Genomic DNA, 144,179 nt, shown 5'->3' on the forward strand with positions numbered 1-144,179 from the left:
GTAGTAGTCAAAAGTGGGGTACGCCGTTTTGCCAGGTGAAACTAGTCGATATTTCCGTGACGTCAAAAATTCGAAAAGTGGGGTAGGGTTTGGAAATACGCATCCGATCCGAACAAGTATGGCTGGAGTACGAGAAGCTTTACTGGCTTTACCAAGTGACAAAACAAATGACGTCGAAAGCTCTATGTTACGTCTAAATTCTTCTAACCAATAGCAGCGAAGCAGCTCTCATAGCAGGAGGTACAGCGAGTACGTTTTAGGAACATGCGTCCGGAATATAAAGGCTTTATACCCTTTTCCTGTTACCATGACAACAGCGGATATGCGTTATTTACTCCGCGCATGATTAAGTTCACGCCTATCTTTCAAACGGGTGTTTGACAGTACCCTTACATACAGAATAAATGCATATTTATGTGCTTAGATCAAGTTAAAAAATATTTTTAAAATGAATATGATGAATCGCCATTTTAATTAATTTATAATTTTTTTTAAAGAAATATACAGTATTAGATCTGAGTATGATTTTTTTTAATCTTAAGAGAAAATTATTTCACTTATTGAATGCTTCATACTTTCACTCAAGGTTTGTCCTTATTTTTTCTGATACACATGAATGTGTGTTTCTTAGCATTTATACCTGAGCTTATTTCATTGTCCGTTATGCTGACAGTTTTGTCATATGTTTCAGCTGCTCGGAATAAATGGAGGGATAGCAAATAAAGATAATACTAATTTTGGATGTGAATGATTAATGTGAATGTGAAACAACTTAAAATTAAATTTCCTCTATGAGAGAGGACATTTTCTTAACATGCAGCTTAAAATAAATATATAATACAGGATAATAACCAAATATTAAAACATCTGTTATACAACTGTATACTTGAAAATATTTCGGAATACATGTTTAGATATCAAAATGTGTAAGTTTTGGCACTGGATATTAATTTCAGGATGTAGGCTATAGAAAATTTACAGTAAATTTATATTTAATAGAGCCAAGTTTTTGTCTCTATACAGTCATGCAAACATTTTAGGTCATAATGCATTATGATTTATTCACTCTGTTAAAGCAGTTTTCTTACTTTCAGTTATTTTACAGCAGTTTAATATTGTTTTGGGGGTAAATGCTTACTTATTTTTCTCAAACAAATTTATTAATTAATTCTGAATTTGTAAATGTCCTGACAATTTAATGTTCAGTCAATTTTTCCTTGTGTTATCAATTTTTAAATATTTCATAATTTCCAATTTGACTTCATTAAATAGATTTTGTTTACTAGTTTAATTTGTTAACTTTTAATTTAGATCTTAGCTGTAAGATCAAATTGTATTTAAATAATAATAAAAAATTAAAAAAAATCAGTTACCAGTTAGAAACATTCTGCATTATAAGAATATAAATAATTATGATTCTCCAGCAATAGCAAAAAGAGTAACATTTGATATCTGAAAAAATATATATTATTTTTTTTTAATTAATTTTAACTCCAAAAATATGTCTGTCTGATTTTGTAACTGCAGACTTTTCATATTAGTAGGTGAGAACTTATGCTATCCATTTCATTTAGAATAAATTAAGATAGAATTATCTTTGTGATTTTTAAATATACACTGCTGGCCATTAAAATTGCAACATCAGGAAGGAAGGAATGATCTGAGGAATGTCAAAATCACATGAAAGGAAGAAGAGGTTGAGATATGCAAATGATTAGTATTTCAGCACATTTAGATGATGCAGAAGGGGAGAAGCAACATCTGAAGCATTGCATAAAAGAAAAGTTGTGTAGTGGGTTTCTCATTTGGAAAGCATTTTATAAGGTCAGAGTTTGCTCAGAATATCATGTTATGCCTCGAATTATAAGAAGAAAGGCAACTGTCAGACTTTGATAGATGCAGGATCGTTACCTATCGAAATTGTGGATTATCGTTCTGTGATATCGCCTGTTGCACTGATCAACATCTAACCACCATTATGCAAATATGGAATCAGTGGGTTGCTGTGGGTCATACTGAATAGCATGCAGGATCTCAACACCCTCTCATGAATAATGCCCGAGAGGACAGACATATTGTGAGGTCATCCCTGCAAAACCATACAACACATCATGGACCATTAGTCAGAAATAGGCATGTTTGCAGCACACCCAGTATCTGCTTGTATGGTGCTTAGATGTTTGTAGCAGCGTGGACTATGGGCCAAAAGAAAAAAAAAATACATGTTTGGAGTCTCCGAGAAGACCACATGTTGCCTGCTTGCATTCCATATCGGCATAAGGGCTCTGCACTTGGTGAGATGGTTTGGGCAGCCATTGGGTACATGACACACACATCTCTAGTTAGGATCGAAGGTAATTTGAATGCAAATCGGTACATTTCTTACATCTTAGGTACAGTGGTTGTGCCCTATTTTCGAGGTCTGCCAAACACAATCTTCCAACAAGATAATGCAAGACCACATGTTGCACCTCTTGTCCTAACTTTCCTCGATACACAGGATATTTGATTGCTGTCCTGGCATGCACGGTCTCCAAATCTGTGACGCATAGAAAACATTTGGTCATAGGTTGCTGAGAGACTGGCCTGCCACCCTTCTGCAGCTAATATGGTTGATGAAGTGTGGCATAGACTTGAAGCAGCATGAAATGAGTTGCCTGGTTCTGTCATCCAAGCCCAGTTCAACTCCATGCTTAACTGGATAAGGGCTGTTTTAGCTGCCAGGGTTGGCATCTGTTTCTACTAATTTCGCACCCTTATAAACCCCAAACTGCTTATAAATTTAAACATTTTGTCGTCATGTCATACTGTGTACTTACATTAAATATACTTTTTTTACAGTACAAAGTCCGAAATCTGGAATGATCTAAAATCTGGACCTCAAAACCACCAACAACGTTTTTCTAGTAAGCTTTATGCATGTGCATTTGATTCCCCCCTTCCGTGCATAATAAAACATCTGGAGAGTCCCAATTCTTAATTTCACTTCGACACTAAATAAAATACCTTGTTATTGAAGAAACAATCATTTTAGCGTAAATTGTACAATTAGTAATTTGGCTCCGTTGCTGCATGTCTGCTTTTGGCACCCATCTCAAACCAAAACATTCCACATAGATACATCGTTGATCTGATGCCAATCCGGCGAATCATTATTTATTATACTTTCCTTTCAACACCGCATGTTTATCAAAGCATGACAACTTGAGTAATGACCTATAGAGCAATCCTAAACAAATTTTTATGTTAGTAATCTGAAAGAGTCTGTGTGTCTTTCGTTCGTGCTGCACGTAAGCTAATAGACCCATGGCTACGAAATTTGGTATATAGGTTCATCTAGACAAGAGCCAGTACACCTTGAAGCAATTTTTTAAAAATTCGAATCAGATTTTTTAAAAAATTTTATCTTTTTGATTTGATTGCATCATTTTGAATAGTTTCATTCTTTTAGAAATGTGGTTCTGGCAACAGTTTTTCATTCAATGGTATACTGGATTGCCGACTGTTGAAGATCAGCACTGTTGCTGATTAGAAAAATGAGGGCGATAATGCTGTGCAGGTTTTAAATTTAATGTTTCTCTTGGATACTGGACGTTTGTTGAGAGTAGGCAACTGGAAGTTGGTTAATTATTTTTTTGGATAACTGATATTTGTACTAAGGGATATTGCTCATTTCATTGTAAATTTGTGGGTTTTTTTTATGAAGTTGTTCTGCAGAGTAAAATTCTGCGCAGTTTTTAAATTTAACGTTTGGTGTGTCCTTCAGGCATTTTTTTGGTACATTTAAAAGCCAGACAAAGGCTGGCTGCATAGCTGCTAGTTGAATAATAAAAGACTATGGTAACCTTTTATGTTACTATGCTTGATGATGATTACAGATTTAGGTTAAATGCACTAAAAATGTTGACGAGGAAAAATTTACCAAAAATTTCATACCATATGCTAAAAATAGATTTTGTTGATGATACTCATAGATCCAAAGATTACATTTAGGGATATTTGAATTAAGAATAGCTGATTTATTATTTGCATAAACTCAGAACCAGCATCAAAGCTCGTATGGCCGCACCGAGTCACAGAATTTAGGACTCACAGAGACTGCATCAGGTGGTAAGATATCTAGCGCTGGCCCTCAATAAGTATATGTATATGTGGGAATTTGTTTATTCAGAACTCTGATAAGTCTTAAGCATGTGCAAGAAATATACACAACTATAATAAATAACTAATACAATTCAGGCTTAATTGTCTCAGTGCGCGATTGAAGCAAGATAAAATTTAACAGAACAACTTGTCATTAGTCAGCAACTCATGATGCATAGCCAAATATGTATAGTGAAGGATAACTAAATTTGATGATGATAGCCGCTAATTTTTAAGGTTTTCGGATATCGCAAAACAAAAGTGAAATTTTCCAATTAACGGATTTTTTAAAGAAATATGGAGAAGCGGTAATAAATGAAGATTATATAAAAGAAGTTTTTCATTGTGATGACAATACTTCTCAATCATTAATCAATTAATGAAGGGCGAAATCTGTTGTATGGGTTTTCTAGATCCAGAAAATACCGCTACAGATAGTGAAGAAAGTGACAGAGAAGTTACTGAAAATTTCGATTGACAAGTTAGTCGGAATTCTTGAAACAACAGTTACAGGACTTCAACAATGTAACTAAACAAGAGATTATGTGTGTCTACAGAATTAAAGAGAAAGTGTTAGCACAGATGACGAAGCAATTTAAACAACTTATATTGAAAGAAATGTTTAATAAGGTAAGCAAATAAATATTAGGCTTTTTTTTTTTTTTTTTTGTAAATTTTAATATTTTTATGAAATACTTCATTATTTCATAAATCACGATTTCATATTTTAATTTTATAATTTCTACATGCCATCATAGATTTAAACTGATGATCTAATATCCGGGAAAATCCCAAATCCGGAATCGCCGAAGTCCCGATGAGTCTGGATTTCGGACTTTGTACTGTATTTGCTTTCCTTCATGGTATTGCAATTTTAATGGCCAACAGTGTATTTGTTGCATTGTAAAGTCACTATATTTTCTGATATCTTAAAATGTTTGACATTTCCTTATTAAAGTGACCACCATGATTTGTTGTTAAAATATATAAAAACTTAATTATCAGATTTATAGTCTGTAAGTTTTAAATGGCTCTTAAAGGCATAAGCTGTGACTACTTTAAGTACCAAATATCTTACATATCTATTGGATGACTTGAAAAGCAAGTGAAATATTCATTTTTAATTCTTCCTTTGAAATTTATCAAATATTTAATTAACCTGTTAAGCTTTTAGCACAATGTACCATCAACTATTAACATGCTAGCTTAATGTAAAAAAAAAAAAAAAAAAAAAAAAAAAAAAAAAAAAAAAAAGGTTATTTAATCTAAAAGTTATTACTCATCAGAATAAAATAAGACATAAAAATACTGTAAAATAGCAATATCAATAAGATATCATTCAATTTAGATTTAAATTCCACTTTAGGTGGTACTGAAATAAAAATAGATCTGCCTGTCTCTGTTAGTTTTTATGCTTTTTAATTTATATGCATTCATAGTTTGTGTCTGAGGCACCATCAGTAATAAGTGGTTACTTTTTCCCCCTCCTATAACCTTCTAATTTTCTTGTATCTTTATTTTATTATTGTTTGGAAATAATCCAGAATTATATCCTATTATGATAATTAAAAAAGTTATTTTATGTTAAATTATGCTTGTTTAATATTTTGTACAGAAATGAAAGAAAGTCTATTAATGTGCTGAAAATTTTTTAAGCACATGCTAATTTTATAAATCTGAAATATCTGTGTACTTCATTTAAGTTTTTAGCAGGAAATATCCATAATTTATAGAGCAGTAAAATTCTAGCTGGAAGTTAAAACAGGAAATTTAATAATCATTTTGTGTTATTTTTTTATGATTTCATTACTTTAGAGTTTCTTGTGTATCTTCACTGTGAATCAATAGATAAAAGCCAGACATTCCATTTTTAGGGTTAAGTTTCTTATGTTATTGATTTTGAATTTGATAAAGTCAGTTTTGCATCTACTATAATATTTTGAAATTGTCAGTTCTGTATACACTTGCCAGAAATAAAATAATTTCATGTTAACTGTTTATTTAGTCCCAAGTTCTATCCTTGATGGTAATTTTCAGTTTACGTATAAGTATATTTTAGTGTTTATTTAATTAAAAATTTCTCTGCATACTGTATTATAATTTAAGCTGTTAACATGGGAGGACGCGCGCTGTATTATTTAACACGAGAATGAGCATAGGATGTCAACACACCCCAAGCAATTAAATGACATACAAATTAAACATATTATTACAATTCAGTAGAAAAATGCATTTTATATTAATTGAAATATTTATTATTTAAAATAATGCTAATTTTAAAATTAATAACAAATATATAATTTTTTTTTTCAGATGTCTAGAAATAATTGATTTCTATGAGAAATGTTTTTTTTTTTTATTTGTGAATGCAATTATAATCCAAATTATGCAGAATTATTACATGAGCAACAAGTTATATAATTAATATTGAAATTAATTAGGCCCAAGAAGCATTAGATATTTTGCAATATATACATGAAGCATCCATTTCACAAGGCTCTTGACATATGTTTTTTTACACTTCCCGCATATAGTTTTTGATTTTCTGTCTTTTTCTCTTGAGTACATGTATTATCTCCTGTATTATATATTTTTCTTTTTTTTGGGGGGGGGTTCATCAAACCATTTTCTGTAAGAAATTGGCCAAATCATAACTGGTATACCAAGTGTCTGTAGTAAAGTTTCTTCCAGATTTGTATAATGGAGCTAGGATGCGCTTTGCTATTTCACTAGAACTGATGACTTTCTTGTACAGCCCATCTGGCTGCTGACATGCGTAACTTTCCATGTTGAAAGCATAGAAGGTTCTAGAATCAACCACAGCAAATATCTTTATACCATATCTTGCAGGTTTCTTAGGTGTATACTGCCGAAAGGAGCATCGTCCTCGAAAAGGTTCTAGCTTTTCGTTCAAAGTTACGTATTTCCTTATATGATATCATTTTTGTCCATTCTTGACAAAAGTTTGAAATAAATCTCCTATTGGAGCTAATTTTTATCCTTTCCTATAAAATAGTTTGATCACAAGAAATGTCTTCTGGAGAGTCGCACTCTTCTTCTGATTCAGACTCAGGATCACTAAATATGTCTTCATTATCTGAATCTTCTAATTCTTCTTCTATGCAGTCAAAAGTCGTTAATTCGGACACCCATAATCCGGACCTCAAAGCTACAAACTTTCTGCACATGCGTCGCTTTGACGGAGGGGGGGAGGGGACGCCGCGGCGAGTAATGAATTGGAAATTGATCTGTCAGCACTATCCTTATCTTCAGGGCAGATGTTTTTATTTTATTTGGCTTATAATTCCTTACTAAATGTAGTATTTCATCTCGATGTACTCCGTCTTTGATATGATTTAAATCAAGTTCCTCGTCATTATAATTCGCTTCCGATAGTGAAGAAAGTGACCCAGAGGTTATTGAAAACGAAAACATTTCGATTGACAAATTAGTCTGTATTCTCAACACAGCAATTATAGGACTTGAACAGCGGAACTTTGTAACTAAACAAGAAATTATGTCTGTTTAATAGAATTAAAGAGAAAGTATTATCACATGAAACGAAGCAACTTACATTGAAAGAAATGTTTAATAAAGTAAACAAATAAATATTAAGCTTTTTCTTTTTGTAAATTTTGATACCATTTAGATCATAATTGTTCTTTATTTCATAAATTATGGTTTCATATTTTTAATTTTATAATTTCTGCATGCCATCTTACCAGATTTAAACTGATGATCTATAATCCGGAAAAATCGATAAGCCGGAATCAACGAAGTCCCGACAAGTCCGGATTAATGACTTTTGACTGTATAATCTTCATCTGACGAAACCCCCTCTAATAACTTTTGAAGTCTTTTCCTTTCTTGATCATACATCAAATGAGGAAAAGACCGAACAGAGCAACTTGCACACGCCATGGCTCACACTAAAAAATAGTAACACGAAAGCGCGCGTGGGGTGTCGGCACACCCCAAACTATTATTTAAACAACAATAAATGCTCGTAATTTGCCATTTCCTCTCGAAAGGTATAGAACATGACCTTGAAGGCAGCTACTGATGGACCTAATCATTTCAGATTAGAGGAGAAGATTGCCAGCGAATTTTTTTGAGCGTAACAATTTTTTTGAGCGTGCCAAAACACCCCACGCGCATCTTCCCGGGTTAATATGCATACTACAAAATATACATAAAAATATACTTTTGATAATATCACTTTAAATCACAGCCAGATAAAAATACAGCACAATTTTGAACATAAATATTTCTACCAGAAGAATTTATTAAAGATAAATAATGATTTACATAAAATGAAGTTACATCTCTTACATTCTTAGTTTAACAGACAATTTACCAATAGCTTTATTTTAAGTAATATGGTGTTCTATAATAACCAGTCTCAGATCTAGGGGAGCCAAGCCGGGGTCTGTGCCCCGGGCAGCAACTTCTGAGGGCGGCAAATTCAAGAGTGGTGCTGAATTTTATTTGTAATGTTGTCAAATTGTGATGCAACATTAGTAGTTTTAAAGACAGGTTTCAAACCTCTTTTAAGAATATTTATAATTAATTACTCGAAATCTTTTAATGAGCAAACAGTTTTAAAAGTAAGCTAAGTACAGCCAAACACAACTCTAAAGATAAAATCAGGGAGAGGACAATAGAGTGACTCCAGGCGTCACTGAAAGAGCCAAAGGAAGGTACTCCCTAAACGTCTTTGTCTTTGGTCCCTGTAAGTGACGCATAGAGCAAAGAATCTATATATCTTTCCCTTCAACTTCGTTGCCTAGAGTCCCTCTGTTGTCCTCTCTACTGGTGGGAATATTCAAATGAAAAACAGAATGATAGCATAGAGGAGCCTTGCTTTTATACCAACGCCTCTTTCGAAATAAATGGAGAAGCATTGTAAGCTATAACTCTTTCCTAACACCGAATACAAATAAACCTTGGACCAATGAAATAGTTCAAATTAATGTACGTGGAGAATATACAACAGAAATGAAGTAAGGCATTTTGATTTTTTTGCAGCCAGTCAGCAACCTAGGTTTTAAAAATGGATTTATTATTTTTACAGTTTTTACAGTTTTTTTAATGTGGAGGGTTTTTTTTTTTTGTCTCATTTTCTTTTAATATGCCTGCTTCTAGTATTCCTCACCATATTTAGCGAGACGCAACCATTTAGTTAGCCCGCGCATCTGCGACACGGCTCTAATATTGTTGAATGTAATAACATCAATTTTTAGCTTTTCTTATTAAGGCAAGTTATACTGTATATTATTTAGGGTGCAAGAAATCATGAAAGGGTCTAGGAAAAAACTCTCAGGGGCAGAATATAGAACCAGAGCAAAAGATAGGACAGAACAGAAAAAACTAATTGCAGCTAAAATGAAAAATGGCTTCATGGAAAAAGACGAACTGCAACTTCTGATGGTTCCAACAGTCTAAGCGATATTGATATTTCTTGCAATTTGCATGACAAGATGAAGAATCTTCATCTATCATCCTCAGACTTCATTTCAGCAACTGAGAGAACAACTTTCTTCACAGACCTCAAACGAACATCTAGAGACATGAAATTAGGATATAAAGTATTTTCTCATTTAGGTGAGTGTGGGCAGCAAAAAGAAGACTTAAAATCTTTAAAGGTAGTTGGCCAATCACAGAAAAAATGAACGATCAGCAGTCATCTTTCTTAGCAGTTAAGCTGTATTATTAGCCGAAAAATATCCAGAAAACGTAGGCCTTAGGTATAGTGAACGTGATGGAAGACATTTAACATCTTCATTGTGGCACAGCATTAGCAAATGATGAAGGGCTCAAAAGATCTTGGCTGATGTATTCTAAAACTAAAAATGCAATTTTTGTACACCCTGTGAGATTTACCAGAAACATGCGACTGCCGTTACATCAGCGTGTAAGGATTCACTAATTGGAAAAAAGCTTCAGAAAGGTTAACTGAGCACGAAATATCTGAAATCCACAGAGAGTGCATGATTAAGTGGAAAATTCCACTACAACAAATGAAATCGTGTTGAGGCATCGATCATGACATTAAGAGATTAATTCACACAGAGAAAGAAAAATGGAGAAAGATCCTACAGATGAGTATGGATGCTGTATTGTATCTTTCTTTCCTTTGGTCTGATGTAACCCCTGGCAGTCTGCTCACAAAGTGTCCTCAGCCTAGTCAATGCAATTTTTTTAAATTTAATGACTCTGCTAGCCAAACATTCAGCAACTGAGCTCTTAAGTACCAGTTAGAATACCTAAAGAAGGGACAAGTATCATATTTAACAAAGATAATTCAAAATGAAATTACTGATGTAATGGCGGAAACAGTTCGCAATAGCATTTTAAATGATATTAAAGAAGCCAAATATTATAAAGACCTCAGCGAAGACATCTCCCATCTTAGGCAGGTAGCTCTCTTATGCTTTGCCATAAGTAAAAAAAAGTAAACCATTCGTTATGTATATTTCTTTTAGAACAAAACTGGCACATAAAGAATTTCTTAATATAAAATGGATTTTACATTTTATCTCGAAAAGTACCTATTTCTATGTTTATTAAAAAAAAATAAAAGTTGTTACAGAAACTTAAAGGAAGATGAGTAAGGGTGGCAATTTTAAGTTTTTGCCCCGCCTAGGAAAAATGCTTAATCCGGCGCTGATAATAGCAAAATGAAACACTTTATGTTAGCAAAACAAAAGTATTTTTACCAAAACAAACCAAATCAAATTCCTTATTTCTTAAAAAACAGCTTTTAATTCTTGACTGTTTAGTGCATGTTGTCATTGAATTCTCCTCCCCATTGCTTGTTTTTCTTTATTATTATTAGTGAGTGATTTTAGCTTGATTTGAAAATGTACTTTATTTATTTATTAGTATTTATTTCAGAGGTATTAGTGATGTACAAAGAAAGATTAAGAATAGTTATTATTTTATGAGAGGAGATTTACTTCTATCAAGTTCTTCTATTGGACAACTAGTAGATGTAGCAGCTGATGAGAGTGGTGATCATGTGGCATTTATTTCTTCTCACCAAAAAATTTCAAAGTCATTTTCACAATTCAGGCATGAGGTAATTTATAGAATATTGTATGTATTTTATACTAAGATTTTCATATTTAAAATTTTTTGTTGTAAAATATTTGCGTCCCTACAAATTGTTATTATTTCATTAAAAAAATAAGAATATCATGAATTTTCTGAATACTATAAGCAATAATAATATTAGTTTAATTTTTCAAAATAGTATACTTATTCTTTGCAGTAAAATAAATATTAATGATTTAATTGCAGTTGTTGATAGAGAAGTAATAACTTAAATAAACAAGATCAATAACATAAATTTCAACAGTAGTAACATAAGTTGGACACGAACATAAATTTCTTGTCTCGTAAAATTTTTCTATTTGAAAGTGCAAAATTAAGTTTTAATTAGTATTTGTATTTTTCTTCATTTTACACATGCATGAATTTTTAATTAGAAGCTTATACAATAATTGATATTTATAACTTTCTGAGTTTTGGTTCCATGAATTTGCTGGAAACTCTCATTACATAAATGTTTATCAAAATGTTGCTGAAAAATATAAATATTGATATTTACATAGTACTTTTATATCTTAAATTCCTTTAGAGCATAATTATGTTGTCTAATTTACACTAGGAAACTATTTATGAAGAGAAGTATTTTAATAAGTATTTGACTTGATTTTGCAATCCGTGAAATAAAAATTTTTTTGTGCCTCATTTGATGTAAAGTTTAATAGTATATGCAATATTGCAGCATGCATAATTGAAAGCTATATGTATTATGCATACTTACTTTTTCATGGCATTTTTATAAATACGAGGGCTATCCAGAAAGTAGATTACGTTTTGGAATAAAAAAATAAACAAAGTATAGGAAACAAATTTTATTATATACAGATGAAAGCCACACTCAAATACTACTTTTCTACATAGTCACCATACAAATTAAGGCATTTATCGTAGCGATGTACGAGCTTGGAAATTCCTTCGTCGAAAAATTCGGCCGCCTGCGCCTTCAACCACTTCGTTACCTCTTCTTGCCTTCCATCTTGCACAAAACTTGTGGTAACCAAGCTTTTCGCTGATGATTTCGTGCAACAAACTTCGCGAAATTTGTGGAAAACTCAAAGAAAGTTCCGTTATTGTGAAATTTCGATTTTCACGGACTTTAGCATCGACTTTTTCGAGAAGTTCGGCGGTCACTATGCTGGGTCTCCCACTTCGATCTTCGTCGTGAACATTGGTTCGGCCATTTTGAAATCTTATGACCCACTGACGCACTCCACCTTCAGTGATAATGTTGTCCCCATACACTTCACGAAGCTGCCGATAGATTTCTATCGGTTTACAGTTTTTTGCAGTCAGAAACCTTATTACTGAGCGCACCTCGCAGGATTTTCAATTAACGCAGACATTTCAAACCGTCACAGTATCTGAACGGAGCACAGCACGAACCTCTCACTAGCACGGCTAGATGCAGACTGAGCTGCGCAACGCTCTGACCCCAAGATGGCCGCGCTAGCCCCGTCCCTAGCGGACACAGACGGAAACGTAATCTACTTCCTGGATGGCCCTCGTATCTTGCATTTATTTGAAATACAATTTCCAATGCACATTTTGGAAGAATATCATTTGGTGGATTTTAAATTAGTCTGATAATTAACAGATACAGTGTAAGAATATTGTTAAGAAATAGCACATTATAAAATTTTTATTGTATTTTATTTTGTTTACTTTGCTAATTTGTATATATGGTATCTGAATTCAGATTATATTGCTGTGCTATAGTTGTAGTGTAATAGTATAAAATGAGCAAATAAATTTTTATTAATGAAGTTCCATTTTTTAGAATTCTTTATCCACCACTGTGCAAGATATGTTATGATTTAGAAAGACAGAAAATGACCATAATTCATATTAGTAGGACATGGTATCATGTTATATTGAGCAAATTTATATCCAAGACTATCAAGCAGTATTTGTAGATTAACATTTCATTTCATAAGAACATTTCATTGCTGTTATTACAATAAATCATGTTTCAAAATGAATACCATTTCAAAAGATGCTAGAAACAAAATAAGTTTAAAAACATTTTAGCCACATGAAAGGTAGTATATGCATATTCATGCTTATGTCTGCACTTTCCTACCACATGATATATTTTTGCAAAAGGCTACGTATAATTGTTTTTTATTGAGTAATGTTTTAGTTTGGAAATGCAGTGGGAATTCTTTGGCACATAAGATGTTACTCTAACAATATTTTACACTGCTTCAACATATTTATGTAATAACAGAAAAGTTAGAACAAAAATATATGTTGATGAAGTGTGCTTTAAAATCTGAATTTTCTTTTGTTGCATGGCTTGTATCACTTAAATATTCATAATAGGATCTAAAATTTTATTAATTAGGTGCCTAGAAGGAAATGTGTAATAGATTCACTATTACTTCTTGATTGAGCTATGGCTTAACCCCTCGTGATGAGAAGCACATTCATTCAATTATGCTATGCGGTCTCTTTGGTACATTTGAATATTTTATACCAATGTTTTCTTGAAGCAAAAAATGGAAAATGGTATTCATTGAGCCCTATATGAATACTCAGAAATATTAGGATTTGGAAAGACTTGGTATTGTTAGACTGAACAAGTCCAAACTACGTAATTCAAATCCTAGCCAAGGAAAATATATATATATATATATATATATATATATTCTTGAATGTTAATCATTATGGGATTTTGATTAGTGCCAAGGTAACTCTGGTTGCTATCTTGTACTGAAAACTGGTTGACATCATAAATGTGGATACTTTTGGTTTTCGTTCTACTTCAATAATGGAAGCTTCTTGAAGATAAATTTTCTGTTCTGTGTATGTTTCATCTGTCATATGGTAGTTCATGCAATATTTAGCTGATAATTTCTTACACTGATGCATACTATATAGCATATAGTTGTTGCAAATGTGATTCAGCTTCATTCGCATCAGTTTTATATTCTCATTCTTACTGCCTGTCTAACTTTTTTAATATTTCCCTTCTACAGCATCTTTATTTAATGATATAATATAGTTCACTATATAAGAATTATAATATTTTTCACTGTCTGACTTCCAAAGTCCCATTTAAAAAATAACAAATGTGGAACTCTTCAAAGCCAATGGAACAAGATTAAGCATATGGTTGAAAGAATGCAATGCATTTGTTGAGAGAATAGCGGCAAAGCGAGGCAGATATATGAGCTATTCACTGCACAGATTGATTTAACTCCATTAAAAAAAGTGGAGAAATGCAATGAAATAATGTAATTTGTTTTTGAAAATTCTCTTTATAATATAAGTATCAAATAACTATTATAGAATGCTTAAATACAGATGTAGCTTTCATCTAATGGTATAAAAATTAGTAAGAAAGACTAGCCAATAATCGTCAGAATGGTTACAGTTTTTATGTGACTGGGGGGAGGGAGTAAATTGACTGGGCAAGTGAAAAAAGTAATAAAGTTAAATTGTGTTTTTTTTTTATGGTTGAGTGCACCACTACAAGGGCCAGATGTGGTGGCCATTTCATTATGAAAGCATCTAACAGATGGCCACCATTGCCTTCTGTGGAGAGACAAACAGTTACAATCATGCCTTCTCCAGGATTTGAACCCGGCCCATCGCTATGGCAGTCAAGGTCACTAACGACTATATCTGCTTGGCAGAGTTAAATTCAGTATTCAAATTGTTACCTTTCTTATCGCAGAAAAAGTTAATTATTATATACAGTCAAAAGTCTTTAATCCGGACTCGTCGGGACTTCAGCGATTCCGGATTATCGGTTTTCCGGATTATATATCATCAGTTTAAATCTGGTAAGATGGCATGCATAAATTATAAAATTAAAAATATGAAACCATAATTTATGAAATAGAGAGCAATTATGATCTAAAAGGTATCAAAATTTACAAAAAAAAAAAAAAAAAAAAAAAAGCTTAATATTTATTTGTTTACTTTATTAAACATTTCTTTCAATGTGCACATGTGTAAAGCATACATTACACATAGTTGAAATTAGAAAATTGCAACCAGAAAACTATTTGATGTGTATTCGTGATATTTATAATGATGAGGAATTTGATTTAAATCATATCAAAGATGGAGCACATCGAGATGAAATACTACATTTAATAAGGAATTATAAGCCAAATAAAATAAAAACATCTGCCATGAAAATAAGGATAGTGCTGAGAGATCAACTTCCAGTTCATTGCACGTCGTGACGTCCCCCCCCTGCAGAGCAGCACGAAATTGATAAACAGATTTCGGAATGGCTAGAGAAACAAAGGATATGCATTTATCCATTTTTTGCAGCAATTCCACTTTTTGTTTGATGGACATTGAAACATGCTTTCGCAATGTAGATCCTTTGGCAGCTCCAGGAATCGGAAATTCTATTTGACATAATCAAAAGTTCAAGCTTACTTTTATGAAATTGCTGTAACAGTCTGCAAAAAATAATAAGCCATATCCAATTTGAAGATTAAGGAACAACACAATCTGCAACATTAACTGTAATAGATAATTAGATAACTTTAGCTTAGCTTATACCGTCCATTATACATTAAACGTGCATACATTAAACGCATAATGCATTTACGCATGCGCATAATTGTAGCTTTGAGGTCTGGATTATAGATCATTCCGGATTATGGACATCTGGATTAAAGTCTTTTGACTGTATTTTTATTACAATTTTTTTTTGTAAAAATGAATAGTATCAGGTCTGTCACAATATGTTGTGATTAATTCATCAATATATATGATGTTTACTTTATCAGCTGTGTACGAGGTTTCATCATTTCAATTTTTTTCTGTAGTTTTTATAGTAATCACATTTAATAGGAGGAAAGAATTTTAGCAATTCCATTATATCTCGCCTTTTTTCCCCTTTTCACAATTCTGCCTTTTATAATAAAGGCTGATCTACATTTTCAAACTTTGTGGTTTACCTGCAACAGATTTACTTATATTATGGCATTAAATTCATAATCTTCATTATAGTCACATTTGAATTGTATGAGGTGGGGTTGGACCTTTCTAACTTTATACAAGGCATTTTAAGCCGATTTACTGGAAACCTTGTACTAATGGTTACCTTTCTGTTAATGAATGAATTTTCGAAAGGTTTTGTTGAGAAAAATATCTTGGTGAGTCATTTGGTTATGTGAAATGACACTTACTTTTTACAATTTTTGGTAACCATTCATCTGGCGAAAAAGTGTTTTGAATGTTTTTTGCATGTGACTTGATAATTTCAAAATCTGAATCATTAGGCAAATAGCCAACATACCAAAAATTTCATTTCAGTTAACTCAGCTGTTACTTCTATACTTTGAACAAGTTTCAATACAGTTTTGATATTTCTTTTTTGTGTGGTACATGAATCTGAATATGTTGTTATTTAAAAAAAATTAGCATAAATCTTTATGTTTAGGTATAATGAAATTTTTTGAGACCCACGAGATCCTTCAGTTTCTGGCCAAACGAGCATGTGGTTTATTAGCCGAAAAGGTGTTAGCACAGAAGGGCTATTAATTTTGTTTTAGCATTTTGCATTGAAAACTTTAAATGTCTGTTTCACTTTTGTTGCCACAAAATATTATTGCCCTGTGTTATATTTAATGAAATTAATTAATGACGAATCTGCAGAAATATATGTATGTTCCTCGCATTGCGATAAAACAATGGTACCTAGAACCGTCAAATTTTGAATAATGTAATCCTCCACCGAATGTGTGCATTTCCAAGAACTAATTTGGAATTTGTTTTATTATCAATTTCATATTTTGTAACACTTTAGTGAATTTTTTATTAACAAACTTAACGATTTCAAAGCAACTAATGAAAACACTGTATGGGGGGGAAAAAATTATCTTTATCGCGCGATACTATGTATCGGAAATTCTAAAGATATGCTCATTTTAGAATTTTTTTGCGATATTGCTGTTGAATTGAATTTTATGGTTTAAATGCGAACTTAATATTTAATAAATAAAGGTAACACACAAATTGTTAAAAAAAGCCCCTTTGGGCTTAATGTAAAGATTTAATGTCATTTTTTTTATTATTATTTTTATTGAAATCATGGCAGCAACTGAAATTATTAATATATAAATTTTACTTATCATAAGATAATATAAATCTTTTTGTTTCATTAATACAACCTCTTAAGAAAATATTTTGCTCAAGTTGACTATGTAAACTTTAAAATGCCTTCATGGGTAGCCTCTATCTCATCTGAAATAATTTTTTGATTGCAGTTCTAATGAGATTTGCATAATAAATCAACAGATGTTTTTTCAGGGCTGCCCAGATGGGAAAGTGGTTGGTCAGTTTGACTACTGTACCAAAGGGCTTGAGTTCAAATCCTGGAGATGGCAGGGATATAATTTCTCCTTCATAGGAGGCAGTGGTAGCTTACCTGTTCGGTGTCTCCATAATAAAGAGACCATTGCTTCTGGCCTTAGTAGTGGCCTATGCCTATGAACAGTTAGAACCTGCTATTAGAAAAAAATTGTTTTTGCAGGTATTAAATTTCCTCTTCTATTCCTCTATACCAGGGTTTCTTAAAATAAGGGTCGTGACCCCCTTAGAAGTGGTGGGACCTGCAGCAGGGTTCGCCAAAAATTTTGGCAGTTTTGATATTTTGTATTAAAATAATTTTACAATTATCGAATATTTTTATGCAATGTAGCTAAAAATAAAGATAAGACAATACAGACAAAGAAAAGAACGAAAGCATTTCGATGCATTCTTTTTATAGTATAAACGTTCACTTTCCTTGCTTTGCACGTGACGTAATTTCGTCTGTTACTTATTTAAAATTTTCCCATTGTTCTATGTCTTAACATTAGAATTTAAAGTTAATGACCTAAAACTGGAATAGTATATTACAGTATAAGGGAAAAAATTGACAGTTTCAGTCATGCATATGTCAAATTATCGCAATACGTAATAGGGTCCCACAAAATTTTTGTAAATATTATGGGGCCCTGGGGGTCACAAAAAAATCTCAGTGATAAAAAGGGGTCACGACTGAAAAAACTTAAGAAACTCTGCTCTATACCAAACCTTTTGTTATCGTATGCTGCTGTAAATTTTCAGCCCGATTTTCATTATTACAGCCTCGTTTCTTCCCATTCAATGTGCTTGTTGCAATATTTTTACTGTTGCAATCAGAGGAATCCAAAGAAAAACGTAAAATATTTTGCTCAAGTTGACTATGTAAACTTTAAAATGCCTTCATGGGTAGCTTCTATCTCATCTGAAATAATGTTTTGATTGCAGTTCTAATGAGATTTGCATAATAAATCAACAAATGTTTTTTCAGGGCTGCCCAGATGGGAAAGTGGTTGGTCAGTTTGACTACTGTACCGAAGGGCCTGAGTTCAAATCCTGGAGATAGCAGGGATATAATTTCTCCTTCATAGGAGGCAGTGGTAGCTTACCTGTTCGGTGTCTCCATAATAAAGAGACCATCGCTTCTGGCCTTAGTAGTGGCCTATGCCTATGAACAGTTAGAACCTGCTATTAGAAAAAAATTGTTTTTGCAGGTATTAAATTTCCTCTTCTATTCCTCTATACCAGGGTTTCTTAAAATAAGGGTTCTTGAGACAGACTTTTTGGTCATCGTATTGAGGAACCATCAGACAATTCAGTATTTTCCACATCCAAATTGTTATTAGTCTCATTCTTCATGAAATATAATGGTTGGTTATAACGGTATAATATTTATTGTCTTAAAAATAACTATTAAACTGAAATAATTCTAACACAATACTTGATTCTGTGGCAACTAGATTGTGATTGACAAATTTAATTTAATTTAATTCTCATAGGCACTAAAGATTTGTCGTTATCATTCAGCACATGCTACGGAATTTGAGTTAAATTTTTGCAATGATTTACATTAGCATACAGAGTTAATTAAAATGGCTTTTGAAATAAATTATTTATCATACAACAGCCAAAATTTTTTTATTTAATGGTGTTAATATTTATTGTTTGGAAAATTTATTGTATATATAAAAAGCTATGGCTGAAGCTAATACCTTAAATTAAAGTAGCCATAGCTACTTTATTTTGAAATGCTTTAAAATAAAGTAGCTATGGCTACTTTAATTTAAGGTATTTCAAAAAGTGCAGTTAGTCGATTTTTCAGAGAACAGCTCATATATCGGTAAATTATTCTTATATCTTGATTGTAATTTCTTAATAGCAATTAATATGCACATATGTATTAGAATTTCTAATTACATTTTACAGTAGTTCACAAATGTTAATTTCACTAATTGATTTTCTAGCAAAGTTTTGCTGTTTGTATTAGTAAGCATTTTTATTTAAATTAATAGTTTGGTATAAGAAATTAAATTTTAAATTAAAATAATGGTTTAATAAAACTGTGCTTCAAGGATAAATATATTAGGTTTGTTATCCTAAAAAGTAGTCTCCATTATTATGGAATAAAATTATACATCCTTACATAGCGTTTAAAAAAAAAAAATATTATGTATGTTTAAAATGTGAAATTCTTTTATCCCACTTCTAAAACAAATTTGTTAACTAATAAATAGTAAAATTAGTATTTAGTTTTTAATACTAATTTTACTTAATTTATTTAAATTAATTTTGTTTTTAATTTTTAATTTTGTTTAAAATTCAATATTAAAAAAGAGCATTTAATCATGTAAGAAATATATATAGTATTCAGAAATATACTTTAATGCAAAAGTTTGCTTGAATTGAGAGTGCATAGTTAGTAATGTAGATTGAATTGTTGACAAAATATAATTTTCAAGTTTGCATTTTAATACTTACAAGCACATAATTTGTTGCTTAATAAAATTGTATTGAAGCTGAAGAATGAAGACTTGTCTTTTATTGTCTTTTGTTTGTGTGTTTTTAATTTTTTTATTTAGTTTATATTTTCCTTGTTTTCATTAGAAATAGCTTGAAAAAGTTTAATTATTAATTTAAATTTATGAGTCATTTCCATAGAAATCTACAGAAATTTTTATGAGCTTTCATTTCATTTGCCTTTTTCTGAATTAACTAGTTTCTCTCTGTCATATCTTTTCTTCTTGGTCAGGTTCTGGCTATATGTTTGCATAATATGGAATGTGAACTAAATAATATGGGCTTCGCCAGATATTTAACGGCACGAATACTTTATTAACACACAAACAAAACAAGAACGAACAACACAAAAACAGAAACCATGTTTATCATTATTGCACTGGCATACAGCGGGTTACCTTCAATACTTCAATACTAACAGTCTCTTCTCTTCTCTAATGTAAGGGAGAGAGAACGTTGCAGGCTGTTTGGTTAAAACTGCACTTGCATGGCCATCATGTCATGACACTCTCCTTTATCTAAATTGTCTCTAATTTCTTTCCTCTGTTTTTAACGTAGTTAACTGTCAAATGTGTTGAATGGATTAAGAAAAGGAGGACAGTAACAATCTTTTCTCTGGCTCTATGTCAAATTACTTGAGGAATCCAAATCTGCTATATATACCAATACTATTGGCGAAAAAGGCTCATCCTGTATGTATTTGGATACAAATAAAAAAAATTTTTTAAATATTGATCCATGCATGGTGATGCCAAACCGGCTAGCTTTGTAAGTAATAATGGAAGCTGATCACAAAGTTGCAGACTGACAAAGATCTTCAGTTGCTTAGGAAAATCATAAGGAATGAATAGCAGTATTTTTTATTTGACCACCACACAGTAGCTGGTTATAAGCTTTGTGGAAATTGGGAATGCTCCATGCTAGCAGAAATTTCAGAACTGGAAAAGACAAGTAAATTTTTCATGTCTCTCACACTGAAAAGTGTAGTAGTGTTTACAAGCATACCAGCATTTACAAGCATAAAGCATACCATAAGTAGTGTTTACAAGTCATCTAACTTTTATTTATTTATTTCTTTTAAATCTGCTATGCTGATTTAAGGTTTGTTTGGTTTCCAGACTATAAGAGCTGAAAAGTTTGATGGTAGTTAGAGGATATCTCAAAGAATGACTTTTGTGTAGGTCTACTCAAAAAACTGTATGGATGTTGGCAGAAGTATATTGTTAAAAAGGGCCATAGTTTGAAGGTAGATGTGTTTTAGCATTATAATGATTTATGGCATCAGTTTTCAAACATTTTTTTATCTTACTATGTCTACCATATTATTATTATGCATCTGACAGTTTTATAATAAAATAGAATGTCTCTGATATACGTTTTCTAGCTTTTTAATTTGATGGGTTGCAGCCTATGATAGATTTAGCTGTCTTTAAAATGTATGCGCCAAAGAAAGATTCAAATTATTTTGTAAGGGAGAAAACAGAATTGTGAAAAATTATAGGATGATATAGGGATGGTATAAGATCAGGGGCTTGTTATCCTAAGCAGTAATCAGAAACTTTCCAGGTGATAAAATTGCATCACCATTATCATGAAATAAAATTATCACTAATTAAATGTCTTTTAAAAGGATTTGCTTACAGTGAGAAAATGTTCTTTTAAACTGTAAGCCTCACTAAGTTCTTTTAAACTGTTAAATCTTTTCTATCTATAGTACTTCTTAAGCTAATTTACAGTTTAATGGTTTGATTTATGCATATTTCCCTAAGAAACATTATCAGACTAAAACAAATCTTTATATTTGGAAGAGGTTTTTTTTTTTTTTTTTTCATTAAAAAAGAAAAGGGCAATAATTTTCAACTAAGTTAACTTAATAATTGTTTTTCTTGGTTGGTTTTAATGATTTGCTGTTGTACAACTCTGAATATTTGCATGTTAAGAAACTGTAATGACAATTCATCTTAAAACCACGAATTTCATCCTGTAGCTCTGTTTAAAAAATGTTCCAGAAAAAATGAACAAAAATCTTTGTAATACCAGAAATGCAAAATATTTCAAAATTTGAAATAATGTATAAATATTGGAAGTATAGGATATGACTGCTTACATAATCTTTAGCTATTTAAGCAAAGAGTTACATTAAAAATTTAATTCAGTAGTTTTTATTTAAAGTGCATTTTATCAAAATATTTTGGATTCAAAATATACCTTCTTAACTTCTGTATGATTAAAAAAAATGGTGAGAGGTAGAGAGAGAAATCGTTTACATTTGTTATTATATTTCATATAATATTACTTTTTATAAGAGATACATTATTTTATATTCTCATAGCTTCTAGAAATTAGACTTTTTTTTTTTCTTTTGATAGGTCAATAAGTTTGCATCTGGACTTATTTCTCTTGGTTTACAAAAAGGTGATAAAATTGCAATATGCAGTCCAAATTGCTATGAATGGCCTGTTGCTCAGTTTGCCACTGCTAAAGCTGGACTAATTTTGGTATTCTCTATTGTTTCTTTTCCATTTTATTGCTTAATGTTATGAGATTTGGTTTGAATTTTTGTTTTTTTGTTTTTTTGTTTTTTGTTTTTTTGTTAGAGTAATGTCATTTTTATTCTTTTTGTACATAATATTTATCATTTTTTACATTAAATGGTGTATTCAAACCCTTTAATAATACATTACTTATACAGTGGTCAGTTCACTCACTGATTTACAATATAATTATAAAACATTTGAATGAATATTTAAACAAGTTTTAAATATGACTTTAAATTAATGTTTTTAATATAAATTCATTATCCTGAAACTCTATCCCTCCTACAGAAATTGTTTTAATTATCTTTTTTATTACTTTACTTCTGTGTAAAAAATTTTTTTCTTATTTATATGTAATTAAAAAAATATTTTAATTAAATTTTGTTATTGTATTTAGGTTAATATAAATCCAGCATATCAGGCAAAAGAAATGGAGTATTGCTTAAAAAAGGCAAGTTTTTAAAATTACTTTAAAATGCAATAATTGAATGTGTATTTTATATTGATCTTTCTTCATTAATATTATTGGAAAGGGGAAAAAAATCATTGGCTATATTCTATAGTAAAGTTTCATGCAGAAATATAATTGTAATATTGTTAAAGAGTATTTGTAGAAGTACAAACAATTAGAGGATAAGTTTATATATAAGTTGTTTGACAAAGACGCATAATATATTATATTCTCGAATAAAAATATTTAAGTATTTGTTAAAATGAATAAGTACTGATAATGAAGAAAACATTCCTCCCAGATCAGCATGCAGTTTCCATGTTTTTTATACAAATTCATAGGCAAAATTGTATTTGTATCTTCTGTAGTTCATTATAGGAAATTGGTAAAGGGAAAAAGAACTATTTTTATTTATTAATTTACAGTTTGTTACAAACACAAATATGATGTTTAAAAAAGTGCAAAATACAAATGCTATTAAAAGTGTTTGAGAATACAGTCAAAAGTCATTAATTCGGACACCCATAATTCGGAATGATCTATAATCCGGACCTCAAAACTAAAAACTTTCTGCGCATGTGCTGCGTTCACACATGCGCATAGGCGTTTACACGTGCACGTAAGACCTTTTACGACTGCGCATATGAGTGTGCGCAAGTGCAGAATACGTTTTCGCGTGCACGTTTTATGTATAATGGACGTATAAGCTAAAATTATCTAATTATCTATTTCAGTTAATGTTGATGATTGAGTTGTTCCTAAATTTTCGAATTGGATCCGGCTTATTATTTTTTGCAGACTGTAAGAGCAATTTTATAAAAGTAAGCTTAAACTTTCGATTATATCAAATAGAATTTCTGATATATATTTGTTAATATGAAAAGGATCTAAAGCGAAAGTATGTTTTGAAATCCGAAATCTGTTTATCAATTTCACGCTGCTCGGCGGGGGGATCACCGCGACGGGCACGTAATGAATTGGAAGTTGATCTGTCAGCACTATCCTTATCTTCAGCGCAGATGTTTTTATTTTATTTGGCTTATAATTCCTTACCAAATGTAGTATTTCATCTCGATATGCTCCGTCTTTGATATGGTTTAAAACAAGTTCCTCGTCATTATAATTCGCTTTCGATAGTGAAGAAAGTGACAGAGGTTATTGAAAACGAAAAAATTTCGATTGACAAATTAGTGGGTGTTCTCGACATAGCAATTATAGGACTTGAACAGTGGAACTTTGTAACTGAACAAGAAATTATGTCTGTTTAATAGAATTAAAGAGAAAGTATTATCACATGAAACGAAGCAAAACTTAAACAACTTACATTGAAAGAAATGTTTAATAAAGTAAACTAAATATTAAGCTTTTTCTTTTTGCAAATTTTGATACCCTTTAGATCATAATTGTTCTTTATTTCATAAATTACGGTTTCATATCTTTAATTTTAGAATTTCTGCATGCCATCTTACGAGATTTAAACTGATGATCTATAATCCGGAAAAATCGATAATCCGGAATCGCCGAAGTCCCGACGAGTCCGGATTAACGACTTTTGACTGTATAATACGTAAGTTGAAACAGGATTCCATACTTGAATCAATATTGCAATCTTCCCATTAAGTCATGTGACACTGTGAAGTTTTGGTATCGAAAGTTGAAAAACATTCTTGTTTTTCAACTTTCGGTACCAAAACTTCACAAACAACTTTCGGTACCAAAATTACATTCCAGAAGCTCTGGCCACCTACTGATGTTGATGAGGCCTACTTGCAAGAACTTTTTGTAAGAAGATCAGTATGCAACCACTCAAGAGCATACTGAGGAGTTAGACATTAGTGCCATGTCCATTAGTCACACTATGCATTGCATAAACTTGATATACAAGTTCAATCACTTGGTGCCACATGAGCTGACTCAAGCATATAAGGACAGACATATTCGACCTACACTAATCTCCTCGAATATCAATGTAATTCTGGATCAGATCATCATTTGTGATGAAAAGTGGATTTACTTCAACAACATAGGGTGAAACGGGGGTTGGCCTATGTCCGGTGAGCCCGTCAGCAGCGTCGCAAAGTGCAATTTGACTAACAAAAAGATCATGCTTTGTATTTGGTGGATTTGTAGTAGATCCATGAAGAGTATCTGGAAAATGGTAAAACCCTGGACAGTAAGGTGTACAGGGAGAAGCTAGTCCGTGTTGACTCTGCTATCAAGGAAAAACATCAAAATAAGTTCTGGTACAAAAAGGTGATGTTCTATCAAGAAAATGCAAGACCACATGTGTCTGCATTCACCGGCTGTATTCCGCATGGACTCGAAGGGGATTCTTTGCCACACTATATGGTCTTGACATCACTCTCTTGGACTTCTACCTTTTTTCACACCTGCAGCTACATCTTGCTGGTGCTATCTTCTGTTCTACACAGAACATCCGAAATGAGGTTGCTCTTTTTCTGGACTTGTGGCCACAAGTTGCTCTGCCAAAGGTTTTGAAAAACTACCAAAATGTTGGCAGCAAATCATAGATTTGGGTGGTGATTACTACCTGCACTAAAGTTACTGCTTTCATTTTGTTTTTTTCTAACTTTATTGAGAATGCTTTTTGGCCAAAAACATTCGTTACAACTTTTCAAAAATAGTTGAAATATGACTACAGTTTTATTTTATATTTATTTGTAATTAAATTGGGAATGATTTAGATAGTATTGTATTTAGGATAAATAAATTTTGATAAATAATATAACTTCATTTTCAAAATGATCTAAAAGATTTCATTCATTGTCCAAAATACTTGTGTGATAATAAATACAGTCAAAAGTCGTTAATTCGGACACCCATAATCCGGAATGATCTATAATCCGGACCTCAAAGCTACAAACTTTCTGCGCATGCGTCGCGTTCACGCATGCGCACAGGCGTTTACGAGAGCGCATAAGACCCTTACAGCTGCGAATATGTTTGTGCGCATGCGCGTTTAATGTGTAACGGAGTTATACACTAAGCTAAAGTTATCTAATTCAGTTAATGTTGCAGATTGCATTGCTCCTTAATCCTCGAATTGGATCCAGCTTATTATTTTTTGCAGACTGTTAGAGCAATTTTATAAAAGTAAGCTTGAACTTTTGATTATGTCAAATAGAATTTCCGATATATATTTACTACAAAGCGAAAGTATGTTTTGAAATCCGAAATCTGTTTATCAATTTCACGCTACTCTGCGGCAGAGGGGGGGGGGCATAAACGTCATTATTAGATTATGATAGATTAGAAAGATTATGTCAAATAGAATTTCCGATATATATTTACTAATATGTAATTTGTATCTACAAAGCGAAAGTATGTTTTGAAATCCGAAATCTGTTTATCAATTTCACGCTGCGGATTGGAAGTTGATCTGTCAGCACTATCCTTATCTTCAGAGCAGATGTTTTTATTTTATTTGGTTTATAATTCCGTACTAAGTGTAGTATTTCATCTCGATATACTCCGTCTTTGATATGATTTAAATCAAGTTCCTCGTCATTATAATTCGCTTCCGATAGTGAAGAAAGTGACCCAGAGGTTATTGAAAACGAAAACATTTTGATTGACAAATTAGTCGGTATTCTCAACACAGCAATTATAGGACTTGAACAGCGGAACTTTGTAACTAAACAAGAAATTATGTCTGTTTAATAGAATTAAGGAGAAAGTATTATCGAAGCAACTTACATTGAAGGAAATGTTTAATAAAGTAAACAAATAAATATTAAGCTTTTTCTTTTTGTAAATTTTGATACCCTTTAGATCATAATTGTTCTTTATTTCATAAATTACGGTTTCATATTTTTAATTTTGTAATTTCTGCATGCCATCTTACCAGATTTAAACTGATGATCTATAATCCGGAAAAATTGATAATCCGGAATCGCCGAAGTCCCGACGAGTCCGGATTAACGACTTTTGACTGTATATTAAAATTCTGCGGAAAAATTTATATGAATTTTTTTCAGAACTTTAGGTGAGTATATAATTTTTATTTGTGGTTTTTAAAGAAGTTTTATAAATTAATGTGGGTCAAACCTAAATTTTGAACCTAAACATACGAACCTGAAAGTGGGTCTTGTATGGTTTAACTGTGATTTTTGAATTTGTTTTGCATGTAGTTAAAGATTATTTTTCTAATGTAAAATACTGATTAGTTACAAAAGTTTCATTGAAATTCTGAGTGTCCAGTGAAATGCAGAAAAGCTAAAAAACATATCCTACTAGACTAATCTATTAATTTATTTAAAATATATTAACTAATATTCAGTTTCATGATCATTTGAGCCATTCTTAAAATTTTACAGTGTATTACATCCTTGATACAGAAACACACAATGTTATGTAGTTTATGACAATTTTATTACCTTTTCAGAAAAGCACTTCTTTAATGTGTGTACATCAATTTGAGTAGAAAAGCAAATGTTATTTATTGGAATTTTATGCTAATCTATTATTTTAAACTATTTGCAAAATATAAATTAATATTCAATTTCATGATCATTTCAGCCATTTTTTCGTTAAATTTCACAATATATTACAACCTTGATATAGAAACTTACAGAATATTATGTACTTTAGCACAATTTTATTATACAGTCAAAAGTCGTTAATTCGGACACCCATAATCCAGAATGATCTATAATCCGGACCTCAAAGCTAAAATCTTTCTGCGCATGCGCCGCGTTGACGCATGCTCATAGGCATTTTACGCGTCCGACATTTACGACTGCGCACATGCGTCTGCGCAAGTGCAGAATACGTTTTCGCGTCGGACGGCATAAGCTAAAATTATCTAATTATCTATTTCAGTTAATGTTGATGATTGCGTTGTTCCTTAATCTTCGAATTGGATCCGGCTTATTATTTTTTGCAGACTGTAAGAGCAATTTTATAAAAGTAAGCTTGAACTTTCGATTATGTCAAATAGAATTTCCGATGCTGGAGCTCCCAAAGGATCTAGAAAACGAAAGTATGATTCGATGTCCATCAAACAAAAAACGAATTGCTACAAAAAATGGATAAAGGTATATCCTTTGTTTATCTAACCGTTCCGAAATCTGTTTATCATTTTCACGCTGCTCTGCGTGGGGGGGGGACGTCGCGACGCGCAATGAACTGGAAGTTGATCTGTCTCTACTATCGTTATCTTCAGAGCAGATGTTTTTATTTTATTCGGCTTATAATTCCTTATTAAATGTAGTATTTAATCTCGATGTACTCCGTCTTTGATATGATTTAAATCAAATTCCTCGTCATTATAAATATCACGAATACAAATCAAATAGTTTTCTGGTTGCAATTTTCTAATTTCGGCTATGCGTAAGGTAAGCATGCGCGCGTTTAAAGAAATGTTTAATAAAGTAAACAAATAAATATTAAGCTTTTTTTTTTTTGTAAATTTTGATACCCTTTAGATCATAATTGCTCATTATTTTATAAATTACGGTTTCATATTTTTAATTTTATAATTACTGCATGCCATCTTGCCAGATTTAAACTGATGATCTATAATCCGGAAAAATCGATAATCCGGAATCGCCGAAGTCCCGACGAGTCCGGATTAAAGACTTTTGACTGTATATTACAATTTTATTATATTTTACAATATATTACAACCTTGACATTGAATTATGTAGTTTAGGACAATTTTATTTCTTATGAGAGAAATAGTGAGTCTTGAATTATTTTTAATGGGCATACGCTTTCATATATCAGTTTGAGTAGAAAATATTATTTATTTTTCTTTATTGTTACTTATTTGTATGTAGAGGTGAGAGAAGCTGTATGGGTTTTTTCTCTTGTCTCATAAAACAATTTTTTAATAATTCTAAACTTAAAATTTGTGTTGGAAATGATTTTGAATGCAAATAAATGTAAATTACAGTGATCTGATTCTAATAAATAATAAAAAAAAATTATAAAAATATTATTATAATATCATAAAAGTTGCTTGGCTTTAGAAAATGTCGACGAGTTTGAAATCAAAGGATTCTAAGAGAAGTGAGATATTGGTAACGACTGTATAAATATTTAATAAAAGTTGTTTTATTTATTTGTTTATTACGAATGATGAAGTAATATACTGTAAGACTTTATTACTTTGATAAAGCATTTGTAAGGTAATATGTAATTATAAATTAAAATATTTACTTTAACTAACTTAATTAGTATAACTTATTTCGATGTTCTTAATTTTTTAAGATTTTCTTTGATTCTGTTCTGTGACTTTTTAGATGGAATGCAAAGCCCTCATAACATGGGACATATTAAAAACTCAGAATTTTTATAAACTGTTATGTGAAATTGCACCTGAACTGCCTAAAAGTGCAGCTGGTAGACTTAAAAGTCATAAGTAAGATTTTTATAATTATCTGAAAACTTTATTTTAATTAAAATGTAGTTTCTTTATTTAACTATATTTTATTTTACAGTATTCCAAGTTTAGAAACAGTTATCATGATTTCTGAGGATTCAAAAGAGTAAGTAAAAATGGCTAAGATATTCCATTTTGGCAGCTTAATAATTTTAACTTGCCTTTAAGTACAATATTATATATCTTAAAAATAAAAACTGGCTTAATTTTTATTTAAATTAATATTTCTTCTTTTAATTTAAAAATCCTTCTATCCTTTTTTTTTTTTTTTTTAAATTTCATTTTGCTTATTTTCTTCTTTTAATTTGAAAATTCATTCTATCTTTTTTCCAGTTTGCTTACTCTTTTCTTTTAATTTGAAATCCCATTCTATCCTTTTCTTCAATCTGTTTGTTTTTATTTTAACTATAATTTTTTTAATATGAAATTCTACTTCATTGTTTTTCCAATGTAAAGAAAAATTAAAAAGATCTTTGTATTGTGTACTTTAATATGATAATATTTTTAATTATATATTGCCAATTTGAAAAGAATTAATATATGCTAATTTAAAACAATATATTTTCTTTCTTGTTACAAGAAATTCATTTTGATGCATATGCATGAAAGATCATGAATTATTTTGTTTTAGAGTTCCCTTTTTTATATTTGAGAAAGGCCATAACTATATAATTATGTTTCATCTATGTGTTTAACTATGTAACTATAAATGTAACTATATTCATCTTTATTGTTACAAAGTTTATTTTTATTTTGCAGTTTGCTAAATGTTTACTTTTTGTTAAATAAAATAGTTCTCAAAGTATCTATTCTTTATCTTAATTTTATTTTCATATAGACATAGCTTAAGCCACAGCAGTTTGTTTGAAATAAATACAGAACCATGCTGCTAAAGCAAAATATATTTGTTTCAGAAGCATGGTTCTGAAATATTCAGTTACTATGCTAAGGCAATTTAGTTAAAGTAGAATTGTAATGATATGTATTGGTAATTTTATAAGATGCATTATCTATTATGGTGTAAATTATTTTATCTCGCTTATCTTTAAAAGTACTTTGCTAGATTTTAAATGATGATATGTTGTCGTTGAAATTTGTCATTAATAATTACATAAACTACACATACATACAAATTTGAAATGATAAAATAATTAATAAATATTTAATATGCTTAATAATTCCTTGTTTTTCTCAAAGTGGAATCCTCTTGTTCAGTGATGTTATGAATGCTGGAAATTCTGATAGTGATAAAGCATTAGCAAACCTGGAAAAACTGATACAATTTGATGATCCTATTAATATTCAGTTTACATCTGTAAGTAACAATTTAAAGCATTAATATTAAAATTTTATTATTTTTATGTACTAATGTTCAATTTATTTCATCTGTGTGGGTTATCTTATGGATCAAAATCTTCATTTTTAAATATTATAGTGTATCTTAATAGATGAAAAGTTATTTATCATATGATAAGCTATTCTTTAATTATTTAAAATGCTTATATCCTCTTTTTGAGTAATGAAAAATATATTTTGTTACTTTCTTATTATTAGAGCTTTCATTTTGTAAATGCTAAATTAGCATTAGGATTATTGCTGTGTTCATGTTTATTTCTCACATAAACTTCGTGGCAATCATATTTTTTACAATTTCTTTCAATATGGCATCAGAAGCATTTTCTCATCCCCAAAATATTTGCTGTAAATTAATCAAGCATTTTGAAAAATGTCTTTTGTAGTTCACTTCTTCTAGTAACCCTAGCAATAGTCATCAAATCAAACAAGTCATGCACCAGCCATGGCTGAAAATTATATCCCTTGATCTTTTTTTTTTCCCTTGTTCTTTTTTATTATTAATCTCTCTTGTGTGCTTGTATATATCTTTAATGTATCCATCAATTATTATTATTTTGTCAAAATTGAATAAATGTGACTTGTGTATAAATATATCCATTCTTATTATTAATGGATACATGATGAAACATCCCTTGGTACTTACGTGTTAACGCCACCACAGCAGATTGAATCTATATTAAACTCTATATCGGCCCATTTTCCACCGAAATCTGATTGATTTTAAATAAAGTGTTTTCATTTATGATTTGTCGCACAAATTTTAGATGTAGATTGGCTGCACTTAAAAACTGCCAAATCTGCAGCTGTATTGGCGTTAATATTAAGTACGCATCCCTCATTATAAGATTTTATTTTGGAGATTTAACTTATGCTGCCAGACCCATGAACAAAAGGTAAGCAAAGATTGCTATCTTTTCTTCATTGATTATGAAAATGATGATTCAAGTTCATAAATCCAGGAACTAAAATTAAAAATTGTGCATATAATGTATAAATTTTCTGAAACTGCTAAACAAGAACTAATAATATTTGTCATAATAATATTGTAGCCAAGTCTTATAGATTCAATGCAAATAACAAAACTAAATTCTAAAAATTATGCTGCTTGCAAATTCAAGATTCAAGTGCCTTTAATGCATGATGAGTAGGATGATCTTTCTTCTCCCCCAACTCCTAAACTTGATAGTGGATTCTAAAGAGGGATAAACAAGTACGGGGCAAAATAAATCTATGCATTGATGACTCTCAGATTATCCACATTAGATTACCGCTGGTACGTGGCAGAAATCAAAGTCAGTTCAGGAGCGCTCCAGTTTGAGCAGTAAATTATATCTTCTGAGAAAATGGTATTCCATAAAAATGCCTGAACACTGTGATAAGATCATGCACACCACTCATGTGATGGACTTAGTAGAAAGACTGAAAGCTATTGATAACAATGTTCTGGTTCAGCATGTAGCCGCACTTTTGTTAGTTTCAATACCTGAATCATACAATACTCTGATAACTGTCCTAAAAGCAAGAGAGGAAACGCTTATAACTGCAGATCTCATAAAAAGGAAACTCTCTGACAAAACAATAGAAGACTAGAATAACAAGCAGATTGAAGTTTTAATTCTTCAACGGCATTTAAATTTGCAATAAATGCAAAAATTCAAGTAGTAATAGGCCAGGTAAATTTTGTATCTTTTGTAAACGCAGTGGTCGTACTTGTGAGTGTTGTTTTAAATTAAAAAAAAAAAAAAAAAAAAAATTCTTATCCTGACAGCTCAAAATCAGAAAGTCTCATCACCGAACATGTTAGAAAATCGAACCAACATTGTGTGACCTCTGACGCTTCTAATGAAAGAAGCTGTGAATTGAGTGGTAGGTCTCAATCAGCACCACTCGAAAGTACTGTCTACGTAAAGGGCTTAATAATTACTCCACGGTTTTGCTCAGAACAAATCATAAATACAAAAATTGTGTATGCCAATTCTGGCACAAGTAGTCACCTAATAGGAGATAAAAATTTGTTTACAGAGTTTATGTATGATGATTTATAAGCAAAAATAAATTTAGTAGATGGGAAACTTTTATATTCGTAGGGTAGAAAATTTGTTGACTTTGATTTAGAGGATGCATGCAAATTGCAGAAAATTAGATTGACTAATATTCATTATGTTCTTGATTTAAACAGGAATTTAACTTCCATTAAGAAAATTGCTAATAAGGGATATTCTGATAGTTTTTAAAAAGAAATTTCTTTCATCAAAAAGAATAGCCAAATAATTATGTAGGTGTATTCTGGTGAAAATAGTTTATGTAATATTATTCTAAATAAAAATCCAGAAAACATTAATATTGCAGTAAAATGTAAAAATAAAAACTGTATACAAATGTGGCATTCAAGCTTAAACCATCGAAGTTAAGATGGAATCAGACAATTAATAAGAGAAAATCTTTCTAAAGGAAAAATTTAGATAATTGCAGTCATAATGATAGCTGTTCAGAATGTATAAAGAATAAAATGCTGCAAATTTCTTATCCAAAAGTTGCTAGTGTTCATGCAAGCAAACTATTTGAACTTATATATAATGACATTTACAGGCCCATGCCCACTCTAAATATTTGGGGAAAACTTTATTTTATAACCTTTATTGATGACTTTACTAGATACACCATAATCTATTTTCTCACTAAAAAGAGTGAATGTCTTAGTAAATTAAAAGACTTTGTTGGTATAACAAGAAACAAATTTGGAAGAACCATACAGACTCTGTGAATCGATAACAGCAGTGAATAAACTAGCAAAGAAATAGAGGAATTTCAATAGTAAAGGCATCAAACATCAATTTAATGTTTCCTTTCCACCTCCTCAATATTGTGTGAGTGCAAGAAAAAATAGAAGCTTCACTGAGATGGCCAGGTGTCTGCTGTCCCAAGGTTGACTTTCAAACAAATTCTGGGATGGAGCTCTTAACACAGCAAATTACATCCAGAGCCATCTTCCAAGTAGAGCTTGTAATAAGAGCCCCTATGAATTATGGAGAGGAAGAAAACCTAATCTAGCTCATGTAAAAAATTTGGTTGCTCAGCGTATACATATGTACGTAAAGAAAACCAAAGAAAATAATACTACAAAGCAAATAAAGGAACTTTTGTCAGTTACGATCAACAATCAATGATCAAAGAGCTATAGAATTCATACAGCCAAAAACCATATAATTGTCAGTAGTATAATATTTTTCGAAAAGTCATCCACGAATGAAAATATTGAAATTTCACTCCATCCAAAGGTTAAGATAATTAGAATGATGAAAAAACTGAGAAAAAAATCTAAAATAAAATCTGAAAAAGAGCCAGAACAATCAGAAAGGAAAATGAAGGGGAAATTACCAGAAGGTCTAGAATTTTTAACAAACATAACTAAAAACATACCTGAGAAGTTTAAGGACTTGGATAAGCTAAATTCTGAAGAAAAAGTAAAAGGGTTACTCACTATTGATAAAGGAATCAATTCCTTATGCCAAAATAAAAGTTATTATCAAGCTGATCTTCCTGTAGGAAAAAAACCTTTTGGGTATCGATGGATTTTCAAGCTGAAAGAAAACGAAGATGTAACAGTCATTCATTACAATGTGGGACAGTCACAAAAGGTTAAAGTAAAAAAAGTTGGAACTAATTCTGACCATACCTTTGCCCCAGTAGTTCAACATACAACCATTAGAGCCTTTCTTGCTGTTGCAGCATATGGTAAAATGCACATAACGCATATAGACATCACTACCGCATTCCTATATGGAAATTTAGAAGAAATACACATGCAACAGCAGGAAGGAACAATTCAATCAGGACAAGAAAAAGTTTGCAAATTGAGAAAATCTCTTTATGGCATAAAGCAGGCTGTTAGATCATAAAGGAGTTACAGAAGTGTTAAAGAAGAGCAGCTTTTCACAGAGTGCTGCATATCCATGCTTGTTTTTAAAGAAAGATGGAAATGACACAAGCTGTTGTGTTGTTGATGTCCTTAAGCATGTAAAAGCGAAGATAAGATAAAAAATTAATCAAATATCTCAAAGAATCCTTTGAAGTAAAAGACTTAGGAGAAATCAAAAACTACTTAATAATCAATATCAAAAGAGATAACAACAAGTTCCTATTGAGTCAAACATCAAAAGTAGAAAAATTGATGAAGACTTTTTGTCCAGATATCCACAAGCCATCTTATACACCAATGGATAATACTTCTTATCCAAGGGAAGATAACGCCTCTCCACCAATGGACAATATCAAATATAGGCAAGCCATCGGAGCCTTACGCATAGCCACTGTAACTAGACCAGGACATTCGACCTATTAAGCAGGAAATATTAATCTCTAAATGAGAAGGAGTAGAAAACAATTCTAAGAGTCATCCAATACCTGAACTCTACAAAGGACATTTACCTGCAAAATGATAGCCCACCAAGACTTTTCTGTTATACGAATGCTGAATATGCATCTTATTTAACCACCAGATGATCAGCCGGGTAAAATTTACTTTTCTTGAGAAAGAGCTCAATATTTTGGTCCGCAAGAGACAAAATTGTGTTTTCTTATCATCTATTGAGTCTGAGCTTACTTCTGCAGCCTCTGCTGCTCAAGAATTCAAATGGCCTTTGTAAAGATTTTGGAGTACCCCAAAAATTACCAATTAAGATAGTTGAAGACAATAAGTCCACAATATCTCTTATCCGCTATGGAAAAATGAATATGAAGGTAAGATATGTTAATGTTAAACTTTTTTTTGAGAGAAATGGAAAAGAATAAAATAACATAAGGTAACATACCGCAATACATTTCCATAATTGCAGATATTTTCATAAAACCAATGCCCAAAACAAAATTCCTAATATTAAGAAGTGAACTATAATTCCCACCCTTATTGAAGATAGTTGAAGACAATAAGTCCACAATATCTCTTATTTGCTATGGAAAAATGAATATGAAGGTAAGATATGTTAATGTTAAACTTTTTTTTGAGAGAAATGGAAAAGAATAAAATAACATAAGGTAACATACCACAATACATTTCCATAATTGCAGATATTTTCATAAAACCAATGCCCAAAACAAAATTCCTAATATTAAGAAGTGAACTAAGTATAATTCCCACCCTTTTTCCAAATGCATGGTTAAAGGAGGGATTGCTGCGAATTAATCAAGCATTCTGAAAACTATCTTCTATATATAACTCGCTTCTTCTAGTAAGCCTAACAATGGCAGCGTATGTGCCGACCATGGCAAAAAACAATATTCCATATTCTTTTTTTCCCTTAATTTTTATTATTACTCTCTCTTGTGTGCTTGTGTATATCTTTAATTTATCCATCGTTCCTTATTATTTTTAGTCAAAATTGAATAAATATGATAAATATGCATTTCTATTATTAATGAATATTGACAAAGTTTTCGATGTAACAACAACAAACAATGATTTAAATGAAGCTGTGAATTCTACTTCCGGTATTATGTTTCTCTATGGAGTTTTGCAGTTTTTCAAACTATATTTTGTAATTTTAAGTTTTCATTTCTGCCCCATATTTTTTGCTTAACATTCTATTTATAATATACACTCTTGTTTTCAGTAGCGATGATTATTGCTATATTTAATAATAAAGAATAATTTTAATGCAAAAATTTTCAGATTTGTTTACGAAACCTTTTGTGGTTATGAAACCTTTTGTGGCAGTTACCTCCCTAAGATGGTCAGCTATAAAAAGTACCAGCAGATTTTAGAACTAACATCTTTGTAAGACAACTACTCCCAAAATCATTAGAAAATCATAAGCCAGCCATCTAAGACAATTATTCTAAGCCTTATGCATGGTAGTGCTTACTGACAAGTATTAAATGGGATAGGATAGAAGTCTTGAGTCTTGCAAGATTTGATTATCTCTGCATGCCATAACAATATATGTAGGACAAAATATGTGTTAAGCAGTGTTTTCTGTCACACTGGTGGCAAGGACATCAACAAACTGTGGACAGTGAAGATGTGAAACACAGAGATAAACTTAGAGTGTCACACCAGGAGAATAAAAATATTTGCCTTGTTTATTCCTGGGAATATACAGTCAAAAGTCGTTAATCCGGACTCATCGGGACTTCGGCGATTCCGGATTATAGATCATCAGTTTAAATCTGGTAAAATGGCATGAAGAAATTTTAAAATTAAAAATATGAAACCGTAATTTACGAAATAAAGAACAATTATGATCTAAAGTGTATCAATATTTACAAAAAAAAAAAAAAAAAAAAAAAAAAAAAAAAAGCTTAATATTTATTTGTTTACTTTATTAAACATTTCTTTTAATGTAATTTGTTTAAGTTGCTTCATTTTTTATGTGATAATACATTCTCTTTAATTCTATAAACATACATAATTTCTTGTTCAGTTACAAAGTTCCGCTGTTCAAGTCCTATAATTGCTGTGTCGAGAATACCGACTAATTTGTCAATCGAAATTTTTTCGTTTTCAACAACCTCTGTTACTTTCTTCGCTATCGGAAGCGAATTATAATGACGAGGCATTTGATTTAAATCATATCAAAGACGGAGTATATCGAAATGAAATACTACATTTAGTAAGCAATTATAAGCCAAATAAAATAAAAACATCTGCCCTGAAGATAAGGATAGTGCTGACAGATGAACTTCCAATTAAAGATAAACAAAGTTTAGATAAACAAAGGATATGCCTTTATCCATTTTTTGCAGCAATTCCACTTTTTGTTTAATGGACTCTGAAACATACTTTCGCTTTGTAGATCCGTTACATATTAGTAAATATAAATCGGAAATTCTATTTGACATAATCGAAAGTTCAAGCTTAGTTTTATAAAATTGCTCTAACAGTCTGCAAATAATAAGCCGGATCCAATTCGAAGATTAAGGAACAACGCAATCTGCAACATTAACTGAAATAGATAATTAGAGCTTAGCTTATACAGTCCGTTATACATTAAATGCGCATTCGTAAAGGTATTTTGCGCACGCGCACATGCAAATTCGCAGCCGTAAAGGTCTTACGCGCATGCGTCAATGCAACTCATGCACAAAAAGTTTGTAGCTTTGAGGTCCGGATTATGGGTGTCCGAATTAACGACTTTTGACTGTAATTGCTCAACACTTACTATATTGAGCTGACTATATGCAATCAGCTTAACTGTGTCCATGCAATCAATCTTCAGTGGATTCATGTTAATATGAATATGGGTTTATGAAGTACGTATTTTTTATGAACTATCTTATTGGCAGATAAATGTTTCTACATTTACGTTTTTTTTTGGGGGGGGAGGGACTGTACAGAATAGGGCTTTTAGAATTGAGAGTACGTTCTATTTAAGATAGCTATCCCATCACCCTTTTAATTTTGAAATTTTAATTTCTTTGGGTGAATATTTCTAAAGTTAATGCATAAATAAAAATGCATAAATATTGTTTGTTTTGTGGTTTGATTAATGTGTGTAAAATTTAAAGTATTTAATTTTGGAAATCAACTTATAATGACAGGATTGTTGAAAGAAGGACTTCTAGGACAAATGAATTACAAAGTAATGTATTACTACTGCTCTTCCAGTTCTGCAAAACAAGATAAACATCATCTTTGTTGTGTAATGTAGTAAATAAATAATTATGTCCCTATCAATATATTAAATGTGTAAATATTCATCTGGGTAAAATACATGTACAGGATGCTCAATAAAGGCAAAGCAGCTATTATGAGCATCATTTTAATAAAAGTTAGTAGATGAAACCAAGGAAAATTTTTTATTTTCAGTGATCCTACTAATATTCCTTTATATATTTCCTTCTTGGGCGATATGCGTATAAAAGGGAATTCTAATACTTTTGAAATAAATGCTCTGTCTTCCATTCTCCTACTCCAGTATTACTGAAAAGTGGCCACCTCTGCATTCTTATCAATCTGTTCACTATTTAATCACATCATGCCCGCTGCCCTGGATATTTCATCACGAAAATTTAATCTTTACTTCACTATGATTAGTGCCATATGCCAATGAGCCTATTAATCTGTAAAATCTTTTCTTTCCGCTTTTTGCTTTAGTGCCGTATTTATGTGTTATAAAATTTAAAAAATAATAATACCAAAAAATATATAAAATTAAAAAATACAAAAAAAAAAAAAAAGTTTAAAATCATAAAACTTCTAAAAAAAAAAAATCAAAACTTGATTTTTCCTATCCCTAAACTTTCTCAAGCTAATGTGCATCATGATAACCAATTATGCAGTTTTCCTATTTCTGTTCACTACTTAAATATTTTTCTGATGTGGATGTACATGGTTTTGAACCATAGGCACTCCGTAACTTATAATCATTGGCATGTATTATTACAGAAGCCTTTTTATTTCTCTACAGTAAAATAGTTTATAATATTTTAATTATTCAGCCAATGTGTTCAATAATATTTATCTTTCCTCATAAATTCTTTAGTGGCTGTGGAAAATCTAGGTATCAAAGGAATGAATTTGTAGTGTTCACGTGATATCAAATCTTATAAAAGGTAACAAACCTGATTAAACAGCTAGAAATAATAATTATTTCTTCTCCTATATTCTGCTTTAAACAATGGGATGCATCCTGAAGGCTTGTTGAGGTAATTTAAATACACTAAGTCACTGGCTTTTAATTTACTTTCTGATCTCAAATTTCTCAAAATGCAGTATTGTTTGAAATATTATTCCATTCTATTGCACATTTTCTGCTTTAGCAAAAATAGCATTCTCGGTTTGATCATGGCAAACAATAGTAATTGTAATAAATAATGCTGAATTTCATATTTCGTGTATTACTTGAAGGATACATTGTGCTCTTTTTACATTTAATAGTAAGTTAAAAATTTTGGCCTTTATAATTAATTAACTATAGGTTTTTCTACATTTTTAGGGTACAACTGGCTTTCCAAAGGGAGCAACTCTCACGCATCATAACCTTATCAATAATGCTATAGTTTCTGGTAGAAGACTTGGTTACAATCTCCTTGTAATTTCCTATTTATCCTTTATAACTTTGTGTTAAAAATGAACCATTTAAAAGTTTTCTTTATGCATGTATGAATTTTCATATTCTAATTTATAATGTAATCTAAATATTTATCTGACCTTTCTGCTATTGTTCTATTTGTCCTTTTTGTCCTATTTGTATTGAAAGAGGGTTATTTAACTGATACCATATATATTAGCCTAATATAATACTCTGACATTAATAAAACATGTCAGTTTATTAAGATTTTCAAATGATAATTTTTGATTTCTGTAGAAATTTAATTTTGTGCAATGTTAATTGTATTCATCATTTGCTGCATTACTTCAGTACGACTTTTCTCTAATTTAAGTATTTGATGATAATCCATTACAGTTTTCTTAAATATTTTTAATACTTAATAATTACCTCTATGTACTGATTTTAAAAGTAATATTTTGGGAAAATATATTGAATAATTTGAAACGTATTAACTCTAAAAAAGGGGGAGGAAACATTGTCTTAGGTGTGCTGACTTTCTGCAACTCTGCATAATTACAGAGGTAAATGCCTAGCATGTACCTCTAAAAAATAGATGAAAACATCAAAGCTAAACTTTCAACATTCATATTATTTCATTATGCAGCTTGCTACATACCCAGATATGATGAGCAGTGTGCTGGGCTTAAAGAAAAGAAGTCTGCAGTTTAAAACCAGTTTTTGCTGGGAAAACTGTTTATTATCCTTAGTGTTAATTCTTTAATGTTATTTTATCTTGAAGGGAAATTAATTCATAAAAGCTCTTTTTAACTCTTTTTTTTAACTCTTTTTAAGCTCTTTTTTTTTCTTTAATGAATAACATAAAAAATTGTGTAATTCACAAATTTTTTTAAATTAATATATTTTTTATTTTTTTCTTACTGAAAACATTAAAAATACATAATAGAATAAACTATGTTGGATAAATGGTTGCTTATCATGATTTAACTTTAAAAGGGAAGCTTTTAAATGTTAGATGAAACACATTTTTCTTCATTGTATTGTTATGTATCAAAGCGATATGTTATGTATAAAAATGGGAACTTATGTCAACCATGAAATATCTTGTCAACCATGAAATTGTTCCCAAGCAGACAATTTAGCATTGGTTATAGATAAGTGTGAAGTAGCAACAAACTCACAACATCTGTGCTTTCATAAGATCTAAACCTGATTGATTCTCAATAAACAACATTCTGTTTTTATGAAAAGGATATAAATAAAGTGTTACTGTTGCATTTATTTCTTGCATTTTGAAAAAAAAAAAAAAAAGATTAAATTTTGGGACCTACATTTTACAGAATGGCAAGCAGTGGTTTATTTTCAAAGTTATGAAATCCTACTGTTTAAAAAAAATATGCATTAATGGGCATGATATGGTCAGCTAAATATGGCTGATAAAACTAGATTGACAAACACTTGTGTGAAGATCAAATCGTGAAAACAACCTTGTATTTAGCGTAAGTATAATGAAACACTCAATCGATTTCGAGGGCAGCTAAAGGTTCCTCCTCATCAGGAGAAAGTAATACCTAGAAAGAAGAAAATAAAGGAGGAGGACTCTCAGAAACACGTGGTCCTTATCAGCACTGCACGTGGTTATAACTGGATTTTTAATCAGAGTTGCACTGGCCGCCTACTTTTACTGAGCCAGGCTATCTGATCAAGCCTAAAGGACAAGAAAAATTAGCGAAGTTAAAATAGGGAGCGAGGGGCAAATGCACCTTCACACTCAAAATCTGAACTTCAAATAATGGAAAGCAACCACTGAACGGATTTTTATACCCTCTGGTAGTACCAAACGTGAGGAGGTAACGCCATCTGTCGGCAAAAATAACTGAATTAAGACAGTAGAATTTTAAAGGCATTAGGAAGGACTGGATTGGACTTCAAATCATTAACTAAACCTGCTAAATCTTTGTGAATGTGAAAAGCCTCAAGGAAATCCAATTCATCTATGAAAGAAGCCTTTTGGATAATTTTTGCAGACCCAAAGTCAAAATTATGGTTAAATGTCCAACTATGAAACGCTAAATACAAGGTTGTTTTTACGATTTTCATTGTCACATTAGCGGGTTTCTCTTCTGGTCTACTTGTGTGAAGGTTGTACTCATAGTGTTCTAAACAAGGGTTATGGTAAAATTGAAGGACCTAACAAAATAGTTAATCAGCAAAAGCCTTCTTACAAAGTGCAGAAACAAAGCAGGTAATATTGTCTGTTATTAAATAAAGAGGAATTAGTTCTCTTAGCTCCTTCAGAATTCTGAAGAAACAATTGGCTCAATTGGTGGGATCTTCGCCAGTTTTTATGGTTTGATGGTAGTCAAATTCCATACATAAAAATTTAAATTGTGACTAACCATCATTTTATTTAATGTACCAAATGCCAATATTTTGGGTTCTAAACTTTTCTATGATAAATATCATCTATCAATTGCAAAATAAATTTTTGGAAATATACAGTAAATTAAAACAAAATAAAAAATTACTGTTACTTAGGATTAAATGCTTAATTTAAGATGTATGGTGTTTGGGATTAGATTCAGATGAATATCGTTTAAAGAAATTAAGCCTAACTTGGAATGACTGGTACAATGATGTTAAAATGTTAAACATCAACATACCCATTATTTTTTAAAAGGTGCTTTTCTTTAATCAAATGCTTCCAAGAAGGCAAATAGATTTTTTTTAATCTGCATATAGTGCCAAATAGCTGAAAGGTATTTACAAGTTTTGTGACATCCAAAAGCAGATTTGTTGCATTAAAAATTATTTCTTTATCGCATATTGAATTGATGGGTACTCTTTCAATTGCTTGATTACACAAAAAAGTAACATTTGCTGCAGAATATTGAAAGCTTTGATAATTCTGTACTGACTCATCAGTTGCTTACTTTTGGATCAAAGGCTCTCCATATAGATTTAAATCCCTTTTCAAACCCGGAGTTAGAAAAGAGTAAGTAGTCCTACTACTTTACTGATACTGTCCTACTATCTGTACTTCTAAATAGTCCTACTGCCTTGAGAATTGCAATCCATCCAATTTTATTTATACTGGAATAACATTAGCTGAATTATTAAGTAGTGATCAGCGATAGCAGGGACTGTTTTTTACAGAACATCAGTTCATGACCGAAATTTACTGAACTAGAAAAAAAGCTGGAAAACAGAGAAAAACTTGAATTTCGAAAAGGGAAGAACAGTAAACTGAGTTAACGGCAAAAATCTCTTTGAGAATGAGTTCATTAAAAATTATTCACCATTTATCGACTGATTAGAATGCCTGGTTTTTGTTATAATTCTACAACTGTAAAAATTTGCAGAATTGGTCTACCATTAAGAAAAAAATGTCATTTTTTAGGTTCTGAATTGTAGAACACTACCAAAGACTTGTCAAATGTGTAAAGTATACTGAGTTTCTAAAACTCAATATTTCTTTTGTTAAAATGACCAGTACCTAATGATAAGAAAGTTTTATCTTTAAAATATTTCTTGATAAAGATGATATTTTGAAAATTGGTGGGATATTAAATCTCTCTAAGGCTTCCAAAAGTTCAGAAATGCCATTTGCTTTCTACCCCAAAAATACGGTTTTACTGAGTTGCTCATAGATTATTACCATAAGCAATCTCTTCATCTGATATTTAAATAATGCTTTATCTTATTAAACAGTTTTACTAGATACCTTCTAGGGTTGTATGTTATAAACTGATTCATGATTTGCTTTTGGGCTGCAACTTAAACCATAAACCAAATGTTGAGTGACTGACTTGTAGAAAAACTGTAGTAACCAGACAATTTCAAAAAGTATGGATTTTTTAGGACTAAATTCTTACTGTAAATTTAATTTGAAATTATTAAACTTTTCTTTAAAGTCTTTCCAACTTTACTTAATATTCAAACTTTACTTAACTTTAAAGTCATATATTATATGCTTTAATGCAAAATTATTCATTTAGGTATGGTATTAGATTTATCTGTTGATATCTTTATAGCATGTCTTGGAAGATTTATTGCATGGTGATTTAAATACTTCTTTTACTTGGAGTAGTAACATTATAGATTTTAAGGTAGCAAAGCATGTCTTAGTTTATTTAAAATTTGCAAATTGGATCCTGCTCAATGCTTATGTTTTGAAGAATGTATAAAATAGAATTTAATTCATTCTGCTTTCCTGCATGTTCATGGTTTATGATAGGCTAATATAAATTCAGAGAAGAGAAATTTGATAAAAATCATCAAAACAATAATTTTAAATTTTGAATAACTTTAATTTTCTAAATTGAAGCTTATTTAAATTTTCAATTATTATAACTACTATCTACTTATTTACTAGATCTTCAGGCATTAACTCTGACTATTTCTGAAGAGGAATTTCCCATTTGTTGATATTTGAACTCCAAAGTAATATAAGTTCTTTGTTTTTGTCTTCTAGATGAAACTTGAAGCTAATTTTTTGAGTTACTGGAGTACAGAATACCTGTCAACCATTTGCAACCTTTGTCAACCATTTGCAACCTTTAGCAAAATGGAATTGACCAGACTCCAGTCACAAAGTAGTGTAGCTAGGTCTACTAAAGGGGGGAAAAGGACTTCAGGGAGCTGACATTAGCATGGGTCAACTATTTCTTATCCATGGACTTACCTAACTTGTGGATGTCAGACCATGAGATGGAATCTTCCTATAAGCTGACACCAATGTCAGCCCATTTCCTTCCCATATGATACTCTCAATGTATCTGTATATTTCCTTCCCGTGTGATACTCTCAATGTATCAAAAGGCTCTGTTTGATATTCCAGAATCCATAACTTGAAAAGCCCAGCTAAATTTTTTAATTATAGCTAAATTTTTAAAAATTAAAACAAGTTTCTGTGCTATTCCCTTAAAAATATTTTGCATGAATAAATTTTCTTTCAAAATAAAATAACTCGTAAAAATTTTTTAATACTGATAAAAAAATAAAATTTAAAAAAAAAAAAAAGTTGTTACTGGGGCATGGATTTAAAATGTGAACTTCTTGTCTAAAGTATTCTAGGCTGTCAAACAAACTTTTCATCCTTGCGACAAATGGGATAAATTAAATTTTCATGAGCATTAGTTAGGATTTAAATCTGAATTTTCTTACTTTTCTGAGAGATGCATGTTAAGTGTTTGCATATATACAAAGACTGTTTCCACATTTTTTTGACGATTTTCATTGTAATTACAGAAATAGTTTACCTATAATTTTTATATTTTAAGCATTTTATTTGATAACCCTTATTCTCTCTATCTTTCTACACCGTAATTTCAAAGACAATAAAGCCTTTTGTAGTATCAAAAGAGGTATTTAATCCCATTGCTCACGAACAGCTTTTCAAAGTCTAAGGTGGTTGTAGGTGGACATTTGGACAAGCCGCTTTTTAAAAGTACCAAAGCGCAAAAATACATTGGTGATATATCAGGAGATTTAGTAGGAATCTGAGTGAAAGGTCATGGCCTTGATACCCTTTTCTTGTTCCATTTTATCCAGGAGATTAACGGTAGATTTTGAGGTGTCGCTGCTTGCTTTGTCTTGATGCAGTTTGACTGATTGATCGCACTGCGTGTAAAAAGAATCTATTTCATATTTGAAAATTGGGTATAAAATATGTTTTCGACAATATGTGGAGTTGATCTTGACATTTTTCTTCACTCTGTTTATTTTTAATTTTCCGTTATATGAAAACCCAACAACAATCATAAATTCCTTAGAAAACCTTTCTTTAGATTCCTTGAACCATATTTTAAGGTTTTGTTCTCCTCTTTGATGTCAATAAATGGATCTCTTTTTATCGTAGTCATTTGAGTACAACCAAGTTTCATCCATTATGACAAGATTTTTCCATTTTTGTCCGGATAAATGTTTCTCATAAAGAATTCTGCAGCGCGTTCTACATTTTGCGGTAGGTGGTGGAGAAAGAAGATGCAAATATGTTTTTCCTCCTTTCAAAGACTCAAATCAGCATTAATCATTTTACAGTTGAGACTGAGCATTTTGATGATTTTGTAACTGTCCTTTGACTTAACGGATTTTCTTTTAACATTAAATATCTTACTTTTGCAACATTCCGTTTTCTCCTTGGATATATATTTGGAACAGTTTTTGAACTTGAAGCTAAATTTTGACTTTTTTTCCTTTATTGTTAACAATATGACCTATCGTAGCTTCAGATATCGAAAAAACCATGGCTTTCACAATATTTTTTTTAGTAACTAGATATGAATAATTTTCTTCGGAAAGATCATAAACATAGTCTTCCATCCACTGTCAAGTGGCAGACGATAATTTATACTTTCAAAAATATAGTAGTTGCATTAAAAATTTTTTTTTCAAGCTGAAGTTTTTTTATTATCGCAAAGCAAAATGTCTAAAAAAGTGTGCAAATAGCCTCTGTATTCACTTATTCACTTTAAAAATGTGTATCACTATGCATCCAGGCAAAATTGTTCATCCCAAGGACATGTGAATCCTCTGTAAGAGTAACTCAGTACCATATCTTCTTTCAACTGCAATAAAGGTATATTTTATGATGCATTTAAACTTTCAAAAACAATAAATTGCCCATTTAAATATGTTTTTCCACTGATGTGTACAGCATAAGTTCTATTCAAATATTGGTCTCTTCCCTTAGAAACCAATCATCTGTTGCCAGGTTCCTCTTTTTCATTGCTTTGGAAGTGTACTTGGTACACTGTGTTCTGTTATATTCCAGAGTACCTGCATTTTTCCTTATGCAGGCTTCAACCCTGAAGCATCTTTGAAAGCAATTGAAAAATACAAGTAAGAATGTGTGAAAAATTATAAAAGTGGTTTTTATATCAATTTTTGTAATTAGATAAAGGTTACGGTCATTTTTTTATTCTTCTACGTTTATTTCATTCATTTTATTTTCTTTTAAAAACTAACTGAACAGCAATAACAGTTGGTGTTTGCCTGTGAATGCCAATAATTATGAATTCAATTTCTAGTAATGGCCTCTTTATTGTTTGTGCCTGTATGTAATTTAATTTGATGCTAGTTTTGCTTGTTAAGTTCACCAAAAGGTTATTGTTCATAGCACTGATAGTCCATTTACTTTATCATAATAAATTAACTTACTAAAATTAATTAAATTAAGTAGTATATATACAGGGTGATTATAATTAAAGTTTAAGTTTCAAAACGCTATAAAAAAAGAACCACTCATGAAAATGACGTCAAATTTGAAAGGAATGTTATTGAAGAAGGCGGAAAGCGTATGGCAGAAGAAAAAAATTAGTTTCAAAAGTTAGCAACAGATGGCGCTGCAAGCGGAAGAAGACGTAAATTAAAATGTTAGTTAAATTTCAGTGTTATAAAGCCGTCAGGTATCAGGCTGTTCCTCATTTTGCGTCTCAGACGTTCGCCATGGGTGTTTCACTGCAGGACCGCGCTCTGCTGGTAAAGCTGTATTACAAGAATGATGATTGTGCAAGAGTAGCTCTGCAAAAATTCAGGACACTGAAGGGTATAAAAGAAGGCATTGGTCCAATGAGTGTCGTAGGTCTAAAGAAAATGATGCAAAAATTCGAAACGACAGGTTCGTTTGATGTGCAATCTGGTAGAGGGAGAAAACGAGTGCATTCGACGGTAGTTGAAGAAGTGGTCCCAGCATTACAGGAGGGGTCGGCCGGTGGTGTGCAACCGTGCAGTGCACGAGGAATTGCCCGAACATTGGACAGGCCTACGAGCACGGTGCTGAAAATTGTACGAAACATCCTGCAATGCTATCCGTACAAAATTGGCTATGTGCAGGAGTTGCTTCCGTCTGACCTGACAGCTAGGGAGACGTTTGCGTTAGAATTCCTGGCTCGCATGGAAGTGGATAATGAATGGCCGTGGAAAATTTTGTGGACAGATGAAGCCCATTTCTATCTGACAGGATACGTGAATACCCAGAATTGTCGAATACGGGCAACAGAAAATCCATTGGCAACGCACCCCGTACCACTTCATCCTGAAAAGGTCACTGTATGGTGTGGCTTTATGGCATCATTCATCCTACAACCATATTTTTTCGAGCAGACGGGTGCTTCCGGTCCTGTTACCGCAACCGTCACTGGTCAGAGGTATGCGTCTCTTTTGCGCAACCACGTGATTCCAGCTCTGCAACAGCATAGATGTGTGGATGAAATCATTTTTATGCAAGATGGCGCTCCTCCGCACATTGCACATCCCGTGAAGCAGCTGCTGAGGCGCCATTTCGGAAATGCTCGAATTATCAGCCGTCATTTCCATACAGCCTGGCCGTCCCGATCGCCTGATCTTACTCCGTGTGATTTCTGGCTGTGGGGATATCTGAAGGATGTTGTGTTCCGTGCTCCAATTGCAAATTAGCGGAATTAAAGGCACGCATTTCACAACACATTCTGAACATCACCCCGGAGACACTGCGATCCGTTGTGGAACATGCTGTTTGTCGCTTTCAACTTGTTGCACACAATGGTGGACACCATATTGAACATGTTTTGCGCCAGTCTCGTGACAGTTCCGAACTTCTTTGATGAATGGTTCTTATGCGGTACGTCGCCGCAAAACTCTTGAAACCGATTTGTCCCTTTCGATGTGATATGTACAGTCATGCAAATAAAATTATTCAACAATTCTAATTTGTCAATACGTTTTAATGTGTAACTTCCACCTTAGCCGTTGTTTTACGAATCATTTCTCGTCGTGATTCTGCCGCTTACAGCGCCATCTGTGGCTAACTTTCGAAACTAAATTTTTTCTTCTGCCATACGCTTTCCGCCTTCTTCAATAACATTCCTTTCAAATTTCACATCATTTTCATCAGTGGTTCTTTTTTATAGCGTTTTTAAACTTAAACTTTAATTATAATCACCCTGTACTATGCAAAATCTTATAAATATATATTTATCATAATATAATATAAAATAAAAAATTGCATATATACATTTATCATAATAAACTAACTTATTATGTATATATATATTGAGTTATTCAATATATAATAGAAGAATGTACAGAAATATATGAAATAATTATTTTTGTAACAGTGTGATTTTCCTTTGTCTGTAACAGTTTTCCCCCCATTTTTCTAAAGAAAATGATTCATAAACATTATTTTCTGTAATATGTTTTTAACTATACTGTGGTATCTCAGTATACATCTGCTTTAAAATAAATCCAACTTTGTATATATCCTGTTTGGACTTTAAAAAAAATTGTTTGATATATGATATTTGGTTGGAATATAACTCGAGTTCGATGAGTCTCTAATATGACACTACCCTTGTTTATCTCTTTTGAGACTGCCTATGTGCACTAACATAGTTTTGCAACTATTCAGTGAACAACCTATGCTATAACTCTGAATTTTCACATAATTTTATATTTATTCATATAAATGTTTTTGTAAATTCATTCATTAGCAAATGAGTTCTAAGTAAGTTAATGAAATAAGTCATGCAATGAAGAAAATGGTTAGGACAGTCAAAGATACGAAAAAAGAGATTTCTGGAAAGTAACAAAGTTGGCATGCATATCCAGAACTTGGCTATTGCATACCGTACACTGAGAATGATGGTATCTATGACTGCAGTGGCATAGTGAGCATAACTGGCGCCCGGGGCAAAATACCTTTTTGGCGCCCCCCCCAAAAAAAACACAGTAATATAATCTATAGAATATCTTCGTAATAAGAAAATAATGCAAATAATAATAAAATGCTGAATCTGAGATTAAAAAAAAGTACTCTAAAACATATTAAGAATAGTCACTACCTAACTACACTAGCATTGGATTTGGAAAGGTATCTGTGTCAGCGATAAAAGCAGACATACGATGATCTAGAATTAGTAAACGGTATTATTTATTTTACATATTTGTATAATTGTTTTTAAAAAGTACAATTTTTAAACAATTAAAAGTTTTGTATGTATTATAGATAAGTAGATATATTTATTAATAATATAATATTACTGTATAATACATTAATACAATTAATTACTATGTATACATTTTTCTTACCTTAAATGAAGCAACTTTATCAACAACTTCATCAAAGTTGATCCTTTCAAATTTTTCTCTTTACACATTTAAAAATGCTACAAGACTTAGGAGATCTTGTCCCATCGTTGATTGTAAATCTGTCAAAATTTATTTTAATTTGCTGAACAAAGGTTCACAGCTAGCATTTGATAATTGAAATAGTAAGGAGTATTTGAAGTGTGACTCTTAGGTTTGGAAAAACATTTTCTCCATAGATCCGTAAAGGAGTTTTAGGTTCAGTTTCTTTAATACTGCGGAGTAACATCTTGCAGTCACAGTTACTATTCAAAACAATTAGGGGATATTGTGAGTTCAGTATGAAATACTCACATAATCGACAACCTTTTCGACAAAAGGAAATAGAAGAGATTATAAAGGAAAATTATGATGTTTACAAAGTTAGGAATATGCGAATTTAGTCTGTGACGTCGAAAACTATGTGTTTCAGATAAGGTGTAAAGAGCGACCTGCATCCTTCCTTTTGTAGTAAGAGATTAAAAACAATTGACACACATTGAATGCTTTGTAGCAGGGAATATACAGTGTCCCAGTCTGGTGACTTATTGAATCTGTAGCCAGGAAGCTTATCAGTTGTTTACAGGAGAGTCAAACGCAATCCTCTGTAGCGGAAGCATTAGGAGTTTCCCAAAATGTCATTTCCAGACTATGGAATTGGTTTCTGAAAACTGGATATGTTTAAAAAATTCGGGACAAGGCCGGGTTATCGTTTTAAAATAAAAAGCGGGAGCTATACGTGCATTTCGTTTAAAAAAAATAAAAATATATCTCTATTTTAGAGAAATAAAGTGGTCAGAAAGAATGTTTTGTATGGAGAGATTTTATTACACATTTTAGCAGAAAAATCAAGAAAATAAATAATTATATTACAATAATTATTAATTTTAAATATATTTTCCAGAAATTGATCAAAATAAAAACTGAAATTTTCCAGAAAATCTTGCTTGGAGATCATTTGGCACCCCTCTGCGAGCGGTGCCCGAGGCATCATACACCCCTTGCCCCCTTTCCTATGCCACTGTATGACTGTGAAAAACAACAATGATATTAATTGGGTAAGACTGCAAAGGGGATGAAGCTGATTACCAAACAGAGATATTAGAGGACGCCAAGGAATTGTTTTCTATCTGGATAACAGAAAAATTTTCACATAGAATATTTCATTTATGTACAATATTATTTTCATTATTTCATTTATATACAGTATTACTTTCATTATTTTATCTATGTGCAGCATGTATTTCAGCCACTGCATATATATTTTAATATTAAACAGTATTTTAATAATAACAACAGCATTCTTTTATAAGGATGGATTTATAAAGTCTCACCTTCTTGGGAGGCATATTTGTGCTTACAAAACCAGCCGGGATTCATGGCATAACTCAAAAGCAATAATTCAAATTAAAACTTTATTAAATCTTAAGTTAGCCAAAGGTTACACAGAAATTATTAATGAGCAAATTGGCTCACACCTATACTGGCATGACAAGCACTATTGGCAGAAATAAAGACAACACTGAAGACAGACTGCTGCTGTAGAATTTCAAATTCATGTGGCCATCAGTGAGTGGAACATGCTCTGATTACACAATCTAACACATCCCTTTAAATACTACTCTTTCTACCTCATTTGAATACACATGAACTAAAAATTAAAATTTTAGCAGGAAAACATAAAGGGAAAATAACAGTAAAGTTATTGAACATAAAATAACTGGGTAGATAAAATAAATGAATACTTTGCAACTTTCCCTGCCGGAATTTAAGTAATCATAATGGAAGTCTTTAGTGATCTTGTTAAGATCTTAAATTTTAACTAACCATGAACCAAAGGAAGGATTCTTACAAACAATAGAATTTACAATTATCTTAAATCTAATCTTACACATCTAAATGACAAAGAGCTGAATCTTCTTCAAGCAGTTTTCGTCAGTTTATGTTAACAATAAATCAGCTGCTAATGAAAAAGAATTTTAGTGGAAAAATTTGGTTGAATTCAATTTAAGTAATGTAGCCTATTTATATTACTTCAGTTTATTTCAGCATTTCTGAACCTTTTCTTATTTAAATATTTTATCAAAAGCTTCTTCATACAATTTTATCTGAACTTTTTTCCCTTTAAATTTTATCGGAACTTTTATGTATTTGATTTTTTCTATCAATAAATCGCTTCCTCACTGCTTTCCAGTGAAATGTGCTGATGCGAATGATCAACCATCTTTTGTATAAGTGGTACAACACTACCAACTAACCCACATCCTACTTGTTAGAATTCAGACTCAATAGATCTCAAAAACACCTTAATTTCAAAACTGCACCTAATATGCTAGCAAAATAGGCGATTAAATTTTTGTGTTGGAGAGCTAACCTTTAAATTTATCCACTCATTCACTTCAATCACACTACAAGATTTAATTCTTACAACCATGCAAACATTTAATTGGTTTTAGCACATACTTTAATAGCATTTTTCACGTTTGCAGCACTAAAACATTAGACATACTACATTACATGAAACATTTACAATACATTATATTAAGAGAATTTGACTTGAACTTTATGTCGTATGTACATAAGTTGATTAAAATTACTTTACAATTTCGCCAAATTCTTCTCACGTCAGTCTCTTACACTAAAACAAAATTTGTATTTATAGACTAGCCTAAAATGAGTGCAAATAAATGCGTATATAAATTCAGAGATTCTTGCTTCTTTAAAAGCAACTGAAATGATCTCACTTGAGGAAAAATTTAAAATAAATTGCAACTGTTGTGATTTCAACAAGAAGCTGAATCTGCGAAGGAAAATAAATTTCACTTATCTTTTGATTTTTCAGAATTCCTGCATTCATTTGGAAATGAAGTCCTCCTACAAATGGTAGAAGTTTACTTGCAACACTCTTAATTCGTCTCCAGGGCATGGTCTAACCGTCTGGTTGAGTATTCCATTTCCTCTTCTGGGCTCCTTCCCAGAATTCCCTTACTTTTTTCCATCCTTGTAGACTCTTTGACTTCGCTGCTTGCTCTGTAGATTGAGAATATGGTGTTGGACTTAAAGTTTCTGCGAGAACTTTCAGCTGGAACTTAAGAGAATCGGATTACTGGAATTTTTATGCCTTCCTTTGTGGTGTTTAAATTTTCTCCGCTGGTTGCTTCCTTCATAGAACCTTCTGTGCGGACTTCTTTATATACTTGAAAAAATGCACTTGAAATTTTTCCCACACTCTGAGTGTGCATAGGCCTCAAAATTATGTCCATAGCTCTTTGAAAAGTTGCGGGGGCTCTGCTAAAGCCGAAAGCATTCTTAGGAAGACATAAACACTCAACTTTGTGATAAATGTGGTTTTCAGAACGTTGTCTGGCTTTACGCCAATTTGAAACCGGATGTCAGATCTAAAGTAGTCATAAATTTCATAGATTTGACTTTACGAATAATTTCTTCAATTATGGGAAGGGGATGGACATTGCACTTAGTCATACTGTTAAGTTTTCAGTAATCAATTGCAAAATGCTATGCTTTAAAGTCAGTAAGTGGGAGGTTTTTTTTTTTTTTTTTTTTTTTTTTTTGCAGCACTACTGAGCTAGTGTAAGAGCTACTTATTGGCGTTATAACTTTATTTCTTAGCATTTCCTGAATATGCTGTTCTATAATTTGAATTTTTGTTTTGTGATAATGTTAAGGCTTTGCTCTTACAAGGGCCGCGTTGCCAGTATCAATGCTAAGGTTCACAATCTGAGTATGGCCAGGTGTGTTATCAAACAAGGTAGAAAACTGATTTACTAAATTCTCAACCTTTTTCTTTTCTTCCGCACCTAAATGGTCCATGTCAATCACCGGTGGCTATATTCTTCCATCTCGATTTAATGTATGCTTTCCAAGAAAATGAGACTCTACATTGGGCGCCTAAACTACTGTAAGGACCATGGCTCGAGAAAATCCTTAGTTTGTTCTGCTGAACTTCACAAGCCTCACCGGCATCAGTTAGTCCCATGGAGGGATTTGGATTTATTGTGGATACCATATGGGCTGCTATGAAACTCACAGTGACTTTCGATGGGAAAACCTCACTAATTTCCTTGAATAGTTAAATTATCATTTTGTACTGTATCTAGTGCCAGAAGCAAAACAAGATACAATTGCAGCTGCCGCCCTATGAGGACAGGCTTCTAGTTGGTATAAATGTATCGGCAAATTTGTGTTGGGTTAGCCAGAGAGCAATACCTAAACATTTGAAGTACTTAAGAATGTGTTCATTAAAGCATTCCCCGTTGTAAAAGACAGGGCTAAGCTCAGGTCAGAACTCTTTAGCAAGTTTCAGTTTAAAGTTGAAGAATTAACTGATCTTATCTTGTGGAAAACCCGAGTAACATTACTCAAGGCAAGAGGCTTGATGATGGCACATTACAAACAATTTTACCTAGGTCGCTGCCTCAAATACACGATTCCTTCGGATTGAAAAATCAAATGACTTTTGAGAATCTATTTGAGCTCACCACCAATTTCAAACGCACGCAAGGCAGAAAAGACATGCATTGCAGGCTATGGCAATAGGCCAAATGGGAAAAGTTTTACGTCTGCGCCTTAGCGAAGGCGAGAGTTTGGCCATAATAAGCATTTGATAAGAGACAAAAAGATTCAACCGTTAGCGGTGGCAGCCAAAATGAAGGGCAAAAGAGAAAACAGGGGAAAAGTAATAAGAAAAATTTTAATTAGGCAGGAATACTGAAGATGAAAGGGTACAGTTACTCCGGAAGCAAGAAAATCCCTCTAAAATTCAATTAAATACTGTAATTGTTAAAAATTTGGCATTGCCAGTAGTGAAGGTATCGCTAAATAATGTCCTAGCAGATTCACTGCTAGACACTGGGGCTCCATTTAGTTTTCTATCATCATATTTTTTCTGCAAATACTTAAGAAGATATAGAGGTATAGACTATTCAACATAGTGGGAATAAAAGTTACTGCTGCTCAAGACATGCAATGAACATGCACAGGTAAAGTAGCTTTGTATGTTCAAGTTAACAATGAAGAAAGAAAAGATCATATTTCATGTCGTGAAAAGTACCCAAGCATCCAAAATCTTAGGTATAGATTTCTTAAGAGCGAAAAGAAAAAAAAGGTCATATTCCATGCTATGAAAAGTATCCAAACATCCAAAATCTTGGGTATGGATTTCTTAAGCGTGAAATTGAACTTTCTGGAATCCATCTACAACTGGATATGAAGAAACTAGAAGACGGATCTAAGCAATTTATCGCTATGTCCAGTAAGAAAATAGAGAAGTGTAAAAAGTTTGTAAAAGGCCTTTTTATTAAGAAATCAAATATTTAACAGAAGGCACTTCTTGTGCTTACAAAACCAGCCAGCATTTATGGGTAACTCAAAAGTAATGAATTCAAATTAAAACTACAATTAAATAGTAGCTTAAAAGTTAAACAGTAAATAGTAGTTAAAATTAAAAGTAATTAAATAGTAGCTTAAATTTAAAAGTTAGCCAAAGGCTACACAGACATAATTAATGTGCAAGTTGTCTCAAACCTATACCAGCATGGCGAGCATTATTGGCAAGAATAAAACAGTGCTGAAAACAGACTACTATTGTAGAATTTCAACTAGCAACATGGTGTTCAGCGGGTATAACATGCTCTGATTAAACAATCTAAAACTTCCCTTCAAATACTCTTTCTACCTCATTTACCTTAAATCTCTTTCTACTGAGTAAATATGCACAAACTAAAAATCAGCATTCAGGCAGGAAAATGGAAATAAAATATGACAGTAAAGATGCTAAACATAAAATGACTTGTTAGAATAAATGAATCCTTTACTGATTTTCCCTTTATTTCTTCGTGAAAAACATTCATTTTTTATATGTCCCGTCTGGTATAAATCCAAAGATCTTGAATGGATTAATAATGTGTATACTGAAGTACCATTGTATATTTGTTGTTTTTAAATATTATTATTTTTATGTGTTCATATATTTCCTTGCAGATGTACAACAGTATATGGAACACCGACGATGTTTGTTGATTTGTTAAATAATCACAGGTTAATTAAGTCCTCCATTTCATCCCTAAAACAAGGTATATTAAATTTTTAATTGAAATTTAAATTAATATTTATATAAAATTTGTACTCTTAATTTTTAAGGTATCAGATTTTAAACATGATTTAAGAAACTGAGATATAACTGCCAACAGTTCAGAACAAAGTGTTAATATTTGAAAGCTGTTAAGTTCACAAACAAAAGCTTTGTTGAAGATATTCTTGCATATTTACATATGCCATTTAAAAGTTAACATAGGATAGTAAATTAATGCTTTAATTCCTACAAGCATTTTTAGACTTTTTTTTTTTTCATTTAACAAAGAAAATTAATGCATAATATAAGAATTTCTATCATAGAAATTCAGTGTTTTGTTTGGTGGAAAGTTACATGTTTCATTACATTTTGCACGTGTGAAAATCTAAATAGTGCATTTGTAAATTAGTGAGGATTATGTTATTGAATAAATACTGCACATAAACTTTAAATGATAAAGCAAGTTAAAAACTTTTAGAATTTAAAATTAGGCAAAAAAATCAACCTTAGCTTGGTGTAGAGTTTTATTCAAAATCTAGGTCAAATTCAAGGAATTCTAGGAGAAATGACATCTGAAGCACTGCATAAAAGAAAAGTTGTGTAGTGGATTTCTCATTCGAAAAGCGCTTTGTAAGGTCTTAGTTTGCTCAGAATATCTTGTTATGCCTTGAATAATAATAAGAAAAGCTTACCATCAACTATCGAAATTCGATAGAGGCAGGATCATTGCCTATAGAGGGTGTAGATTATCATTCCATGATATCGCCCATCGCATTGGTGGACATTCAACCATTGTCATGTGAATATGGAATCAATGGATTGCTGAGGGTCTTACTGAATGGCATGCAGGATCTCAATGCCCTCGAGTACAGACATATTGTGAGGTCAGCCCAGCAAAACCGTACAACTACATCACGGTTCATTAGTCAGGAAATAAGCATGTTTGCAGCATGCTCAGTATCCGCTCGTATGGTGCGTAGACTATCAGCACAGCGACCATTACTTCGGCTTCCCTTGACTACGCAGCATAGATAGAGACGGCAACTTTGGTGCACCAAACAACAATGCTGGATAGAGGATTTCCTTAGTATCGTCTTTTCAGACAAGTCCCGGTTCTGCATGCAGTATTCTGGTGGGCGTATGCGTGTCTGGAAGCTCCGAGGAGACCACATGCCGCCTACTTGCATTCGATATCGGCATAAGAGCCCTGCACCTGGTGTGATGGTTTGGGCAGCCACTGGGTACATGACATGCACATCTCTAGTTCAGATTGACAGTAATTTGAATGTAGATCGGCACATTTCTGACATCTTACATCCAGTGGTTGTGCCCTATCTTCAAGGTCTGCATGGTCTCCAGATCTGTGACCCATTGAAAACATCTGGTCATGTGTTGCTGAGAGACTGGCCCGCCACCACTCTCCAGCTTATACCGTTGATGAGGTGTGACATAGACTTGAAGTAGCGTGGAATGAGTTGCCCGTTTCTGTCATCCAAACCCAGTCTGACTCCATGCGAAAGGCCATTTTAGCTGCGAGGGGTGGCAGTAGTTTATACTAATTTCACACCGCTGTAAACCCCCAAATTGCTTGCAAATTTAATCATTTTGTCTTCATGCCATACTGTTTACGTACAATAAATACCTTTTTTTTGTGTGTTTGCTTTCCTTCATGGTGTTGCAATTTTAATGGCCAGCAGTGTATTTAGCTTTTGTTTCATACGTTTACAAGTTTTAAAACTTTCTTTATCTAACCTAAGTAATTATTTGTTAATTTCATTCTCCAAAGTCGTCACCATTCTTATAAATTTTTCCACTGAATCCTTTTGAATTTAGGAAAAAGAAATTGCTTGAAGTAATATATTTCAAAATGGTCAAATATTTCTTGAATTATGGTAACATTAGAACAGTATTCCCAAAGAAGTCCAGTATCATCCAGATTGCTCTATAATGCTAATTTCTTAAGAACTTTGCATCTCTTGGTACTGTTATGCATTAATCATAGGGCCTTGTAGCCTAAAGTGTCTTCAAAATATGCATCCGTTTGCAGCAATAGGATTTAGTCACCTTTCACTTTTATTGCAAAATTTTTTTTGAGTTATTAAATGCTTAAGATTTATATAGGCTAGCTGTCACAAATTAGTTAACTGTTGCTTATATATGCGGTGTAAATATTGCTACTATCCTTATGTTCCAAGAAAATTGTCATGCTGATTTTTCACACTAACAGAATTGATCAGGATGTTTATAATGTATAAATGCATAATCTTTTTAAGCCTGAGAAGAACAGTTTTTTTCATTTAACTTTATGTAGTGCTATATTGCATTTGAATATTTGTGAATCACCACTTCTTGTAAGTATTTCAATTTTAATAATGAACATTATATAAAAAATAACAAGATCATGCCTCCATTTCTTAAAAAATGGACTGGATTATAAAAACATATTACTCATGAAATGTTCTATGCAATGCATTTCAATGTTTGCTGTGTTATTGTGTGCCAGATTTCAGAATTGTATTTTGCATCGCTTAAGTTAACTAAATTATAAAGTTACAATTACAGTGACAGCTGCATATCACTGCAGTACGTACTTGAGATCATGATGTTTTTCATTTTATGCAATGTTCTTGAAATTTTCCTGCAAAAAAGTTTATTAAAGTAAAACAACATCCTCTAAATCTTTCTGTAGTACTACTTGTTAACATCAAGATCCCCTGATACTGCAAGTTCTTTCCTCTTAACATGGGCTTTGGAAAATTTCTCTTTAGCATTTTTGCCTTGGATCTCCTAAAGCTAATTATTTCAATATGTATAATACCATATTCTCTCATGTATAAGCCACACTTCCCCCCCAAAGCAAATGAAAATCAGATACAGCTTATATACGGAAATGATTAGAAATAAGTACATAATAAGATATGGTAAACACAGAAACATGTTCTTTTTGTCAGATAATGAAAATTTTGTCTCAGTTTGTGTTAAGTACTATTTTCATTTTAGCTGGTTTCACACCTCCAAAAGAAAAAAAAAAAAAAAAAAAAAATATATAGATGGGCTATCCGTAGCTTATCCTCAAGATTTTTTTTCTTTTTAAATTTAGAAGTAAAAATTTAGAGTAAGGCTTTTACACTTAAGAATATGGCATTTTAAAGCAATAATCTTTTATAATTTTGACATTCTTTTTCAATGGCCTTGTATTGGAAAAGCTTATAATGGCCAAAAATCAATTTAGAAAATATGCGCGTTTTATGAAATATAATTAGGTTAATCACAATAAATATGTAATAGTATCATTATTAAAATCTTCGTGAAAATGAGCAAATGATAATACAGTCAAAAGTCGTTAATTTGGACACCTATAATCCGGACCTCAAAGCTGCAAATTTTCTGCGAATGCCTCGCGTTGACGCATGCGCGTAAGACCTTTACGGCTGCGAATATGCGTGTGCGTATGCCCAAAATACGTTTACGCATGCACGTTTAATGTATAACGGACGGTATAAGCTAAGCTAAAATTATCTAATTCAGTTAATGTTGCAGATTGCGTTGTTCCTTAATCTTCGAATTGGATCCGGCTTATTATTTTTTGCAGACTGTTAGAGCAATTTTATAAAAGTAAGCTTGAACTTTCGATTATGTCAAATAGAATTTCCGATATATATTTACTAATATGTAAAGGATCTACAAAGCGAAAGTATGTTTCGAAGTCCATTAAACAAAAAGTGGAATTGCTGAAAAAATTGGATAAAGGCATATCCTTTGTTTATCTAACCATTCCGAAATCTGTTTATCAATTTCACGCTGCTCTGCGGCGGGGAAGAACGCCGCGGCGCGCAATGAATTGGAAGTTGATCTGTCAGCACTATCCCTATCTTCAGGGCAGATGTTTTTATTTTATTTGGTTTATAATTCCTTACTAAATGTAGTATTTCATCTCGATGTACTTCGTCTTTGATATGATTTAAATCAAATTCCTCGTCATTATAATTCGCTTCCGATAGCGAAGAAAGTGACACAGAGGGTATTGAAAACGAAAAGTCGGTATTCTCGACACAGCAATTATAGAACTTGAGCAGCGGAACTTTGTAACTGAACAAGAAATGATGTCTGTTTATAGAATTAAAGAAAAAGCATTATCACGTTAAAAACGGAGCAACTTAAACAACTTACATTGATAGAAATGTTTAATAAGGTCAACAAATAAATATTAAGCTTTTTTTTGTAAATTTTGATACCCTTTAGATCATAATTGTTCTTTATTTCATAAATTACGGTTTCATATTTTTAATTTTATAATTTCTGCATGCCATCTTACCAGATTTAAACTGATGATCTGTAATCCGGAAAAATCGATAATCCGGAATCGCCGAAGTCCCGACGAGTCCGGATTAACGACTTTTGATTGTAGTGTGAGTTGCAAAATAGCTGAGCAATAGTTTGTAATTCTTGTTTTACTTACATAATTTTAAATTGAGTACTAATGTTTTCCTTAACCATTCTGTATAAATTATTTTGCATTATAGCACTTTCCTTTTATATTAAGGAAAATTATTGAGGAAAATAACTCTAATTGAGTAATTTAAGTGTCAGTTTAGATTAAAGATTTTGTCTGAACAGCATATTAATCATTTCTTGCTTTTCAAGCTGTAATTGGGGGAGCTGCAGCACCTGAAGCATTAGTAAAGGAAGTTCATGAAGTGCTTAAAGTGCCGTATGTTAATGTAAGTGCTTTAATTTTTAATGCTATCTTTCAATAAACTATTATTCATTTTATTCAAACTTGCATATAGTTTTTACTATTATTTATAAATTTGCTTTCTGAAAAACCTGTCTACATTAAAAATAATTGGTAAAATTTAAAAATATACTATATATAATTTGAAAATGAATTAAATTCTAATTTTGAAAGTAATGTACACACAACACATATTATTTAATCTTTAATTAAACTTTTAATTTTACTGCATTATAATGTTCTCTTATTTTTTAATTTTGCTTCTTAGTTTTTTGCTTAAATTAACAATTTTAGAAATATTTAGATTTAAATTAACAATTTTAGAAAATATATATATATACCTGATAACTTTTAAGTATCACACCTAAGACATATGCATTTTATTTTAAAATCTGACTACCTTAGTTTTATACTTACGTAGTAATAAAAAATATATAATTTTGTTTTACTTAATAGATTACAATTTATGTTATTTATATTTACAACTGCTTTGAATTAAGATTTATTGAAAAGTGAATGAAACTTTATTATTATTATTATTTTGCCTTAAAATGAATATAGACATCAGTTTGTTATCAATGAAAAGTTGCTTACCATTCAGCTTTTTTGAGATATAATTGTAACTTAGCAATTTAACTTTTGCTTTAAAACCTGTGACTTTTTTGTATTTCAAAAAGAATTATAGCACAAATCGTCACTGGTATTGTTATTAAGAAATGGGCAAGAAATTTATATATTAGGAGATAATATAATCAATATTTCTTTAGTAAATAAATTAGTATTATCTTACTTTGAAGTTATTGTGCAAGTATTAGAAAAACTTGTTTTCAAACTAAGAGATTTTAAGATCATACAAAATTTAATAATTTAGATTCAGTTACTTTAAAACACAATTTTCGGAATTGAACTTCCTACATTTGGGTTCACTCTTTTTTGATACTTCTATGAAATTTATATTAGGAGATAATATAATCAATATTTCTTTAGTAAATAAATTATTATTATCTTACTTTGCAGCTATTGTGCAAGTATTAGAAAAGCTTGTTTTCGAACTAAGTGAATTTAAGATCATTAAAAAAATATACAGTCAAAAGTCTTTAATCTGGACGTCCATAATCCGGAAAGATTTATAATCCGGACCTCAAAGCTACAGACTTTCCTCGCATGTGCATATGCGTTTACGCATGCGCATAATACGTTTACGCATGCGCATAATACGTTTACGCATGCGCGTTTAATGTGTAACAGACGATATAAGCTAAGCTAAAATTATCTAATTATCTATTGCAGTTAATGTTGCAGAATGTGTTGTTCCTTAATCTTCTAATTGGATCCGGCTTATTATTTTTTGCAGACTGTTAGAGCAATTTTATAAAAGTAAGCTTGAATTTTTGATTATGTCAAAAAGAATTTCCGATTCTGCAGCTGCCAAAGGATTTACAAAGCGAAAGCATGTTTCGAAGTCCATCAAACAAAAAGTTGAATTCCTGCAAAAAAATGGATAAAGGCATATCCTTTGTTTCTCTAACCATTCCAAAATCTGTTTATCAATTTCATGCTGCTCTGCGTGGTGGGGGGGGAACGTCGTGGCGCGCAATGAACTGGAAGTTGATCTGTCAGCACTATCTTTATCTTCAGGGCAGATGTTTTTATTTTATTCAGCTTATAATTCCTTACTAAATGTATTTCATCTCGATGTACTCCGTCTTTGATATGACTTAAATCAAATTCATTATAAATATCACAAATACACATCAAATAGTTTTCTGGTTGCAATTTTCTAATTTTGACTATGCGTAATGTATGGTTTACGTACGCGCGCGTTGAAAGAAATGTTTAATAAAATAAACAAATAAATATTAAGCTTTTTTTTTTTTTTTTTTTTTTTTTTTGTAAATTTTAATACCCTTTACATCATAATTGCTCTTTATTTCATAAATTACGGTTTCATATTTTTAATTTTATAATTTCTGCATGCCATCTTACCAGATTTAAACTGATGATCTATAATCTGGAATCGCCGAAGTCCCGATGAGTCCGGATTAAAGACTTTTGATTGTATATATATATATATATTGCCATATGTAAATAAGTACCTAGCACAAAATTCCAATTATTGAGACTTATTATCTGGAATTGCCGTTATATGTTCTGTTTCTTATTCTTGTAAGATTATTTAAAATTAAATTCACTGTTATATTATTACTTGTATATTTTTACTGTTATCTGCTTTTATTTGCTTTGTTGTTATAAATAAAAAAGTAAAATAAGCAGAATGGTATATAGATTTTTTAAAAAAGCTATTAAATTAATTTAGGTGAAAGAGTTTTATAGGCTTGTGGTAAAATTAAGTTATTGCTGTTAATGTATTCATATACATTCATCTAATTTAGTTCAATAACATATCATCAAATATGGTGCTGAAAATATTTAGCTTATAAACATAAAGTAATTATATGCTATATATGGGATTATTTTTAATTTATTCTGAAAAGTATTCAATAACCATAATAAGTGTTTTACTGACTTCATAATACTAATGTCTATTCTTTCTTCATCCAAGAAACATGAGATTTGTGTTTTATTTTAGACTATGCAAATAAAAATTAATTTAATTGCTTTGTTTTCATGAAACAAAAATGAGTTTGCTTAACGAAATTCATAAAACAAAATTTGATATTCATTTTTATTTCAGTAACTGAGTTGTTTGTTTAGACAATTCAAAATTTCATCAATTTTTTTAAAAATTTAAGTAAGTGTGTTTTGGATTTTATATAATGGAAATAAAAATGTATCAGTTTTTATTTCCTTGTACAAAGTAAAAGAAGTACTGTAATTGGGAAAAATTTTAGGTACCATATTTCAGTTCAAATATACATTTTGACCACTCTCGAGTCCATCTGAATGATGTTTTCGCTTAACATCTGTATGTACGGACAGAATAAAGGACTCTCTTTCGCAGAATGGATGTACATATGTATGTATGTGTCTCACATAACTTAAAAATGAATAGTCTCAGAATGTTGAAATTTTGTATATGGGACCGCTATAACACGTAGTTGTGCATTTCCCTTTTTGGTGTGTTCAGGTTTTATTCTTATATTTTGTTAAATTGTGCATTTTTTTTTGCTTCAAAAGTGATTGAATTAGGTTGTTCTTATATTTGGTTAAGGTTTTTATATCTTTAGTAAATCTGCATGCAATGGTTGTAGAATTATCAACAATTTAAAAGTTGTTTAAGTGGTACTAAAGAGGCTGCCATTTGCTTACATTTGAAACTGTTAGCAGAATAGAGAATTAAGTAAGTTTGTGCACCAACTTCAGTGTATTTTCGCCGAGTGGGACCAAATGTAAACTTTAATTTTGTGCACCAAAAATATGTCCTCCTGCCCGCTAGCTGAATTGCTTATTTTTGTGTGGAAATTCTAATTTTAATTATAAAAATTGTTTTTTTAACTGTACTTGTTTACATTTTTCTGTATTTTACAATTTTTAATGATGATGTTTTGAGTTTTTATGTATTTTTGCCTTGACGGGACGAGAGAACTGTATTAATTAAATGAAAAATATCTTTCTAATGAAATTTGAGGAAATAAGTGTAAATGAAATATAGCAAAAAATGTGTATAATTTAATAGGCCATACAAAGAAGTCATGTGTTGTCCACATCAAATATTTTAGTTAAAGGAAACTTGCTGAAATAAAATATTTATCAAATTTATCATTATGTTTTATTTATCTTAAGTAAATCAGTTTATCATAAAAATTAACTTACTTTCATTATGGTATATATTATCGGCTTGGCCCGTGGCCTAATCCAAGCCTAATTAGCGCCGTCGTACAAATGTCTAGCGAGCACCTGTATGTAGTGACGATATTAAAGGGACATTACTTATGTCCTACAACACTTAAAATGAAGCATTATTATCATAATACTAATACGGGGGGAAAAAAATCCTGGAGAAGACATGGATGTTTGTAAATCTATAGTGTCCATGTGGCATAAGGGCATTCTAAATATTCGAGGAAAAGTCCTCTCGAAAGGTTGGTGGTAAAAGAAGAGTGGACACTTGGACCCGTCACCCCAGCTCTCCAACAAAATTGCGGCTGAAACTGAGTTAAATCGCACTGTCCCCTGTAAGGTGCTCAAAGCTGCTGGCAGCGACAGGTGTATCTTGCGCCCCTTGCCACAAGGAATTTCGTGGGCTTGGGCTAACTAAGGTCAGACAAGTGAGCATTCGTCAACAACAACAACATGCTATAAAAAAGTAACACTGCAAGTGAAGCGAAATTAATATACTAAATGCATTGGACACCAACTATGTTGCTGAATACTATTTATTATCTTAAAATTAAAAAAAAAATTAATATACATATCTAATACGTCTGCACTGAATAAATTGCTGTACGCAGCGTAGTTTACGAGAAGGTTCAAACTGTGATTACAACAGGAAACAAAAAGTGTTCTAGGGCTGGTATCTAGAGATATATTAAAAATTCTTTTCTGCGCACCTCTATGTTGTTGGCAACGGTATAGCATAGAGTTTCAACCGAAGTTGCTACATTTCCTCCAAAAATTTGCAAAAACTGTAGTTCATGCATAAGATCTATACTATTTATATCGCTTTGATTTTTATCAGTTAATGCTTTTTGCAGTTTTTGACACAAGCTGAGCTAATCATGTAAATATATGTGAACGAAAATACGTGATCCCGGTAAGTATGTAAAGGTGCGTTCAGATGTGGGCGTAAAGCGCATAGAGGCATAGTCATAAGGGCATAAAATATGGGAGACCTGTTCACACCTGCGAGAATGAGGTGTAAGCCGTGGGCAATGAGAGAAGCTAAATTTGCGCATACCTGGAATGTCTACAACTTTCTCGCGCTGTTCTCTCGCTCGATTGATTTCCCGCGTTCGCTCTCCTTGTTTTTTTCGTTGTGTCATGGCTTTTTCAGCTCGCCACAAAGTTTTACTGGCTCAACAGAATGATCTTGTATCTGCCCTTCTCATTAGCCAAGAGGCAACGGAAGAAGCTAATATTTTTTTGAAAGACCAATACTTGGTTGGCACATATATTTCTGTGCAAAGCAGTATGGAATATTTCTGCATTGTACTGTAGTAATCTCTATACTATAAACATGCACATGCATATTTATATATATAAAACCTTCTTCAATTTTTATATATAATTTCTCTTAGAAGAAATACGATATTCTAAATATGCCTAATTAAAAAAAATCTTGAGGATAACGAACAGATAGCCTGTATATAATATTTTTCTATTTTGCAGGTGTGAAAGCAGTTAAGCTAAGAACAGTACTTACCATACATTATTATTATTATTTTTTTAATTTTCAATCAGAAGGAACATGTTTCTATGACAGTGAAACATATGTGCTTAGCACTCCTTATTCACTGTCCCTGTCGATCGCTATAGTAGTTTGCTGTGCTACCAGTATCAGTTATCACTAGTACTAGTATCCCACAAGTGGTCACAATGACCAGCAACCACAACTAGTACAATACTAGGAAACGTTCACCCAACAATGTATTTTATGCTCAATCATTAAATACATTTTGCTGTGTTGCCAGCTGTTTGTATACACCTATTTCTAATAATTTGCATGTATAAGCCGCACCCCTGAATTTAATTTCAACATATGCTGTCATTTCTATTTATGACTAAATCTCAAAAGTAATTTCAATTGACAAATTTTAGGTACCCAAGTCTTCAAATGCATCAAAATTATAAACATTCATACCTTATCCAGGAATTTCTACCAGAGAAATAGCATTAATTTAATGATCAAAATTCCACTCAAATGATAGTAATAAAGAGTGGATAATAATAATAAATACTATTCATTAAATTATAGTCCATGTTACGAATTATGTGTACTATTCAGTTTCATTAAAAGTAAATTCCTTTCATGGAGAACGTAATTAAAAAACAGAACAGAACTTCAACAGGAGACAAAACTGTCTAGACTCTTGACTGTTTTAAGGCTATTTCACGACATTTTCTCCTTCTTGGAATTCATAAGAGCATTTTCTCAAAAGATTAATCTTTCATTACTTATACAAAGCTTACACCGTTGAATTGATTATTGTGACTATTCTTAAATAAATGAATATTTTTTTCTTTTTTCTTTAAAGGAATATTTTTACTGTTAAAAAAAACAGCAGATTCTTGATATTGATTTGATGTTTTAGTAAAATTATTTCATGAAGTTTGCTTGGAAAGAAAATCAGCATTTGAAGCAAATAGCAATACAATATTTCCAGCTTTTTCAATAAATTTATTCTTAAATGTAAAAATAATTAAACAGGAAAAAAATTCTATAATTTTTTTCAAATTATAAACAGAAAGAAAGTAATAATAATAATTTACACAGAAAAAATAAAATTTTTGCAATCATGCATTTTTTAAAGAATTTTCACAATAAAATGAAAAATATTGGATGGGATCAATCATCTACAGGATCATACACAGCGTGCATAATCCTGAGCTTAACTTTCGCTTTACAAGTTTCATCTATATTTTTCAATATAAATTGAAAAACTCATTAAAAGATGCATCATCATCATAGATTTCTTGCGAGATCAACTCTTTATTTCGTTCGGATACGATTACAACTCATTCGGATACGATGTGTTCCATATTAAAAAAAACGTCGCCTTCGATGTGACAGCGAAATCGTCTAAAGAAAGCCGCTTCATTTTAGCTTCACTCTGATTGGTCAACTCTTATCCCAAACTCGGCGTAAAGTTAAAAACTTTGAACCCTATGCCACGAGCCCTAAACCAGATTCTGTGACGTTGCAGACACTGGTTGCTTTGGCAACGGAGCTCGGCTTTAACCACTTATGCCCCTTACGCCCTCGTCTGAACGGGGCATTAGGGTACAGGGGACGCCGTAGATGCGTTCGACAAATTGCTTAGTCCTTATTTTGTGTCTACTGTTGCAAATTAGTAATTTGTTGCAACATTTATCTTTTTTTTTTTTTTTTTTTTATTTGGTGATTTCTTGTTATTATTGTTATTCTACAAAAAGGTAAATGCAGTTACATATTATGTTAAACTTAGGTTAGCTTTTTTATTCAGAAAACCGATGATTTGAGAATAAATACTCGAAAAATGTTTTTTACGTGAACCATTTGTTTATTAAATTAAAAATTATTATCTTTTGAGAAGAAAGGATTGACATATTTACGGAGTACCAATGAATTTATATACACCTATTTGAGATTTGAAGGGAAGTAAAAATTAAAAGGTATTCTGAAATCAAAAATTGGCCATTTTCCAATTTTTAGCCATACGGAAAACCGAAGGAAAATGTTTCGTTATTTCATTTTTAAATACGTACTTTAAATTTGATTAATTTACTTTAATAAACGAAAGAGTACCACCAACTCCTTGAATTATTTGTTTATTCGGTATTGATCTAATAGTTCATATATTTTCAAGCAATGGTTTAAGATATACTCACTTTTTCATAAGTAAGGTAAAATATTTCAAACAGTGACTTTCCGAGTGTTATTAAGAAGTTATTCTCACTATAGTTCTTATAATAATTATTTTCTTCTTTTATTTTTACTTCCACTTTTTCTGTTTTCATTTTTCCCCATATGTCAGAAGAAAAACAGAAAAAACTGTCTAAGTATCAGAATGTAATGAAGAAAAAGAAGTGAGAGGAAGACCTAATAAACCAAAACTTTAAAATTACTCAGTTTTTTCAAAACCCAAAGAATACCCAAGCTGACACTACTAGCACTAGTTTGTCCATCAACGTCTCAGCTACCACTGAAATTAACAAAAGAACCTAATAATCAGAAAGAGTTAAAAAGTGTTTTTATGCGAGAATTACCTTTAACTTCAATGTAGCCAGTCGAAGAAATACTATTGCTAAACAACTAATCTTGCTAAACAACCAAAGAGTAACCCAATTTCTTAGAACGATTAGGAATGAATAAACCTGTTAATTGAGTTTTACATTTTTATTAAAAAAAAGAGATTAAGCATTGACATAATGTTATTGAAAGAATCATCTGTGCCATTCAGTTTTTAGCCAAACAAAACTTAGCTTTCCATGGTTCCATTAACAAATTATTCGAAAGAAATAATTTTTTAAAGTATATAGAAATGATCCCAAAATTTGAGCCTGTCATATCTGTATATATTAATAAAATTCAAAGTAAAAAAAAAAAAAAATGCTTCATTACCTTGCAGATAAAATTCAAAATAAAATAATTAGCTTATTAGGGGTAATATAAAGCAAATTATTTTAAATAAGGTCAAACAGGCAAAGCATTTTTCTATTTTACTTGATTGTACCCCTGATGCCAGCCATCAAGAGCAGCAATTTGTATGAGGATTCTTAATTTAGAAAATACGGTCATGAGTATTGAAGAAAGGTTTTTAGTATTTTCTATTACAACATGTATGAACAACATTCTTATTAAAGACTTTAAAAGAGGAAAATGGTTTAGGTATTAGTAATTTACACGGCCAAGAATACGACAATGGGTCAAACATGAGAGGTAAACAGTTTTCGAGTAATTATACTCAAATCGTTGCTTATGCGAATTAAAAAGTTAACCTAAGTTTAGCATAATATGTAACTGCACTTAACCTTTTTTTATGTAGAAAAACAATAACAACAAGCAATCACAAAAAAGATAAATATTGCACAAAGTACTAGTTTTCAACCAGAAACCTCAAGCAGTTTAAAGGCTCCCTGAATTTGCCAACTTCATCGATGGGGGTGTTTCACCCCGGACAACCATGAATATCTGACTATATAGCTTCACCAAAACCAACGGACAAGACAGTACCATATGATCCCTGCGGAGCCTGAAACAATAATCGCCAGCGATGACTTCAGTTCCGGTGAAGACTGAATTTCAACACCCGTGGCCGAGACTGTCTAAGTACAGATCCTAATCAATAGTTTCTCAGGTTTTACCTGAATCGACTTCCAGAAGGGCATTCAAATAAGACAAGAATTTTCTTATTAAGACAGGTAACGAGACAAACTGCTTGTTTTAATGATATCCCTGTGCCTTTTTGACTGAGCGCCGTCGTGCACCACACAACCTTGCCCTAATGTCAGCGGGGTCCTGTCTACAGAAGAAAGACAGCCCAGTCATTTGGATGGGCTGTGGACACAATCATTTTGAATAATGAAATTCTGCTAAGATTTTTATTGCAAGTGCACATGATTTTTCATGCAGACCTGAAAAGGTTTCATTTTTATATTTGAAAATAATTAAGTATTGCATATTTCAAACCTGAAAGATTTCATTTAATTGTAATTCTCGAAATGCTTTGTCAAAAAGTTCTTATTTTAATAATGCTTAAATATGTGCAAAATGCATATGCTTTCATAAAAATTAAGACTAGGCTTTCATTCAGTAAGTTTTATAAGCACAAGATATTATATTTAACCCCTTTTATAATTCAGAATTATTTTGGTATCATGACTAACATATTTTTATAAAAACTTATGAATTATCATAGAATGTAATTTATAATCCTTGTAATATAAACCTAAGGATGTTTTATTTGATATTACTAGTTATTATAAAGTGAATAGTTTAAAATTAAAAACTACATTGCATAGTGTTACGTTACAATTCTGGCTTCAGGGATATTTCAAAATGTTGTGAATTCCTTGACCAGGACTGTCAAGAAAATAGGGCTTGAGCCGGAAAATTCAGGCACAATTCTAAGTTAAACAATTAGATTGTGAAAAAAGGATTTTTTTCACTTCTGTACGTGTTGCAGAGAGAGAGAATGGTTTCTATTCCCTTAATGAGTAGCAAGCCACTGGAGCCCATTTAGCCACGTGTGTCTTGTCTGAAAGCCTTGAAAGGAAGGTTAAAAATTATTTCATTGTAGTAGGTAAATGGATGTGGCAGCTGTGAGAAAAAAATGGCTTGACTTGGAATATGGTGCTATTTTTTGTTCAAATGGTCCTTGGACTATAAAGCAAACAGAAAAGTGGACAAACTTATTATTTTCTGGAGACAAGTTTTGTGGGATTGTAAAAATGTTGAGAGACATCTCCTTGCAAATGAGATGAGAAAAAAGTACCTTACTCATCTTTTCTTGAGGCTATGTATAAAAATATGTGCGTTGCCTAATTTAAATTGCTGTGTAGTTAAAATTGACCCAAAAAGAAGTTATGGGGTGACCAAGATGACCAATTAAGTTCAAATGAGGCAAGGTTGCATCATAAGATAGGTTTTGATTAATAATTGGGTCTGGAGTTATACAGGAAAGATTTTATTTAATAGAGACTTTTTTTTGGGAGGGCAGGGGGTAGGCTTCCTTCTTTTGCTTTGAGTTAGATTAGAGTTTAGTTATATGGAGAAGGAAAGGGGGGGGAGAAATTTGCAGATGATAACTATTAGAACGATATGCAGTTTCAGAGATGGAGAAAGAATATTTTATTGGAAATGACTGGAAAAGGCAGAACAATAAATTTTCCTTTCCTATACTAAAGAAGTATTCGAGTTTACAAAGGTTTAAGAAATGATTCAGCAATAAAAGTTCCTACTCTACACTAATGAAGTATATCAGTTGTACATATGTTTCAGAAATGACTGAGCGATAAAGGATTCTGACCTACATGCACACAGGTTCCTGTCTATGAAGTGTAATAAAGAGTTCCTTTGCATTTCAGATTCTGTGACTATGAGTGAGTAATTGTGAGATGATTGTGTGTATTGTTCATAACCACGGCGTGAGTTACAGAGACTAATAATATAGCGTGAGTAATAATAGCGTGAGTAATTTGCTACAGAGACTATTAGGACTATTTACCTAGCATGGTGGAGAAATGGATTTTTGATCATTTTCTCCAACCAAAGTATGCTCATTCAAGTATTCTTCACTTCCTCTTTGTCCCAAGATTAGGATAAAGTCATCGTTTATGAGTTTACTGTAACTTTGATATGTTAATGTGGTACTTAGGGACTTGTATAAAAAATAAATATTTACATAGTTATAATTATATGTTTATCTGTTTACAATAATATAGTTAAAGAATTTTGAATTGTGTTATGTAAGGGAACTTGGAATAATAATTTTTGGCCATACCTAACTGTCGAAATTGTCATCTGAAAGAAAGATTAAAAACATTGTAATATGCATTTTGATACATGATTATCACATTAAAAAATTTCTATGCAACAGTAGTTATGTACACTAATTAATATCACTTAAAATTTGCACTCCCTGAAAACAGGTAGTTATTAGATATGTAATTGATACATCACATTTTAAATTTTGCTTTTGAAAAATTAAGAACTGAACAATGGATTTGAAATGTTAACACGTAGTTTGGTAGAATTATGTGATCATTGATATTATCCGATTCACTTTTTTAATGCTCTCACCAGTTGTATTATAAAAAAAAGAGTAAGCAGGTAAGTTTTTTTTTTTTTTTTTTTTTTTTTTTTTTTTTTATACACAGTAGTTTTGTCAAGTATAGTGATCATATTTTAAATATGAAGAAATAGAAATGCAGTTTAGTCAATAATGGGAAGAAAACCTTGTGAAGATGCTTCTTTCTTATCAGCCCATGTTTATTATATTTGCCTTAAGTCATTTTATCTGTTTTAAAATTTTTAGTGAATTCCAACCACCTGAACATCTCAGAATCATCCTTATAACCTTTTCTTTGGATTTCTGCAATTTCCAATTTATTTTTTAGGAATCCAGTGGTCATTTGGACTTAATAAATTGACAGAAATTTGTTTTTATTGGACTAGTGCATACAATTATTTTTATAATTAGTTTTATAATCAGTATTTCTTTGAAATAAATTATTCATTTGAATTAAGATAATTTTTTATTTTAGATAGCATATGGTTCAACAGAGAACAGTCCTGTTGTTGCTATGAATGGAATAAATGATGATTTCCAAAATGCTGTTGATGGTGTATTGCAACCACTGGAATTTGTTGAGGTAAAATATTGTGTTCCAAATAATGAATACACCTGTATTTTGTAATTATATACTGAAAGAAATATTGAAACATGTTGAATAACTGCATTTTAAATTTAGAAGAGCTTTAAAAATTAATGACTAAAATACCAAAAATATTTCTTATAGTGTTTATAATAATAAATTATAATACCAATAATTATATTCTCTGTACTTCAAATCATAATGGAAATGAAATCGTTCTTACTTTTTTATTTTATGTATCAATCAGATATTTCATTTTTACTTTTGCGCCTATACTTTAATACCTAAATGCCTAAACATTACAAAGTCCGAAATCTGGACTGGTCGGGACATTGGCGATTCCGGATGATTTGGGATTTTTCTGGATAATAGATCATCAATTTAAATCTGGTAAGATGGCATGCAGAAATTATACAATTAAAAATATGAAAACGTAATTTATGAAATAAAGAACAATTATGATCTAAAGGGTATCAAAATTTACAAAAAAAGCTTAATATTTATTTGTTTATTAAATCTTTCAATGTAAGTTGTTTAAGTAGCTTCCACAAAAAATTCAAAAAGTTCCTTTTTCCTTTTCCGTGTGTCATATACAGTGGACTTTCCAATGCCATACCCTTCGTATAATTTTGAGACACATATGCTTTATCCATTTTTTGCAGCAATTCCACTTTTTGCTTAATGGACATCGAAACATGGTTTCGCTTTGTAGATCTTTTGGTAACTCCAGAATTGGAAACTCTGTTCGACATAATCGAAAGTTCAAGCTTAGTTTGTATAAAATTGCCGTAATAATAACAGTATACAAAAAATAATAAGCTGGATCAAATTAGAAGATCAGGGAGCAGCGCAGTCTACTACATTAATTAAATGCCTTAGAATCAGTAAAGATAATTTTAGCCTAGCTTAATAGCGTATATTATACATTATTTGTTGCGTATCACAAGATTGGCGACGAAAGCCAATTTGTTTCATTAAATTTTATCTTCCTCCTATTGCGTACTGAATTAAGCCTGAATTGTATTAGTTTAGTTATTTACTGTACCTACGTTTATTTTTTGCACATACTTCAAACTAATCCAAGTCCTGAATAAATAAACTTGCATATATACTTAAGGCTTTATCTAGGGTCGGTGCTCGATACCGCCTGGTGCATCTCTACAAGTCCTAAATTCTGCTACAAAGTGCTTTCCTAAGTTCTAAATTTTCACCGTGCCTAAACTTTGGATCCCAGTGCTTTCCCTAAATCATAAAAACTTCTCATCCCTTAATTTTCCCACTCGGTGCTTCCCCAAATTCTAAAAATTTCGTCTTCCCTAAATTCTGCCATGCGGTGCCGACATATTCTGCCACCACTTCTGGGTTTATAGTGAATAACATATCACTTATTCTTAATTAAAATAGCACTAAATGTAATCTTTTGGCCTATGAGTTTCATTAACAAAATCTATTTTTAGCATATGAAAGGAAGTTTTTGTTGAATTTTTCCTCGTCAACATCTCTTAGAGCATTTAAAAATCTATAATCATCACCAAACGTTAGCATAAAAGTTTGCCATACTCTTGTTATTCAATTACTAAAATAAAAAAGTTTAGACATCACTGCATGAGTTATTACTGAAGCTGTCATGTATTGATAAACATGCAGTGATGAAAGCAAAATATAATAAATAATGACTTGCCAGGTCGGCGTCAGGGATATAAAATAGGTGAATGTTTTGGTCTGAGATGCATGCCAAGTAGATACTCAGCTATGGAGCCAAATTATTAATCTCACAAATTTATGCTTACATGATTGTTTTTCCATAACGAGGTATTTTATTTAGTGCCTAAGTGAAATTAAGAATCAGAATTTTTAAGTGAAAATCTCCACGTTTTATCATGGAAGGAAAAATCAAATTTGCATGTGTAAAGTATTAATAAAAAAAATTTTGTGGATTTGAGGTCTGGATTTTAGATCATTTCGGATAATGGACGTCCGGATTTCGGACTTTGTACTGTATTGTTTAATTTTACTTTCATTCTTTTAGTATTCAGATAATAATCTCATTCCTTAAATAATTAATATGTAGTACTTATTTAGTGTTTTATAGATTTAACTTTGCATTTTAATTACAAATCTTTGTTGTATGCTTTTATAATATTAAATTTTGGTCCTATATGTTGTTATTATTTAATAATGTTTTTCAGTTACAGGAAAACATACATAAAATTAGTTTATTCAAGTACTTTCTAGGTTGACAAATCTTATTTATATTGCCTTGTATTTCTGTTGATAAAATGTAACTAACAAAAGTACTTATTTTACTCAAGTATAAATTTTTTAGTAACAAATTTCCTAGTTTAGTTAAATTTTGGACTTAGTAAGTTTTGGATCTAGTTCTAAGGATCTCATAATTATTTTTGGAAAAATTATTCACCCTAGAAAGGTAATCTTGCTGTTATTTTTCAGCAGCAATTTTAGCTTTTTAGGATCGTCACCCTTTAGACAAATACATTTATCACAGCCATCATGTTTAGATTCCTTAGGGATCAGTTTTATGCTTTAGAAAAACATGAATAGATAGAATGACTTGAAATTTTGTCACCATGAAATGCATTCTTTAGTGGTTGTAAAAGCTAAATGTTAGATCAAGTGATTGTGGAGCATGAGAAACCACCACAAACTGCTGTCACTAAAAAAAAAAAAAAAAAAAAAAAAAATGCTGAGCAGTGTGATGAGCGGAAACATTGTCTTCCGGCCTGCAGCATTTTTAGGTTTTCTTTTTCACTACTAAAAGATATTTTGTTTTCAGGACTTCTTCATAGGCTGCAGCCATCACTGTGGTGCTCAAGGTTAATCAACAATTCCTCATAATCCTTCATTCCAACTGTTAAATCATGTTGTCCGACCAGCTGATGTGTGGCTAGTTCCTTTGGTTTGCTTAACTTCTGGCCTTATTTTAACTCTCACATGTACAAATCCCCAATTTTTTACTTCCGTAGTCTCATTACTGTGTTCATCATTCAATTAATAATACAAATTTTCTTAGGTTTCATTTACAATCTGACTGATAAATCTTAATTAATGGCTGCATTTTATAAAATAAATCTTGCATTTTGATAGGCCTGCATTCTTGACAAAAAAAAATTAAGGGACCTTAGAGCTTGAATACATGTTATACACTGGTTATCATAAATTAAAGAAAAATCACAAAAGTAGCGATAACTCCCTCAAAAATAAGTCAAACCATGTAAAATTTGAATATGTTGCCAAGTAAGAGAAGCTGAATAAAACTGAAATATGCAAATTAGTGGCGCTGCATTCGGATATGTCATCTGCGAGGAGAATAAGAGTCCATGTTTGAGAGCAAGCCCACATATTTCACTGTGGTAGTGACATCAGAAATCTGAGATAGCCAATTCGTAACAATGACCTCCAGGCATCATTTGCCTGCGGAACTACGATGGAGAGCCATTGGGAGACTAGAAGCAGGAAAAAGTCAAACAGAAGTGGCTAGATGGCTAAATGTGAGTCCTTCTGTGGTTCATAGAATTTGGAGGCGATTTCAAACCACAGATTCGGCATCTAGGAGGTTCAGCCAAGTACGGCCAACTGCTACGACGAGCGCCGATGACCGATATTTGACATTATGTGCACGCAGGAATAGAACCGCTACGCCGACTCTTCTTAGATCCTCCCTTGCTGCAGCCACTGGAACGTTGGTGTCAACGTCTACTGTGAGTAGAAGGCTTCAGGAAGGTGGTCTGTATGCAAGGTGACCAGCCATTTGTTTGCCGCTCACGTCACGCCATAGGAGGGACCGTTTTCAGTTGGCATGACAACATGTCTACTGGACGCCTGATCAGTGGCGAGCTGTTCTCTTTACTGATGAGTCTAGGTTTAGTCTAGAAAGCGATAGGCATTATTTGGAGAGAATCTGGAACCCGTTATCATCCGTCAAACATCCGTTAAAGAGATGCATACGGAAGAGGCAGTGTCTGTGTTTGGGGTGGCATCTGTTTGAGTGGACGCACAGACCTCCATGTTCTTCCAAGGGGAACCATGAATGCTCTGGTTTATAGAGATGACATTCTTGATGCTTATGTGCACCCATGTGACGGGGCAATAGGTGATGCTTTCCTGTTATAGGACGACAAATGTAAGAGCACACAGGGTTCGCATCGTATATGATTATCTTCAACAGGAAACAATTATGCGCATGGAGTGGCCAGCTCGATCCCCGGACTTGAATCCTATTGAGCGCGTTTGGGATGCTTTAGAGAGATGTCTAACTGCTCTCAATCTGATCCCTCAGACCCTTGCCGCACTTGCAACTGCTTTGAAAGAGCAATGGCTCTCGCTTCCTATGGAACTGATAGACCACATAATTGAAAGCATCACACATCGCTGTATTCCTTCTAGAGGCAACCATATTCCATATTGAAGGTACTTTTCCTATAGCAAACTGACACGTTCGATTTGTTCATTTTATACATGTGCTAATTTCTGTACTACCATAATTGTCTAGTAATTTATTTTTATGTTATTTGATACCTTACTATATGTTGTATATTGTGGGTAAGTTTCATAAAATTCTACATGTAACTTTTTCAGTAATCGTGATTTTTCCTTAATTTATGATAACCAGTGTATTATTTGCAGAATAGATGTATAATCCAATTAGATGCATTTTTAAGAGGAGAAGAAATAAGATTACTGTTTTCATTAATCTTAAAAATTAAGCTTTTACTAGTCATCATTTATTTGGCTTTTTCTTGTGTTTGTGTGTCTGAAATTATATATAAATAATGCCTTGAAAAGCAGGAACATATAAAACAACAACAACAGTAATTAAAAAAATTGTTGTTTTCTGCGTTGTTACTTTTTATGATGAACAGACAATGATTTATGTCTTTTGTTCTTTAAAATTTATTTCTAATTTGTATTGCTATTAATTGCAGTAACAATGAATGAATATTTAATGTGTTTTTCAGTAATTCATTATTTTCTGTCAATTTTCAATTACTGTATTTACTGATGTATTTTCCCCTTAGCATTTTAGCAAAAAGTTCTGAAATTTTTTTAAATTTTTCCATTCCTTGAGGTGTTAAAAAAGCAAGATTCCCTAAATTTTAAAATGGATTCAGCCGTGCATTGATTGTTTTTGTTTTATTAATCGATTTACTCATGGATTTTGGGTGTATGGACTCAAAATTTATGAATCATAGTAGTGAAAAGCATCAAGAAAACAGATCTTAGAGTCATTGCACTTTTGAAGATAGACTCAATGGTAAGATGATGGTGATGATAGCAATGACTTGGAAGTTGTAGCAGATGACACAGACAGGAGTTTAGCAGCTTTGAATGATTTGAGGCCAGCTGAGTAGCAGTGCACAACAATCAGAACAACCAAGATTCAAGGCACAGGAAAGCAGCTATGAAGATATCTTATTCAATGCAATAATGTTAATATTACTATGCATTCTTATTGGAATGCAGGTTTTTTTAAAGTAAATAATATTATGGTAGTTGCTAATTTTTTTATCCATGTATGCAGTTCATTTGTTATGCTCTTACTGTAATCATGTTAAAAAATGTACCAAGTTCACTTGGAAACTAAACACCGGTGGTCCCTGTGACAAGCTGATCACTTGTCCAGGGCATAGGCTCATACATCCTGGTTCCCACGGTCTAGAAAGCAGATATCAGGGCATTGCCAGCCATGGCTCTCTAAGGGTTGTTTGTGCTTCTGAGAGTTTGAGTACCTGTTGATTGAAAACTAAATTGTTGCTAAAAAATCTGTTAATATTTAGCTGAATAGATAAATTTTCATGCTGCCAGTTTTTACAGTTCAGTAGAAAGCTATTATTCTACATGCATAATATACGGTATGGTAGCATACCTTCACAAAGGTCTGTGTCAAACAGAAATTTCTGCCCACAAAACTTCTATGCTCTGAACTAAAAAGTTGTATGAACTCTACCCCAAGCTCATTCCTCTTGTGATTACTTTATTTTCCCCAAACTGAAACTTCATCTCTTATGAAACACTTTTCCTGACACTGAAAATGACTTAAGAACTCATCTGTGCTCACTAATGTACTGCTTATTAGAGTGTAAATGGGTTGTACATTGAGTAATATTGTGGCAGACAAGAATATGTGCATTTTTTACATTTGCATGCAGTTTCAATGTTTGCTGCACTGTACCCACGCACATTTGTTCGGCTTATCATCATGTATTTAATTTAGTATTTTACCTTTTAATTTTAAATAAAGTTAATTTTATGGTTTTACTAAAGTGTTTGGCTTTCCTTCTGATGAACCTTCTGACAAGTTTGGAGTATTGTGGCGATTAACCATCCCCAGAATATCATCAAGTGTAATTTTCCTGTACTTTTCCATTTAAAAAAATGCATTCTTCTTATTTTAGTTTCACACAGTGGTATTGCATATATATGCTTTTTGACTGTTGTTTAATGTGGAATTCTATAAATGATGCAGAATCAGAAGCAGCCCCAGCTCCAGCATTTTTGGCACCGTATATGATCAATAAAATTCGTGCTGCATAGAAATTAAATATAGTAATAATTCGAATTGATTGTATCTTTATTTAATTCTGCTTTGTAAAAAGAACCATGACTGGCACCCTCCAAAAGTTGTTACCATTGGTGGCTGCTTATGCCACTTACAATTGGAGTTGGTGCTAATCACAAGTTTTCATATGAAGAAAAATACATTACAGAAATGTAAATAGTATATTCTGTTATTTATAAATATAACTTTATGAAATATATACACTTTTACTTGACTGTCTCAACTCTAATTTTTCTCAGAAATATTTATAGAACTATGCAAAATACATGTATTTTAATTTTCAATAATTTGAAAATTATTCAGATTTGACTGCACATTAAAACTCAGATTGCTAAAACGTTATTTAAAATGTTTAAAACTGTAATGTTCAGTAACTGTGGTGTAACCTGAATTTCTTTTCATAGCTTAAAATTATTCATGATAACGGATGTCTAGTGCCAATCAAAAGTGAAGGAGAATTGTGTGTAAGAGGCCATGGATTATTTATGGGTTATTGGGGTGATAAAGAAAAAACAGAAGAAGTTATTGATAAAACTTATTGGTATCACACTGGGTAAATAGTTTTTCTTTTTTCCTTTCTTTTTCTTCTTTATATATATATATATAATTTATTTCCTAAACAATATTGATTAATTGGTTATATTATCTCCTAAGTTTAATTAAAGTAGAATTATTTTAAAAGAGGGAATTCATACTGGTAAGTTATATTTTGAAAGATGTTTTGAAGTAACTTGAAAGTAAAATGTTAATAATGTTTTAATGGGGACTGGAATTAAATCATCATGAAGAACAAAATTTCAATTGTAAAAGGAAAAATTAAATTAAAAACATGTAATCATAGTCATTGATCGGAAATTAGTTGACTTTTCAAGGGGAACAAACCAACTCCCGTTCAATGAACAATAATTAATAAAAATACGTAAATACGAAGGTGTTTCGTCTTTACTCGAGTTATCGGCAATTCTAGTCAAGCCAAATATTTCCGCGAATAGAAGGAAATTATGAACCAATGCTGATACTCAAAGAACCTATTCTTATGAAGCATTTTAGCCAATTCAATTTGGAGTAAAAAGCAATTTCTGTAGAGATATCCGAAAAAACTCGAATAACCGTCCCCGACACCCTCATGTTTATGCATTTGAGTTCTATATTATTTGTAAAAATTAAACATTGGAAATTGTCATTATGAAATAGAATTTAAAGTAAAGTTGAAATAAACATAGAAGATTACAAAAGAGCAAACTTTGTAAAAACAAATCAAAAATAATATAAAAATAATAAGAACAGGGAATGTACATGAAGATATAAAGGCCAGAAAAGGTATTAAGTAACTTACATTCTTTCTAGTGGGGAGTTGGCAAAGTGTTCTCTTCGTGTCTGACTCATAAGTGTAGGGTGTCCGAAAATTCTTAGCGGCAGTGGGGGCTTTGAATAATATCAATTGGTAAGACTTGGGAGAAGTAATTTATGGTAGTGGGTGGGACTCGGAATTCTTGAGGGATGGATTATGTGGAGTTCTTATTTGAGTGAAACTGTCTGTTAAGATTTTTTTGAAAATACTAGTGAATGGAAATTAATTAATTTCTGGCTAATTGTCGTGTTGCAATGATTAAGAATTTAAGAAAGGAAAAAAGGAATTTTCACTGTCCAAGAGCTATTAGACAGACTAAAGTCATGAAATAGGCCCATTTTTTTAGTAACAGCATAAGTCTGAAGACAATTAGCATTTTACAATATATACAACTGAGTAATTACACTATATAAATATCCTTCAACTGATAGTCATCCAACTTATACCGCCTTCTCAGGTTTAGGAACAAATTATCATATCCCTATCAGTTAAATGATTTAGAGTGAGTATTTAACACCTGCTCTTCTAAGGCAATGGTTAATATATAAACTGTGCCTTTCAATATATGATATATTAAATTAAAAATATATGTTGTAGAAAGTTTAATCATAAAAGAGTAAAAATAATTATTAGTATAGAAATGAGTTAAGCATGCAGAAAATAATATTAAAAAATTAGGATGAATGGTTAGTGGCTTTTAATAGCTTAGTGATCAGAGCACTTATCAGCTACTTAAGAAGTCTTCAGCTTCTGAAAAATTTTGATTCTAAATTGAAGCAAAATCTCAACTGATATAAAAATGTGTCTTACAAATAAGGTATTCAGTGGGAGTCATAGCATTCATTATATATACATATTTATAAAACTTCTACAAAAATGACATTAGTAGATGATTTTGCATTAATATTTCTGAAAAACAATTTTTTATATATTTTTGAAAGATTTTATCTGAACTTTTATTTCCTTTTCAAACTTATTTTGCTATAATTAAAAAAAAAAAAAAAAAACATAGTGCATTCAGAATCTGTCAGTGAAGATCATTTGACAGGGGGGAGGGTGAATGGCATTAGTAATTATCGTAATTTTTGTTTTAGTAGTATGTATTAATGTTCCTAAGAAAAGTCTTGGCAAAGGTATCTCTTCTAATGTCAGTAAGTACTGATTGATTTACCATAAGGAATTATGTAATGAATTTATGACAATTCATAACTTTATGTGATTAGATTTCAGCTGTATCTGACTGCTTGTTCTGAACATCTATCCCCCCCCCATAGTAAGGATATTAGCCATTTTGAATAACTAGAAAAATGACTGTGAAAAGTTATTAAAGTTAGTACAGTCAAAAAAATTTTTTTTTCTTGATTAGAGAATAAAATTATAGGACAATCGAGAATTGACACTTAAATTTTTCATACTATCCTAATTTCTCTACTTAATCTACCTTTAACAGTTTGAATATCAAAAAGTTGTTAATTCAGATCAAAATTTTGTGCTTCTAAATTTATTGTGCCTATGTTTTATCTTACTCAGTTTTGGTATCTACGATTTGACTTCAAATATAAATATTACATTTAATGTACTATGTGCTTAATGCTGCAAAATACAAAATTTGTTGAACAACTGGTGCACATTTCCATCATTTCCTTGCATATTTAATTTTTGTTACACATGATAGATAATTTTTATGCACATTATTTCCTGTAAGTTGAATTGGTACCAGACACTTCCAGTATTTATTTTCCATTAGAATGTTAGTGTAATGTCAGCATACAAACATTGCTACTTAATGTTGCCATATAATGAGTACAAAAGAAAATGTAACAGCTTACAGTACCATATATCATTTGAGTGTTATAGTTCAAACTCATAGGTAAAAAACAAGTAAGATTTGAAATATATAAAATCTTTGAATGTAAAAAAACTATACATATATGCACATTTTTAGTATTATTGTCTGGACTTATCAAAATAAATGCATTTACATCAATGGTGTGAAAGAATTTAAATCCCACACATTTTTATTCTATCATATTCATTTCTGAGAAAATTAGCTGGTGTGAAAGATTTTAAATCCCACACATTTTTATTCCATCATATTCATTTCTGAGAAAATTAGCTATTTAACTTTATGCAGTCAATTGTTTTAAATTCTTCTGTAATTTTTTATTAGGGATATTTGCATCATGAATGAATATGGATATGTCAAGATTGTTGGGAGAAAGAAAGACATTGTGATTCGAGGTGGTGAAAATCTGTATCCTCAAGAAATTGAAAATTTTTTACACACACATCCAGCGGTTCTTGAAACTCATGTAAGTACAAAGTAAATTATTGTATTGAATAAAATTTTATGGAATTTTCTGGAATGAAATTTTACTGCTTTAGAATTTTTAAGTTTTTCCCCATCTCAAAAGTGAGCACAAACCAGTTTACTTAAAAAAGTACTTCATGATGGCATCCCTTCCTTTAGGCAAATAATCCTTTTGCCATATTCCAAATAATCCACTGGAATCTATTTATACAAGATATCTTTTACAAAATTAAAGTTTATTTGCATATCATTGTTTGACTTGGTCTTCCTCTTCCAGTAATGCTGTTTGTTATTTGCTACAAATAACAAAGCATAGAAATAATTTTCTTTGATAATCTTAAAATACTGTTAATTTTAACTGTTCATTAAACTGATATGTTAATTGATAATAAAAATATATTGACAAATACTCTGCTGGCCATTAAAACTGCAGCATCATGAAGAAAATAAATATAAAAAATGGTATTTATTGTATGTAAACAGTATGGCATGAAGACAAAATGATTAAATTTGTTAGCAGTTTGGGGTTTACAGGGGTCCAAAATTAGTAGAAACACCTGGCAGCTAAAACAGCCCTTACCCCGTTAGGCATGGAGTCGAACTGGTCTTAGGTGACAGAAACGAGCAACTCATTCCATGCTGCTTCAAGTTTGTGCCACACTTCATCAACCATATTAGCTGGAGAGGGGTGGTGGGCCAGTCTCTCAGCAACCCATGACCAGATGGTTTCAATGGGTCACAGATCTGGAGACCATGCAGGCCAGGGCAGAAATCGAATACCTATCACTGTATCAAAGAAGGTCAGAACACGATGTGCAACATGTGGTCTTGCATTATGTTGTTGGAAGATAGCATTTGGCAGGCCTTGCAGATATGGCGTAACCATTGGACATAAGGTGTCGGAAATGTACTGATCTGCGTTCGAATTACCATCAATCTGAACTACAGATGTGCATGTCGTGCACCCAATGGCTGCCTAAGACATCACACCAGGAGCTGGACCTCTATGCTGATATAAAATGCAAGCAAACGACATGTGGTCTCCTCGGTGCCTCTAGACACGTATACGGCCACCAAAATACTGCATGCAGAACCAGGACTTGCCTGAAAAGATAACATTATGCCACTCCTGTATCCATCTTTGTCGTTTGGCATACGAGAGTCACCGTCTCTTTCTATGCTGCATTGTCAAGGGAAGCCGAACTAATAGTCAGCGGACTGATAGCCAGCACTGATGCAAATGGCGATGCACCATACGAGTGGATACTGGGCGTGCTGCAAACCTGCTTATTTCCTGACTAATAGTTTGTGATGTGGTTGTACGGCTTTGCAGTGCTGACCTCACAATATGTCTGCCATCGAGGACTTTAGTCATGATAGGGCATTGAGATCCTGCATGCCATTCAGTAAGATCCTCAGACACCCATTGATTCCATATTCGCATGACAATAGTTTGATGTGGACCAGTGTGACAGGTGATATCCTGAAATGATAATCTACACTCTCGATAGGCAATGATCCTGCATCTACATCTATCGAATTCCGACAGTTGCTAGTAATCCTTTCTTATTATTATTCGAGGCAAAACATCATATTCTGAGCAAACTCTGACCTTATAAAGCACTTTCCAAATAAGAAATCTACTACACAACTTTTTTTTATGCAGTGCTTCAGATGTCGTTTCTTCCTCCTGAATCATCTAAATGCACTGAAATACTAATCATTTGCATATCGCAACCTCTTGTTTCATGTGATTTTGACATTTACCAGATCATTCCTTCCTGGTATAGCAATTTTAATCACCAGCAGTGTAGAATAATATGCTAAGTCAATAAATGCAATTGCTAACCTCTCCTTCTATGAAATACTTTTTAGATTGTTGGGGTACCTGATAGCAGAATGGGAGAAGAGCTGTGTGCTTGGATTTCTGTTAAAAATGGCATGAATATCACTGAAGAGGACATTAAAAATTTTTGCAAAGGAAAGGTAAAAATAAAATGTATTATTCTAAACTAATATTATTTGCTATTAAATTGACAGAAATGTGTAGCAAATGTTTCTATTGAAATCATGGCTACATATTTTAGTTTGTTTGTTAACTAAATTAGCTGTAATAAACTTTAGTTTGTTGATTGCTTAAATCAACACTAGTAAGTTCGAACTTGTCGATAGTTTAAATCAACACTGATAAGTTTTAGCTTATTAATAGTTTCAATCAACAATAAGAAATGTTTTTTTGAACATTTTTTTTTTTTTTTTTTTAATTTTATTTATTTTTTTTTTTTTTTTTATTTAAAGTGAAACCGCAATTCATTAATGTGGTTCAGTCCTGAAGGCCGATTATCACCGAAAATGTTTATAAACTGAAACTGTTTTACTGTTTTCCCCTTAGGAATTAATGTAAAGGTATTAATTCAATTATAGCTAATTGATTATTCAAGCTTTGAAACAGCACTTTATGCATTAAAGTGCTGTTTCAAAGTTCATAATGCAGAAACAATAAAAGTCCTTAAATCTAGGACAATGAAAATGAATACATTTTTATAAAAATGAACTGATGAAAAGTTTTATTTTATTTGTATGAAGGAGAGTGGATGACTTGCATAGAAAATGATGAGGAAAATGGAAGGAAAGAGATGTAAATGAGAAGTACCCTTCCCAGGTGTTAATATTTAAAATTAGAAGTGCCAGAGTCCTACGGAAGACAATCAGCACAGCAAAACAAAAATGAATAAATAACATAACTAATAAAATAGTCAAATAACAAATTTTGAAAAAGATAAAATCTGAAAAATCCGAGAGGTTTCAGGTTTTAATGACGGCCCAAGAAGACTTATTTGAAGTCTAATATGCTTTAACAGTAATTTATAGGATATTAGATGAATATGCATTTAGACACTAACATAGGAACATTATCTATCTTGCATAAATTTAAAAAGTGAAAAAATATGTAATGTAATTCTGTAAAAATATTTAATGTTTTTCATTAGATAGATATATCATGAATTAAATGCATTTTAATTTAAATGAATCAGATTAAAATGCAAAAATAACATTCTTAGGGACTGCATCTATTGCATTTAAATAGTTTAGTATGTTAATTAATAGCAGACAGATTAAATATGAAAAAATAATATCTTACGTTTTTCTGAATGGCAATGGGCTGGAATGAAAAGTGAATTGATACATTAAAATGAAACAATGCAAAATCATGTTACAATACTAATACTCATTTTGAGTTACTTATTAATAATTCAAGTAACAAAATAATTAGTAAATAAAATAATTAAAATAATTGGTCGGTTAAAATTAAAATTCAGTAAAATGCAAAGAGATAAATAAAAATTCAATGAATTAATGGTAAATTGTTAATAATAAAATAAATTACTGGATCTTGTCTTATTTTTGGCTCCACGCTCTGGCTGAATTTAAGTCCTAAATATGCAGTATAATATATTACTTCAAGAGATAATAGCAGTAAATATCATTCTTTTTTTTTCAGCACTGCCGATGAAAATACTTAAAGCTTCATTAATGAGAATAGAGAGAGTGATATAAACAGTAACAGAGTATGTAGGAAATTTTAACAGAGGATATGTAAATATGGAAACAAAGGGAGAAGAGTCCAGCACTTTCTGATCACAGTCTTCTGCTAGTATAATTTTAATTGTCAAGCAGAATGTGATAGGGGTAAAAATTTCCCTGAATGAGTTTAACTGAGAGTAAAATAACAAGTGACAATTCTGTGCTCAATATTTGGCTGTATCATTCCAAAAAGTCTGTAGGTGCTCTTTTCCAATGGAAAACGCTAACATGAAAAATTTTTCATGCTATCGTCAATTCATTGCACTTCCTGGAGATTAAGCCTTTGTGTGGAGGCCTTTTTTTTTCCCTTTAATAATCTTAATCTCCATACAAGAAATTGTTTTCTAGGGAAAGAGGAGCCATGCATTCAGAAGTTAGAACCAGTTTTTTATTTTGTTATTGAAATAAAATTTTCTAGATCAATAGAATTTCCTGCTGAAACTGTGATTCAGTTACATAAAAGAAATAGCAGAACTCTCTTATTTTAGGGCTGTAGTGCTCTCCAGCTAGAATTACAATTTATTTTTTTAAATTAAGAAGTAACAGAGCTTATGTACATTGGATTCTTAGGCAATTTAAGCTCTGACACTTCCAGAAAAATATTAGGTAACTGTCCTTCTGGACACTGTCTTTTATCTTTCCTTTGTTTCTTATTCTCAAGTGTCAACTCTACTTGTAACTTATTGGACCTCTACTTCACTCAAAATTTCTGTAATTTAATTTTTACTTCCTTGTACGAGGTAAAAAGGAAGTATTGTAATCGCAAAAAGTTTCAGACAGCATATTTCAACGAAGATATCCATTTTGACCACTATAGAATGCAATTTAACAATGTTTTTGCATGACATCTGCACGTAAGGATAGAATAAAAGACTCTTTTCCTCCAAAACAAATATAAAATTGCTTTAAAATGAATTCTGAAGAGAATTTTCCGTGGCGTTTGTACGTGCGAATCTCGCATAACTCAAAAACGAGTAGCCTCAGAACGTTGGAAATTTGTATATAGAAGTGCACCTCATATTTTGGTTACAATGAGCAGCACCAAACGTATATAAATATATTTATATATGAATCCATTCTGTTACCTGGCTCAGTGATCTCGGTTTCTTTACTCTTATATGTTTGTAAACTGTGCACTTTTTGCTTTAAAAATCATTGAATTATGTTGTTCTTATCTTCCGGCTAAGGTTTTTATGCCTTTAGTAAATATGCAAGCAATATTTTTAGAATTATCAACATTTTAAAAGTTTTTTAAGTGCGGCTAAGCCTTTATTTTTGCAAAGGCGGACATGTTTATTTACATTTGAAACTTGGCAAAATAACGAATTTGTTGCCAATCTAGGGAAACTAAGCTTCGCAACAACAAAGATAACGCCTTCTTTTATTATTGATAATTAAATAATGCTTAATCCATTCTGGAATTTATTCGAGGAAATAAGTGTTTAAGATTTACTTCGTAATTTTTAATATAGATATTTTGAGTTTTTATGAAATTTGCCTTGTCGCGAAGTGAAAACAGAACTACTCGAATGAGAAATACTGAATCGTCTGTGAAAAAATGTTTCTTTTTTGTTGTATTTGCTTAATTTCTTTTATACATCCTTCAAGATTTATTATAGTATTTGAATAGAACATGTGGCAACGATTAGATAATTCTTCAAATGATATCAATTTTGTGCATTCTGAGATATGAACGAAATATAACACTGTTAAGTGAACCTAGCTCCAGAGTGTCGCTATGGTAAACAAATATAGTGAATTTTAAAGAATGCGTTTTTTCTATTGTGGTTTATGTGCTGTGGACAAAGTAGATTTAATTCAATCCAATAAAGTTTAAATAAAATGCAAGAAAAAATGCGTATAATTTAATATTCCGTACAAGGAAGTCATGTAGTCTACACATCAGATTTTTTATATTATCGCTTATATTTGAAAATTTTTCTAAAATATGACATTGTATTGTCAGTGAAAACACTTCTGATGTATTTTGCTATTGCTTTATCAGAGTGATATTATTACATGAAAACTTTACATCTTATCCCATTTCTCACAAATTTCATGAATCAAAGAACTCGCATCATCTTTATTTCCTTTCTCTTCCTCTGAAGATATTTCCTGCAGTCACCTTTTTTTCCTGCTTCTGAAATTGTCACAATTCTTTCTTGTTGAGCTCATTTTTATAGTCCTCTAGTAACTCCTTCATGTCTTCACTTCCAAGCCGATTTTTTTTTTTTTTTTCCCCTTATAAACACAATATAGTTTTCCTATAATAGATTACAAATATATCCTGAATTCAAAGCCAGAGTGTTTGCCAGAGCAAAGCCAGAGCCCGACCCATTAAGCAAAATAAGCATGTGCTTAGGGCATTACTTAAAGAGGGCACTACAGTAAAGTCATTAAGAACTCAAGAAAAGTGGGCACCATAATATATTTCCATTGTTGGTTTTACTATGGAATGGTGCATCTAAACCAAGATAGAGAAATAAGAAATGGGAAAAAGCAGGAATAAATGTTTGGGGAGGCACCAAAATTTTTTAAATGCAGAGGCATAAAAACAATTAAGTAGAAAATTCCAATAAAGCTGGAGACGCATACATTTAATATAATACCTACAGGTATCATTGTACCTGCCAATAGTTTTACATGTGCCCATTGCTGTGCAAGCAGGATAAAAGTTCTTTAAGTTTTCAATAAAATATTATGTAATTAATTAAATTGAAGAAATATAAACATGTTTGTTAAAAAAATTATTTGTTCATAATTATTATGTATCTATAATTTTAAATGGACTTTCCAGACATTGTGGTTTGACCAAGATTATCACAGTTTGAAGTCATGATGCCAGTACCCAGGACTATTTCTCATTTTATCCCAGATATTTGTTGAAATTTAAAAAATGTCAAACCTACATTCATTAAAAATATTTTTAATATCTCCCATACTACTGTACTGTATGGCCATTTTTCATATTTGGCTCCATACACCGCATGTAATTATTTATTCTGCATTATGGTACCATCTACAAAGGGAAATTCCCCTTTAATAGGTATTTCTGTATATACCTTATTATATTTATTACTAGTTATATGCTCATATATTAAATGTATGCGTCTCTAATTTTATTGGAGTTTTATACTTCATTGTTTTTATGTACTTTGTTATTTTAATTCCAGCATGAGTGATTCAAGTAAGAGACACAGAACCTATAATTTTAATACTGGCAGGAAAGAATCATATTGTTTTGTCAATTTCAAAGATAAACATATTTTCGTAGGGGAGTTGAACTCAAGTGCTCAAAAAACATAAAGCCGAACGTCACTTTCGGACAATTCATGCCACTTACAATATGACCTTATCTCTTAAATCTGATGTAGGAAAGAAGAAAATAAATCAATTAAAATCAAACCTGTTTGTTCAACAGTCAGTTTAACTAAGCCTCTGATGAAATGTACGAATGTCGTTACTGCTTCTTTCAAAATTTCACACATTTGTGGAGAAGAAATAGCCTTTCCAGGATGGAGAATTATTACATGTAGCATTTTTAACTGGTATTGATTGCTTGTTTGAAGGATTTTCTAATCTGTGTGAGATTATGTCAGTAATACAAGATTTTCAGTTAGATAACACTCAAAAGAAGAATGCATGCCATTTTCAAAAGACTTCCAAACTGAGTTAAATCATGCCTTGAAATTGCAACTTATCCTTACAACAGTTTTATGAGTCTGCAGATGTATCTACAGAAGACTGTGCAGTTAGCAGTTATGGTGAGAATGATATTAGGTAGTTTTTCTGTAAAAGAAGGCCTACTGAAAATATTAACTATGGAAAGATAAACAAAAGGGGAAGATATCTGCATTAAATTTACAGTATATGTAAAGTACATAGATATGCCTGTGCACAAGCTGTGAGTGATAACCACTGTGGGATATCAGCAATGGTTGGGTAATATTAATGAACTTATTGCTCTTTTTGAGCAAGATGACTCATTTCCAAACTTTATGTTGTGTCACAGTTTCATCTATCAGGAAGCTTTGTGTGGTAGAATATTGCCCTTCGGACACATCATAAAAATTGTTACAAAAATTTTCTTCAGTAACTCGAGAGCCCATGATAGATGGACCTTAGCCTTCTTTACAATTTCATTTCAGGCAGTTCTACTTTTAGCTTTAGTCTTCCAATTAATGACCTTAAACTTAGACAAGCCTCTCTCCTCTTTAAGTTAGCCATCCTAGTTTTGGTCTGCCTCTCTTTTGAGTACCTATTGGCTTGCACATGAATATTTTTTTGGTAGTTTTACTTACAGGCATTCAGATTAGGTGACCAGTTCATCTTAATCTTTGAATACTGATAAAATTTATGATGTCTGGGTACCTGTATGTTCCATAGATTTCTACATTAGTTCTCCAGATGCCATCTATTTGAATACCTTCAACAATACTTCTCAAAATGTTTCTCTCAAAAACTGAAAATTTTTTTATACAGTTAGTGTCTCTAAGTTCTAGCTCCATATGTCAAAACAGATCTAATTAAATATTTGTAAACTGCCAATTTAATTGTTCTTTTGATAAGGTGTAATTTCAGATGCTTCTTTAAACCAAAGAAATACTGATTAGCAAGTGTTACTCTGTTATGAATTTCAGGAGAGATATTATTCTCTATATTAACTACAGAACAAAGCTATGTGAAACCCTCTACAATTTCAAATTTATATTTATCAATTTCTGAGAAAGAATAATAAGGTGCATTTTAGCTGCTTCAGCGTCCAGTGAGAGAAATGCCCATTTGATTACTTCAGAAGTTCTAACACTGATGCCAATATCATCTGCTAATGCAAAGACTTGAACTGATTTGTTAAAAATATCTTCCCTAGTATTTATTTTGGAATCATTAATGATTTTTGAACAGCTGAATTAAAGAGAAGTCAACCCAAGGCATCACCTTGTTTTAAACAATCTGTAAAGAGATCAGGTTCTAAAAAAATTGCTATGAATCTTAGTTTGGTCTGTGTTAAAGTAATGTCAAAAAGTTTAACTTGCTTTTCAGCGATGTTAAATTCCCTCATATAATCAATAAATCTTTTCCTCTCAACTGAATCATAAGCGGTTTTAAAATCTATGAATAAATTATAAATGTCAATGTCAAATTCTCTGGTCTTTTCCATTATCTGCTGTTATACTGAAGATCTGCTCATCAGTAGAACCTTCTTTGCGGAAGCCACACTGATAGGCACCAATTATATTATCTATATAAATAACTTATCTGTTGTAAAGAACGTTAGAAAATAATGCATAACACGTGCAGAGTAAACTAATACCTTGATGATATCTCTCTTTTTATGAATAAGACAGATGGTACTGAGTCTTCATTCTTCTGGTATTACTTCCTTATTCCATTTAAGTGGTGTATTTTTATTACAGTGTCTGATCCAGCATTTGTAATAAATTCAGACTGTATTGAACCATGACTCAGAGTTTTGTAATTTTTTAATTCATATGTTGCATCATTTATTTCCATCAAAGATGGTGAGTGATATCATACACATTGCCACTGCTACAGTCAAACTCTTCACAATTTGAGTCATTATTGTGAGTAATATTGTGAAATATCCATCCCATCAATTTAAAATTTTATTCCTATTGTTTAGAATTCACCTGTTTTATTCCTATAAGCTGTTGCACATGGTTTGAATCTTCTAAGACTAATTTCATGATAGAAAGTTCTGTTCTCTTTGGAATCCCTATGTAGTTCTACTCTCTTTAGGAATCCTATGCATGTTCAAAGTTGTAAACCCTAAGGTTTTAAGGTCTTCATGAAAAACTCTCTTTTTCTTCTTGCTCTTCTTTTTCTGCATCCTCTTCTGCCTTTTAGTCTTCCTAAAAACCTTAATTAAGTTTCTTGAATATGTTTTCTGTAACAGTTTATAATAATATTTTATTTTTTGTAACAAGCTCACATTATGTATCAAAGCATCCTTTGCATATGATATTTTCATTCTCACCAGGAATGCAATCTCTTGTACTACAGAAAATATTCTTAATTGCAGTCTATTTATCCCCCAGATTTCCAATGGATTCAACATCACTGAATTCAACTTGTTATTGAAATAACATTAAAATTTTTAGTTTAGTTAGTTGACGCTTTTACCGTTCACAATGGTCGTTTTGTTTTACTCATTGTATCTTCCAGGTTTAGGTCAATTTTACACTGATTTTAGCTATTTATTTACAAGAAAGTGGTCAGAATCAAAGATAGTGCTGAAATAAGTTCTGATATCTCTGATATCTGATTCATGTCTAGAATAAGTATGTGGTCAATCTGGTTCTGTATTTCTTCATCATGGGATCGCGAAGTAAGTTTGTGTATCTTCCATGGCAGAATAATTTATTGGATATTGTCATACCATTTGTGATAGAAAAGTAGATGAATTTCTGTCCATTTTCATTTGGGTCCTCATGTAGATTGTTCCTTCCGACTCTGAATTCAGACTCTTCACCTAAATTGGCATTTATGCCACTCATGATCTGCTTCGCACAAGTTCCATAAACTGCCTATAACAATTATTGTTTTTCTTCTTCATCCTTATGCGTGAGAGCATGTACATTCATCAAGCTATTATTAAAGGGTCCGCTTCTCATTCAAATCTTACAAATTTAGTAAGATCTTGCCACAAAATCAATTATCTGATGTCTGATTCTCTCATAAATTACTAATCCCATACCAAAAACTTGTTTCCTGTAATCAGAGCTGTAATATACTGAATGTTTCTTTCTTTCAATTATTCCCTTACCAAGCCATCTCATCTCATAAATGACAAGTGTGTCAGGGTTCAATAATAGTAGCCTCTTATTACAATCAAAGTGCAAATATTTGAGTCCTTTACTACAATTACAGTGTGATACTTTAACTGTAGTCCTGTACTACAATTAAAGTGTGATGCAAAGTGCGAACGTTCCATGCACTAACTCACATAATCCTTATTTTCAAGTCATTTCCTGTAAGAGAGCCCAAAATTTCCTTCTTTAGAAATTGCAGCAAGAATTTTTTTTTTTTCCCCCGTAGAGAGATCGTCAGCCTCTTGCCTAACGTCCAACCTGGAGGACCAGGTCTCCAGTTACCCCTGAAAGAGGAGAATCCAATTGTATCCCCAAATACTGGATACCTTAGGAACCTCGGGAACATCTCCTCCTCGACTCCTTACAAGTGAGAGGCCCCTGAGAAGAGTTACAAATATAGTAAACTATATTTGAGCAGTTTGTTTGCAACATTGCATTTTTTAGGCCTTACCAGAAAGTCTTGAAGATCCTGGTATCTGGCCACTAGATACCATTATATCAACACCTCAGAAGTAATGGACATAGTTATTGCAAAACATGTGCTTCAAACCCCATACATTGAAGTTTTAGATGAACTCAATTCAGATCACCTACCTATAAAATTTACAGTACACAGATTCAAGCAAAATTAGCACCCCCCTGAAAAAAATTATTTATTGGGAAAAATTTTAAACTAATTTAGAAACTTTAAATCCTCGGCTCACTAATCCTCGGCTCTCTAATATAGCAGTGTACTAAATATCTCTAATATAGCAAATATATGCTTGAATCTGTGTACTGTAAATTTTATAGGTAGGTGATCTGAATTGAGTTCATCTAAAACTTCAAGGTATGGAGTTTGAAGCACATGTTTGAAAAGTAGGTTCACAAAGGAAATTCACAAAATGAATACTCGTATCAGAAATGTTATTAATAATGTCATAATATTAAAGACGCTTGATTTCCGCAGCACTTTGCTTATTTATATATACAAAATAAAATAAATAAATAAATAAATAATAATAATAATAATAATAAAAGAGCAGCAAAAACTTGAAGAATCTCCCATTCTTCAAGTTTTTGCTGCTCCTTCAGATAAAAGCAATCTAAATAGAAAAAACAGAGAAATTAATCAACTCTTGACAGATTATTGCTCCGACAAGTGAAATGATTTATTGAATAGCATAGAATGTACTTTCCAAATCCAAATCCAAAATCCCTCTGCAAACTAAATTTTCCCAGTATCGGACCATTAAATACTTCTGCAGATACTGTCTATGCAGAATACGATACGGCTGAAGTTATGGCGCAATCCTTAGAAAACGCCTTTCAACCAAACCCAAATTTCCATCCTGACAGAGAAAGAAGTGGAAGAATTCTTTGTTCAACTTCTGGAACACACTGTGATTAATCATGTTTCTCCCACCTCCCCATTAGAAGCACAAAAAACATCAAAAACTTGAATATTAAAAAAGAGCACAAGATTTTGATTACATCTCAAATAAAGGTATTGAAAAACTACCCTGAAGATGTATTGTTTTAGTCTTCTGTACCTTCTAAATGCATGCCTTAGACTTAATTACTGTCCACAGCTGTGGAAACATTCTGTTATCCTACCAACCTATCAACTGACTACCCTGCATGGGCAAAAATTTCGAAAGAGTGTTTCAAAAGCATCTTGTCAGCCATATTGAAAAACATATAACCTACTCGGCCCTGAGTAATATGGATTCCGAACAGGTCACAGTACTGTTCATGAGATTACAGAATCTATAGCTGAAGCCTTCCACAAAGGAAAGTACTTTTGCCGGATGCTTCTTAGATATGGAAAAGGCCTTTGACAAGAATTGGTATGCAGGTCTTCTTTATAGCTTCGCCAAGCAAAGCTTCTCATAAGTTTCATCAAACTTATTTCTTCTTACCTTAAAAACAGAACCTTTCAAGTTAAAATAGGAAATTCATTCTCATTATATGTTACCATTACAATTCTCATTATATGTTACCATTGCAATTCTCATTATATGTTACCATCGCCTTAGGGCAAAACCTCCAAGATTATTGGTGAAAGCTAGAATTAGTTATATGCCAGTTGTGCAATACAAAATCGAAGATCTAATCCAAGATGATTGCTTATGATTAGGAACATCATTGAGCTATCTTAATTATGATGCAGTGGCCAACGAAATGCAATGCCAAATATCACACGAACTTTAAGAATTATATTTTTTATAAATAATTTTTATTCCAGCTAAAATTGTAATATTTTAGTTTAGTTTAGTTTTTTTATTTTGTCCAAAGGGACTTTGTTTTCGTTTTGCGTTGAATCACTATAAATGTTCGTTTCACTTTTCAAACTGTTGCCACCAAATGATAGAGTTCTGCATTATATTTGAAGAAATTAAATAATGAAAAATCTGCATAAATGTATGTATATTTCTCGCATTGTGATAAAACAACGGTATATAGAGCCATCGAATTTTGAATGACGTAATCCTACTGCGAATATGGGCATGTGGAAGCCCAAATTTGAAATTTAGAATATGTTTTGTTATCAATTTCATATTTTGTAAACCTTTAACGAATTTTTTAGTAACAAACTCAACGATTTGAAAGCGAGCAATGGCAACAATCTACGGGGGGGGGGACCTTTTTATCTCCAGCGCGCGGAACTGTGTATCGGAAATTCTAAAGATAGGCTCATTTTAAAATTATTATGCAACATTGCTATTGAACTAAAATTTATGGTTTAAGTGCGAAGAACATGATATTTAATAAATAAAAGTAACACTCAAAACGTTATAAAAACGCCCCTTTGGACGTAATTTAAAATCTGAAACCTTTCTCTTTTTTTTTTCTTTCTTGTATATTCAGCATTTTGTAAACTATGTAAAAGGATGCCTACTGCCCTACCAGTTTTCTAGAATATACTCGATGTACAAAAATGTTGGGGATCACTGACTGGCCTACGGCATCTAACAGTCCAGCACTGGTCAGCCCTCAAAGTGTTTTCTTTCAGTACTGTCTAGCCATACTTTCTTTCAGGCGGAATTTATGCCCCTGTCGTTTGCTGCCAGATTAAGAGTTAAGCAATAGCAAATGTTAAAACGATAGTTCCAGAATGCCTTAGAATCAGGGGCGTAGCTAGAGGGGGGCAAGGGGAGACATCTGTCCTAGGGCGCAGCATCCAAGGGGCGCCAAATTGATATTACGAAATTTTAGAACGAAATGTTTTCCATCCTTGGCAAGCAGTAGGGGCGCGAAATCTTCAGTTGTCCCTGGGCGCTGAAAACCCTAGCTATGACTCTGCGTAGAATTAATTCTAGTTAATAGATAGATAATTAATTCTGTGGCATTTTTTATTCAGATAATTTGTTGATAAACCAGATTTTTTGTGATGAGAGGCATTTATGATTTGAGGTTTCACTGCTCATATGAACAAAGTGCCAAAAAACATGTATTAAACATTTGTAAAAGAAAGATAAAATTGTAGTTCAATCTTTTTAAATAACTCAAAATACTTCAAATGAAAATAAAAAAGAAATATTTTACTGAAATTTATTCTCATCAACCCCTCTTTTTTTCCAATAAACATGTATGGGAATTTCCATATATAAACTTTGAAATCTCCTTATGCAAACCGACTTATGCGTAGATTAAAATTATTAATTTTACTTAACCTGGCTTTGTATTTTCATTTTATAAACCAAGATATTTTATTAGTATATCTGTATTTAACATAAACCATGTGTTGCTTTGCTTCATTTGAGTATAGAGCAAAAGAATTAAATTTTTAGATATTAAAATTTTAAAGTGAGAAGATTTCTAACTAATACCTTCATCAAAAATTTTCATTTCATTAAATTTTGGAGTATAAACTGTAAGCCTTTATTTAAATTTTTTTTATTTTTTTTTATTTGCTTATTTATTTTATTTTTATTTATTTATTTATTATGTGTTATATTTGACTTTATTTATTTGCTATATTTTTTTAGATAAGCCATTTTAAAATTCCTCGCTACATAATGTTTGTGAAGGATTTTCCAAAAACAACATCAGGAAAGATTAAAAAGTTTGAAATGAAGGAAATTTCTGTACAAAAGCTGAAATTGTCATGAAAGAATCTACTTTTTTGCATTTGAATTTGAATTTTCTGATGTCTAATTTCCATCAGTGTGCTACCTCTTTTTTTATGCTGTAATACTCAAAGATTTTATCCTGCAATTTACTGATATTTAAATATTTAATACCTCCTGATTATTTTAGCATATTTTATAATAAATATTTTATATCTAAGGCCTTATAAATTTAATCTATGGAGGTGCTGAATTTATAATTTATTTTAATATTTTGTATGACATAGTATTGATTAATGAAAAGCTACGTTTGTTTGATATATTTTATGACAATGTTGCATATTTTAGAAGGTAGAAGAATTAATATATTGTAAATAGTGTGAAATTATTATCTGTTAACTATTCATACATAAAATGCTATTTGTAATAACAATCTGCTATTTGTAAAATTATTGTAAAAGGTATTGAATATGCAAAACATGCCCTTAAAATGTTGTACATTAGTAATGACATCATGTAAAAAACAAATGATAACTGTGATTAATCAAATTACTCTAAAGTAAATCCACTTTAATTAAGTACAAAACACAGCCATAAAATCTGTTACAAATTGTGAAAGAAAATAATCCAGGGCTAGGGCAGCCTTGGTGTGGTCATTCATTTTCTATGTATGTAATATCCTGGGCTATGTAATTTCTCCCTTTAATGAATGAGTTGTCAGACTCCTTTGTATGAATTTTTAGGAATAATTCTACTGAAAAGAAGTTTTCCTCATCATCTTGTAAATAGTAGCACAAAGTTGAGTGAGTATGGTGGTTGAGATATTATTTTGTACCAAAGTTGTGTACAATAGTCGTAGTTTCTTTCTGTATTTGAGCAGGGCATTGTCAGGCAGTAAGCAAACACCTTTACTCATAATTCTGCAGCTCTTGGCTACTCTTTATAACTTCTGCAGTATATGTGTCTTAAATGGTGGGAATTGTTTTGATGTCCACTATAATAATGGTTCTCAACCTGCTTTATCCAATGTGCCCCTTTCACCATTGCTAGAAATTCATCCCCCCTCTTTCCCAAAACTTGAAAATTACATATACATTTATTTAGATTTAGATTTTTTATGTAAACAACAGCAAGTATTGAAAATATTGATAAATATCAAAACATGAGTAAAAATAGTTTTTTGTTATTCATAAATTAAAACCAAATACTTAACAGCTAAATAAAAGGGTGACTACATCCTCCTGAAACTATAAAATTTCCTCCGAGGGAGATTTCCTCCTAATTTGGAAATTTTTGGTACAAAAATTGAATAAGAGCATGTCCCTTGAATTTTCCTATGCCATGAGCCATCTTGGTTGCTCTTTGATGGCACACAAAAATCACAGCAACACCTTTGCACATGTGCATATTTCAAAGACGCAACAAAAACCTAGTGAAAACAGTTTGCTCTTGTGCTTGGTCTTTCACAGTTAATGTAAGAACTTTGACCTCTCTATATATTTCATACATGTAGTCCAGTAACCAACGTTTAATGAAACAGTAACACCCCAGAATCCGTGTCTTCAGAGAGCATTATACCGGAATTATTGCAGAATGCACAATTAAACGATGAGAGGAATGCTACTAAACGTGTCATTCAGGATCTTCAATATTTTTTCTCCCGCTCATCTTCTGACATGAGTCGAACTAGTTTGACACAGCATAGAATCGATACCGGCGGTTATCCACCAATTACGCAACATCCAAGACGTCTACTAGCGATGTCATCGAGCCTTCAGCAAGTCGACGGGCATCTTTATATGATATTTAGTATCTTTATATGATATGAAACGCTGTTCAGAAAAGCTATGCGTCATCAATCAAAACAAGTAGTAATCAGAAGGAGAAATATCTGGTGAATACAGCAGGAGGGGAAAAACTTCTCGTTTGAGTGTTTCTGAGTAGGTTTTGACCGGCGCCGCAACACGTGGATGAGCGTTATCATGCAGGAGAACAATTTTGTCATGTCTGGAGTAGTAGTGGACCCAATTTTTCTTTGAGTACTCAGCTCAATCTCGTCTATTGTGTTCGATAGAAAGCCCCAGTAATGGTTCCTTGAATTTGCGTTACTCTTAATGCATGACACCAAGCTGATCGCACCATATACTCAACATATTTTTTTTTTTTTTTGTCAGTGAATATTCGGCTTGGCAGTTCATGATGGGACCCATGATTTCTTTTTCTTTGAATTATCGTAGTGAATCCATTTTTCATCACCAGTGACTATACGATGCAAAAGAAAATTTTGTTTATGCCTGGCAAGCAGCATTTTAAGTGTAAAAAAATCGGAGTTCAACGTTTCTCGGTTCATACGAAAACCAATTTCCTTGCTTTTGAATCACTCCCAATGATTTTAAACGATGTGAAATTACTTGTTGAGTTACTAAATGTAAGAGAAAGATCTATTTGCATTTGGCACCAATAATACTTCCAATAATTCATCCAATAATACTTCCAATTCTGCATCTTCATACACCTTCATCCTTCCGCTACGTACTTTGTGTTCGATGTAAAATTCACCATTCTTAAACTTTTGAAACCACTCACGAAAACTCCTCTCATTTAAGTCAGGCTCACCATATGATTTTATAAGCAATCGATGGGCCTCAGCTGCAGATTTCCTCAAATTAAAGTGCAGTGTTGTGTGGCCCCAACTTGTCAGCAACTATGGTAGTGACTGCTATGAACTGTAAATTACACAAACTCGTAAGAAGGGTTTAAATCCCTTTTTATTCCACCTTAGAAATAACAGCTGCCTTCACTTGACGCTCACAAACTACGCCGACCCGGTGGTTTAACAAAAACAGAACTGTGAAACTAAAAATTAATGACAGGATGAATAAACAACTACACTACCTACGAGGCTCTGAAATCGTAACTAACTTAACCGCGTTCTAAAATACAGCTAAGATTCAGCAAGCTTACTGATTAAGCAGTTGAAAGATTCGACAAACTGCCGAGATAGGCACACAGGCCGAAACGCGCGGTTCTTAAATTTCTACCTAGCAACCTTCACGTTAGCGATTCAAGAAGTACACATACAATCTCGTCTCCCTTCTATTTAAACTCAACTTACTTCTGCTAAAATTTGAATATACTGTGTGTTCTACTACAATTTACATACTCTGGCATTGACAATTTTAGGGGAAAGTAAAGGTTTGACAGGAAAGATAGCTTAAAATAAATATAAACCCTACATTTGCCGCTGCCAGAATTTGGTAAACTTGAAAGCAGGTCCTAGAAACGACCTGTTGAAAAGTTAACATATTCTGACCTAAGACTCAAGAGCTCCGTTTACATAAAACAAACTGTTACCTAAAACAATTACACTTGTTTCTGTAGATGGTTAGGATACCATATCTTCTTACAGGATCCTTTCTGCAGTTTGGTCTTCATCAATCAATCTTTTTATCTTCCTTCCAGCATCTGGAAGGAATAAGTATCAGTATATTCCAATTACATTATGATTTACACTTTCTTAACACTCGATAAAGTTTTCGTTTTCGATCCTTTTCTTTTCCTTAATTAGCTGCTTACATTCACATTCATTCAAATATTCAAACATGAATTTAACTTTACCCTGGTTCTCCACCATCTGTGGCGTCAAACAAAACACATTCATTCTAAATTCCCCCTCATTCATCTTTAGACATGCAGGCTTTCGCTCTAAAGCATGATTTTATCTACTGTTTAATACTTAGATTTTAACTCGTTTCTTTTGAGCATTTACTTTTAGCATCTAAAATTTTATGCTTCTAGACTAAATTCTACTTATACGTAACTTTCAAGTATTTACCTATATTTACAAAATTCTAATATATATGATTTTTACAATTTACCATCAAATGAATAAGAGAAATAAAAATTTACTTCACGCTTTCTTCGCCAAGCTGGCGGCACTGAAACTAAATTTTACATTAATACAAGAATACGAAGTTATTTTACTTTCGGCCAAATTTTGGCTTTAACATAACAGAACTAGTCTTTCGACCAACTCGAACTGCTTGCTCTTAGATTTTACACTTAAAGAAAATAATGCTTTTGCCTTAGCTAAATAAAGTAAAACTAAACTAAGTCTCAACCGAGACAAATTGACTTCCGTCAACACATAGAACTTCGTATTTACGCATAACATTTCAGAACAAAAGAAAAATTTATAGTTTTTAATATATGAGTTTTCGATGCTTGGAACTCCGACATCCTCTTCTGGCAAAATTGATCCCAAGTTACAGAGTTCATGGAAGTTAATCTCCGCTTTCAGTTTTTTCGAGTTTCCTCCATGGTGACGTTCCTTTTTCGCCCTCTGTACGTCGGCCTCTTGGGGTGGTAGTCTTCGGGTTCCTGTCTTTTCCGTTTGGCCCCTGGACGGCTGGTCTTGGCGGCCTCCGGTCTGGATTCTTGCTTGAATTTTTTTTTTGCTGGTGCCAATCTTTTCTTTCCTCTTGCTGTCTTTTTCTTCTCGTGAACGGCGGCCTTGTTTGCTCCTGACTATCTGGCCCTGGAAGTGGTTTCTTCGACGCAGATTTTCTACTGTGGGAAGTTGTAACTGGTCTTTTCCTGTTTACCAAAGATTCTTTACGAGGCGGCGTTGATTTCCTGCATTTCTTGAATGCTGGAGTGTGACCATTTTTCCTTCCTTCTTTTCGGGACCCTAGAATGACTTGCAGTAGGGCTAGGTTCCTCTTCTGTTCTCTGCTTCTTGGGTGGTGGAGCGAGTGGCGTTAATTCTGGAATTTCTAGTTCTTTTGCGCTTGAGTCCTGCAAGAAACTTTTAAGGATTTCAAAATCATTTTGATTATAATATTTTTTCACCTGGTCGGGACTTGCTTTATAGGTTTCCCCTCTCGTTCTTAAGGTACAATACGACTCCCTTGATTTCCTGTATTACATAGGGGCCTTCAAACTTTGGAGCCAATTTTGCAGTGAAATTGTCTGGGGCACTTGACAAAGAAAATTTCCGCGTTAATACTTTATCCCCTACTTTAAAATCTGCTTCACGGCGTTTTCGATCATAGTAAAGTTTCTGTCTATTTCTTGCCGTATCCGAACTTTTAACCGCCTGATCAATAAGTTTCTGTATATCTTTTTGTTTAAATTCTTCTTCCCTTTGTTGCACAAAGAATAATTTATCTAGTGGCGTAATTAACTTAAGTTCTAAAAATAATTCTGCTTGGGTTTTTCCAGTAGTATCATGATTTGCTATTCTTAAAGCATAAGCTAACTCATTTATGTAGCCATCCCAGCGCTTGTGATGTGTGCTAACATATCTTCGAATTATTTTTACAATATTTTTATTAACTCTTTCTGAGATGCTTGCCTGTGGTCTATACGGAACCATTTTGATATAGCGTATGCCAAGTCCAGTGCAAATGTTTTCAAATATTTGGCTAACGAATTGTTTACCGTTATCGCTAATGACTTTTATCGGTGCACCGTATTTTAAAATGTACCTGTGTAAGAATGCATCTGCAACTGTTTGGGCTGACGCGCGTTTAAGTGCAGCAATTTCTGTCCACTTTGAAAAATGATCTACAATTACTAAAAGAAAACGATTTTTATTTAACTCACTCTGGGGAAAAGGACCAAGAAGATCTATGCCTAAAATTTCATTTGGAAATGTAGCGCGAATGCTATTTAAGTACCCGGCCGGGCTGTAATTAATATCATTTATTAATTGACATTGATTGCAGGACCTGACATACGCAGTTACTATTTTGTATAATTGCGGGAAATATACCGCCTTGCGTACCCTTTTTATAGTCTTTCTGACCCCTAAATGACCCGATGTTGGCGCGTCGTGTAATCCTTCAAAATGCTCAATCGAAGAGAGGCTGGGATGACTGGTCTATACTCAAAATTTTCGTTTGTTGATTTCGTATAAAACAATAAATTATCTATTATTTCGTAGTTTTCTGCTCTATTTCTTATTGCGGCGACATCTGTATGTTCAAAGATTTTGGGGTCTTAAATAAGCATAAATACTTCCAAATTCAGGATCAGCTTTCAATTCAGCAATAATTGTTTCTCTAGAATCTAAAATTTTAGAAGTAAACATAGCGCATTTGTGTTCATTGCCTTCATCGTCCAGTTTTATTCGGGATAGTGCGTCAGCTACATTATTTTCTTTCCCTGGTTTATATTTAATTATTAGATTATATTCTTGAAGTTTTAAAGCCCATCTTATTAACCGAGGCGTTAGGTTTTTTTCCTCGAGTAAAGTCTACCAACAGCCGCATGATCCGAAAAGACTGTTACTGGCGCTTTGCCGAAATAAACTCGAAATTTCTGTACAGCCATTAATACGGCTAATGTTTCTCTCTCCGTAGCTGTATAATTCCTTTGAGTAGAATTTAAGGTTTTACAAAAAAATGCCAAAGGATGCCCATTCTGCATGAGAACCGCACCTACGGCATAGTCCGACGCGTCTGCTGCAATTTCTAGGTTTTCGTCCCCTTCCGGGAATTTCAAAACAGGGGCATTGATGAGTGCTTCTTTTAACCTTTCAAATGCTGTATTTGCTTCTGCTGTCCACGTAAACTTACTTTTTTTTCTTTTAATTACTAACAGCGGTTCAACAATATTCGCGAAATCTTTTATGAACGACCGATAATAAGAACATAACCCAAGGAAAGAAGAAAGTTTCTTGGCGGTATTGGGAGGTGGGAAATTCTTGATGGCTTTTATTTTTGAATCCTGAGTTCCTATACCCTTTTGCGAAATTTTATAACCCAGATATTTAAGTTCTTTAGTCGCGAACTTGCATTTTGATGCCTTAATTGTAAGACCGGCCTCTTTTAATAACTTAAAAACCTCTTCCAAGTCTTTAATGTGTTGCTCCAACGTACTACTCGTTATAATTGTATCATCTAGATAGAAGTCGAATTTCCTAGGACAGGTTTTAGAACAATGTCCATAGCTCTCTGGAATGTTGACGGGGCACCACACAACCCAAAGGGCATGCGTAAAAGTGCATAAGTGCTCGATTTTGTGATAAACGTGGTTTTATGTATATCTTCAGGTCTCATAGCTATTTGATAGTAGCCAGACGTTAAGTCCAACGTAGTCATGTATCTCGTAGACTTAATCTTTCTAATAATTTCCTCTATTACCGGCAAAGGGTAAACCGGGAACTTAGTAATACTATTAAGCTTTCTGTAATCGATAGCAAACCTCCAAGCCCTTTTATCCGAAGGAGGGAAATCGTTCTTTTTCCTACATAGTACGACTGGACTCGCGTAGTCACTATTTATGGGCGTTATTATCTGGTTCTGCAGCATTTCCTGAATGTGTTCCTCAATAATTTGCTCTTTCTGTTTATGATACCGGTAGGGTTTAGTCCTACAGGGTTTATCGGCAGTTAGTTGTATATCATGTGTTACAATTTGACAGTTACCAGGCCGTTCTGAAAACAAGTTTGAAAAAGTACTCACTACTTGCTGGATGGCTTGGCTTCCATGGACACTCAAATGGCTAAGGTCTACCTGCGGTTGTTTCACTGGCTGCACCACCCTCCTATCCATTTCCAGCATAATTGAATTCTCCTGAAAATTTAGTTTGGCTTTCGCGGCCTTTAAAAACTCCATGCGTAAGATGACTGAATTCTGCAAATTTTTCACCACAAAAATTAATACTTTAAGGCTCTCATCTTTTATCTGTATTTTTAATGATAATTTCCCGATACATTGACAGATTTTTCCTTGGGCCGCTATAATTTCTGTGTTTTTATTTTTAAATAACCGTAATCTATTAAAATTCTTATTGAAAAATTTACCTTGAGAATACGATGCCCCTCTAGATTTTTCCGCTATTCTTCAGTTTTGGAACTTGACCGCCAACTCGAAGAGTTCCTGCAAGGTGCTTGGATTTCGGATTTCCAAGTAATCTTGGACAGCAGGTAGCAATCTTGGTAAAATTATTTCAATTATCTCTGTGTCGGGTTTCTTTCCATACAGCATGTTTGTCAGCTTAACTTTTCGCAGAATAAAGTCCGTCAAATCTTCCATATTACGTTGATAAAAACTATACAATTCGGCTTCTAGCTTTGCTTGGTCTTTCACTATGGGGAAGGCCTTTAATAATGATATTTTAAAATTTTAAAGGTATATGTTTGGCCTTCGAATTCTCCTAATAAAAATTTCCCTATACTCTTCCACCATAGTGAGGCCTGCCCTCTTAGTGCAGACGTGCCAATGGCAACTTTTTGTCTTTCAGGCACAGGGTATAACTGGAAGTGATTTTCGAGGCCTTCTAAAAATATCGCCACCGAATTTTTTCCGTCGAAATTGACGTTTGGCTTGATAGATGCTCTCATCGTTTGGACCAAGTATCCAAACCCTTCTAATTGGTTCGCCATTTCTTGCTGTTGGAGTTGTACAGGAGCTTCCATCCAGTTTTCGGCCATCTAAGTTCGTAAGATGTTCGGGCGCCAATGTAGTGTTGCGTGGCCCCCAACTTGTCAGCAACTATGGTAGTGACTGCTATGAACTGTAAATTACACAAACTCGTAAGAAGGGTTTAAATCCCTTTTTATTCCACTTTAGAAATAACAGCTGCGTTCACTTGACGCTCACAAACTACGCCGACCCGGTGGTTTAACAAAAACAGAGCTGTAAAGCTAAAAATTAATGACAGGATGAATAAACAACTAGATCACTACCTACGAGGCTCTAAAATCGTAGCTAACCTAACCGCGTTCTAAAATATAGCTGACATTCAGCAAGCTTACTGATTAAGCAGTTGAAAGATTCAACGAACTGCCGAGATAGGCACACAGGCCGAAACGCGCGGTTCTTAAATTTCTACCTAACAACCTTCATGTTAGCGATTCAAGAAGCACACATACAATCTTGTTTCCCTTCTATTTAAACTCAACTTACTTCTGCTAAAATTTGAATATACTGCGCGTTCTACTACAATTTACATACTCTGGCATTGGCAATTCTAGGGAAAAGTAAAGGCTTGACAGGAAAGATAGCTTAAAATAAATGTTAGTTAAAATAAATATAAACCCTACAAAAGAACTAAATCAAAAGTTCCCGAAAATGACGTTCATTCGGCTCAAAGCTTGAAATTTTCGCACGAAAAAATTATATAATACTGATACAAAAATCGCTAATATTTCAAGGTTATGTTGTTAGCAGATGTTTAACCTTTCGATATGACGATTTACTTCAGACAATTTTAACCATAACTTACTGGTGGAGCCATATTTTTGTCAAACGGCTGAGACTTATTTGTACTCCCGATATTAGACCCACCCTCAAGCTACATAAGCCAGCTACGGAGCCGAAATCATACCAACCTATCAGCCTGTTATTTTGTTTGAGCAAACTTATGAAGGCAGTTATTATCAAGAGAGTTCAAGAACACTTGGACAGTAATAATATACTTATTCCACATCAGTTTGGATTCAGAAAGAGCCTGTCATTTTCCTATCAATTAAACCGTGTTGTGGAACACATTTCTAAAGGGTTGCACGCTAAATTTCACTGGAGGACCTTTCGTCGACATAGCCAAAGCTTTCGATCGTGTTTAGATAAACGCATTCATTTACAAGATCTCCAATCTGCGTTTCCCAGATTACATTCCACCCATAGTTAAATCCAGCCTTACAGATAGACATTTTGTCTTTCACATTTCAGATACATAGTCAACTCGCCGTGCTATTTTCTATAGGGGTCCTTACTCGGTCCAACACTTTTTAACATTTATGTGAACGGCATTTCTCGCATACCCAATACTACACTAGCAATGTACACTGATGATACAGCGATCCTTGCTAAAAATGCTTTTCTTAGTCTAGTCTCATATGGTCTTCCCACATACATTCAATTATCTAAAAACTGCGAATGCGTAAAGCCAAACTATACTCCTTAATTGCTCGAAACAACGTTCTGTATACAAACAGCGTTAATGGATAACAAGTTACTCATTTACAAATCCATTTTTTCCCATGTTGTGTTATGCCTGTCCGGTCCAGACGTATTTATGCAAAACAAATAGGATGAAAATGTAAACTGCCAGAACAAGTTACTCATTTACAAATCCATTTTTTCCCATGTTATGTTATGCCTGTCCGGTCCGGGCGTATTCATGCAAAAAAAATAGGATGAAAATGTAAACTGCCAGAACTGTGTTCTGAGGCCGATTACAAATACACCTTGGTATATTACGAAAAGCATAATTATACGAAGAATTTGGTGGTGTTAAATTTAGAACCTTTTACTATCAACCTATCAGAAAATTTCACTGCAAAATGAGGACTCTCAGCAACACTGACCTTAGGATTCATAATTATGACTACAAAGATGTGCAACGTATAAAACGATCTACGGCCATTCTGAACCCCACAGTTATTATGGAAAATTAAACCAATACTTTGCTCTATTATTTTTGTGTTGTGCTGTTTTTGTATTGATATTCTTCTTCTTGTACTATTTTATTACTATTACCTTTAGTACTTCATTTTGTATTATCTCTTTCCACTTCTGGCATTCGCATTTCCATTTCGCAATGCTTAACTTATGTTTGGCTCAGTTGGACGGCTTTTTGTTTCCTTAGAAATGAATGGTTCCCCAAAATTTGTTTAAAAAAACTTACTTATTTTTTTGGGATTATTTAAGTGTTAATTTTGATTACCATTTTTAAAACTATTTCGAATCTTTTAACTTGTTCGATTAGGGGTAGGACAGCGTGCCCAGGCATCATGGTGTCCTAACACTATTACTCCGGAGACAATTCCTATGATCACGTGACTCTGAAAAGTTGCTTTTCCTCAGATCACAACCCCGTACTCATTGATCTTAATTATAACTCATTTAATCAAAATTCTTCGGCACTCATCTCTACAAACTGGGATACTTTTCGATTTAAACTTAAAAATAAAAGCTTACCCTTCCTTGAAGTTAAATCCAGTTCCGATATTGATAAGGCATTTGATCACCTAACTTCTACCTTAACAGATACTTTTAGAGAAGTATCCTTACTCTTCGGCAAAATTTTTCTGAACTTCCTTCAGAGATCAAACTCAAAATTCGTGAAAAGAATAATGTACGATGGCAAAGAACTAAGTGTTCTGACTTGAAATTATCACTTCGTACTCTACAGAATGAATTCAAGGTATCATGTGATCAGTTCGTCCTTTAATGATACTCAAAATACATTCAGTTTTTAACGACCAATGACAACAGTCTTTGACGTGCATCCGCCCGACTACGCAAACAGAAGTCACACATTTCATCCTTAGCTATACGCAGCGGAGATCATATAGATACGGAGAAAAATATTGTTACCAAGTCTCTAAATTTAATTCATACCACATAAAGAAGGAATTTTTTCGAATAACACATATTCTTTACAACAACAAGTTGAACAGTTTCGAAGTTCTCCTTGCAGGAGATACTACCAACATACTACACTTGCCGCGATTAGCGAATATATTGCTAATCACAAGTTTAGAAAGTCCCCAGGCTTGGACTCAAAAGCTTAAACACATCTCCACCAACTTTGTATTTATCTTAGTGATGCTAATAAACTACATGTTATTACATTGCGATTTTCTTCAAAGTTGAAAGCGCGTATTTATTCTGCTTATCCTAAAACCTGTCCACCGCTACTGAAATCCTCAAAATTAGACCCATCAGCCTCCTATCTTCATTGTCTAAGATATAAGAATTTGTGCTCTTTTAAACGCCTGAATAATTTTCTTAGGAGCCCCAAAGTCCTTGTTGACAAGTAGTTTGGATTTCGGAGATAAAACACTGCCCAACGTACCAGATTTTGAGAACAGTGGCGTTTATTCACGAAAGGTTTCGTAGCAAAATGCTTATCGGTTCACTTTTTCTTGACTTCGCCAAAGCATTTGAAAGGACTTGGCAACGGGTATTTATAATCAAGCTCATGCGACTTAATTTTTGCTCAATTTATTCACATAATTAACTCGTATCTCACTAATCATTCTTTCTCTGTACTAGTTAATTCTAACATTTCTTCTCCCGTCCAATCATAAGTGGTGTCCCACGAAGCAGTTTACTTAATTCTTCCATTTTCAACATTTTCATCAACGGCATTCCAAGATCACCCAGTGTCACTCTTGCACTTTATGCGGATGACACAGCCATTCTCGCAACATGAACATTTGGATCGTTTGGTGTTTGGTTCACAATATTCAACTATCTCCCTTGTCTTGAGCATTGGCTCATTACTTGGAAAATCAAAATTAATGTCATTAAATGTGCTGCAATGATTTTTCCCAATCACCCTTTTCGTACTTTCCATTAATTTTAAGTTGTTTATGACTATATTCCCAGGTCAAACTCATGAAAGTATGTATACTTATTTCCAAATTACTCTGGCACATTCATATTGATTCTACGCTCATTCATTTAGAGAACTTTTAGTTCATTTGAATGATTTAAAAGACGTCCGTCACTTTTTGTTTGCTGTTGTTATTTACAAATATGACCAGTGTTTTTCACTAATTTTTATTCACAATTCACAACAATGAACAAGATTTCCGCCCTGGTATAACTAATACTGATAATAATGATTTAGTTTTAGATAATATGTATCACATATTATCTAAATCCTTTGGCCACATCAAGTTTCTTAATTTCTTTTTCTTCTTCAGAATAGTGCAGATCGTCGATGTCCAACGGCTGTAAGTCTTCTCTAATCCCGTCACTTTTACACCACGCAATCACGTTTATCAATGATTTCTTGCTTAATTTCAACGGCCATGGCTTCCTTCTTTTTCTCTGCAGCACGATATGAGGCAGCAATCTTCTTGGGAGGCATCGTGTAATAATTACACTGTATAAGAAAAAGAAAATCGACGCACCAAGAAGGAATCATCCGATTGCTTTAAAATTTCGTAAATGTTTTGACCAAATATGCAAATGATTAAAATTTGGTGTCCAATGAATGAATAGTGCGATCTCCAGCGCATCGAAACTGTGCATCCAACAGATGTATACAAGGAGCTATACTTGAACTGTTGTTAAAAATTTCTGGTGCATTGCGATTTAGGATGCCTTTCAACGACTGAAAAAATGCCTCGCCGCAGGATTTGAGCTAATTACGAGCAACTGTCATTTGAAAGAGTTTGAAAGAGGTCGTATCATTGGATTGAAAGAGGCAAGTTGGGCAAATCGGAGAATCGCTCGTCATATGATTAGAAGCGATGCGGCGATTAGAAGATTCTGGCAAGAATGGGTGGACAACGGCAGATTTCAGCGTCATGATGGTAGGTAAAGGTCGACCTAGGGCCACAACAGATCAGGAGGACAGAGTATTTGTCAGATCAGCTATCACAACGCCTGATTCATCGCTATCAACAATCAGACGTGCGACCCGCCAAGGCCAACTAATTGGCCTTGGACCCGCCCACGAATGTCCACCATGACCATTCATAGACGACTGACAGAGCCAAATGTGGGCTAGTACCGACCATTATGCCATCTGCCACTCACGCCTGCACACTTTCAAGCCAGATTACAGTGGTTCTTGGATAGCGACGAATCCCGCTTTCAACTGTGTCTTGACCATCATCGAAGATGTGTCTGAAGACGTCCAGAGCAGCGTACCGATCTTGCTTTCACTATTGCACGCCACAACAGGCCCTCAATCAGGAATTATGGTCTGGAGTGCCATTTCCCTTGATAGTCTTTGGTCGTCATTAGAGGAAAACTTACAGCACAGCGGTACGTCGATGACATTCTGAGACCTGTTTTGCTATCATTCTTTTTGCAGTACCCTGGCCTTATGTTTCAGCAAGATAGTGCTTGACCACATACGGCACGTGTTGCTATGAACTATAGCTTGTCAAGCACTTCCTTGGCCAACCAGACCGTCAGATCTCTGTCCCATCGAACATGTCTGGGATATGATAAGAAGGATGAATCTACCAAAGAATGTTGATGACCTAGACCGACAATTGGAACAAATATGGCAAGAAATACCGCAGGTGACCATCCAGAAGCTTTATCAGTCTATGCCACGCCGTGTGGCAGCTTGTATCCAGGCTAGAAGTGGGTCAGCACCTTATTGAGCTCGTTACTTTGTAACTATGTAACTCTGAAATATATCATTCAATTGTTATGAATTTTAATCATTTTCTATTCTGTACATAATCCTCCTATCCACCATTTTTTGTCTCCATTGGACAATTTCTTCTTAGTGCGTCAATTTTTTTTTTGTTTGTTTTGTTTTGTTTGTTATAGAGTGTATTTTAACGTTAAATGTGAAAAACAAACTCATAAGAGCACAAATATGTAGATCAAAGAACACTGAGTGATCTGACGAGGGGATTCCCAGAGTCGAGCCGGATCGGAAAATGGCGCCACGCATACTAACAGCCTGGCTCATTACACTTTACCAGAATCAATGCTCGTATTTAGAGATGAATTTTTCGCTCATACTTTCCTCGTATCTCGAGGTTCCACTGTACATATTTCTAGCACCAGGCGTCCAAAGTGAAAAGTTTTCGAGACAGGTCATAAAAGTGAATGGTAAAATAAGCACACATATTTTTAACGCATTGCATGTCATGGCAAACTATTTCTTAGTTTTTTTCAATTATTATCTTTCTATTTCTAGACAATGTAAGTCAAGTTTCTAAAAATTTTACAACACTTTATCGGAAAATAATCTGCGGATAAATGGAACAAAGCAATTCAAGCCCATGTTCAAGTTTCAGTGATGTTGTTGGTGGATACCGCGTTTGGTATGGGGACATTTAAGATAATTATCAGACTGAGTTTGGGGTAGGAACCGGTCCACAAGTTTTACTTATTCTTGAGCAATAGGAAATCTGTATTAAGATTAAAGAAATTATATTTCGGAAGAAAGACGATTGTGGCAGGTTTACCACAGTGCTCAATATTAAATCTTGTATTCTACCTCTATCACATTCTAAGGATGAAGAAGATTTATTACGCAGATGGTACTTCAGTCAAAATCGGAACGTATGGGGCTCCAGAAGTAAATTTATGATACAGAAAACTTTATGAAATGCAATATATGTCTGAAGTTTTTAATTAATTAGAAATTCAAGATAAAAACTAACATCCGTAACGATGTTTGTATCTTCCGTAAACATATCTTTAAGATTGCCAAGAAAAATTACTTACTTTTGACAATTAGTATTTCTTAAAAGTCAAATTTTTGCTTCCTGGAATTTCCATTAATTTCATATTATTTCCATTAATATATTAATACATTCATATTATTTCCACGAATAGTGCAAAGAGTTACAAGAGGAAGCAATAAATGATAAAACTGCTATGAACAGTCAAATTCACTTTACATCAAACTCATTTATTAATAACTGTATACATAAATATAAAATATTTATAATAAGAACAGTAATAGAAAGGAATTAATGGATAGACATTGGTAACAAATTACATTTAGGACCTGTTTTCCATATATCGAACAAATTTATTACAAGTACCCCATGAAAAACTAAGGTACTTTCTGACTATCCGCCTCCCCCCCCCCGAAAAACATTCCAAATTAGTTGGTGTCTCTTGTTTTGGTTGCTATAGAAGAAAAGATCATTTCTGTGTTTTAGAATGTTAAGTATTACGACATTACCTTTGACATAAACTGTATTGAACAATTAACAGAATATGTCATTTGTTAATATGGGTGTAGTGAAATCAATATCCATGAGTGCTTTGTTGGTTATACTGCAGGTAAAGTTAAAAGTGGGCTGACACCAGAATTTCCCCTTAGATCATACAGATATAGTACCATTGCACTAACTATGCAGCTGCACCTGAATTTTGATGACGAACACTCCGAAGAATGGTTCTGGAGTCTCCCACCTCTCTTCCTCTGCCAATCAAACCACACGAAAAGACACGCCAGAATTTTAAGTGCGCCATGCGGCACAGACACATTCCCATACAAACATCCATATCTTCCTTGGGATTCAAACGCCAGCCCTTCGGTACGGCAGCTAGGATCTCTAACTACTATACCTATTCCACTGGAAGACACTACAGGTTTAACTTTAAATTGTCATGCAGGTACATTAGCTTTATCAGACCGACAAATGTAATAAATCGACTATCTCTTCGCCTGGATTCGAACAATGGATTTTCCGATTACTATATAGTTGGATGTATTACTACTTAACAACGACAGCCGTATGGGGGAATATGATTCGTTATAAATGTATTCTTAAGAAATCCTTGGGTAAGAATATTCCTGGAGTACTTGGCCAGCGTTAAAACAATGGATAAACTATGAAAGGAAATCATTCAGGAATTCAACAACTAAATTTGGACCCAAGAGTTTATTTTTTGCTTCCGAGCGAAGGAAGGGGATAAAATTCCTAGAATCGGTCTTACAGTTGTGTGATATCTTCAGTGTAAAAATCCACGATAACTTAATAGGAATCGGTAGAATATTGGATTAGAGAATAATATACTGTACCACAGTACGCGACAATTATCTCAAAAAATCTGATGTGTACACCACATGACTTCCTTGTACGGAATATTAAATTATACGCATTTTTTCTTGCATTTCATTTAAACTTATTGGATTGAATTAAATCTACTTCGCCGACAGCGCATAAACCACAATAGAATAAATGCATTCTTTAAAATTCACTCTAGTGTTTGTTTACCATAGCGACACTCTGCCGCTAGATTCACTTAACAGTATTATATTTTGTTCATATTATAACTCATAATGCACAAAATTTATATCATTTAAAGAATAGAATTATCTAATCGTTGCCACATGTTCTATTCAAATACTATAATAGAGCTAGAATGATGTATAAAAGAAATTAAGAAAACAAAACAAAAAAAGAAACAGTTTTTCACAGACGATTGAGTATTTCTCATTCAATTAATTCAGTTCTCACTTCGCGAGAAGGCAAAAATGCATAACAACTCAAGATATCTATATTAAAAATTACGAAGTAAATCTTAGACACTTATTTCCTCGAAAAAATTCCAGAAAAGATTAAGCATGATTTAATTGGAAATAATAAATGAAGGCGTTATCTTTGTTGTTGCGAAGCTAAGTTTCTCTAGATTGGCAACAAATTCACTAGTCTGCTGTTTCAAATGTAAACAATCAATGACCGCCATAAAAAATAGGCTTAGCGGCACTTAAACAACTTTAAAATTGTTGATAATTCTAAAAAATATTGCATACAGATTTACTAAAGGCATAAAAACCTTAACCGGAAGATAAAAACAACATAATTCAATCATTTTTAAAGCAAAAAATGTACAATTTACAAACATATAAGAGTAAAGAAACTGAGATCGCTGAGCCGGGTAACAGAGTGTATATATATATAAATATATTTATATACGTTTGGTACGGCCGATTGCAACCAAAATACGAGGTGCACATCTACATGTTATAGCAGTCCTATATACAAAATTTCAACGTTCTGAGGCTACTCGTTTTTGAGTTATGCGAGAAACGTACGTACGTACATACGTTCATACAGACGCCACGAAAAATTCTCTTCAGAATTAATTAATTTTAAAGCAGTTTTATAATTTTTTTTGAGGAAACGAGTCTTTTATTCTGTCCTTATGTACAGATATCAGGCAAAAACATCGTTAAATTGCATTCGATAGCGGTCAAAATGGATATTTTCTTTGAAATATGCTGCCTGAAACTTTTCGCGATTACAATACTTCCTTTTTACTTCGTACAAGGAAGTAAAAACAATGAAAATTCGATAGACCCAGCTTGCCTAGCCGCCTGGATCAATACCTGAAAAAAAAAACTAACACTTTATCGGGTGAGCATAATAAAAATAAGAGAAAAATAGCACACAACTAATCCTGATCATATAAATTTTGTCATAAATAGCCAGATGATCTTTAAGTTGTTTGCTAACAAAAAAACTTCCAAGTTTTCACCTTCCTTCAGTAGAAGCAGGCGTACGACTCTGGAAGCTATCGAGGTAAAAATCAAATATATCAAATTAAAAATTTAAAAAAATTATTAGGAAATAATTTGGAGAAAATACAAAATGGAGAAAGTATAGAATTATACAAAGCCTGTTTAGCATAAATATGAGATATTTTCAAAATGAAATTTAAGTTTTATTGTATAATCAGTAACTGAATACTGAAAATTCTAAAATTTCGCGCTATACTTGCTTTATACCGCAGTTCATCGGCAGCTGTTTATTGGTTTAATCTCAGAAGTTAATACGCCATACTACCCAGTTTTGAAACTATGTGGTAAAGAGCTTAGTTGGAAAATAAGGAATGAATGCGTATTGATGACTTGCACTATTTTAACAATTACACCAGTGGCAGTTTCGTTCTGTTTCCCTACACAAAGATTAAAATCTACAAACTTTAGCTATTTTAAATAGTAAAATTTTATTTACATGTTACGCTTACATAATCGAATGACGTTTGTTCAGAGCGTTAATTATCTGAATGCAGTTTATGAAACATTTTAAGAAGAAAAAATTCTAAAATCAGAATCAGTCCATGCACAGTCGACTGCAGAAGCATCACTTTATAGCAACAGTTTCGAATTGGCGGCCGTCGAAAAAATTTTAAGTAAACCGCGAATACAAATACATTTATGTATTTGGATATATCGTACATATATTATCGTATTTACAATGTTAGGTTATTTAATTACGGCAAAGCTTCGAGGGCTATCTGCCTAAGGAGAGGGATGCCTTCGTGGAGGACTTTCTAAGGGAAACTGGCTCGTATACACGTTACACATGGGGAAAACCACGTAAACACTCATGCAGCCAGCCCGTTCGCGGGATTCGAACCTCGTACCGAACTACCAGTGTTCAGCGACTTTGCCGCTCAGCCACTGGTGGGCATCGTATTTACAACAAATACAATAATAATGTATTGTTGTATGTTGTGATATTTATTTGTAATGATATTTATTTTTAATGTATTGATATTTGTTGTAAATACGGTGCTTATAGTTTTAGAGAACTTATGTCCGCGACTGCTATTGAAATAAAAAGAGATAGGATGAATAGGTTGGGGCTTTTGTCTTTGTCACGGTATGCATGTATTGCTGTGTGATTGAGGTAAAGTGAGAAAACTTCCCAAATTGTAACCAATTAGTTTAGTTTGCCAGCCGACATTTAGTTGACTGTTCAGTATTCTGGTGTTTCCGGTTTTTTATATTGAGTATATATATATATACACACACTGTCACAAAAATATACATGTACCAGTAAAAATCCTTTCTTTATTTCAATATAATGGATATTGAACCTTGTAGGAAGAACAAAGCTAAATTTTCAGAATGAACAAAATACTTTTATTTGAATTTTAAAACAGAACCAAAAAAAAATAATAATAATAATAATAATAAATGCTGTAGCTCTTAACTATCAAAATTTTAAACTCTTAACTACTACAGTTAAAACCCTTACAACTATTAAAAAACTAAAATCTTAAACTCTCCAAACAAAATATATATAAAAAAAAAAATCTTCCGAATCCCTTCTTGTTGCCACACCGTAAAATGCAAGTCCTCATCCTATTATTTATATTTCACGTTCTCTTTAAGTCACGATCTTTACAAGTCACGATCTTTACAAGTCATGATCTTTACAAGTCATGATCTTTACAAATCCTCCCACAAGAAGCTCATTCTTCACCGTAGAGAAAATGCTGCTCAGAGTTCATTGAGAGAGAAAGAGTTAATTGCTAACCTTGATAAAGCATCAGCATTCCCATGTGAACTTCCTTTGCGGTATGTCACAGTCATGTTATACCGTTGTAACGCTAAGGCCCAACGAGGCAGTTTAGCACCATGAGGGGCGCTTTGGGTCAAGCAGGTGAGGGGATTGTGATCAGACACAATTTGCACTTTGGCACCGAAAATCCATGTGTCAAATTTTTTCAAGGCTTCGATGACACAAAATGCTTCTCGTTCGATGGTTGACCATCGTTGTTGACAGGTCGTTAGTTTCTTGCTGAAAAATGCTATGGGCATTTCTTTGCCATGTTCGTCGTTTTGAGCTAAGCACGCTCCAATTGCGAAAGCAGATGCATCCGTATAAAGTTGAAAGGGCTTGCTGATGTCCGGAGTATGCAGAGAGGGCATTTTAATCAACTCTTCTTTAAGTTTGTTGAAAGCTGCTTCTTTTTCAGAGTCCCATGGAATATTATTTGGAACACTCTTCTTTGTAAGGTTTGTTAGAGGTAAAACAATCTCAGAAAAATTTGGGATATAATCCCTATAGTAGCTTGCTAGCCCTAAAAGACTTCTGAATTCTTTTTTAGTGGTAGGCTTAGATAGATTTCTGATGACTTCTACCTTCTCAGGATCTGGAGAGTGAGTGCCAGAACCTATTACGTGTCCTAGAAACTTCACGTGACTCTTTCCGAAATCACACTTTTCTAGATTTGCGGTTAGACCTGCGTTTCTCAGTGTCTGAAACACTTGGTTGATGTGATAAAGGTGGCCATCCCAAGTTTCAGAAAATATTGCCACATCATCAATATATGAACGGCAGTAGTTCTTATGGTTCGCAAGCACCTTATCCATCGATTTTTGGAAGGTGCTTCCAGCATTTTTCAAACCGAAAGGGAGAACTTTCCATTGGTAATGGCCGGAATGAGTGATAAATGCTGTGTAGGGTTTAGCTTCTTCTTTCATAGGAATTTGCCAATATCCCTTGGTTAAATCGAAAACTGTTATGAATTTGGCTTTCCCTATTTCGAATAGTAAATCTTTAGCAATCTTCATCGAATAGGCGTCCGGAACTGTGAAGCTATTTAAAAGCCTGAAGTCTCTGCACAGTCTAACGCCGCCATGCTTTTTTGCAACACTTACTATAGGATGTGCCCAGCCACTGCCACTGGGTTCTATAAGATCCCATTCTAACAGTTCTTTAACTTGACGATCGACTTCCTCTTGAAGTGAAACAGGAACACTGTAGGGTCTCAATCTTTTTGGATTACATTCTCCTGTAACCTTGATGTCATGACCATCAACATTGGCTTGACCCGGTTTGCTACTGAAAACATCTACATAAGATTTTAGTACTTTAAATAGTCCTTCCCGTTGGTAATATTTTAAGTCGCCTTTCAAATTTTGTAAATGGGTCCAGATATCATCAGCAGATTTATTCATAAGATCTGCTGGTGCATAGTGGATATCTCCAAACTCTTCATCTTGGTCAAAAATGATACCAACGTGATCTACACACGAGCAATATAAGGCCTTAACTTATTTATATGGAGTTCTCTAATACTTCCGTTTTCCATTTCGATTTTGGCAGAGTGTGGCCTGGTAAGTTTGATCACGGTAGCTTGTCTTTGCCACGTGTTAAGCAATTTGTGTGATGATGATGGCATTAACACGAGGACTTTGTCCTCAACATTGAAAGTCTTTTCTTGAGAACGTAAATTGTATCTTGAAGTGTACTCTTCTTGAGATATTTTGGAATTTTCTGATGCAATGTCATGAGCTTTTCTTAATTTTTCTAAAAGGTCTATCAGGTTCAATGTTCCTTCTTACCTTCTTTGGGAACATGCAAGCACCTGACTCGGAACAGGGAGCTTACTAAAGCTATGTTCAATAAATGTGGGAAGTAGACAAGATACACAGGAAGGGTATACAAAACCCTTTATTTTTCACTCTTTACAATAATTTCCGTACTTCGGAATACAGAGACCCACTACTTGTGGTCTGAACGTAAGAATATAAAAATGTTTAACTAAACTCTAACTTAACTTTGGAATAATGAACGTGGAAGATTGGCCGTATATTAACAGGAAGCCGTATGTAGTACAGAGAACTGTTAACACTACAATACGTTTAAAATTATCAAGAGGATTAAACCTCTGGCCTGGAAGGCAACCAGCAACCGAGTAAAACTTCTAAGGTAAGCGGCCTGCTTCGACTAACTCCTTTCTCTCTCTCGCTTGGCAAAAAGCCACAACTTAAGTACTTGGCGTTCGCCAGACAAATTTGCATAAATAAGTTAAAGCTTTTAATTCTGGCCGGAAGTAGAAAATAAGAAGTGATAGTAAAGATTTAAAATAAAAATAAACGTTAGTAAAACTTAAGATCCTTACATACTTCCCGCCAGAGTTAATTAGTTTGAAACTGAGGTCTAAAACGACCTTGTTGAAAACTTTTAGCTCTAGAATCTAACGCGAGGCCAATCTTTTACAAACATTTCTCACTAGAAACTAAAAATTAAAAAAAAAAAAAAAAAAAAAAAAAAAAAAAAAAAAAAAAAAATTTGTTTTTACAACATCAGCTCCATGGACAACCAATTTTTCACCTGTACTCCATCTAAACAGGAGCTTTTATTCAAATCTGGTTCCTTCCAGAGATCTGGAAGGAAAACTAGTTTAATGAAATGTTACACAATGAAATGGCAAGTAACATGAATATTTATATTTCTCTTAACATTCTTATTTCATTCATGACTTTATTTTAATTATCTCTTCCCGTGCTTTCTGACATGTGTTGTAAAAGAAAACACCCAAACACGAATGTGTTTATGTATACGTGTTCAACACTGCCGCCTACAATCAAAACATTAACGTGTTAAAATTCAACATAACAAGACCTCGTAACACACCCTATCTTCAACTCTAAACCCTGAGGTACTATTCTGAAAGTGGCTAACTCTGAAGTGTAGCGTCAGAGAGCCTAACTACATTCATTCAACCTTTAACACATATTCACCATAATTTGGTCTTTTTATAGTCACACGAATAAGTTTAAAATTTTTTTTTTGCATTACTTTCACTTTTACCATATCACAGTATTTCTTAACATTTAAAATAACAGTTCACATTGTATATAAGAACATATTAACATGCCGTTCATGTTACGCATTTTAAAACATACATTAGTAGTACATTGTTAACTTCTATTCTTTTCCAAGCAAGTGCCAATTCTTCTACAGTGAAATACTACATTTCAAAAGTCTTTCAGACTAAAACTTCTTTCTTGCCAAAATGTTTTAAATAAAATTTATACAATAACTTTTACAATATTCAAGTATTTACACATTCCTATTATACATCAACTTTAGTTTTACTCGCGAGTAATTGAAAAACATAATACCAAAATCGGTAACAACTCATTTCTCGCCTTTTTGGCTATAAAGGTAGACCTCACATGAGGTAAAACTTCTTGAAATCTGCCACTTGCAGTAAGAATGAAAGATTAAGTTTGCAAAGTAACATAAAATTTTACTTATCTTTGTGATATTTGGACATTCTTTTCTCAGCCCAGTCCTGGAAGGTAGCGAAGATTCTAGTTTGATTTATCCTCCTTCTTGTGCGGGCTCGCCCTTCAGTGCCTTCCTCTAGAAGCTTTCTTTTTCCTCCAGTTCGGTCACCCTTGAATACCTTCTTTTTCGCCTCTACCTGTGGTCTTGGCCGTTTGATGGCAGCTGGTCTTGGCGGAACCGGGACACTTCTCTCTCGTTCCTGCTTGGACCTCGTTGCTGGCCGTTCAAATTTTCCTTGTATCTTTTCCTCCGCCGCTAGTGTCCCTTCCGCAGTTCGGCGACATTTGCTGCGGAGAGTCCTGTCGGATGAGTAGATCTTCCGTTTTAGAGCCGGGTTATAGTTGCCGTCATTTCTCCTGGTTCTCTTCACATACGTCGTCCTTCTCCCTTCTTCATTCTGGGGGTGTTCGTGAACTCTCTTTTCTGGACGGTGGAAGGGCTTCTTTTTCTTGCTACCTTCAATTTTTCCGCGGGGAAATTTTCTTTTCACTTGCTCCTGCCTCTTAATGGCTTGCCCTTGTACTTGTCGTTATTCCACCTCTGGAGCTTGTGCCTGCGGTGTCTGCCGTGCCGGATCCTGCAAAAGATCTGAAAATATTTGCATTTTATTACGATCGAAGTAGGGTTTGATTTGATCAATGTTTGCGGAGCAGGTTTCACCATTTCTGGCTTTTAACACTACTACAGCGTGAGTTATTTTTTCTATAATATATGGTCCTTCAAATCGTGGAAAAAATTTGGCAGTCTTATCTTCTGGTGCTGAAGAAAGTGAATGCTTAATTTTTAAAACTTCATCCCCTACTTTATAAGTTACTCCCCGTCGTTTCAAATCATAATAGAGCTTCTGTTTTCTTTGTGCTACTTCCGTATTCTTCTTTGCTTCCTTAATAAGTTTTTCTATATCACCCATTTTAAATTCTGGGGCTCTTTGTTGCACATAAAATAATTTATCTAACGGCGTTATAATCTTTCTGCCTAAAAATAACTCAGCAGGAGTTTTGCCCGTTGTATCATGTTTTGCGGTCCTAAGGGCGAAAGCAAATTCATTGACATAGTTATCCCAGCTTTTATGAAAATTTTTAACATAACTACGGATAATTTTCACTATATTTCTATTGACCCGTTCCGCTATATTTGATTGCGGCCGATACGGGACCATTTTTAAATGACGTATGCCCAGTTTTTGGCACATGTCTTCAAATATATTACTTACAAATTGAGGACCATTATCCGATATAACTTTTAGGGGCGCCCCGTATTTTAAAATATATTTACGAGGGCTATCCAGAAAGTAGATTAGGTTTTGGAATAAAAAAATAAACAAAGTATAGGAAACATATTTTATTATATACAGATGAAAGCCACACTCAAATACTACTTTTCTACATAGTCACCATACAAATTAAGGCATTTATCGTAGCGATGTACGAGCTTGGAAATTCCTTCGTCGAAAAATTCGGCCGCCTGCGCCTTCAACCACTTCGTTACCTCTTCTTGCAGCTGTGCGTCATCATCAAAACGCTGCATAGCCAGCCACTTCTTCATTGCTGGGAATAGGTGGAAGTCGCTCGGTGCCAGGTCGGGACTGTACGGCGGATGAGGAAACAACTCCCACTTAAAAGATTCAAGAACTTTACGAGTGACATTTGCCGTGTGGGGCCGGGCGTTGTCGTGAATCAACAAGATCTTAGAGCTCAACATTCCTCTGCGCTTGTTTTGAATTGCTCTTCTGAGTTTTTGGAGAGTTTGGCAATACCTTTGAGAGTTTATTGTAGTGCCTCTTTCCAGGAAGTCCACCAAAATTACACCTTTTCTGTCCCAAAAAACAGTCGCCATCATCTTCCTTGCCGACATTGTTTGCATGCATTTCTTGGGTTTTTGGGGAGAACTTGTGTGCCCCCACTGCATTGATTGCAATTTCGTTTCACAGTTCACATGTTTCACCCATGTTTCGTCACCAGTAACGATGCGATCGAGTAAAGAGTCACCATCCTTATGGTAAGCGTCCAAAAAGTTCAACGCTGCAGCCATTCGCTGATTTTTGTGGTTCTCTGTCAAGATTTTTGGAATCCATCTTGCACAAAACTTGTGGTAACCAAGCTTTTCGCTGATGATTTCGTGCAACAAACTTCGCGAAATTTGTGGAAAACTCAAAGAAAGTTCCGTTATTGTGAAATTTCGATTTTCACGGACTTTAGCATCGACTTTTTCGAGAAGTTCGGCGGTCACTATGCTGGGTCTCCCACTTCGATCTTCGTCGTGAACATTGGTTCGGCCATTTTGAAATCTTATGACTCACTGACGCACTCCACCTTCAGTGATAATGTTGTCCCCATACACTTCACGAAGCTGCCGATAGATTTCTATCGGTTTACAGTTTTTTGCAGTCAGAAACCTTATTACTGAGCGCACCTCGCAGCTCGCGGGATTTTCAATTAACGCAGACATTTCAAACCGTCACAGTATCTGAACGGAGCACAGCACGAACCTCTCACTAGCACGGCTAGATGCAGACTGAGCTGCGCAACGCTCTGACCCCAAGATGGCCGCGCTAGCCCCGCCCCTAGCGGACACAGACGGAAACGTAATCTACTTCCTGGATGGCCCTCGTATTTAAAATAGAATCAGTAACTAATTTCGCGGAGGCTCGTTTTAAAGGAACAATTTCGGTCCACTTACTAAAATGATCAACCATAACAAGGAGATAGAGACTTTTATTTAACTGACTTTTTGGGAAAGGGCCCAATAAATCGATGCCAATTATTTCATTTGGAAATTCGGATTTAATACTATTTAGAAACCCGGCCGGGCGGAAATTAATATAATTAACTGCTTGACATGTTGGGCAGGACTGGACATACGCCCTTGTTAACTTTTGCAGTTCAGGAAAATAGACTGCCTCGCGTACGCGTTGGAATAGTTTTTCGAACACCAGCATGAGGAGCTAAAGGGCTGTCATGCAACTCCTGCAGGATATTTAATCTAAGACTAGCTGGGATAACAGGTCGAAATTCGTTGTTCGAATTTGTAGTTTTTGTATAAATTAATAGACCATCTATTAGTTCGTAATGGGCCGCCCTATTTCTTATCGCCACAATATCTTGGCTAAAATTTTCAGGATCTTTTAAATACTCATAAATGCTTCCAAACTCAGGATCCTTACCCAGTTCGGTTATTACAGTTTCTCGGAAATTTATTGTACATGCTGTGAGCATTGTCACCTTTACAGTATTACCTTGTTCATCTATTTTAATTATTGATAGGGCATCTGCTACGATATTTTCCTTTCCGGGGGTATGTTTGATTACCAGATTATATTCTTGTAGCTTGAGTGCCCATCTTATTAACCTTGGGGATAAGTTTTTCCCTGAGTACAATCTAGTTACCGCCGCATGATCAGAGTACACTGTTATTGGCGCCTTTCCAAAATACACTCGGAACTTTTGCACTGCTAACAGAACTGCAAGTGCCTCTCTCTCGGTCGCGGAATAGTTTCTTTGTGTTTGATTTGTTTTCTTTGTGTGAAAGTTCGGCTAAAAAATGCCACGGGCTGCTGATTTTGTGAAAGTACCGCTCCTACCGCATAATCCGAAGCTTCCGCTGAAATTTCTAAATTCTCATCCTTTTCAGGAAATTTCAACACAGGGGATTGCGTTAATGCTTGCTTTAATTTTTCGAACGCACTATTGGCTTCGGCCGTCCACGAGAATCTTGCCTTTTTCCTTTTAAATTTTAACAATGGTTCAGCAATAGCTGCAAAATCTTTTATAAAGGACCTATAATATGAACAATGTCCTAGAAAAGAAGAGAGCTTCTTCGCCGTGTTTGGAGTCGGATACTTTTGTACAGCAATTATTTTTGATTCGTCTGTCTCGATTCCTTTCTGAGATATTTTGTAACCTAAATATTTTAATTCAGGGGCTGCAAATTTGCACTTTTCGACATTAACTTTTAGACCGGCCTCATTTAATAAAGAAAACACCTGTCTTAAATCCTGCACATGTTGGTCGAGATTATCACTAGTAATAATGATATCGTCTAAATAAATAAATGTGGACTTTCCAAGAACAGGCCTTAACACAATGTCCATACATCGCTGAAATGTTGCTGATGCCCCTGAAAGGCCAGACTTGGTTATAAAAGCAGTCTTAGGCACGTCCTCAGGTCTAACCCCTATTTGAAAATAACCAGTCGTTAAGTCTAAAGTCGTCATATATTTGGTCGACGTTATGTTCCTTAGAATTTCTTCAATAATAGGTAACGGATATACCGGATATTTAGTTATGGAGTTTAATTTACGGTAGTCAATCGCGAATCGCCACCTTTTTCGATGTGTCAATGGATAGTCATTATTTTTTCTTACATAAAACCACCGGGCTAGCATAACTACTTGAGATGGGCGTTATGATCTTTTTACGTAGCATATCGCTGATGTGCCATTCTATAATTTTTTTTTATTGTTATCATACCGGTATGCTTTGTGGCGAACTGGCATTGAATCTCCGGTGTCAATACTATGGTTAGTAACTTGAGTAAATCCTGGAATATCACTAAATAACGAAGCAAATTCACTTACCACTTGTCGGATTCTTTGTTGCTCTTCATTAGGCAGGTGGTAAAGGTTTAACATCGGCGGTTCAGCCTTTTCTTCTCGAGCTGGTTTCATCGTCAGCTTAAGGGACGCTTCATTAAAATCCAGCGTTGCTTGTGCCTCTGAATGAAAATCTATTCCTAAGATAATATGTGCTTGCAGATTCTTTACTATGAAAAACATAACCTTTACTTGTTCGTCCTTGATACGGACGTATAGCGGTAATTTACCTATGCACTTACATCCTTGCGCAGCTAACACTGTCGTATTATCCGAATTATATATGCGATATTTCCGAAAATACTTCCTAAAAAAATCTTCTGCCACACAGGAACACTGCGTGCCTGTATCCAGGAGTGCGGTGGCTTGGATATTATTCACCAACACTTCAATCTTTGGAAGAGTCAAATTTTTCACCATCACTGCATTTAACTTGAAGGAAGAGGGGTTTTCTTGGCCTTCGGATTTCCGCACCCTCCCGTCAGCAGAAATCCGTTTTAGTTTAAATCCTTTTTTCTTTCCATGTTTTCCTTCTTTTTCCACTGGCCTTCAGACTTTTTCCTGGATTGCTATTGAACTGTCGACGTTCGCCGGCTGTTTTTGGATGCTCGGGTTTCCTTGCCCACTGATTCGCTTTGCTTCCGTAGCCGTGTGCTTGACTTTGCTGTGGTCTTGGCTCACCAAATTGGTTTCATTCTTGATATTGGAGTCTTCTTTCAATCTCCGCCGTTCTTCTACTTTCAAACTGGATTGCTAGCTCAAATAACTTTTCCAGTGTAGTCGGATTCTTTAATTCAATAAAGTCTTGCACTTGAGGAAGTAACCTCGGCAAAATCACTTGAATTATCTCAGGATCCGGACGGTTTCCATACAAGAGTTTGAAGACATGAATTTTTCTTAAAATAAAGGTGGAAAGATATTCGATTCTTTGCTGATATATGCTGAAAAGTTCCGCTTCTAATTTCGCACGATCCCTTACGACAGGGAAGGCTTTTAGTAGGGCAGTCTTGAAATTTTCGTAAGTATAGGTGGGACTTCCTGCTTGACCCAAGAGACTTCTGCCTATACATTTGAACCAATTAAGCGCTTGGCCCCTCAAAGCACTGGTAGCTAAGGTGACTTTTTGGAACTCGTACACGGGATACATCATGAAGTGGTCCTCCAATTTTTCCAAAAAACTGGTTACCGGTGAGTTTCCATTAAATGTTGCTTCTGGTTTCATCGAAGCGCGCATGGTCTGGACGATGTAACCAAATCCTTCCAGGGCGGCAGCTGGCATTTCTGGATTCTGAGCCGCTTCTGCAGGCAGCACAGGTTCTTCTTGAAACTCGGCCATGGTTATTCTTCTTCGTTGGGCGCCACTATCAGGTTCAATGTTCCTTCTTACCTTCTTTGGGAACATGCAAGGACCTGACTCGGAACAGGGAGCTTACTAAAGCTATGTTCAATAAATGTGGGAAGTAGACAAGATACACAGGAAGGGTATACAAAACCCTTTATTTTTCACTCTTTACAATAATTTCCGTACTTCGGAATACAGAGACCAACAACTTGTGGTCTGAACGTAAGAATATAAAAATATTTAACTATAACTTAACTTTGGAATAATGAACGTGGAAGATTGGCCGTATATTAACAGGAAGCCGTATGTAGTACAGAGAACTGTTAACACTACAATACGTTTAAAATTATCAAGAGGATTAAACCTCTGGCCTGGAAGGCAACCAGCAACCGAGTAAAACTTCTAAGGTAAGCGGCCTGCTTCGACTAACTCCTTTCTCTCTCTCGCTTGGCAAAAAGCCACAACTTAAATACTTGGCGTTCGCCAGACAAACTTTGCATAAAAACCTTAACGCTTATAATTCTGGCCGGAAGTAGAAAGTAAGAAGTGATAGTAAAGATTTAAAATAAAAATAAACGTTAGTAAAACTTAAGATCCTTACAGGTCTTGTAGATAATTTTCAATTGAACGGGAAGCTGTAACTGGAATGCTACGTTCACCTGTCCATATCCCTTTCAGCAAAGATAATGGTCCTGGTGTTATTCTTTCATATACCATCTGGAAGGGAGACAAACCAGTGGTGCTATGTGGCACTTCTCTATAGGCAAACAAGAGATAGGGAAGATTCAAATCCCTGTTTCTGCCATGTTCTTGGATATTTTTGTTCACCATCTCTTTTAAGGTTCTATTCCAACGCTCGACAGCACCCATACTCCCGGGGTGTCCTGGAGTGGAGAATCGTGGAGACACACCAAGTAAGTTCTCAAAGGCTCGGGTGAGTTTGGCTGTGAAATTAGTTTCCTGGTCGGAACGAATCACTTTTGGAAATCCAGTTTGAGTAAAAAGCCTCATCAAAACGTTGCATGTTGTTTTCGCACTTATGTCTTTGACGGGGGGGGGGCTTCTGCCCATCTGGTGCATAGGTCAACTGCAAATATCACAAACCGATGACCTCTCCTGAATGGGGGTTCTAATGGCCCGATACAATCCACGCTCCATACTTGAAAGGGTGTTTCCTGTCTAACAATAGGTTGAATTGGGATTCGATCTTTGTACGTAACTGTTCTCCTCAATTGGCACTCTTTACAACTTTCACAGAATTTTTTAACATCTTGTTTATAGTAGGCCAAAATAATGAGTACTTGATTCGTTGAATTGTCTTTTTCTCACCGAGGTGGCCGGCAAGAGGGATTTCATGTGCCATTCTTAGGACTTCCCTTCTTTTTTCTAAAGGTAGCACAACTTGCTTAATGTTTTCACCACAGATATATTCGGAATGAAGTAATATGCCATAATCGAAAGTATATGAATTTTGATTTTTATTTGCCCATTCAAAGCATTTTTTCAGAGTTTCGTCTTGTTCTTGATGTGTCTTGAATTCTAGTCTTACTCTGTTCGTTGTTTTCAGAGACTCTATGTTTTCTTGGGAAATCTGATTAACAACAGCCAAATTTGTAGTATTGTCTTCAACTGGTGAGGGTTCATCATCTGTCTCTTTGTACTCTAAGGGGGATGCATCCCAATGACGATCACTGCTCCACAGTTCAATATTTCCACAGAGCGTTTCATAAGCTGAAGAACTCAATAGCAAGTCGGTAACTAGCTTTTTTGAAACAGCACACGTAATGGACACTCTACCGTGAAAATCATCGTCAATTTTCATCTGGAAAATCTTTAGTGGAGTAATTTCGTTTTCACCAAAAGCAGAAGATATCTGTATTTTACTTTCTCCTTCGCAAGGTATGTTGTCAACCAATTTCTTACGGACTACTGAAATATGTGCTTCCGTGTCTACGATTCCGTTTAGAATAATATCTCCACATTTAACTTTGACAAGATTTAATTCATCTATGTTTCTAGACACGTCCACTGATTTTGAGACAGGAATAGAGATCTTGGCAGTTAGCACTTCTGGTTTTTCTTTTTCTGCAAGGGGTGGTTGTGTTTGTATTAAGTTGTTTTGTGCTGTTACAGGAGCACTTCTTGGTATCCGATTTTTGGTACATAATTTAGATGTATGACCTTCTTTTCCACAATTATAGCAAGTTAGTTTGAAACTAGGCTTTTGTGGTTCGTCACTCTTACGGGATGGGTACACTCTTAGCGTGTTCTCAGCGGACAGCGATTTATTTATGAAAGCTCTTTCTGGAAGTGGAGAACGAGGTTGCCATTTTTCATTAGTTCTGTCTGTTGTTGGATTACCACCAGTCCGTTTTGAGATATTACGAACACTGTCATATTCGTTAAGTTTATCAGCTAATTTGGTTGGAGAAACGAACTTCGCCCAGTCGTCAAGAAGATGGTCTCTTACTTCATAGGGTACTCTTTTCTTAATTTGGTCAGTAATAATCAAGTCTTTTAACGCGGCAAAATTTGTGATTTCAAGACCATTGATCCATTCTTCAAAATAACTTGTAATTTCGTAGCGAAAATCTCTCCATGATTTTTCAGCGCTCTTTTGGTGCATCACAAATTTTTTCTGAAGCTTTCAGGATTTAATTTAAATCTCTTCAATAAAATGGCCTTAATGTACTCATAATCTTCAAAATTTTCTTCAGATTCCCTACCAATTAATTGAATGATTTCAGATGGCATTAAAGTCAATAAAAATGAAACCCAATCTTTAGGATCAATCTTTGTCCAATCAAAAGCTTGTCTTTCAAATAAGGATAAATAAATCACAATATCATCGTGTCTTAAATTGAATTTGGGAATAAGCTTAATTAAATCAAAATTATGATGTCCATTTTCATTTTTTGGTGGAGTTTGTGTTAGTCGAACACGAGATTCAATTTCGAGTTTCCTCAATTCAAACTCCATTTGCTCTCTTTTCTGCTGTGCTTCTAATTCTTCTTTCCTTCGTTGTTCCTCAATCTCTTCTTTCCTTCGCTGTTCCTCAAGCTCTTCTTTCCTTCGCCTTTCCTCAAGCTCTTCTTTCCTTCGCTGTGTGGAGCAATTCATAACGACAGCGATGGAGCTGTACACTCCGACGTTAATTTTCCCCTCACCCCCGCTAACTGTGATTGGACTTGATCCAAAAAGATGGAGAAACATTCTCTCCTTGTATGACTCACTTCTCGCGTTATGCAATGGACAGTAAACAACGCTTGTAATCATCGCTATATTTTTTTCTTCTAATACCTAATAAATATGTTATTTTTGTGTTTGCTAATATAATGATCGTGTTCCTTACATCGGCAGCTTGGATTGCACTTTATTAAGGTAAGAACTTTAATTCTGTTTTATTCATCTGCTCGTCTCGATTTAGCGAAGTTGTAACAGTAAACAAAAATGAACCAGGAATACCTTCAACAATAGATTATGAGACCGATGGTATGTTTACTTCAACTAAATGCATAAAATATATCGATATAAGCTATCAAGAATAAAAAACAGAAAAGATACTTTGCCATAAATTACCGCTGGATAATCCGAAAAAGGAAAAGCCAAGCTTGTCTTCAAAAGCGAAACAAAACTGCATAGTTGTGTACTGCGCATTCGAAATACAGAAGCAGAAATGGCTACTAGCTGCGAAAATAAATATTCGATCATGAAACTAAACAATAACAACTATCAAGTATGGAAATACAAACTTGAAAGGATCCTGAAAAAGGAAAATTTATGGGATTTAATAGCAGATGATACACCAAAAGAAATAAACGTCGAATGGAGAAAACGAGATGAACAAGCACAAGCTACCATTAGTTTACTCGTAGAAGACAACCAAATCGTACACATAAGAAATAAAACGACAGCCAAAGAAATATGGAATGAATTAAAGAAAATACATGAAAGAAAGAATCTTTCCAGTAAACTTTACCTTCTGAGAAAGCTGTATACGTTAAAAGCAGAAAACGAATACAAACTTGAAGAACATATCAACAAAATGCTCGAAATCGTAGACGAACTGTGAGGAATCGGTGAAGAAATAAAGGACAGTCACATTGCAGCGCTCTTACTAAGCGGCTTACCAAAAAGCTACGAAAATCTTATTACAGGTTTAGAAGCACGCCCAGAAGAAGAACTAACGCTGGAATACGTAAAAACGAAACTCATCGACGAATGCCTGAGAAGAAACGAAGGCACGCGAGCAGGAGAAACAACTGCCTTCAAAATGAATTTTAACACAAAATTCAAGCATTTCAATCAACGAAGATGCAATTATTGCAAAAAAATAGGACACTTAGAAAAAGAGTGCAGATTCTTAAATAACCACAAAGAAAAAGATAAAAACGAAAGTAACTCATTTTCCAAGAATGAAAAGCAAACGAATAAAGGAAATTATGGAAATAAACAGAAAACGAAAGTTGCTGTAAACGAGGATACACATGAAGATGAAAACGAAGATAAGAATCATGAGAAGACTGAGATTTACACGTTCGAAGTCACCAGAGAAAGAAAATTTCAAAACTCAAACTGGTCAGTCGACTCAGGTGCTACTTGTCATATGACCGATAACAGAAACTTTTTCAGCAAATTGGATAGAAGCAAAACTGAGCAGATAACAATTGCTAACGGCACGCAGATGAAGTCCGAAGGTATAGGAGAAGAATACTTATACTGTACAGACGATGAAGATAGCGAAATAGAAGTGAGACTCGTAGATGTTCTGTACGTTCCTGACCTAGAAGGAGGATTGATATCCGTACGAAAAATTACAAAGAAAGGATTTACAGTTGAATTTGAAGAAGATATTTGCAGAATAAAGAAGAAAAATACAACCATAGGAATTGCTAAAGCAGAAGGAAATTTATATACCGTAGTTGAATCGCAAAGAAGAAAAGCGAAAATTGCAACTGCAGAAAGAAGAGAAAATAGTATAGATCTTTGGCATAGAAGGCTAGGACACAGAAATTATGAAGCAATCAAGAGGCTAAAGAATGATGACCTGGCAACCGGAATAAGGATTGACGGAGAAGCCAAAAAGGAAAAAGAATGCGAATGCTATATCAGAAGCAAAATGACTGAATTGCCGTATCCCAAGCTAAACAACTATAGAGCAAAATCAGTTCTAGACTTGATACATTCAGATATTTGTGGACCAATCGGTACAACATCACTAGGAGGAAAGAAATACTTCATAAAATTCATCGACGATCATTCGAGATACACAACGATCTATCTGCTAGCTACAAAAGATGAAGCTATCTCCAAATTAAAACAATTTGTAACCATGACGAAGAACAAATTTGGAAAGAAGCCAAAAGTCTTAAGAACAGACAATGGAGGAGAATATACAAGCAAAGAGATTGAAGACTATCTAAAGGAAGAGGGAATCGAACATCAAACCTCCGTAGCATATTCACCGCAACAGAACGGTAGAGCAGAAAGAAAAAATCGATACTTAATGGAAATGACAAGATGCCTGCTACTCGATTCAGCCGGAATGACAGCCACCTATCTACAAAACAGGCTACCATCAAGATCAGTTGAAAAAACACCGTATCAACTATGGAATACTAAGAAGCCTAATCTAAGCCATATCAGAGTTTTCGGCAGCACAGCTTATTGTCGAGTTCCAAAGCAGAAAAGAAGCAAACTAGACGAAAGAGCAGAAAAAGGAATTCTTGTTGGATATAGTGACCGTACTAAAGGATATAGAATTTACATACCACATGCAAACAACGTCGTGATCAGAAGAAGTGTAATATTCGATGAAAACAAAAAAGAAGAAATGCCTCGTCAATTAAATGATCAGCATGAGGAAATAGAATGGCCTTTCAAAGAAAATAAATTGACAGAACCACGTCCAAATGCTATTACAGAGGAAGTAATTGAAACAGAAGAAATTATCCTATTACCGAGAAGATCCCACAGAACGACTAAAGGAATCCCACCAAACAGATTCTCATACATGGCTAAGAATGAAGAAATCAAAGTTCCTAAAGACTGGGAAGAACTGCAAACCTTTCCTACCAAAGAAAAGGAACTGTGGTTAAAATCTACGAAAGAAGAAATGGAAGCACTGAAGAGGAACAAAGCATGGAAACTAGTTGATCTTCCAAAAGGAAAGAAAGCAATTGGAAACAAATGGACATTTAAAACAAAATCCGACGCTTCAAGAAATGTTATCAGATACAAAGCTCGTTTAGTAGCTAAAGGATATTGCCAAAAATTTGGGCACGACTACGACGAAACATTCGCACCAGTCGTAAAGTATACAACAATAAGGACTATTTTGGCAATAGGCAGCTCAAAAGAAAATGCACGTAAATCACTTCGATGTAAAAACAGCTTTTCTATATGGAAATCTGAAAGAAGATATATATATGAAGCAACCAGATCTGGTTATATCTCTGCTTCAGAAGCAAATAAAGTCTGTAAACTGAATAAAAGTATCTACGGACTAAAACAGGCAGCCAGAAACTGGAATCACAAGATAGCTGAAATCCTGCGCAAACAAGGATACGTTCAAGGAAAGGCTGATCCATGTTCCTTCACACTAATCGAGAAAAACGCAAGAACTTACTTAATCGTTTACGTTGATGACATATTAGTCGCGAGCGACAAGTGTGAATCAATGCAAGAAGTCGAACGAATTCTCAAAGAATATTTCGACATTCGAAATCTTGGAGAAGTGTCTACATATCTAGGAATTGAAATCGAAAGAGAAAAAGACGGAAGCTTTAAACTTCATCAAGCTAACAAGACTAAGAGTATGATCGAAAAATTCGACGGAGAGTCACTATCGTGAACATCATTGTGAATTTAAGAGAAAATAATGAGCGGTTTGTTAAAATTTAGATCAGATGAAAGATCTTTTAATATATAGCATTTTAATACTATTCAGCACAGTGTAATAGGTTCATTTTACAATACGCAACATCCTCAAAAATGATCGTTACAACGCAGTTCGATCATCCATCTTTTTTAACAACAATCTCTCCCGTTGCCATTCCGTAACAGAGGAACTTACCTCTCATGGAGTTCGATAGTGACGCGACATTCTCCCCACCTTGAGTTTGGGGATACAAACTCAAAACAGTAATATAATGATAATACATACATACAATTTTGAAATAATAATAACGTACATAATAATAATAGAAATATTTCAAAATATTAGAATGCAAATAGAAATCAATATTTTAGAGTTCAAACACAGAAAGTTCAAAAGTTTGTTTAGAAGTTTATATATCCAGTCTTTTAACTGGTTTTATTTTTCGTCCTGAGCGAGACACGCGAACAGTTTCATTAGAGTCAGTATTAAGCTCAGGATTTTCAGCTACCACTTCCGGAACCTTCTGAGGTTCCGATACGACTTGCTCGTAATTTGGGGTCAATTCCAAAGGATACAGTCGTTGGATTGGTCTTAATATGTTTCCCTTTTCAGTTCGCAGTTTCACAAGTCTGATGATTCCATCTTTTCCTGGAAAGAGTTCCAGTACCCTCCCTAGCAGCCAATGGAGCCTTTTTTTATCATCTGTACCAATTAACACTATGTCACCTACATTTATTTTATCTTCTCTTTTGTTAACTGAAGAACGAAGGAAACCCAGATACTCCCTTTTAAACCTTCGTTTTAGATTTTCACGAACCTTTTGAATATGTCTCCATCTCAAAACAATATTAGTCTTTTCAATTTGATCCAAATCAGGAACATCATTTAATGGAATGTCCTGAAGAAACATTGAGGGGGTCAAGGTCTTCAGATCTTGTTCCTCGGATATGTAAGTTAACGGTCTGCTGTTCATAATAGATTCGCATTCACAGACGAGAGTCTGCAACTCCTCGTAAGACAAACAGGAGCGTCCAAGATTTTTTCTCAAAAGATCTTTCAAAATCCCAATCAAGCGTTCCCAGAAGCCTCCCCACCATGGAGAGGAGGGTGGGTTAAACTTCCAACGAATTTCGTTGACTCTAAATTCACTTTCAATTGTAGTCCAATCTAATTGTTTCAGAGCATTATTTAGTCCTGTAAAATTAGTACCATTGTCTGAATACATCACAGAAATTCGTCCTCTTCTGGCTATAAACCTACGCATAGCTTGGATGAAGTCGTTGGTACTCAGTGAAGGTATTAGCTCAAGATGGACAGCTCGAAATACGGCGCAAGTAAAAAGTACTATCCACACCTTTTGTTTAGATTTAGTCAATAGAGGTCCAGCTATATCTACACCTGATACTTGAAAAACTGCTGCTACTTCTGTTCGGTCTTTTGGAAGAGGCGGAAAAGGTACCTCAAGATGTTTTACCTTTTGCCTTTTACATGTTAAGCATTCTTTGATAACACTCCGGACAGTTCTTTTCCCTTTCACTATCCAAAATCTTTCCCGTAAAATAGTCAGTAGAGTTAATGTCCCAGCATGCTTGTTAGCAATATGTTCTTGGGCTATAAATCTTCTCACTGCCAGGTGTTTCGATGGTAGAATTATTGGAGAAATAAAATCTTTCGATTCTTCCTCATTTATCAATCTGGACTTCAATCGTAAAATTCCTTCTTCATCTTCAAATATTAGAAGACCTTTCAAATTTTTTCGTGTTTCTTCATTGGAGTAACATTCCTTTTGTATTACACGGAAAATAGTCCTTTGTGCATTTAACAATTCTTCATTTTGAAGTTCCTTACATTTTCTTAAGTCCTTGGCCTTTGGTTGAAAACGCAGTATCCAAGCCATAACCCTAATCATCTTTGAAAATCTAGAGAATCTTCTGGCTAACTGTAATGGAATTGACTCTAGCTCTGTGTTACTAGCAGAGATGACTGACTTTCGTTTCTCTATCTCTACTTCTTTTTCGTTAATATTTACAGCTGACTTTGGCCACTGCTCCTTCGGATTCTTCAACCAGGCTGGCCCTTGCCACCACTTGCGTTTCTGAAGTTGCCTAGGTCCACAACCTCTTGACAAAATGTCTGCTGGATTCTGGTCAGTTGAAATATGGAACCAATCTTCCGAAATTGTCAATTTTCTAATTTCACTTATTCTGTTTGTAACGAATACCGACCACTGTTCTCGACGAGTTATCCACACAAGAACTGTGGAAGAATCTGTCCAAAAGTAAGTCTTGATGTTGGGAAGTTTTAGAGCTTGCTTCACAGAACTAAACAGCCTAGCTTCTATGGTAGCAGCCATTAGTTCAAGTCGTGGTATAGTAGTAGTCTTCGTTGGAGTTATTCGTGATTTGGCTTGAAGTAATTGAACAGTCACTGAACCCATACTGGATTCACTTCTTAAGAAAATGCATGCCGCATAAGCTGTCTTGCTGGCATCGACAAAAGTATGGATACTTAAATTGGATTCCTTCATCACACCTAACCATCTTGGAATTTTTATATTTTTGAGGTATTTCAGTAGTTTTGCCCATTTTAAAAAATTCTTCTTTATTTCATCATTCACTTCACCATCCCATGATTCTTTGCTCTTCCAAGCGACCTGCAGCAAAATCTTAGGCTGAATCATAACAGGTGCAAGGAAACCTATGGGATCAAATACTCAACTAACTAGTGAAAGCATTTTCCTTTTAGTTACTTTTTCTCTTTCATCAAATTTCAAAAATTCGGTGTCTATTTCCAAGGTATCTAAATCTTTATCCCAAACCAGTCCTAATACCGGTGATGTTTTACTTTCTGAAAATGCAGGAATGCCAGAACTTTCCCATCCTCTGAGATCAAACATTCCTTCTTTCATTACATTAGTTGCAGATTCGATGAATATTTCTAGTTCGTCATTATTTTGTACACTAGTTACGCAATTATCGACATAAAAACTATTTTGTAATTTTTTAAGAAATTCTTCAGAATATTTTTCTTTCCACGTTTCTTTGGATAAATGATGGTCAATAACCGCCATCAGCAAAAATGGACTACAAGTAATGCCAAATACCACACGGGTGTGGCGAAATGTCTTCACTCTACCATCATCACCATACCAAAGAAATCGTAAAAGTCTCGATCTCTTTCATTTAGAGATATCTGTAAAAAAGCTCTTCTGATGTCTGAAATCACACCAATTTCACGTAAGCGAAATCTTGCTAGAATAGACGGAATAGTTTCAATCAAATTAATTCCAGTCTCTAAGCAATCATTTAGAGATGGCTGATTAGAAAGCTTTGCCGAAGCATCAAAAACGGGTCTAATTTTCATGGAAGATAGTGAGGACGTTTCCTTAATGACTGGACGATGTGGGAGGTAATGAACAACGGGTAAAGACAACTCCTTTTGGGGAACTTCTTCAATCACTCCTTCCTGCAGCCATTCATTAAAGACTTCATGATACCTTTCACGATATCCGATTTTTTCCAACTTCTTCGTAGTAGATTCGAGTCTTTTCAAAGATAGGTCATAATTGTCAGGTAAGACTGCATGCTCAACCTTCCAAGGCATATCAACCTCGTATCTACCATTTTCTAATTGACGAACTGTTTCTTGGAATTGAACCATAATAGCTCTTCTTGACTCTTCTTTAGTTTTTTGTTCAACAGGATCTCGGATACCCAATAATTCTAAGTCCCACAACGATGAAATAGGTAGGTCTTCTTGAGATAACATAGAAACTATAGTCATATTTACATTGTGCTGATGTTCGGATTGAGGTACTTTACCCATCAAAGTCCAACCCAATTTTGTTTCTATAGCCACTAAACCTGTTCTTAGTTCTTCTCGTCTGCCAGTAAATAACTTCCCTGCAACGTCTGCCCCTAACAGTACTTCAATAGGGCCTGGATTCCCTTGGGTATCGGTTAAGCGTATTCCCTTATTTCCTAATTCGCGAATCCAAGAACCGTATCTTATGCTTGAAATATCATTACAAATAACATCATGGTCTACAGCATCTAATTTACACGAATATTTACCATCAAGGCTACTCAAATAAATCTTGTAACATTGATGTTTATAAATTTCAGTTTTCTTTCCACCAAATAAAGAGTGACTAAATTCTTCCTCCCATTGCAAGTCAAAACCCATTTCTTCTGCAGTAGACTTTAAAACATAACTTTTTGAGCTACCCGTATCAATCATTAATCTAACTTTACGCCTTTTATTCTTACCCTCTATGTTCACAACTAGGGTCTGAAGGAAAACTTCATTCGTAGCACGCGAATGCAAAGAATCGATTGTTTTCTCCTTTTTCTCATCATTTTCCTGGTTATGCATTTCACTAGACTTATTACATTCAAGACTAGGACAAAAAATTTTCAAATGCCTTTTTGAACAAATCTGATACTTAACATTTGATCGACACTGGTTACTGAGGTGACCTTTAACCAAGCATATTCTGCATAAACCTTTCTTTTTTACTGCGGACATTTTTTCATCTAACGGAATATAAAACGCCTTTTTACAATTACGCGTTTCATGATCTTTTAAACAAAACGAACAAGAAGGTATTGCTTCATGATTCATCAAATCCGACGCGGAAGGAATATTTTGGCTAGTTGCCAAGTGCTTACGATCAGACTTAGAAAAAATATCCGCTCTGCTTAATTTTATCTTTTCTTCTGACTGAACTTCGCTTTTCAGAAATTCAATTATTGCATCAAGACTCGAAATGTTTCGTTCAGATTCAGTAATTTTTCGTTGTCTTTCAAACGATCGCAATACGTGAATAGGAATAGCACTTTCCACAAGAGGATATAAAATTGTTCCACACTGATCAGTCGTTACACCAAGACTGCTCAGGGCTCTAAGTTGAGTTGAAAGTTTATTATACAAACTACTCAAAGAATCCTGCTTCCTTTTCGCTGCGTTATCCAAAACAAGTTTTATTAACTCTCGAACATAAAAATCAATTAAAAGTTCTTTACGCCCATATCTCTCAGTAAGGCTTTCTATAGCCAAAGGATAATTTTCGTTCGTCACCGGAAAAGATTCTACAATATCTCTAGCTTCTGATTTAATTTTTGTTGACTGTATCAAATAATGGAATTTGTCTGCATTCGTTAAGTTATTATTTTCATGTATGTTTTTAAACTGATTCCAAAACGTAAGCCAATTTTTTAAATCACCGGCGAACTTATAAAGTTCTACTTTCGGTAGGCGTTGGTACAAAGTTTTACATGTATTTTCATCAGTAACTACTCTCTGACGATGTATTTTGGATTTCGTTTAATTTACTCTTAATATTATCGAGAAATCGTTCCGATTTTAACTGTATCCTAACAGCCTTCTCTCGATAGTCCTCTGTTATTTCAAATTCTGTTTCGAATTCTTTATCATCAGTTATAGTATCTAAATAAGCACTGTGCGTCAATTCTAATGTTTCTGCCTTTTTCTTGAACAAATAAAAACACATTTCTGCTTCTTCATAATCAACATTATCATCATTTAAAAGTTCATCTAGTCTTTTATATGCTTTAGTAAAAGCTGAACGTTGCGCAGTTTTGTTTCTTTTCATCACTTCCATTTTGTCATAAAAGTTTAAAATATTCAGATAAAAATTAGGCAAGAAAAGTATTTTAAACTTCAGTAAAACAATAATCAATAACTTCAAAACGGAAGTATAAGGTAATCAACTTACCCTATCTATTCTTTCATCCAACATGTTTCCAACAAACACGCCCACCCGGGGGCGCCAGAAATATCGTGAACATCATTGTGAATTTAAGAGAAAATAATGAGCGGTTTGTTAAAATTTAGATCAGATGAAAGATCTTTTAATATATAGCATTTTAATACTATTCAGCACAGTGTAATAGGTTCATTTTACAATACGCAACATCCTCAAAAATGATCGTTACAACGCAGTTCGATCATCCATCTTTTTTAACAACAATCTCTCCCGTTGCCATTCCGTAACAGAGGAACTTACCTCTCATGGAGTTCGATAGTGACGCGACAGTCACCAAAGAAACTAAGCTATACACCCATGACTACGAATTTTACGAAGAACCAAAACAACCAGGATGATGTTTTTCCCGATAATCGGAAGTATAGGGAAGCAGTGGGAGCACTTCTATATCTAGCAACAGTATCAAGACCTGACATAGCAAATTCTGTTGGAATACTTAGCAGAAAAGTAGAAAATCCATCAACATCGGGCTGGAACGGTATCATTAAAATCATACGATATCTGAGGGCTACAACTAATTACAAAATACATCTAAAATCCAATGGTGCACCAGTCATCAAAGCTTACAGTGACGCTGATTGGGCAGGAGATACCTCTGACAGAAAATCCACATCCGGATATATATTTCAAATAGGAAACAGTACGGTATCATGGGGAAGCAAGAAACAAAATTGTGTCGAGGACAATATATCATGCATAAATCTTTCCAGAAAAGAAAAAGGAAGCAGTTACACCAAACACATCGATGTGAAATATCACTACATATGTGATCTACAAAATCAAGGGTTGTTAAATTAAAACACTGCAACAGTAAAATGATGTATGCAGACATGTTCACTAAACCTTTGCCCAGACAACAGCTGGAATTTTTATTAAAAGGAATCGTCCTTACTTCGGACAGAACAGCTCATCGATTGGGAGATTGTGTAGCAATTCATAACGACAGCGATGAACCTGTACTCTCCGACGTTAATTTCCCCCTCATCCCCGCTAACTGTGATTGGACTTGATCCAAAAAGAAGGAGAAACATTCTCTCCTTGTATGACTCACTTCTCGCGTTATGCAATGGACAGAAAACAACGCTTGTAATCATCGCTATACTTTTTTTCTTCTAATACCTAATAAGTATTTTATTTTTGTGTTTGCTAATATAATGATCGTGTTTCTTACATCGGCAGCTTGGATTACACTTTATTAAGGTAAGAACGTTAATTCTGTTTATTGATCTGCTCGTCTCGGTTTAGCGAAGTTGTAACAGTAAACAAAAATGAACCACGAATACCTTCAACACGCTGTTCCTCAATCTCTTCTTTCCTTCGCTGTTCCTCAATCTCTTCTTTCCTTCGTTGTTCCCCAATCTCTTCTTTCTCCTTTCTTCGCTGTTCCTCTTCTTTTCTTTTACTCTCTTCAATAATCGTTAAAAGTACTTCTTTAGCAAATGCTTCATCATATGAATCACTTTGAATTATTTCATTTTTTATCGCCACGATTTTCATACTTGGATCTACTTGAATTTCTTATTCAGCAGCTAAAACCAGCAAATCCTCTTTTTTCCCACGTCCCATAAAAGCCATGTCTCGATTTTAAATAAACCTTATTCTTTGCAAATTTAAAAAAAAAAAAAAAAAAAAAAAAAAAAAAACACTAATTTTTTGTTAATGCGTCCTTCAATTTATCCTTAACATTAGTTAAAGTATGAACTCCCTGATTGCGGTTTTCTCTTTCGTTGAGAAAAACAAAACAAAACAAAAAAAAAAAAAAAAAAATTCGTTTCTATGTGTAACACTGTAGCAGCTGGCTCACGCCAAGTACTGACTTCTGATCTTATTCAGTCAATAGACTTTTAGTTTTATAAAAAGCAATTTTTTTTTCTATTTAAATATAATTCACAATGAATTTCATTTTATTCGGCACGAAAATCAATCAATGGAATCAATACTTAGTGTTTTGTTCACCTACTCTGGCGAGTGGTTCGTAATTATATGCGGGGAAACCCCAATCCTGTCGATTGCGTATGTGATCAAAGTATGAGTAAAAATCCTTTCCTTCTTTCAATATACTGGATATTGAACCTTGTAGGAAGAACAAAGCTAAATTTTCAGAATGAACAAAATACTTTTATTTGAATTTTAAAACAGAACCAAAAAAAATAAATGCTGTAGCTCTTAACTATCAAAATTTTAAACTCTTAACTACTACAGTTAAAAGTCTTACAACTATTAAAAAACTAAAATCTTAAACTCTCCAAACAAAATATATATAAAAAAAACTTCCGAATCCCTTCTTGTTGCCACACCGTAAAATGCAAGTCCTCATCCTATTATTTATATTTCACGTTCTCTTTAAGTCACGATCTTTACAAGTCATGATCTTTACAGTACCCATTAAAGTACAGGTTTATCAAACATTATTTAAGTTTAAACTCTTACATTACATAAACTGTCATGCCACTCATTTAAAAAATATTTATCCAAAAACAACAGCTTAAATAAGATAAATACGAAAGTTATTTAAAGATTTGTTGAAATTAAGGCTCCTGTAAAGGCGACCTGACTCATCATTCAAGTTGTAGCCCAACGAAACCCACTTATTGCTACTCACCACTAGATAAGCATTGTTTTGTTGACATATCTGTTGATCGATTCCGACCTAATTTTGGGGCATGAGGTGTGTTGATTAAAGAAATTGTTCTTTCTGTCTACGGCGTTGCTTTTCCTGCGATTTTGTGAAGTAAGGGAAAACGACATTGCTCTCAATACTGAAGCTGATCCTGAGTTGCTGTCGTCTCTTCTTGATGTTCACGATAAGTATGTTTTCTTTATTCTTTTCGCCATTAGGTTAAAAGTTAGGATTCATGCATATCATGGACAAGGAGGCGATTGAAAACCGTATCAAATCTGTGTGTGATCACAGAAATCTGGAAGTTACCTGCGATAACTTAGAAAAACTTAAGCAACTTATGCTTTCTGAGTTTCATGCTTATCAAAATTCATTTAATCCAAAAAATGCGACTGAAGTTCACTTAGCCACGTCAATACTATAGAAAAGGATATACAAATCTTAGAATTATACATTAATGAAATGAAACAAAAAGAAACCCTAAATAATCCAACAGAGGAAACAAATCAATCTGATATTACTGCTAGTCAAAAATCTAGAATCAAAAAGAAAACCACAATAGATAAAGAAGGATACATAACCCCTAGAAAAACTCATAAAAGAACTCTATCAAATTCCGAAATTGAAGAACCAGCTCAAAAAAATAAATTCGAGGAACTAAACCTTGAAGACAATATGGAAGCAGAGGAAGGTGAATTTATTACACCCAACAAAAAAGCAGGACACATTCCCCCTATAGTCTTAGCAGACTTCACGGGGGATTGGGATAAGATTAAAGAAGATTTTGAAGAGCAATTAAATATAAAAAAATATCGTGGAAACCTAAGTGGAGGTACACTGACCATAAGAGTTTATGACTCAGACCACTACCGCACAGTTACTGAATACCTAACTAAACTACTTATTCCTTTTCATACTTATAAACTCAACAGTGAAAAGCCTATCAAGGCAATTATTAAAAAACTTCCAAAAACAGCTAATATGGAACTAATCAAAAACGAAATTGCCCAAGAAGGTATCCCAATTCAAAAAATTCGACAAGTAATTCACACTATTGAAGGAAAGAAAGTTCATCTTCCTGTTTTTATAGCAGAATTTACTAGAAATAAAGAAGGTAAAAGAATATATGATCTAAAGAAACTCAGAGGTCTGGATGTCTTCATCGAGCCTTTTAAAGCTCGCCCTGGACCCGTGCAGTGCCATAAGTGCCAAAGGTACGGGCACACACGGGACAAATGTCACTATAAACCTCGCTGTTTAAAATGTGCAGAGCCTCATGAAACATTCACTTGTAAACAAACAAAAAATGACAACAAACTCCCTGTCTGTGCCCTCTGTGGGCAAAATCACGTTTCTTCCTCCAAAGGTTGCAGTAAACATCCTTATAATGTTCAGAAGCAAATCGAAGAATCTAAAGCTTTAAAAGAAGAAAAGAAAAAAGAACAATTTAAATTTAACAAAAAGTATTGTCCTTCACTCCCTGAGAACAAACCAAAAAATGCATGGAATACTTCCAAGGAAAATGAAAACACTAGTAAAACAGAAGACACAAACTGAAACCCACTTGGCTTTTTTGACTGGATAAAAATCAAATTCACTCAAGTTAAAGAATTCTTCCAGAAATTTAAAACACAAAAACAATATTAGACAAACTAGAGGTCGGTATGGCGGCCTTCGAATATTTCTCAAATCTAAACTATGAATTTTAATCAAACTCATAGTCAAATAAATTTTATCTCAGCTACAAATAGCTTCTTAAAGATTTGTTACTATAATGCAAACGGCATCAGATACCAACAAGTGGAAATTTCAAATTTTCTTACTAGACATAACATTGATGTTATGCTAGTAAATGAAACCCATCTCCGCTCTTGCGACAAATTTAAAATACAAGGCTACCGCATCTACAGAAAAGACAGAAGACATAATACAGGGGGAGGAAACGCAATTTTCATTAAAAACCATATCAAAACAGCCAAATATGATTTAAATCCCGCTTGTACTATAGAAAATGCTGCAGTACTTATCTATAGTGGCTTTAGAGAACCTTTTCTTTTTATCTCCGTCTACAATCCCCCCTCTAGCACTCTTGATCTCAATAATCTGAAACTACTTACTGAAAATAACTACCCCACCTTAATAGCAGGTGATTTAAATGCTAAACATTCCTCTTGGAACTGTAGAGTCACAAATAGAAATGAAGAAAATTTAAGCAACTT

General features: G+C 33.3%; 1 protein-coding gene across 3 annotated transcripts; it reads left to right on the forward strand.

The window, feature by feature from the left end:
- The first annotated feature begins 295 nt into the window (after positions 1–295).
- On the forward strand, positions 296–97,681 carry LOC118199051 (medium-chain acyl-CoA ligase ACSF2, mitochondrial-like). 3 transcript variants are annotated; one of them, XM_085820646.1, is made up of 16 exons: positions 296–586; positions 11,041–11,224; positions 22,455–22,583; positions 23,020–23,073; positions 29,340–29,458; positions 29,538–29,585; positions 30,677–30,794; positions 39,769–39,864; positions 46,538–46,686; positions 55,951–56,042; positions 60,686–60,762; positions 72,642–72,749; positions 79,734–79,882; positions 82,851–82,992; positions 84,867–84,977; positions 97,381–97,681. In XM_085820646.1, the coding sequence occupies exons 1-16, from the start codon at positions 522–524 to the stop codon at positions 97,501–97,503; spliced, it is 1,764 nt and encodes a 587-aa protein (XP_085676772.1). In that variant the 5' UTR covers positions 296–521; the 3' UTR covers positions 97,504–97,681. The 3 variants fall into 3 exon arrangements, with proteins under 3 accessions (XP_085676772.1, XP_085676773.1, XP_085676774.1); XM_085820647.1 differs by lacking the exon at positions 296–586 and adding an exon at positions 712–926; XM_085820648.1 differs by lacking the exons at positions 296–586; positions 11,041–11,224 and adding an exon at positions 12,479–12,854.
- Positions 97,682–144,179: the final 46,498 nt, after the last annotated feature.

The sequence above is a fragment of the Stegodyphus dumicola genome, chromosome 7 (genome assembly GCF_044657685.1).
Source record: "Stegodyphus dumicola isolate Sdum_Otavi_A_Nest chromosome 7, ASM4465768v1".
Classification (NCBI taxonomy): Eukaryota; Metazoa; Arthropoda; class Arachnida; order Araneae; family Eresidae; genus Stegodyphus; species Stegodyphus dumicola.

What these genes read in the sequence shown, in the direction of transcription:
- LOC118199051 (XM_085820646.1), top strand. Translation starts at nt 522, where the DNA reads ATGATTTTTTTTAATCTTAAGAGAAAATTATTTCACTTATTGAATGCT. An exon ending in AAAGCAATTGAAAAATACAA is followed by an intron (nt 46,687 to 55,950) that starts GTAAGAATGTGT and finishes ATTTCCTTGCAG; the next exon opens with ATGTACAACAGTATATGGAA. An exon ending in AAAATTTTTGCAAAGGAAAG is followed by an intron (nt 84,978 to 97,380) that starts GTAAAAATAAAA and finishes ATATTTTTTTAG; the next exon opens with ATAAGCCATTTTAAAATTCC.